Raw genomic sequence first — 144,179 nt, 5'->3', positions numbered from 1 at the left:
CAGTGGTGGCATGCTCAACTGCTCATGTTATATGAAGGGCAGCACCCTTTGCAGGGAAACGTTCCAAAAAAAGAGTGCCCCTTTCTGTCCTTCCAACAACAATCTCCCATGAAGGTATTGACAAGACTCAGCCCTGCTTAGCTTAGCTTAAGGGTGCCTAGGCCTTTCAGTGATGATACCAATACATTAGGAGGTTATCAATACATGGTTCATCCCCCCGAAAGTAGTCCATGGCCCAGGAGGAACTGGAATAAACAGCCACTACAAATTTCAGCTAACTTTAGCCACCACTAGCTAACAATCATTGGAACTGAATATTAAAGTCCAAAGTAGTAGTAAGCCTACATCAGCCTCCATTACCAAATGAATGATACTGTGCCATTGTACAGCAGCAGGTGTCATGCCTCACGACATATAAATCATGATTGTGACACAGACTCAGTCTGGCTGACACGGACTCTGTATAGAGTATGCAAGCCTCTACAGAAACAGACCTTTAGAAAATGTAAAGGACACAATTGGCATGATGCAGATGTAAAGGGAACAATGGGGGATGTGAAGCATATAGATTGTCTCTCTTTACACCCCTGAGTTATACCAGTCAGTCATATATCAATATATTTCATACCAGTGACCTTCTTCTGAGTTTTTTTATGGTTTAAATATGGGATTGATAAAGAGTTGGATAGAGGGCTTTTCTATAATGGTTCTGTGACAGCATGGGCAGCGCCATTGAGGGCTTTCTTCATTAAAGTAGCTCCTTTCTTCTTCTATTACTTCTATGAAACAAACTGAAAGGGTGCATAATGGCAGCCGAAGTGCGTTGTGTATAAAGCCAAGGTTGGTGATTTACTGCCACCTGCATGTGCGCGCGGAGTATGATTCATGGGCTGATTTCTCCTGCTGACCTGGATGGAATTCTGTGATTCTTCCTTGACGCATAACAAGTCCCACCCAGTTGACTACTTCAAAGTGGTGAAGGCCTCAATGGCATTGCCCATGCTAAAATCAAATCAAATCATATTTTATTGGTCACATACACATGGTTAGCAGATTTTAATGCGAGTGTGGCGAAATGCTTGTGCTTCTAGTTCCGACTATGCAGGAAATTCTAACAAGTAATCTAATAAATTCACAACAACTACCTTACACACACAAATACACACAAATGTGAAGGGATGAATAAGAATATGTACATATAAATATATGGATGAGCGATGGCGTGCGGCACAGGCAAGATGCAGTACATGTTGTAGAATACAGTATATACACATGAGATGAGTAATGTAGGAGATGTAAACATTATCAAAGTGGCGTTATTTAAAGTGACTAGTGATACATTTATTAAGTCTGTTTTATTTAAGTAGCCAGAGATTTGAGTCTGTATGTTGGCAGCAACCTGTTTATGTTAGTGATGGCTGTTTAACAGTCTGATGGCCTTGAGATAGAAGCTGCTCTTCAGTCTCTCGGTCCCAGCTTTGATGCACCTGTACTGGCCTCACCTTCTGGATGATAGCGGGATGAGCAGGCAGTGGCTTGGGTGGTTGTTGTCCTTGATGATCTTTTTGGCCTTCCTGTGACATTGGGTGCTGTAGGTGTCCTGGAGGGCAGGCAGTTTGCCCCCGGTGATGTGTTGTGCAGACTGCCCTACCCTCTGGAGAGCCTTGTGGTTGAGGGCGGTGCAATTGCCGTACCAGGCGGTGATACAGCCTGGCAGGATGCTCTCGATTGTGCATCTGTAAATGTTTGTGAGTGTTTCGGCCTCCTGAGGTTGAAGAGGTGCTGTTGCGCCTTCTTCACTACGCTGCCTGTGTGGCTGGACCATTTCAGTTTGTCCGTGATGTGTATGCCGAGGAACTTAAAACTTTCCACCTTCTGCACAACTGTCCCGTCGATGTGGATGGGGGGTGATCCCTCTGCTGTTTCCCGAAGTCCACGATCATCTCCTTTGTTTTGTTGACGTTGAGTAAGAGGTTATTTTCCTGACACCACACTCTGAGGGCCCTCACCTCCTTCCTGTAGCATGTCTCGTCGTTGTTGGTAATCAGGCCTGCCACTGTAGTGTCGTCTGCAAACTTGATGACTGAGTTGGAAGCGTGCATAGCCACGCAGTCATGGGTGAACAGGGAGTACAGGAGAGGGCTGAGAACGCACCCTTGTGAGGCCCCAGTGTTGAGGATCAGTGGGATGGAGAGGTTGTTTCCTACCTTCACCACCTGGGGGCGGCCCGTTAGAAAGTCCAGGACCCAGTTGCACAGGGCGGGGTTCGAGACCCAGGGTCTCGAGCTTAATGACAAATTTGGAGGGTACTCTCGATGTGCAAAACTGATAGAGACATACCCAAGCGACTTACAGCTGTAATCGCAGCAAAAGGTGGCGCTACAAAGTATTAACTTAAGGGGGCTGAATAATTTTGCACGCCCAATTTTTCAGTTTTTGATTTGTTAAAAAAGTTTGAAATATCCAATAAATGTCGTTCCACTTCATGATTGTGTCCCACTTGTTGTTGATTCTTCACAAAAAAATACAGTTTTATGTCTTTATGTTTGAAGCCTGAAATGTGGCAAAAGGTCGCAAAGTTCAAGGGGGCCGAATACTTTCGCAAGGCACTGTATGTCCGTAAACACAGCCTTGCGAGGGTTAACACGTTTAAATGTTTTACTCACGTTGGCCACGGTGAAGGAAAGCCCACAGGCTTTGGTAGCGGGCTGTATCAGTGGCACTATATTATCTTCAAAGCAAGCAAATAAGTTGTTTCATTTGTCTGGGAGCAAGACGTCAATGTCCGCGACTGGGCTGGTTTTCTTTTTGTAATCCGTGATTGACTGTAGACCCTGCCACATACATCTCGTGTTTGAGCCATTGAATTGCAACTTTACTTTGTCTCTATACTGACACTTTGCTTGTTGGATTGTCTTGCGGAGGGAATAGCTGCACTGCTTGTATTCGGTCATGTTTCCGGTAGCCTTGCCATGATTAAAAGCAGTGGTTCACGCTTTCAGTTTCGCACAAATACTGCCATCAATCCATGGTTTCTGGTTAGGGAAGGTTTTAATGGCAACAGAGGGAATGACATCTCTGATGCACTTGCTAATAAACTCACTTACCGAGTCAGCGTATGCGTCAATGTTATTGTCTGAGGCTATCCGGAACATATCCCAGTCCACGTGATCGAAGCAATCTTGAAGCATGGAATCCGATTGGTCAGACCAGCGTTGTATTGATCTGAGCATGGGCGTTTCCTGTTTTACTTTCTGTCTATAGGCTGGGAGCAACAAAATGGAGTCATGGTCAGATTTGCCGAAGGCAGGGCAGGGGAGGGCTTTGTATGCATCTCGGAAGTTCGAGTAGCAATGATCCAGAAAGCAACCAGCTCTTGTCAGGCATTCGATATGCTGATAGAATTTAGGAAGTATGGTTCTTAGGTTAGCTTTGTTAAAATCCCCAGCTACAATAAATGCAGCCTCAGGATGTATGGTTTCCAGTTTACATAGAGTCCAGTGAAGTTCTTTCAGTGCCGACGAGAGATCTGCTTGGGGGTGGGATATACACAGCTGTGACTATAATCGAAGAGAATTCTCTTGGAAGATAATGCTGTCGGCATTTGATTGTAAGGAATTCTAGGTTGGGTGACCAAAAGGACTGGAGTTCCTAGTGTCGTTCAACATAAGGCATACACCCCTGCCCTTCTTCTTACCAGAGAGATGTTTTTTTTCTGTCGGCACGATGCGTGAAGAAACCGGGTGGCTGTACCGACTCTGACAACATATCCTGAGTGAGCCATGTTTCCGTGAAACAGAGAATGTTACAATCTCTGATGTCTCTCTGGAAGGCAACTCGTGCCCTGATTTCCTCCACCTTGTTATCTGGAGATTGGACATTGGCGAGTAATTTGCTCGGAAGCGGTGGATGGTGTGCTCGCCTTCTGAGTCTGACCTGTCGGCCGCTCCGTTTGCCTCTCCTGCGGCGACCATGTTGTTTTGGGTCGACCTCTGGGATAAGATCGCATGTCCATGGTGGAGGTTCCGAACAAAGGGTCCGCTTCAGGAAAGACGTATTCCTGGTCGTAACGATGGTAAGTTGACATCGCTTTTATATCCAATAGTTCTTCCCGGCTGTATGTAATAACACTTGAAATTTTATGGGCAAACAATGTAAGAAATAATACATAAACAAACAAATAACTGCATCGTTTTCTAAGGACCTGAAGCGAGGCGACCATTTCTGTCGGCACCATCTTGTGTGTCTTTGTGGCTTTGTGGCATGTGAGCCATCTATCCAAGTCTGTGGACAGATCTGTCAAGTGGTGCTAAGAATTGTGGTCCAATTCCGGAAGGATGTAGAATAATAGCTCGTTCCTCAGTGTCTCTTCTGAATTTTGTAGAGAGATTGCTATTTATCCCAAGTCTGCTACCTTTCCCATTATCTGTTTGGTCTTGAAGCTTTCCCACGAAATCCTACCACACATGGAAAAATACCTCTGAGGTTAACTGGACCAGGTGAACCACAAAATAACAAACTCTACAAACAGAGGGGGACAGAAAAAAGTCACACAGTGACTTTTTTTGTCAGTTAATCTTACCTATACCATCCATTTGGTTGTAGATGACAAGCGGGTGAATGCAATTATCTTTTGGCATTTTCTTGGTAACACTTACCCCAAATATATGGTGTGGAAATGTTCTTTAGATGTTCAACTAACTATCAACAACATTTCACTTTTTTTATTTTATTTAATTTGTCATACATTTTTAATTTTTTTTTTTACCAGAGTTACATCTCTTTTTCAAGTAAGCCCTTGAACCCCTTTGAAATGGAAGATTTGTTCTTGTATGGTAATAAACATCCTAAGCATAAAACAGTTTTTCAATTATCTTAACTGTTGGAAGGTAGTCACTCAAATCCTCTCACTAAGAGTTGATCAATTATTTCCTCAGACTGTCCATTAGTCTCCCAATAATGGGTTTTATCAAACTGTGTTCATAACGAGAATTGATTTGACTGAATCTAGAGGTCTTCCCACTGTTTAACTGCTGGAGATTAGATGAAGTCAATCAAATGTGAAAATGTACAGTACATGAATATACCAACGGTCGTCTCTTTGATGCAATTGTTTAAAACTGCTTTGTGTGTGTGTGTGTGTGTGTGTGTGTGTGTGTGTGTGTGTGTGTGTGTGTGTGTGTGTGTGTGTGTGTGTGTGTGTGCGTGAAGTGTGTGTGCGCGCACAATCACAGGCTCTCCTATGTGTTTAAAATGCGATTAGTACCACTACAGTGGTAAATATGAAAATAAAAGCTGATTACAAATTCAACAAAACACCCCCACCTCTGTGTCATGGCTGCACTCATCCCAGGACAGTCCCATATATCAGCCCCTATTCAGTTGTCCCAACTTTTCTTTCTACAAAAAAACAGGTCCTTCTTGTCAGCAAGATGTATCAAATAATACAGACTACAACCGTGTAGACCCAATGAGGATGGCGAATGTCATCACACTTTCTGGTGTTTTGTAACAGATGTCTCTTTCCATTCATCAATTGGCGGGTGCACAGTTTGGATTCTGGATTTAATTTGCAGTGGATGAGGTAGCGCAGGTAACCAGCCTACCTTTCGAAGTGATTCGTTCGAGAGTAAGATGAAAACATCATGATTGGTTGTGTTCATGCCACATTGAAAGGTAATGAAAAATGTTTTACCGTTAAATGACATGTCTTTACTATTACAGTGCCTTGCGAAAGTATTCGGCCCAAGTATTCGACACAATCATGAAGTGGAACGACATTTATTGGATATTTCAAACTTTTTTAACAAATCAAAAACTGAAAAATTGGGCGTGCAAAATTATTCAGCCCCTTTTACTTTCAGTGCAGCAAACTCTCTCCAGAAGTTCAGTGAGGATCTCTGAATGATCCAATGTTGACCTAAATGACTAATGATGATAAATACAATCCACCTGTGTGTAATCAAGTCTCCGTATAAATGCACCTGCACTGTGATAGTCTCAGAGGTCCGTTAAAAGCGCAGAGAGCATCATGAAGAACAAGGAACACACCAGGCAGGTCCGAGATACTGTTGTGAAGAAGTTTAAAGCCGGATTTGGATACAAAAAGATTTCAAAAGCTTAAAACATCCCAAGGAGCACTGTGCAAGCGATAATATTGAAATGGAAGGAGTATCAGACCACTGCAAATCTACCAAGACCTGGCCGTCCCTCTAAACTTTCAGCTCATACAAGGAGAAGACTGATCAGAGATGCAGCCAAGAGGCCCATGATCACTCTGGATGAACTGCAGAGATCTACAGCTGAGGTGGGAGACTCTGTCCATAGGACAACAATCAGTCGTATATTGCACAAATCTGGCCTTTATGGAAGAGTGGCAAGAAGAAAGCCATTTCTTAAAGATATCCATAAAAAGTGTTGTTTAAAGTTTGCCACAAGCCACCTGGGAGACACACCAAACATGTGGAAGAAGGTGCTCTGGTCAGATGAAACCAAAATTGAACTTTTTGGCAACAATGCAAAACGTTATGTTTGGTGTAAAAGCAACACAGCTGAACACACCATCCCCACTGTCAAACATGGTGGTGGCAGCATCATGGTTTGGGCCTGCTTTTCTTCAGCAGGGACAGGGAAGATGGTTAAAATTGATGGGAAGATGGATGGAGCCAAATACAGGACCATTCTGGAAGAAAACCTGATGGAGTCTGCAAAAGACCTGAGACTGGGACGGAGATTTGTCTTCCAACAAGACAATGATCCAAAACATAAAGCAAAATCTACAATGGAATGGTTCAAAAATAAACATATCCAGGTGTTAGAATGGCCAAGTCAAAGTCCAGACCTGAATCCAATCGAGAATCTGTGGAAAGAACTGAAAACTGCTGTTCACAAATGCTCTCCATCCAACCTCACTGAGCTCGAGCTGTTTTGCAAGGAGGAATGGGAAAAAATGTCAGTCTCTCGATGTGCAAAACTGATAGAGACATACCCCAAGCGACTTACAGCTGTAATCGCAGCAAAAGGTGGCGCTACAAAGTATTAACTTAAGGGGGCTGAATAATTTTGCACGCCCAATTTTTCAGTTTTTGATTTGTTAAAAAAGTTTGAAATAGCCAATAAATGTCGTTCCACTTCATGATTGTGTCTCACTTGTTGTTGATTCTTCACAAAAAAATACAGTTTTATATCTTTATGTTTGAAGCCTGAAATGTGGCAAAAGGTCGCAAAGTTCAAGGGGGCCGAATACTTTCGCAAGGCACTGTATGCCCGTTCCAAAAAATGTGCGCATGTGTGAAGAAAATATAGAACCCCGAATGTCACGGTATAATTCGCACTCTGTTCCCTCTACTTCCTCATTTGTTTGTTATAGAAGTCACTGAGGGGATCCTGGCTTTATCCAATGACTGATTTTTATCACCCTAATTCAATGGGTTTTTGACTAGTGTTCCCTTAGGCCTAGAGAACCAAACCAACCCACAATATTAAAATCTAGGATAGACCTTTCCCTGGGAAACATCTTAGGAAATGTGATGGAACGGAGGTTTTCCATTTTGTAGGTTTTTCATTTAAGTAGCTTTTCCATTTTGTAGGGTCGTGCGCATGTGGATCACCTGCTTGGTGTCTGGCGGCCGTCGGATGAACATTAGATATCTCGGTGAGCTTGTAAGATCAAGTTGTTGATGAACCCTGAAGACTACACTGTTTGCTACCCTGTTTCTCCATCTTCCTCGTCCTTTTTCTCTCTCTCACACACACACACACACACACACACACACACACACACACACACACACACACACACACACACACACACACACACACACACAGTACAGTACAGTACAGTACACATCCTGGTCCACCATGTTCTGTCCCCACTGCTCAATATAGCGTCTCCAGCATCCTTTCTCTCTATCCAGCTGAGAGTTATTGGGAATTTGGCAGACTGTGTGTAAAATGGACACTGAGTTCCATCTGACAGTCATCGATGCCTCTCCCACCGGGCCACTCAAACTCCCAATGTGGCGATGTCATACTGCTAAGAGTGGACAGGCAGATGAACATAGAGAAATACTCTGGTGGTAGCTATTGAACACACTGTTAAATGCGCCCAAAGTTAGTTTAAAGCGGTGCATTAGAAAGAATGCTTGCTCTAAACTACAGCATTTGGAAATGAGTAGCCTTGTACTACAGAGAGTGTACAATAACTCAGAGGATGGCTTAACATTGCCTCCTGCTGCTCACTAGTATCAACTCTGTGTCTGCAACGTCTCCTATTGCTATGAAGGTTTATGGACGTGTCAGTGTTCTGGGTCTGGGTTTATTCCCATTCCATCTATACACTCTACCTGGAACCCAAATGGTTCTACCTAGTAACAAAATGGGTTCTACAAAGGGTTCTCCGATGTGGACAGCCGGAGAACCATTTCAGGTTCTAGATGGCGCCTTTTTTGTGTGAGTGTATATGTGCTACATTGTCTTTTCAGCTCTGTTCTCCCAGGAGGCTGTGTCTGAGGCCAACCTGGATGAGATGGGGGCTGAGCTCGTGAGAAACACTCTAGTGAAGTGGCATCAAATCAATGTAAAATATCTCTGTACTTCCTCAGATCTTGAGCACTACAGTAGACAGGCATGGAATGAATCTCTGGAGTCTGAAAAATATAAATGTAATGTTTTACATTTGAGACATTTAGCAGACGCTCTTCTCCAGAGCGACGTACAGTTAGTGCATTCATCTCAAGTGAGCTTGGTGGGACAACCACATCTCGGTCATAGTAAGTACACTTACACCTTTTTTTTAGGTAAGAGTAGTGTAAAAGCATCAAGAATGACATTTTGAATGCTATGTTTTTATTTTATTTTGAGGACTACTGTAGTCTCTGTTGGGGGCCTCTATTGGGGGCCTCTGTTAGGGGCCTCTGTTGGGGAACTCTTGTGGATTCTGTAGTCCACTAACCAGCCAGGCTTCGGCATGGACAAGGTGGGAGGTGGTGGCACAGGCTTGCTCTGTAGAATTAAAGGGAGACAGGACTTTACACCCACAACCAGATGTGATGTAATGCTTAGCAATGAAGAAAATGAAATCTCTGCAACAAAGGGACATTTTGTCCACCAATCGGTTGAGAGATTTGTCCCAGACAATCTGAGGGAGAGGACAGTAGGCTCTAACCATCAATAAATGCATTGATTTGATTTGATTAGGATATTTTTTTTAGTCTTCATTTGGACTAATCTTCCAAGAGTCCTTAAACAGTCAAATACAATTTATAACACAATCACATTTTCACACATTTTCACTGTTACAAACAACAGACATAATACACTTAGATATGACCAGATAAACGCTGAAAAGATTGGTTCCTTCATCTACCATAGTCCTACACAACCTTCCAATGTATATTTATATTTAAAAGATTCTTAAGTACTGTTTGAATTTATATAGTGAAAGGTTTCTCGTTTGCTCAGATAAATTATTCAATTTATTTATTGCTCGGAATCGAAATGTTACTGTGCCTATTTCTCTTTTCTGTCTGGATAACACATAGATGGTGGACAATATGTTCCTAGTATTTACTGAATGTCTGTCTCTTACCAACTGAATACTCCTGTGAATGGAGTTTGGGCGTTTTAAACGGTGTACATTGTGAAATAAAAAAAGCATGTTTTTTTTTTCAATTATCTTGTTGATTGATGACCACCCAAGAGCATTGTTTATGACTACAACAGAAGAATCATATCGCCACTTTAAAACAATCCTTGCTGCTTTCTTCTGTGCAACCTGCAGCCTCCTAATCTCACTTGCTGAAGCCTTTCCACAGACCACAGAACAGTAGTTCACCTGACTCCCAATTAATGCTTGGGTTGTTTGCTTAAGAATCTTTCTCTGTAAATATTTAGCAATCCTTCTGGTCATGCATGCAGTTTAAATATTTCTGTTATTTGAGACGACCATGATAAGCAGTTGTCTAGCTGCACCCCTAATAGTTTGGTTTCTGCCACTTTCTCAATTTGTACTCACCCCCATGCTTATTCGCATCCTCTGTTGTGTTGAACTTTTCCTCGTGGAACAGACCAACATTACCTTGGTTTTCTTGGAGTTCAATACAAGTTTGTTCTGGCAAACCCACTCCCTGATATTTCCCAGATCTACTTGTAGAGCTTGCTGTACCTGTTGAACCGATTGTCTTGCTGTATAAACTGTAGCATCGTCTACAAATACAGTAGCTTGAGTTTCAGATAAGGCACAAGGAAGGTCGTTGGTATATATTAAGGAGAACGCTACCTAATGCATAGTGCCAACTGTAAAGTTTGGTGGAGGAAGAATAAGGACAAGACCCCTTAGTTCCAGTGAAGGGAAATCTTAACGCTACAGTATACAATGACATTCTAGACGATTCTGTGCTTCTAACTTTGTGGCAACAGTTTGGGGAAGGCCCTTTCCTGTTTCAGCATGACAATGACCCCGTGCACAAAGCGAGGTCCATACAGAAATGGTTTGTGGAAGAACTTGACTGGCCTGCATAGAGCCCTGACCTCAACCCAATCGAACACATTTGGGATGAATTGGAACCGCAAGCCAGGTCTAATTGGCCAACATCAGTGCCTGACCTCACTAATGCTCTTGTGGCTGAATGGAAGCACGTCCCCTCAGCAATGTTAGAGAGCTACATGTCTAAACAAAAGACTCCACTGTGCAAGATACCAGTTCACTTTACACCTAACAAGCTAGAAAGAAACAAAACATTGCTTAGAAAGTTGCTTTTAGTTGCCTGGTTTGCTAGATTTGACATACACTAAAATCATTTTTAAACAGATTGGTTTATTGGTGTTAAAATACTATTTTGGACCCACAGGCTGATAATATCATGTAGCCTGTCATTTTTGTGTTGATACATTTTTCATAACGGCAACGACAAGTTTGATGTCGGACGACAATAGAATGTTCATGATGTCACTGCGACAACTGCATACAGACATGTTGATAGAGGTAGTATAAACCAGCCTTCAGTCTTGAAGTGTTTGGTTGTACACTAGGGTACTCACTGTTTACACGTTTAGCAACTTTTAAAGCAGAATTACTTTAATTATGTGTTCCTCACCTGTTGTGTATGATAAACCATTTTCTAGCAGAGTCTCTGCTTTTATCCAATGTAAAAAAAAAACCCACCATTTTAAATTTTGCTACATAAGACCAAACCAAGGCAGTCGGTCACATATATGTTTAAATGTTTAAGTTGAAATGGTGCTGGAATAGTGGGGGCAGTGCTCCTGTTGTCTTTGTGCTGAATTGCGGTAACTCTGTTGCTTTCCGGTTTTGTGATGAAACAAACGTATGTGAAGTTTGAATTTATTCCGCCACTGTGTGACTGTTGTCTTTTTGTTGTCAGGGCCTTATTGTATATCAGGGTGGCGTGAGAACGAATGGGTTATAACAACGCAATTATCACAACATAGTTGGCAATGAGGCTATTTTACTGGCTTGGCTTCCTCAGTGATTTTACCCACGCACCGCTACTGATAAGGAGAGGCCGGCAGGAAGCTGGAGTCAGCGAGATGCGTTGCTGAGGCTCTGGACCTGTCCATATCTGACTGACTGTCTGGCTCCAATGGCTGCGATGCAATGATCCCTCTGCTCAGACACTCAACGATGCTGTCACGTTCTGACCATCGTTCATGAGTGTTTTCCTTGTTTTAGTGTTGGTCAGGACGTGAGCTGGGTGGGCATTCTATGTTGTGTGTCTGGTTTGTCTATTTCTATGTTTGGCCTGATATGGTTCTCAATCAGAGGCAGGTGTTAGTCATTGTCTCTGATTGGGAACCATATTTAGGTAGCCTGGGTTTCACTGTGTGGTTGTGGGTGATTGTCCTTGTTCCTGTCTCTGTATGTGCACCAGTATAGGCTGTTAGGTTTTCTCGATACGTTTCTTGTTTTTGTATTGATCGTGTGTCGTCTTTATTAAACATGTATCAAGAATACCATGCTGTGTTTTGGTCCGACTCTACTTCGCCTAAAGAAAACCGTTACAGAATCACCCACCACAACAGGACCAAGCGGCGTGGTGAAAGGCAGCAGGAGCAGCGTAAAGAGGAATGGACATGGGAGGACGTTTTGGACGGCAAGGGTTGTTACACTTGGGAGGAGATACTGGCTGGAAGAGATCGCCTCCCATGGGAACAGGTGGAGGCACTTAGGAGAGCAGAGGCAGCCGGAGAGAGGAGCTGGCGATATGAGGGAACACGGTTGGCAAGGAAGCCCGGGAGTCAGCCCCAAAAATGTATTGGGGGGGGGGGCTCACAGGGAGTATGGCGACGCCAGGTAGGAGACCTGCCCGGTGCGGTACATTCCAGCTCCGCGTATCGGCCGGGCTAGAGTGAGCATCGAGCCAAGTGCCATGAAGCCGGCTCTACGCATCTGGTCTCCAGTGCGTCTCCTTGGGCCGGCTTACATGGCACCAGCCTTGCGCTCGGTGTCTCCGATTCACCTGCATAGCCCAGTGCGGGCTATTCCACCTCGCCGCACTGGCAGAGCGACCAAGAGCATTCAACCAGGTAAGGTTGGGCAGGCTCGGTGCTCAAGAGCTCCAGTGCGCCTGCACGGTCCGGTCTATCCAGTACCACCTCCACGCACCAGCCCTCCGGTGGCAGCTCCCCGCACCAGGCTTCCTGTGCGTGTTCTCGGCCCAGTACCACCAGTGCCAGCACCACGCATCAGGCCTACAGTGCGCCTCACCTGTCCAGCGCTGCCAGAGCCTTCCTCCTCTACAGCGCTGCCGGAGTCTCCCGCCTGTTCAGAACTGCCAGTCTGCAAGGAGCTGCCAGTCTGCAAGGAGCTGCCAGTCTGCAAGGAGCTGCCAGTCTGCAAGCAGTCTCCTCTGAACAGTTGATGTTGAGATGTGTCTGTTTACTTGAATTCTGTGACACATTTTTTTGGGCTGCATTCTGAGGTGCAGTTAACTCTAATGAACGTATCCTCTGCAGCAGAGGTAACTCTGGTTCTACCTTTCCTGTGGCGGTCTTCATGAGAGCCAGTTTCATCATAGCGCTTGATGGTTTTTGCGACTGCACTTCCTGAAATGTTCCGGATTGACTGACCTTCATGTCGTAAAGTAATGATGGACTGTCGTTTCTCTTTGCTTATTCTTTAACCAAATAGGGCTGTCTTATTATTATTATTATTATTATTATTTTATTTATTTTGTATTATACAATTTCAAAATACAATACAATAACAAAAAAACATAGCATATCGCAACGCATATATTTTCTCTGAAGAAACATCAAATAATAGAGTTCTGGTTCTGTATTCTAATTCTCTGGTCATGGTGACTTCACAGTGAAAAGATCTGAGAGATCTGAGAGACCCATTACTATCCAAATGTTTTAAGTGGTGGTGCCTTTTTTACACACATGAACTATCCTGCATTTAGTTGGTGGAAACTCTAAGCTGTGGTCTGTATGTTCAGGCACAACATTGATTTCCTATTTTCACCCACATGAACTACAACTGTGTTAAGTGGCAGACATGTATTCTAATATGTAAAAATGGATTTTAGGGATGTCAGACCATCTCTCTATTCTTTCTTTGGTGTGCCAAAGTGTCCTTTTCTCCAATTTTGCCAATAGCACTCACTGGTATCGGAAAAGGTCAAGGACTGAGAGGGACGCACTTTGTCGGTGCAGGTACACCTGGGGTGGTTTTGTGCAAACAAGATAAAAGGTTACATTTGAAGTCTGTGCAGATGAAAGCTGTTGATATTAATCAGTCAGACTGTAGTGCACCTGCTTGGCAACACCAAATAACAAACAAAAAACTATCAACTAAAGGGATGTTTCCTGTACTATAATGGGTAGTTCAGGCATTGTTCCATGGCCTTAAGAGGATAGGTCTGGTGCAGTGCAAACAAGTGACGTCGGCCCAGATTTGTTTGTGCTGTCTTGCCAACTCCTATGGTCAATATCACGCTAGCAGCGTAGTCTTGACACTCAAAGGAAGTAAATAACAGGAAGAGTACTTCACTGAAATTCCCGAGAAGTGGCAATAATAAAAATGTCCTGGTGACGAGAAATGACTGGAAAACAATGTCACCGTGTCTGCGTTTATCCCCATTTCTTTCTTCTTTCCGTCAGTATGTCACCGGATCGTCAGGGATGTGTACGCCGAGGTGCCTGTAACAGCACATATTGATTCAAGTTCTGGACGTAGCAACATCAACACGGTTGGTGTGCATCAGAACTCCATAATTAGGTGATCCTTTTTTTAGAAACGGTGATGAATAATATTATGGACTGAGTCAATCCAAAGGTATTATGCGTTTCAACTTTGAGTGTGGTCCTCATTAAATAAGCACTTTATGGATGGTGCCATGATAAAGAATAGCCAATACAATGAACCAGGAAGGCTTTTGTTTCCGTCAAATTTGACTGCTGATTTAGGTCAAAGGGGAAATGTTAAACAACACACTGCAGATCATTTGTCCTTCTCTGGTCTTACAGTACAATCCACCTAAACCATTCTTTACATTTTTTTTTTTTTTTTTTGCTGTGCAATGCTTTTAATGGCAAAAAGGCAACAGCTGATTGTTAAGTTGCGGCTGTCGGTGAACAGGAGCTTCACCACATGATAGTGTTTCATGCAGTGGTGTGGTGGAGGGTATACGCAGGTACAGTATACGTCATCAATTAATAAGGCTGGTGGAACAGATCAGAATGTTTAGCTTAATAAAATCTTAATAAACTCTTATTTCTGAACATTCTAGGCACATAAATGTGCACACGGCGGTAGGCCTGTGCGTGAATCTTCCAAAATGCAATTTTGCAGGAAAACACCGTTCTAAAATGTGCACCGCTCATGCCAGAGGTTTCAAAGACAGAGATGGAACTATACATTCGATAAATATACATTTTCAAAAGAAGGGAGTGTTATAGATGCAACAACTATCATGGGTTGCTAACATGACTAAGATCATGTCTTTGGCTGCTAGATAACGAAAGAAAGTTGAAAGAAAACCAATAGAACAGGAGAACGCGTATGAGGATATATGTGTTGACCACATCAGTCACCGGCATCGACCGGCGTCGTCCCCACAATGATCGTATGTACAGTACATATCCCAACCAGAAGCCATGGATTACAGGCAACATCCGCACTGAGCTAAAGGCAAGCGCTGCCGCTTTCAAGGAGCGGGACACTAATCCGGACGTTTATAAGAAATCCTGCTACGCCTTCCGACGTACCACCAACCAGGCAAAGCATCAATACAGGACTAAGATCGAATCCTACAACACCAGCTCTGATGCTGATCGGAAGTGGCAGGGCTTGCAAACTATCCCGCGTGCAGTGACGTGAGCCGACCAGACGAGCTAAATGCCTTCCATGATCGGCAAGAAAATCTGAACCCTGCATGAGAGCATTTTTTTCCCAGATGACTGTGTAATCATGCTCTCCATAACCTATGCGAGTAAGACATTTAAACAGGTTAACATTAACAAGGCCGCAGGGCCAGACGGAATACCAGGACGCGTACTCGGAGCATGCGCTGACCAGCTGGCAAGTTTCTTCACTGACAATGTCAAACACTACTAGACTTAGTCTGTAATACCTACATGTTTCAAGCAGACCATCATAGACCCTATGCCCAAGAACGGCAAGTAGCACTCACATCTGTAGCCATGAAATGCTTTGAAAGGCTGTTAATGGCCCACATCAACACCATCATCCCAGATACCCGGGACCCCCTCCAATTTGCATACCGCCCCAACAGATCCACAGATGACAGAATCTCTATTTCACTCCACACTGCCCTTTCCCACCTGGACAAGAGGAACACCTATGTGAGAATGCTGTTCATTGACTACAGTTCAGTGTTCAACCCCAATGTGCCCTCTAAGCTCATTGCTAAGCTAAATGCCACAAATACCACCGAAGGTGGCTCCCCTTCCTGTTCGGGTGGCGCTCGGCGGTCGTCGTCGCCGGTCTACTAGCTGCCACCGATCCCTTTTTCCTTTTCGTTTGTTTTTGTCTAATTGTTTTCACCTGTTCTTTGTTGGGGTTTTGGAATGGGTGTTATTTAAGTTCGTTTAGCCCGCTGGTGTTTGTGCGGGCTTGTTGTTATTGTTACGTTTGTGGTTATCGTTGTCTTTTGGGTTTGTTTGCACCTGTGTTTAGGGCTTCACCCATGTTTGGACCTGTTACTTTGTAGAGGACATTAAATAGTTTTTTCCCCGTTTACTTTTGCTCTCTGCGTCTGACTCCACACCTATCACTCACCCTCCGTCACACTAAGGACCCTGAGATTGAAATCAATTCAAATTATCTCCACATTTGGTTTGATGTTACTTTTTTTTAAATACGTGCTCCCATCACTTTCATTGATTGTTAGCTAGTGGTGGCTAAAGTTGGCGGAAGTTTGTCGTGGCTTTTTTAAGAAAACTGAACCGTGGATTACAGTTTTTCCTAGCCCATAACCCACTTTCAGGGTGAGGAACCATCTAACATCAAGTTGTAAAATACTGAACTACTCCTTTAAGTTTATGATGACACAACGGTGGTAGTCCTGATCACAGAAAACAACGACACAGGGAGCTTCTACCCCCAACCCCCTGAACAGCTTCTACCCCCAACACCCTGAACAGCTTCTACCCCCAAGTCATCAAGGCATAGTAAGACTGCTAAATAGTTAGTTAAATAGTTAACCAAATAGCTACCCGGACTACCTGCATTGACCCTTTTATCATGAACTCTTTGACTCATCACATACAGTTTATTATCTCTCACTTTTTTACTTTTCTATTATTTCTGTATTTTCTTTCTCTCTGCGTTGTTGGTAAGAGCCCATAACTAAGCGTCAGTTAGTTTTCACTTGGTGTTTACGAAGCATTTGATTTGATTCGAGGAAGTCTTTATAAAATAACTGCCCCCATATTTCTTCTTTTTTATGGCTATAGGCGACTTTGAACCAAGGTAAGATATGCCTCGTAATATGACGTAAAACCTCCATGTTTCAAAGATTTAAGGAACAGGAAAAATGTCATGATAGGCCTAACAGTCTTCTGGTAGATTGAAAGGCTTTCCCAAAAACCTTCTCAATTAAATGTTAACTAGCTACAAAGTAACCTAGTAACCAAGCTACAACGATATCATGATTATTTGCATCAATCTAGTGGTCATTCGTTGTGCAAACTCCATCTCGTGTGCTACAGAAACACTGCTAACCAAACAATTGTGCTATAGGTTCATGCACACTTGAAGTAAAGGGTAACTAATGATTACCAACAATGACGAGACAGCCTACAAGGAGGAGGTGAGGGCCCTGGGAGAGTGGTGCCAGGAAAATAACCTATTGCTCAACGTCAACAAAACAAAGGAGCTGATTGTGGACTTCAGGAAACAGCAGAGGGTGGAGCACGTGGAAAGTTCCTCGGCGCACACATCACTGACAATCTAAAATGGTCCATCCACACAGACAGTGTGGTGAAGAAGGCGCAACAGTGCCTCTTCAACCTCAGGAGGCTGAAGAAATTTGGCTTGCCCCTAAAACCCCCACAAACAATTGAGTATCCTGTCGGGCTATATGTCCGCCTGGTACGGCAACTGCACCGCCCACAACCGCTTGGCTCTCCAGAGGGTGGTGCTGTCTGCCCAACGCATCACCGGGGGCAAACTACCTGCCCTCCAGGACACCTACAGCCCCTGATGTCACAGGAAGGCCAAAAAAGGTCATCAAGGACATCAACAACCCGAGCCACAGCATGTTCACCCCACTATCATCCAGAAGGCGAGGTCAGTACAAGTGCATCAAAGCGGGGACCGAGAGACTGAAAAACAGCTTCTATCTCAAGGCCATCAGATAAATAGACATCACTAGCTTCCACAAGAATTTCGCTACACCAGCAGTAACATCTGCTGAACACGTGTATGTGACAAATAACATTTGATTTGATTTGACCCATTTACGCAACCCTGCACCTTAGAGGCTGCTGTCCTGTATACATAGACTTGAAATCACTGGCCACTTTGAAAATGGAACACTAGTCACTTTAATCATGTTTAAATCATGTTTACGCACTGCTTTACTCATCTCATATGTATATACTGTATTGTCTACTTTATTTTAGTCAATGTCCCTCCGACATTACTCAATCTAATATTTATATATTTCTTACTTCCATTATTTTGCTTTTATATTTGTGTGTACTGTTGTGAATTGATACTACTGCACATGTACTACTGCAATGTTGGAGCCAGGAACACAAGCATTTCGCTACACCTGCAATAAAATCTGCTAAATATGTGTGTGACCAACACAATTTGATTTAATTTTTAACTATTGATTTAATTTAATTGAACTACACTCAAAAATAAAGACATCTTAGATTTTTCCCTGACCTCAAAAGTGGTCTCCTGATGTGGTTTAAGCATTCTTATGGACTTAGAACATCCAATTTGGTTTGTTTTTCTATTAAAAAAGTATGAGAGCAAAAACCTGGGAAAAATCAGAAACCTGTCTATGTCTGACAATTGACAGCCTAATTTATCAGTTTCAATAGTATACCTACTATTAGCCTACTCAATAGTACAACTTGAGTTGGCCTGACTGTGAAAGACCAATACATTTTATGTCATTCAGAGTGTACTGTATGTTACTGTTTCTATTATAATATTTTACACAGGACGCATTTCCTTCGCCGGGTGGGCCGTTTGGGAAATTTATGGGGAAATTTGAGTATACCCAGTTCTCCAGGCACCACTACACCACTGGCTTTCCCCGTCTCACGTGTTGGTGTTACATCTTCACAGCCTGTGTCATAGCCTATGTCAAAGATAGTTTTTCTTCCGTGCATCCCCTGCCAAAAAGTCCAAGTCCACCTATGACCATAGCCACCCGGGGGCGGTAGTTGAAAAAAGTGAATGAACGATTTCCGTCACTTGTCTTGAACAGTTGAGAGACATGCTGTACATACATTGTATATATCAAATATATAAATAAGAAGCATCATGGAAAAAATATTAGATGTGACAATGATAATCCCTTTGAGCAAGGTGATGCTGAGGAATTTGTTTTTGATGCTTATGACTAGCTTTAGCCAAGATTACAGCCAGAATATTCCAGTAAAGCAAGAGACAGAGTATCCTCTATATATTGTATATTGACTCTGACAGGATTCTTTCAGCTGCAGGTTGCCGTGTCTTTCAGCAGTCTCCTGACGAAAAGTGAAGGACAAAATAGAGCGAACGAGAAAAACTGAAAAGGGACTGAAGTTTTCCTGAAATGAACCCCCTGGGATAGTTTGTGAGAGGTCACCGACTGCAACGACAGCCATCCAACAATGGTCACCAGCAATCCATGACCCCCAGTTTGTCAGAGATATGTCCAACAAATACATTTATCTCATTATATCCTCAATGCATGGGGAATGATGCACAATAGTTCTACACCTATAGTTTTCACCGGTGTCCTATTCCAACTGTTACATTTCGAAATGATGGGATTCATTTATTCCCTAAAAGCACTGAGCAGTATGACATACAGTATAACCTGGTTGAACAAGATAAAACGCTGCGCTCACCATTGGTCTGGTTGAACCAGACTGAACGCTGCGCTCACCATTGGTCTGGTTGAACCAGACTGAACGCTGCGCTCACCATTGGTCTGGTTGAACCAGACTGAACGCTGCGCTCACCATTGGTCTGGTTGAACCAGACTGAACGCTGCGCTCACCATTGGTCTGGTTGAACCAGACTGAACGCTGCGCTCACCATTTGACTGGTTGAACCAGACTAAACGCTGCACTCACCATTTGACTGGTTGAACCAGACTGAACGCTGCGCTCACCATTGGTCTGGTTGAACCAGACTGAATGCTGCGCTCACCATTGGTCTGGTTGAACCAGACTGAACGCTGCGCTCACCATTGGTCTGGTTGAACCAGACTAAACGCTGCACTCACCATTTGACTGGTTGAACCAGACTGAACACTGCGCTCACCATTGGTCTGGTTGAACCAAATGCCTGCCGGAAGCCTCTTAATGGCCGGCAATGTAAATAATAAATTATTGACTTCCCACATAAATAAATGCTGACTGGACTGAATAAATAAAATGTTACATATATGAATATAATAATAACAGACTAAAGGAGGGTCTTACGCCAAGTCAATATCAGCCTGCAGCCTAATTGTGGCTAAATGTCTTAGTCTGGCACTGCACCACAGGATTAAGACCTAGTGATTTAATTCCACCACATACAGTCAGGTCCAAAATGACGATGGCAACCAAGCCTTTTTCCTGCATTGGAAGGGATCTTAAGACCACGGTTCACTTTGGACTTGAACCCCATTAAAAAACCCTGTGGTTTGAATTGAAGAAGGCAGCCCATGAACGCAGACGAAGGATGTCAAGGATGTGGGAAGATGATGTATTGAAAACAGCGGTGTCAATCATTTTGACCCCTTTCTTTTTGAAATGTTTTGTTTAACTTTGTACACAAAACGTCTTTCTCTGAGCAATTGTATTTACATAAAATAATGTTTTATACATATTTCTGAACACACAATATTGCTCAGAATTTGTATGATTTATTTTATTGAAATATTTTGCTCATCTTTATCAAGGGTGCCAATAATTATGGATCTGACTGTACATAGAGGATGAGACCAGAGAGAGGAGAAGGTTGTAGAGAGCTGAGCATCATTTACTCTAACAACGGAGAAGAATGAGAGAGAGAGAGAGAGAGAGAGAGAGAGAGAGAGAGAGAGAGATTCCTTTTGGCGCTTAGCTCTCCAGTTCATAAAGACTGAGAGCAGAGAGCAGCACTCTCAGTCTTCACTACGGCTGTTCAAGAGGTATGAACACGGGGAACCAAACAGACAAAAGTACAGAAGTACGGACTCATTGCAATGTTGAAAATGAAGCAGCGGAGGACAATTGATGAACGCTGATTCGCCACCTTCCCCCCCCCCCCCCTCTCGTTTACATCCATGTCTGAAGAGGAATAAGAAGAGAACGTTTATAAAGGACTAGGTGAGTTTTCCATCTTTACATCAATGGCAAATGAGTAGGGAAGGACATTTCCATAATGACTACCGCAAATGCTTATTATAAACTAACGTCCATACACAAATCCAAGTTGCATTAGTGTCCATCAGTGGTTCTTGGTAGACACAGAGAGTAATGTTCCCTTTTTGCAGTGAGATACGGTGAGGTCGGTGCCTGGGTAGGTACTGGCTATTATCAAAGCCAGATTCACAACACACAACAGCTCCAACAACATTCATTGAAATGAACCAACTATTTCCACCAAACGTAGATACCAATGCAGTCAAGATACACAAGCGATAGCCTCCGATGGTGGAATGTTTCATCCCATGATACAAAATGACACACTGCTCAACTCATCTCAGTCATGGACCGATGTAGCATCCACAGTTACTGACTGATAGGTGGCAGTAAAATACCAATATATGGACACGTCTCATCAGAATGATTCGCAACGCAAACTCAATTGCCTTTACACAATGGATTTGCAATTCTTCAATGTGTGGCGTGTGCGCAAACACACAACACAGAATAAAATGATGTGAAATATTATTACACACACATACAGTACCAGTCAAAATATTGGACACACCTACTCATTCAAGGATTTTTCTTTATTTTGACTACGTTCTACATTGTAGAATAATAGTGAAGACATAAAAACTATGAAATAACACATATGGAATCATGTATTAACCAAAGAAGTGTTAAACAAATCAAAATATTTTATATTTGAGATTCTTCAAAGTAGCCACCCGTTGCCTTGATGACAGCTTTGCACGCTCTTGGCATTCTCTCAACCAGCTTCACCTGGAATGCTTTTCCAACAGTCTTGACAGAGTTCCCACATATGTTGAGCACTTGTTGGCTGCTTTTCCTTCACACTGAGGAATAACTCATTCCAAACCCTCTCAATTAGTTTGAGGTTGGGTGATTGTGGAGGCTAGGTCATCTGATGCAGCACGCCATCACTCTCCTTGGTCAAATAGCCCTTACTCAGCCTGGAGGAGTGTTGGATTATTGTCCTGTTGAAAAACAAATAATAGTCCCACTAAGCGCAAACCAGATGGGATTGTGCACCCCCACACCATAACACCACCTCCTCCATGCTTCACGGTGGGAATCACACATGCGGAGATCATCCTTTCACCTACTCTGCGTCTCACAAAGACACGGTGGTTGGAACCAAAAATCTCAAATTTGGACTCATCAGACCAAAGGACAGATTTCCACCAGTATAATGTCCATTGCTCATGCTTTTTGGCCCAACAAAATCTCTTATTCTTATTTATGTCCTTTAGTAGTGGTTTCTTTGCGGCAAATCGACCACAAAGGCCTGATTCACACAGTCTCTTCTGAACAGTTGATGTTGAGATGTATCTGTTACTTGAACTCTGTGAAGCATTTATTTTGGCAGCAATTTCTGAGGCTGGTAACTCTAATGAACTCTGGGTCTTCTCTTGCTATGGCGGTCCTCATGAGAGCCAGTTTCATCATAGCGCTTGATGGTTTTTGTGACTGCACTTGTAAAAACTTTCAAAGTTCTGGAAATGTTCTGGAGTGACTGACCTTCATGTCTTAAAGTAATGATGGACTGTCATTTCTCTTTGCTTATTTGAGCTGTTCTTGCCATAATATAGACTTGGTCTTTTACCAAATAGGGCTATCTTCTAAACTCAGCAAAAAAATAAACATCCTCTCAATGTCAACTGCGTTTATTTTCAGCAAACTTAACATGTGTAAATATTTATATGAACATAACAAGATTCAACAACTGAGAAATAAACTAAAATAATCTATAATATTACATATATTTTGATTTGTTTAACACTTTTTTGGTTACTACATGATTCCATATGTGTAATTTGATAATTTTGTTGTCTTCACTATTATTCTACAATGAAGAAAATATTACAAATATAGAAAAACCCTTGAATGAGTAGACATGTCCAAACGTTTAACTGGTACTCTAAATATACTTTATATATAAAGATTTGTTAAATAGATAATTTCACTTCATAGTACAAATGTCACCTCAACTTTAAAAAAAAAACACTTTTCTAGCTTCAAAATGACAAAAACATATATATTTTCATAATGAGTAAGACATAAGGCAATAACACTTCACATCAAGTTCTTAAGTGTAGTAACTTTATGATTATTACAATAGCAACATTGGGAATTGCTTGATAACTGCACAATAGTGGAGTTATTACCCAAGTGGAATAAGGAAACAGTGCCTATTCCTCTTGTATACAGTACTTACAAAAACTCTCAGCTCATTATGCTAAAATGCAAATGCCAAAGTATGATGTCACAACAAGCTAATAAAATGTTGGTTAAAAGTCATTACAGTTTTATTACACCGACACAAGAACAGTTTAGTGTTAAGTGTTACTGAGCATGCGAACAGAAACAATATGGCTATTAAATGTTGAAAGGAAACTAAATATCACAAAACTGATCCCTTGAATCAGCTAAAGCCAAGGTAGGTGCAGAATCATGTTAGTTTTTTTGTATTCTGAGTAATCTATCCCTTTAAATATGGCATCGTGTGTGTGTTTGAAACAAGAACACTTGTCCTCAGATGGACACAGAGTTTCAAAGTTGTTTTTTGCTAAGCGTCCAACTTGCTGTTTGCAAGTGTCTTTTGAATGCCTCTGCAAAATGTTCAGGTATCATTCAATTCATTCCAACGTTTTACCTTTTCAGTGGCATGTTGAACGAGTCATACAGTAGTTGAGCGTCACAACAAAATACCTGTCTGTACAAAATATCATTGGTTCATTGGTTTGACTTGACTATGCACACCTGGGTTAATGGATATTCAGGGAATTGGATAATTACAATCATGTAGTAATGTATTAATAACTGTATTGTGTAGATCAAATATGGCTGTCAGATAGATTGGAATTGTACAGGAGATTGTGCTTGCTATTCGTGATATTTCTATCTTCAACATGCAGCTCCAGATAGAGCCCTGCCATTAGTTGAAGGTCAATAGTTTCTGAAAAGTAGTACATTCCCGAGATCTTTATTCAAATAGTTTTTTTAAGGAGTTGCTTTCTCAGATCTGTATTCAAATAGTTTTGAAAAGTAGTCACGTTCTGAGATCTGTATTCAAATAGATGTAAAAAGTAGTACTTTTTTGGATCTGCATTCAAATAGTTGTAGTCACCTCCCAAGTAACTATTTGTTCCCTCTCAGAAATAGCTATACATTTATGCAGTACAAATAATACAGTAGAAGGCATATTTGTATTCCCATATTCATCTTTATATTTTAATACTTCCTATAGTGTCACGTTCTGACCTTAGTTCCTTTGTTTTGTCTTTTGTTTTAGTATGGTCAGGGCGTGAGTTGGGTGGGTTGTCTATGTTAGTTTGTCTATGATTTTCTATTTCTGTGTTTGGCCTGGTATGGTTCTCAATCAGAGGCAGCTGTCAATCGTTGTCCCTGATTGAGAACCATATTTAGGTAGCCTGTTTTCCATTGTGTTTTGTGGGTGGTTGTTTCCTGTTTAGTGTTTTTGTTTCACCTTTCAGGACGGTTTGTTTGTCATGTTTGTTGTTTTGTCTAGTGTTGCATATTTCATTAAATAATATGAACACTTACCACCCTGCACCTTGGTCCTCCTCTCTTTCCCCAGATGACAAGCATTACATATAGCTAATAACCTTGAAGTTTATATGAATTTTAATGGGGGAGTGTAGTAGTTGGTTGGACTGAATTAGTCTCAGTAGTTTAGCCAAGCTGTGGGGGAGGGATCTTAGACCAATCCTCCATACAGAATATTTCCAGATCCTTGAAATCTTTCATGTGCGCTTATGGACTGCTCTCTTCAATTCAAACAATAGGGTTTCAAAGGGGCTCATGTCAGGAGACTGAGATGGCCATTGCAAAATGTTGATTTTGTGGTCAATTAACCATTTCTTTGTGGATTTTGATGTGTGCTTGGCATTATTGTCTTGCTGGAAGATCCTCAAGTTTCAGCCTCCTGACAGAGGCAACCAGGTTTTTGGCTAAATAATTTTGACCCCTCTTTAAAATATATACAGTACTTGTGAAACACAATCTATTTCTCTGAGCAATTGTATTTGTATAAAATAATATAATTTTCCAATTTGAGCATATAATATAGCTCAGTAGTTGTGTGATATTTACTTCATACCATTTTTTGTTGTTGTTGCTCATCTTAATCAAGGGTGCCAATTATTTTGGACCTGACTGTATGTGACATCCATTTCAATCATCCATTTCAATCCATTTCAGTCTCCCCAAAGCTCTCATTTCCATTTGCTGCGAGCAAATATCATTAACAAGGTTATTCAAAAACTGCTAGATGTTGTTAGTTCAGACTGCAGTTAAACTAACTGTCACCCTACACTGAGACAAGCAAAACTTTTCGTTCCTATTCTTTCCATTCATTCTTTCCATTCTCCCCCTCAGGTGTTGTGTCCCCATAAACCACAATGGCTCAGTATAACTGTTCCTCTCTGGGCCTACCTGCCACCACTCCTGACCAGCTGGGTTGGAATTTGTCCTGGGCCCTGGGCAACATCAGTGCTGATGACATGGAGGACATGTGCCTGAGTCGGAGTCAGTACCTGGAGAAGTTTCTAGGCTTCCGGCGGTCACCCATGTTCCTGCCTGTCTGCATTACCTTCCTCATCATCTTCATTGTGGGATTGTTTGGGAACATGCTCACCTGCAGCGTCATCGTGCGCAACAAGGTGATGCGGACGCCAACCAACTACTACCTGTTCAGTCTGGCCGTGTCCGACTTATTGGTCCTAGTCCTGGGTATGCCATTGGAACTCTATGAGATGTGGAGCAACTACCCATTCCTGTTCGGTTCTGGCGGCTGCTACTTCAAGACCTTCCTGTTCGAGACTGTCTGCTTTGCGTCCATCCTCATTATAACAGTGCTGAGCGTGGAGCGATACATCGCCGTGATACACCCACTCAAGGTCAAGCACGTCGCCACTCGTGCCCACGCCAAGCACGTCATCCTGATGCTGTGGGCCATGTCCATGGCGTGCGCCGTGCCCAACACCAGCCTCCATGGGGTGGCCGTGCTAGGAACCCGGTTCGGGCGGCAATTCCCAGAGTCGACCATTTGCATGATGGTGAAGCCCCGGTGGATATACAACCTGATTATCCAGGTGACCACGCTGGTCTTCTTCCTGCTGCCCATGCTCATCATCACCGGGCTGTACCTTCGCATTGGCCTGCAGTTGAGGATGGAGAGGGGCATGCAGGGGCTGGGGACCGGGCCGAGTTTTGGTTCTGACAGACACTGGAGTGTCCACAGGCAGCAGCAGACGGCACGCCACCGACAGGTCACCAAAATGCTATGTGAGTTTCACATCCACTGTCTCTATAGTACCAGAATGTCCTGGACATGTGCCGATTATAGACCTACTGTATATCTTCCAATATTCAATTGTGATTTAAAACTCTTTCAATTAGCAAGATGATGTGTAAGTCCTCACCCACTTTCTCTACAGTACCAGAAGGGTTGAGAGGAGATAAGAGGAAATGAGAAATTATTGCCCGATATCTCAATTGAATTGGGATTTCAAGGTGTTTTCTGAAGTACAAACTAAAAGATTAGTTCCTAATCGTGTCCATTGTTACTTAAATATTGCTCTTGCTTTCAGATGATAAGATGTTCTGGAAAGTGACAAATTATAGACCGATCTCTTTTGAATTTGGACTTAAAATTCTGTGCTGAGGATACAAACCAATATATTAGTTTCTGAACATGTTTATTGTCACGTAAACATGTCTTGTTCTCAATGTCTGCAAATGTATTTTCTTCTATCCTCCTGTCCACTTGCCTGTCTGTCTGCATCTGTCTGTCGGGAGTGCCTAGCTGCCCCTCCGTCAGCTTGCTTTTCTGTCCATCCATCAGTCCATCTAACTGTCCGCCTTCCCACCAGGCGTACTGGTGATCGTCTTCGGCATCTGCTGGGCTCCCTTCCACATTGACCGCCTCATGTGGAGCTTCATAAACTCCTGGACTGGCCACCACCACCTGGTCTTCGAGTACGTCCACATAGTCTCCGGGGTCTTCTTCTACCTCAGCTCGGTGGTCAACCCCATCCTCTACAGCCTCATGTCCACCCGCTTCCGGGAGATGTTCCGGCAGGTCACGTGTCGCTACGGCCCATGTGGGGGTCACGTGCGCAGGCTGACCTCCGGCTGCACCCAACTGACCCTGCGTAGTACTGCCGCAACACAATGGGACCCCAGAGAGGATCACCCCAGACAGAGAGGAGCGCCACGTGTACGTAGACTCCAACCACCAGCCTGTATATGCCAACACAAGCCCGGATTAGATATGGGTGAGGGGGTGGGGGTACCAAAACGAGGCACAAAAAAAGAACCAGGATTTGGTACCAAAATGACCGTATTTGTGACTGAATGAACGTGTACGGTGAAAGTTTGGATGGAGCGAAAGCAACTGCGTTGACGTTTTGGCCTCGACTTTGGTGTAGAATTCTCACCGGGGATACCAACATGAAACAAGATTAATAACAAATGTATCACTGATTGAATGTGTACAGTGAGAGTGGCTAGAGCGAAAGTTGTCCTTGTTCTTCGTTCGGATATTAATATACCGGTGGAACACATCATTCATAAAGCTTATCTAATAATTGAACTGTGAAAAAGAAACAGTACCCAGCTTTGTAAATTCGCTTATTGATGTGTAATCCGTGAAGCTTGAATATCTTATTCTGTTCAAATGTTTCAGGAGGCACAATTATAGGTTGTAGCGGTCTTCTTAACTGTCTTCTTCAATGTGTTGTTGTACCGTTTCGGTGTACTAGCTATACCATCAAAATCCCACTCACTATGAATGTATAGCACAGACAATATGGAAGTACAGTACATGGGAGATGGAAAAGACGAAAATGTGACATGCGATTTACGCATAACATCCTTAAAGAAATGGAAAAAGGGGGGGAATTTCCATCGACAGTAAGTGAACACATGTGCTAAACACATGCTATGTGCCTTTGTAGTACTACTCCAAAATGTATAGTATTTAGCTTCAAGTGCTTTCTGGAAACTGCAATCTTTTGTTCCTGTGTAAACTGATTTAGAATTCAACATTTTTACAACGACAACAGTTTCCAGCATCACCTACATTTTCATTGCTAAACAACATGTATCATATTTAGGAATTATTTGCATGCTCCCATTGAGTCTCAAATGTTTTGGAATGGTCTTCAGTATAAAGAGACATGGTTGAGATACCTGTCATGTTGTCATGTGGTTTTAGTAAGGGCTTGATTGTTTACAGAATAATAATTACATTGCTTTTAAGAAGCCTATTGTAAAGCATGCACATTAAACAGTGCTTTAGGTGTCACTACAGGCACCCTGGTTCGAATCCAGGCTGTATCACAACCGGCTGTGATTGGGAGTCCCACAGGCGGCACACAATTGGCCCATGTTTGGCCGGAGTAGGCTGCCATTGTAAATAATAATTTGTTCTTAACTGACTTGCCTGGTTAAATAAAACAATTATAAAAAACAGTTTCAACTTTATGGTTTTATTGAGGAGATGCATGACAAATCATTTATTTTTATTTTTTGTTATTTCCGTGATTCAATTGCAACAGTGTAATTGAAACTTAAGAGAAAATAAATACTGCATGGGGATTACCAATGAATACATCACAGGCATATCCTAAAGCCAATATGTGTTTGATCCCACAAGTTTGATAGGAACACATTCCTTCAAGATGAAGAAGACTTCTCTTGACCTTTCCCCGTGTGACCTTGAGAATATTCCATAAGATGTAACATAGGGACAGCTGATTGTATTCACAATCTGTCCGGTTGAATGACAGCACTGGGGGAACAGTATAAAGGTCCCACAGTTCCCCCGCTTTGACCTTTGACCTCTGCTGGATTTCTGCTCTCCTAATCAAGTAGTATAATAGACCAAAAAGGTTTTTAGCTTTATATATAACAACAACACTGTTCGACTTGTAGTAAAAAGCCTAATGTACACTGCATGTACGCAACGCAACAACGCTACGAAAAATGTAGATCCTGTGTACACACGGGTCAAGTTTGTAATTGTGGGGCTGCACACGTCTGAGTTTTTTTTTGTTGCTACACAATGCCATTTTGCGTAGCTACTTGACGTTTGTGATTTGAGAACGTACACACGGTATGAATTGGGCTTAATGCAGCATCTCAGTGGAATCTCAATGGAATGACCGCATTAAGGGCACAGTACAAATGGCTCACAGTTCCCCCGTTATTACCCCGATCCATCCAGGATGAGTCTACTGACTGCTCGGGAGCGTTCTGCTCTCGAGTAGATTAGTGGACCAACACTTTCTTTAGCTTTCTAGCTAACGACAGCACCGACTGACCGGCATCTCTCCTCACCAAGTATTTTATTAGATAACGACCAACACTTTTCTAGTTAATGACATACTTATCATAACATCTCAGAATCACAATCTGTCAGGACGAGTGACAGCACTGAGGGCACAGTATAAATGCCCCCAAAGTTCCCGGGATGATTACTTTTTTACCCTGAGCCATCTGGGGTAATGAGTCCACTGAATGCTCTGCTGGCTTCACTCTGCTGTGGGGCGGTACACAGTAGAGTGCTCCTTCTCAGAGAGAGGTAGGTGTGGCATTTGTGTTTGTGCGTGCGTGCGTGTGTGTGTGTGTGTGTGTGTGGAGGGTGGGATTACAATGGGAGTCTGGGACAAATAACAGGGAAGGATGAGAAAGAGTGACTGGCACAAGTTGAGGCGACCAAAGGATTTAATACAAAAATATCAAGACAAAATCCAATGGAATTGAAAAGCAGTGCAGGTGGTGCTTTCAAAGATTCATCCTGAGATTGTCTGGTGGGAGCATGCTTACCTCTGCGCACGGCAGTTTTAGAAAATGGTCAGAACGCATTAGTATCATACTCATTGTAATCATGTAATGAACATGGAGATACAACGATGAATGAAATCATTATATGGTAAAAAATCTATTAGATTCATAATCATTATAACATACTTTTTCAGAGGTAAGTTGAGAACAAACTCCCATTGACAATGACAGCCTGACATCAAATACAGAAACAACATCAAAGACAGATTAATGATCGGTGTGTTAATTGTTAGAGTTCGGGAAATTGGGAATTCAAGTGCCAGAGGCAATATTCGGTCTCTCTCTTAACTGGCAGAAGTTGCTTATCTGAAGATAATGACTGCATACACTGAATGTCAGTGTTATTGATTGACAGGCACCAACTCCAGAAGCTTCTAAGCTGAAATACAGCTGAAGTCGGAAGTTTACATACACTTAGGTTGGAGTCATTAAAACTCGTTTTTCAACCACTCCACAAATTTGTTGCTAACAAACTACAGTTTTGGCAAGTCAGTTAGGACATCTACTTTGTGCATGACATTTTTTTTTTTTTTTTTGACATACATGACAATTTTTCCAACAGTTGTTTACAGATAGATTATTTCACAAAAAAATTGCTGTATCACAATTCCAGTGGGTCAGAAGTTTACATACACTAAGTTGACTGTGCCTTTAAACAGCTTGGAAAATGGCTAATTGACATCATTTTTGTCAATTGGAGGTGTACCTGTGGATGTATTTCAAGGCCTACCTTCAAACTAAGTGGCTCTTTGCTTGACATCATGGGGAAATCAAAAGAAATCAGTCAAGACCTCAGAAAAAAAATTGTAGACCTCCACAATGCCTGGTTCATCCTTGGGAGCAATTTCCAAAAGCCTGAAGGTACCATGTTCATCTGTACAAACAATAGTACGCAAGTATAAGCACCATGGAGCCGCGTTCTGAAGCAGCCGTCATGCCACTCAGGAAGGAGACGCGTTCTGTTTCTTAGAGATGAACATACTTTGGTGTGAAAAGTGAAAATCAATCCCAGAACAACAGCAAAGGACCTTGTGAAGATGCTGGAGGAAACAGGTACAAAAGTATCTATATCCACAGTAAAAACGAGTCCTATACATAGAAGCCACTGCTCCAAAACCACCATAAAAAAGCCAGACTACGGTTTGCAACTTCTGACCCACTGGGAATGAGATGAAAGAAATAAAAGCTGAAAGAAATAATTATCTCTACTATTATTCTGACATTTCACATTCTTAAAATAAAATGGTGATCCTAGCTGACCTAAAACAGGGCATTTTTACTAGGATTAAATTTAAGGAATTGTGAAAAACTGAGTTTAAATGATGTATTTGGCTAAGGTGTATGTAAACTTCCGACTTCAACTGTAAGTCAGTTAAAGCGATGTCCTGTTTACAAGATTCATAGGTTAACTCACTGGAGACAAAATTGGAGGCAATATTTATTTAACAGCCCGGGATCAAACCAGGGTCTGTATTGATGCCTTTAGCACTGAGATGCAGTACCTTAGACCGCTGCGCCACTCAGAAGCCCAATATCATCACAGTGTCAATAACACACTTTTTTTTTTACAAAAACATTACTCTCATAGGGAGACTAGGTGTTCAATCATATATTCCCGCAGGCTTATTATCAGCACAGGTGCTATCTTTAGGATTCATGGGGGATAGTTGCATCCCAGGGCACCATCAACAATCTCCTGACATTGCACTCTCCTTGTTCCTATAATCTTACACTTGTGTTCAAAATGGTTCATAAAAACTTCAGTGGTTAAGTTAGAATTTTATTAGTGCCAAAGAAAGACGTTTCTTCAAATCCTACAAAAATAAAAAAAATATTTAAAGAGGGACTGAATGCACCAATTCTGCATGGCATTTCTCGGCTTCTCACTAAGAAAAATTTGATTTCAGTCTTGGGGGTTTGATGTGGCAGTTAACTGATGTTTGTCCACCATGAGACACATTAGGAAGAAAGCCTAAAATAGTCTGAATGAAACTAAGATTACTAAAGAAATCTGTAATTAACTGTTAGGCTTTTGCAGTGATTTTAGTCGCGCAAGTTTACATCTACACAAGGTGTTTGGTACAGTATTTCTCAAGTAAAAAAACGAGCAATGTGTTGTTGTAGGTAAACAATGTCCGAGCCGCAGAGGTAGGATTGGATAGAGCGCAATTACTGCAGCTGGGTATCCCGTGTTAATGGGCAAGTGAGCATTGTCGAAATCAAAATTCAACCCTCAAGTCATAAACTCACTTATGCTGACTTTATGCCAACAAATGTACTATTTACACTTGAGCAAATTTTGACACTAGAATAATATCGATGCCACATAGGCCGTTTTTTTTTAATCAGAGAAGTTGTTTCTTGCCTTCAGTTGCGGATTTAATTGTTATACCTGGAGGGGTTCTTCAATGCCTTCTTGCCTGGTAACAAGCAGAGCTCTGAACAGTGCCTCGTTGATTTTGTTGTTAAAGCCTGAATTATTTTTTAAAATTAAATATATGTTTCTTCTTACCCATCCACACACAAAACTCCATAATGACAAAGTCAAAAAATGTTTTTAGAAATGTTTGCACATGTTATCTAATATTTTTGCAAATGTATTTAATATGAAATACAGAAATATTATATTTACATACATAAGTATTCACACCCCTGAGACAATACATGCTAGAATCACCTTGGTCGGTGAGTACAGCTGTGTCTCTAAGACCTTTGCACACCTGGATAGCACAATATTTGCAAATATATATGTTTTTAATCTTCAAGTTCTTTCAACTTGGTTGTTGATCATTTCCAGACTATTTTAAAGTCAACATTGGCCTCGTGGGGATATTCCTGAGCAGTTTCCTTCCTCTCCGGCAACTGAGTTAGGAAGTTACACCTGTATCTTTGTAGTGACTGGGTGTATTGATACACCATCCAAAGAGAAATTAATAACTTCACCATGCTCAAAGGGATATTCAATTGTCTGCTTTTTGAATTTTTACCCATCTACCAATAGGCGCTCTTCTTTGCGAGGCATTGGAAAACCTCTCTGGTCTTTGTGGTTGAATCTGTGTTTGCACACAGAATGAGTCCATGCAACTTATTATATGACTTGTTACTCCTGAACCTATTTAGGTCTGCCATAACAAAGGGTTTGAATACTTATTGATTTGTAAAAATGTCTAAAAACATAATTCCACTTTGACATTATTATTGTGTGTAGATCAGTGACACAAAATATCAATTTAAAATATTTACATTTCAGGCTAACACAATAAAATGTGGAAAAAGTTAAGGGGTGTGAATATTTTCTGAAGGCACTGTAAAATCAACTTGCTTTGTGCCCACCAGAAGAGCCATCAGCTCTGTGTAGGTGTACTTATACCCCCATCACACTACTAAGTTGTGCCGAATTGTACTGAGCTGGCCTGGTAGCGCATCCAACCCAGTTGCTGAAACCATGCTGGAAAGGACAACTTGAAAGAAGAACCTCAGAGCCAGCACTGTACAGTTTGGCTTGATAGTGTGAAAAGGGTATTACAGAGCAGCTGAGCCGAATATTTAATTGAAGCTCATATATACAGCATATATTCTCAGAGCCAGCAGGGCTATTCCAAGAACCGGATGACTGGCAAACCTTCATTATAAAACTTTCTACCAGAGCCCTCGGAGCTCTATGAAACAAACAACACCACAAACGTTTACACGAGACAAATTAACCACCAACATAAGGCACTAATGTGAGAATAAAAATACTAAAGAAGATGCATTGTATATGTGTGGCTTGTAACCCCCTTGCTATTACAATAGTCTGTGTAGACCCATTATATTGAAACTGTGTTCAAGCTAAAACAGCTCATTACATGAAACATAATAGCATCTATTCGAGTCAGCATGCAGCAGTGCCCCTGAGTTAATACCTCCATATATGGGTATTCTTCACAATTCAAAGCCACACCCCTGTAAGTATAATAACTGAGATATTTATTGCAGCCCTCATCCTCCACATACAACACCCATTCTGCCAGTTACATTCTGTTAAAGGTCTCCAAAGCACACACATCCCTGGGTCGCTTGTATTTTCAGCCGCGCTGGAGTTAGCAACTGGAACGAGATGCAACAGACACTCAAACTGGACACTCAAACGTTGTTGTCTTTAGGTCTCTCTTTACGTCGTGTTGTCTCTCCTGTCATGATGTGTGTTTTGTACAATATATATATATATATATATTTATATAAGTATTTGGTCAGACACCAATTGTGCAAGTTCTCCCTCTTAAAAAGATGAGAGAGGCCTGTAATTTTCATCATAGGTACACTTCAACTATGACAGACAAAATTTGAAAAAAAATCCAGAAAATCACATTGTAGGATTTTTTATTAATTTATTTGCAAATTATGGTGGAAAATAAGTATTTGGTCAATAACAAAAGTTTCTCAATACTTTGTTATATACCCTTTGTTGGCAATGACAGAGGTCAAACGTTTTCTGTAAGTCTTCACAAGGTTTTCACACACTGTTGCTGGTATTTTGGCCCATTCCTCCATGCAGATCTCCTCTAGAGCAGTGATGTTTTGGGGCTGTTGCTGGGCAACACGGACTTTCAACTCCCTCCAAAGATTTTCTATGGGGTTGAGATCTGGAGACTGGCTAGGCCACTCCAGGACCTTGAAATACTTCTTGTGAAGCCACTCCTTCGTTGCCCGGGCGGTGTGTTTGGGATCATTGTCATGCTGAAAGACCCAGCCACGTTTCATCTTCAATGCCCTTGCTGATGGAAGGAGGTTTTCACTCAAAATCTCACGATACATGGCCCCATTCATTCTTTTCTTTACACGGATCAGTCGTCCTGGTCCCTTTGCAGATAAACAGCCCCAAAGCATGATGTTTTTACCCCCATGCTTCACAGTAGGTATGGTGTTCTTTGGATGCAACTCAGCATTCTTTGTCCTCCAAACACAACGAGTTGAGTTTTTACCAAAAAGTTATATTTTGGTTTCATCTGACCATATGACATTCTCCCAATCTTCTTCTGGATCATCCAAATGCTCTCTAGCAAACTTCAGACGGGCCTGGACATGTACTGGCTTAAGCAGGGGGACACGTCTGGCACTGCAGGATTTGAGTCCCTGGCGGCGTAGTGTGTTACTGATGGTAGGCTTTGTTACTTTGGTCCCAGCTCTCTGCAGGTCATTCACTAGGTCCCCCCATGTGGTTCTGGGATTTTTGCTCACCATTCTTGTGATCATTTTGACCCCACGGGGTGAGATATTGCGTGGAGTCCCAGATCGAGGGAGATTATCAGTGGTCTTGTATGTCTTCCATTTCCTAATAATTGCTCCCACAGTTGATTTCTTCAAACCAAGCTGCTTACCTATTGCAGATTCAGTCTTCCCAGCCTGGTGCACGTCTACAATTTTGTTTCTGGTGTCCTTTGACAGCTCTTTGGTCTTGGCCATAGTGGAGTTTGGAGTGTGACTGTTTGAGGTTGTGGACAGGTGTATTTTATACTGATAACAAGTTCAAAGAGGTGCCATTAATACAGGTAACAAGTGGACGACAGAGGAGCCTCTTAAAGAAGAAGTTACAGACAGGTCTGTGAGTGCCAGAAATCTTGCTTGTTGTGACCAAATACTTATTTTCCACCACAATTTGCAAATAAATTCATAAAAAATCCTACAATGTGATTTTCTGGAAAATACATTTTCATTTTGTCTGTCATATTTTTATTTTACCAGGCAAGTCAGTTAAGAACAAATTATTATTTTCAATGATGGCCCAGATTTTAGAACTGTCTGTTCAGGGGCAGAACAACAGATGACCTTGTCAGCTCAGGGGTTTGAACTTGCAACCTTCTGGTTACTAGTCCAACGCTCTAACCACCGCTACCCTGTCGCCCCTGAACTAGGCTACCCTGCCGTGTACCTATGATGAAAATTACAGGCCTCTCTCATCTTTTTAAGTGGGAGAACTTGCACAATTGGTGGCTGACTAAATACTTTTTTGCCCCACTGTATATATATTTTTTCTTTTTTCTTTTCTTTTTTATCCCAGCCCCAGTCCCCGCAGGAGGCCTTTTGCCTTTTGGTCATTGTAAATAAGAATTTGTTCTTAACTGACTTGCCTAGTTAAATAAAGGTCCAATAAAAATAAATAAATGAGTAGTTGAACACAGGCATAATTAATGCAAATGTGTAATGTGGTGGCAGAGACAGTTATGGGGCCATTGCAATGTTTCCTCCTCAGGCAATTAAAAGTTAAACATTTTCTGACAGCGGGACTGAATGATTATGGACTTAGTTTGCATATGCAACACAGAACCCTGGAGAAATGATGAAGTCATATAATAATTTTTAATACGACTTCCAGGTAGCTTTGCAGTGCAAAATCTCAAATCATTGAGATGGAAAGACATCCAGCAACTTTATGTTGCTTAATTAGCGAGGGGTCCATCAATTTGTGACAGATTTTCAACGCTAATATTCTAAAATCTGCATAAAACAATATGCACATTTTCCCACCAGCGACGTGTTTCCATCAAACTGATTTATTGTGGATAAAAGACATACTGCACATTAAATTAACTTTGCGGTTAAATTCCTATGTACAGAATGAAAAATACAAGTTGAATGGGTTTCCATTGCATTTTCAAGGCTATTGATAGTGTTGTCACTGTTGCGTTATATAGCAAACGTGCCCACTCTGGTCTTGGTACGTGCACTTTAGCCGACAGCTCGCAGATGTAGTGTGGATAGGCTACTCTACATTATGAGATTATTATGGATAAGAGCGATACATGTTTTATTTGTCTAACAGCAGCCAGGCATCGAACATTATGTCGCCAGAATAAGACCCTCAATATTTAAAGGCGCGTCAAGCATCAAGCTCGTCAAGTGCGCTTTCACCACACTGTGAAGTTGATCTTATTTAATCTGTAGCCTAAAAACTGATTTTTTTCCCCCGAGTCGTAGTGGGAGGACCACACAACATATCATCATCATGCAACTCCCAAGTTTACTTCGATATGGTTATTGAAGCAATATATGCGCATAAAGGCGTTTCCACTGCCATTTATTGCATAATACATTTTACCAACACATAAAAGATCCCACCTACACAAAAATACCTCACCATGTCGAACGAACAAATTGTCTGTTTCCATCAACCTGGTGTTGTTCCGATAAACTTTCCCCTGACAGAATGCCCCGTTCGCATGAGCACGCATGCATTCAATTCGTTATTGCTGCGATTTGCTTGCTAGTTGAGATTTATGTTCACGTTAGGCTGCGTTTCATTTTATATTTTTATATATTATATTTTTTTGTATCGCTGGGAGGCACTAGTAATGTCTGCAGTTTTCGGTTCGGCTATTTGTTTCAAGTGTATTAGGCTATAAATAAATCACTTTGCCAAAAGTCGTTATCTCTCCCATGTCTTATTCGACTAGTAGTTGTTCTGAGATGTTTATTGTTTGCCTACATTTTACTCCCTCCTCTATGTTTAATATAACACACATACATTAATTATTCATTTCGGTTGCCTGTCCTGATGTTAAGTTTGTTCCATAGAAATTATTTGACTCTGATGTGCGCCAAAGAAAGTGTTTGACTCGAGCCACAAGTTTAAGGATATTAGAAGGGGGGAAGGATTTCTGCAAGGCTGTTTTCTTGCCTGCCGAAATCCCCCCCTTCCATTTTGGGTTGGGAACCCCCCCTTCTATTTTGGGACTGCAATGCCTGGCGCACATCTGAATCATTTTGGTAGCTCATGTTGACCAGTAGTGTGTGCTACAGAACTCAAATTGAGATTATAAAGATACATAAACATTTCATAGATTCATTTTGTAATGTTTAAGAAAATCAAGATAATCCTCAAATATTATCACACAATAACACAAAAACATCACAGAAAGTTAAGCTTGTTAACATACATGAAATAGGAAATACAAATGTTGATCTTTGCATAATAAGACAATACATATAATATAAAAAGACAATAAATAACATAAACAAATATTGGAAAGCTGCAACAGCTCGACTGAACATTTAGTCCACTTTTTATGGAAAGTTTCCCAGGTGATACCATTGCCTGAAACTCAAGCCTAACCTCGTCCTGACAGGCAGCGCAGACATAATGTAACGGTTTTCTTCCTGGGAAGGAGAGGAGGACCAAAATGCAACGTGGTTATTTATAAACATCTTTAATGAAAGATGAAAATGTGAACACTATACAAAATAAGAAAACGTGGAAAAACCGAAATAGTCCAAACTGGTGCCAAACACAGAGACAGGAACAATCACCCACAAGATACCTAAAGAATATGGCTGCCTAAATATGGTTCCCAATCAGAGACAATGATAAACACCTGCCTCTGATTGAGAACCACTCTAGGCAACCATAGACTTACCTAGACAACTACACTGAACACAACCCCGTAAATCTAATAAACCTCTAGACAAGACGACACAAAATAAATCACCCATGTCACACCCTGGCCTAACCAAAATAATAAAGAAAACACAGATAACTAAGGCCAGGGCGTGACAGTATCCCCCCCCCCAAAGGTGCGGACTCCCGGCCGCACACCTAAACCCATAGGGGAGGGTCTGGGTGGGCGTCTGTCCACGGTGGCGGCTCTGGCGCGGGACGTGGACCCCACTCCAACACAGTCTTAGTCCCCTTACTTAGCGTCCCTTGAGTGGCGACCCTCGCAGCCGACCTTGGCCAAGTAACCTTAACAAAGGGCCCCACTGGACTGAGGGGTAGCTCGGGACTGAGGGGTAGCTCGGGACTGAGGGGTTGCTCAAGACTGAGGGGTTGCTCCAGACTGAGGGGTAGTTCAAGACTGAGGGGTATCTCAAGACTGAGGGGTAGCCCAAGACTAAGAGATGGCTCAGGCAGGTTGACGGCTCTGGCAGATCCTGGCTGACTGGCGGCTCTGGCAGATCCTGGCTGACTGGCGGCTCTGGCAGATCATGGCAGACGGGAGACTCTGGCGGCTCACGGCAGACGGGAGACTCTGGCGGCTCATGGCAGACAGGAGACTCTGGCGGCTCATGGCAGACGGGAGACTCTGGCGGCTCTGGGCAGACGGGCAGCTCAGGCGGCGCTGGAGAGGGGGAAGGCTCTGGCAGCGCTGGACAGGCGAGGCACACTGTAGGCCTGGTACGTGGTGCCGGCACTGGTGGTACTGGGCCGAGGACACGCACCTAAGGGCGAGTGCGGGGAGCTGCCACCGGAGGGCTGGTGCGTGGAGGTGGTACTGGATAGACCGGACCGTGCAGGCGCACTGGAGCTCTTGAGCACCGAGCCTGCCAAACCTTACCCGGTTGAATGCTCCTGGTCGCCCTGCCAGTGCAGACGGTCGACTCTGTCAGCTCAGGACAGACTGGCGACTCTGGCAGCTCAGGACAGACGGGCGGCTCTGGCAGCTCAGGACAGATGGGCGACTCTGGCAGCTCAGGACAGACGGGCGACTCTGGCAGCTCAGGACAGACGGGCGACTCTGGCAGCTCAGGACAGACGGGCGACTCTGGCAGCTCAGGACAGACGGGCGACTCTGGCAGCTCAGGACAGACGGGCGACTCTGGCAGCTCAGGACAGACGGGCGACTCTGGCAGCTCAGGACAGACGGGCGACTCTGGCAGCTCAGGACAGACGGGCGACTCTGGCAGCTCAGGACAGACGGGCGACTCTGGCAGCTCAGGACAGACGGGCGACTCTGGCAGCTCAGGACAGACGGGCGACTCTGGCAGCTCAGGACAGACGGGCGACTCTGGCAGCTCAGGACAGACGGGCGACTCTGGCAGCTCAGGACAGACGGGCGACTCTGGCAGCTCAGGACAGACGGGCGACTCTGGCAGCTCAGGACAGACGTGAGACTTTGGCAGCGCTGGACAGGCGGGAGCACCTGTAGGGAGGAGACTTAGAGACAGCCTGGTGCGGGGGGCTGCCACCGGAGTCCTGGTGCGTGGAGGTGGCACCGGATAGACCGGACTGTGGAGGCGCACTGGAGGTCTCGAGCACCGAGCCTGCACAACCCTACCTGGCTGGATACTCCCCGTAGCCAGGCCAGTGCGGCGAGGTGGAATAGACCGCTCTGGGCTGTGCTGGTCGAACCGGGGACACCATGCGTAGGGCTGGTGCCATGTACCCTGGCCCGAGGAGACGCACTGGAGACTAGATGCACTGAGCCGGCTTCATGGCACCTGGCTCGATGCCCACTCTAGCCCAGGCCGATACGAGGCGCTGCGATGTAACGCACAGGGCTATGCCTGCGCACCGGGAGGAGTAGTAGGAAGGATCGGAGGACCAATGTGCAGCGTGGTACATGTTCATGATGATCTTTAATAAACTCAGAACACTAAAACAAAAATAACAAAGAGAATGACACCAAACGAAACAGTCCTGTCTGGTGACATACACAAAGACAGAAAACAATCACCCACGAAACACAGGTGGGAAAAGGCTACCTAAGTATGATTCTCAATCAGATGTCATGGATGTCATGGATGTCATGCTTGCCTGGCAAGGTACACATTGTGACACCTGATTGAAGGAGGATAAATATTAGGACTATAGTTTTCAAAAGTGTTTCAATCGTTCTCAATAGCAATTGCCAACTACTAAAACATACACAAAAACATCTGCATATTTTTTCACAAGAAGTATCAGAATATAATAGCCAGTTTCATTTAGACAAGAGGACATTTGATTTATAATTACCCATTTGTCTATGTCAGCGGACATCCCTGACCAATAAAATATTTTTTAGATTGCATTTCTTGTTTTTTTTGTCCGCAATGAGCCCCAATGCTGCTCGCATGGATACATTATTAAACAGGATAAAAGTATTCATTAAGAATACTTGGAACAATTGAGCAAAATTCAATTTGTTCCACTCATTAATTGAATTAAAAGTTTGATATAGTAAGACTAGAATATTCAACAAGTTGGCCTACTAACTTCAAACCTCTACTGTTGATTCTAAGACAAAATGGCTAAGTTTTAGCCCCCGTCTGGAAACCTGAGCCATACTACTATATTAGGATAAAAGGATAATCTATGAATGTTGTGGGGGGAAATGAACTAGATTCTGGTCATCCGAACAATTGAACATATGTGGTGGTACTTAATGAATATGATATCAGTTCGGTTGTCATCTGAGACATTCTCATCAATGATAAGATAACATAAACTCTACAGTGGAAAGTCTACACATCAGAGTTATCGGATTCACATGGAATTGTTGTTCAATTGAAATGTTTGAATATTAAATTATTTGTGATGGGATGAAATGTGATTTTAGCTTCTAAAATGTGAGATGTGGGTTTTCATAATATATTGCTGCTCACTCAGTGGCCCGCCCACGTGAAGAGACAGAGGTTGTAAACTATGAAACACACCCCTTTTCTCCCTTCCTATATAAAGCCTTGACAACAACATAACTTCCTGTTCCAAGGACGTGAGGACGACGGTCCTATGTCAGAATGGTTCACATAATAACTACAGAATGAAGCCAACCGAATGGTATGAACTTTGAACTCTTATTCACTATAGAAGTGATACCTCCTAGCCGTTGAGTTAGCAACAGCAGCTGCAAACGCAGGTTAGGAAGGAACAGACAGAGTATCCCATCTACCATACAACAACGTTACTACAACATATTCAATTGACCACCAGAGACATTCTTCAAAGGACGAAGGACTCGGTTTGGCAACACAGCCTTCCATCTACCACCAACCTACTGAAGTGCAGCTCAGAGTAAATATTTATTAATTTTCCTTTTCCAAATGGGTGGTAATTTAGAAAGCATAAGATACTCTATTTATGATAGCACAGCTTTTTCTCTTTGTTCCTCAGTCTCCCGCTCTTTCACTCAAACCCAGCCCCTTTTCCTTTGTGTAACAAGCTGTCATATCTGTTCCGCCCGTAAGGGACGTTTTCCTTTGTGATGTAATTTGTAATCAAGTTATGATTCATTGTGTGTATGTGTAATTAGTTAGGTATTTAGTAAATAAATAATTAAACCCAATTTTCTATTGCTGATTCCACTTGTTAGCCAGGGTTCATGACGATAAAAGGATTTACAACTTTCAGATGAGACTGAATTAAGGTGACGATTGATATGGACGGCTATTGATGTAAAATATTACTAGGTCTTTAAGAGTTTATTCGGAAGATAACAGCTCTATAAATAATATTTTGTGGTGCCCGACTCTCTAGTTAATTACATTTACATGATTAGCTCAATCAGGTGATATTAATTACGGATAAATTATTTTATAGAATAGCATGTCATATCACTTCATCCGGCCTAGCCAAAGACACGACAACATTTATGCAAGTTGTGTAATTTGGATAACCTTGCCTAATGTCAGTCTTCAATGATGCACTTGTTGTTTTACTGATAGGTCAAATGCAAATTAGAAGTATTGCGTAGTGTAGGTAGGCCTGACGTCTTCCGTGATATGTTGTGACACTTAATTTTTCTTTAAAAAAAAAACTCTTCAGTATAAAAGCCATTAACACTAAAATTAAGCACTCTTTCACAAAAAAGAGGCGTTAGCAACCCACAGAAAGACGCCCACGTTTATATATTGTTTTGTGTAAATACAAACTTATCATTACAATCTTTATCATCTGTGATGCTGATAATATACCGTATGTTTTTCATAGATGTGTAGCCATCTCACCTTATAGTCAGTCATAAGAAGAATGAGTGTGTCTGTATGTGGTATATGTTGGATTTTGGACAAGCCACAGTGATGGAAAATAAATCAGTTCATTCTGTCTTTATTTTCAATCATGATATCTGTGAGGCAAGACAATACCATATGTTATGACTAAACAGACAAACCAAACCTGTTGTGTCATTTGAGGTAACTAAATGTATGTCACGTTTCTTCAAAATCGAACCCAGAAGCAGACCAGGACAAGGAGAGTAGGAAGAAGGTAAGTATTTATTTACAAGTGAATGTGAATGGGTAGATATATCCAGGTGGCGTAGCGGGTAGCGGTGGTGAGTTGATGGGAGTAAATAGGTGGATCCAATGGGGAAGCGGAATCCTCCGACGACCAGGCGGGAATGGGGTAAATGATCCGGGTGAGTAACTGAAGACAGAACAAACGGAGGTAAGTTCAAGGCAAGCAATACGTCACAAACAACAAAACAAATTCTATCCAACTTGAGGCTGATACTCTGGCACAACATACTGTTCATGGCTAACGATCCGGCAGGGAATGGATGTCAGGTCCGGGCTTATGAAGAAGAGAGATGATGATCAGGACCAGGTGTGCAGATAGCTGATGGGATACAGGTGCGGGTAATCAGAAACCCCAACTGGCTACATTGCCCGGCAACCAGACAGGGTGCGTTCCAGGATGCCGGAAAAAACTCTCCAGGACAGAACATAGGCAAAAAACAGACTCAGGAAACAGGATTCGTGACAATTTAGAAATAAGGACAGGGGAGAATCAATGTACCTTTAGCAAATCAAATGTATTTTAAAGTTATACATTTGTGCAGTATATGCTGAAACCATAAATACATGTTATGGGAGATGTCGTTTTACATGATGGAATCTACCATATTCTAAAATGTAACACATACAGTACATTATATGCAATACAATAAGTAGAAAACTGCTACCTAACCTGTTCACTGCTAGAGTAAAAGCACAAACAACAAATGTTTTTATTATAAACATAGAGCAACAGGTAGAAGTGTATTCCTAGAACAAAAGTAAATCACATTCAGTACAATCAGCATTTACAAACAGCAAGGGACTTTGCAGTTATTATGCCTGCAGCTCAACTCATTCAACCAATTAGGCAAGAGTACACAGAGAAGTCTTGGTGATTGTCCACTGAATCCTTAAAGAGAAGTCAACACCAAGAACGCCACAATTGTAGATCACAGAGAAAGAACAATGGTCGAGACCATCAGAAGAAGTGGACCAAAGCGCAGCGTGGTGAGCGTATAGTACTTCATTTTTAATGTCGCAAACAATAAACAATACAAAACGGCCGTGAAGCTTAACAGGGCATTAGTGCCACTAACATAGATAACTTCCCACAAAACCAACAGGGAAAAAGGCTGCCTAAGTATGATTCCCAATCAGAGACAACGATAGACAGCTGTCCCTGATTGAGAACCATACCCGGCCAAACACAAAGAAATAGAAAACGTAGAAAATCAGAACATAGAATGCCCAAACCAAAATAGAGACATAAAACAGCTCTCTCAGGTCAGGGCGTGACGACAACAACAGTACAGCACTTTATCCAGGTCGAGAGGTATTAAGGAGCTTGTAATTTTCTGGCCCGATAGGCTAGAATTAGAATCCTGAACATAATGTGAGCTGCAATAGGGAGCACGTCCAGGGTGCAAAACAGTGGAGGAGAATCTGAGAATGCAAGGATTGCAGCAGGGTGTGAGTTGAAGTAGTCAAAGCTGGAGCTGACAAGGGCTAGAATGTAAATGACATGTGATCATCTCGGATTATCTAACAACTGAGAATGGGCAGGCATTCCCTCGGATGAAGAGCATCTCCGTCTTGGTGATTATGTGCTGTCATCCAGGTGGAAATGTCACCTGTATATATCTAATGTAGGAAAAGAGATAAGAAATAAGTTGAGTATCCTGTGAATATGTTTATGTATATGTACTGTACATGTGTGTGTATGTGTATATATATCTTAGTATATATTTGTTGTATTTTAATTTCTATTATTATTGTCATTATTGTGTTTTGTGGTTGAGGGGGATGGTGGAGGTGCTGGGGGTGTCTTATTGACGGTTGATGGGGATGGTGGAGGTGCTGGGGGTGTCCTATTGAGGGTTGATGGGGATGGTGGAGGTGCTGGGGGTATCCTATTGAGGGTTGATGGGGATGGTGGAGGTGCTGGGGATGTCCTATTGAGGGTTGATGGGGATGGTGGAGGTGCTGGGGGTGTCCTATTGAGGGTTGATGGGGAAGGTGGAGGTGCTGGGGGTGTCCTATTGAGGGTTGATGGGGATGGTGGAGGTGCTGGGGATATCCTATTGAGGGTTGATGGGGATGGTGGAGGTGCTAGGGGTGTCCTATTGAGGGTTGATGAGGATGGTGGAGGTTCTGGGGCTGTCCTATTGAGGGCGAAGGGACCTATTGGGGAGGGGATTCTTCATGGAGGCACATTCAGTTGTAGTGTTGTTTACTAAACTATTACACATTTATTATTTTTTTTCGTTTATTTTTTTAAAATCTATTATTATAACAGTTTACTGTGATTATGGATATGTTGACTTATATATTTGAACTATATTTCGTCCAGATTTATTATTGTTATCATTATTTTATTATTACTACTGTACCTACATTCTTAAAAATTAAGACAGAAAAAGTGTAAATTTTTTTTTTAGGAAAAGACAAGAGGAAAACGCACGAAGGGATGGGGGGGTTGAGGGATTGGTAGAGAGAACTGTAGAGGGCTCTATTATTTCTGAAATAACCAATTCCTTTTGTGACTAGAGTCTAATACTTAATGTGGCATACATCAGAGGGCATGATAGATCATCAAAAATGATTCTGAAGTGTGCCAGGCCTTGCAATCCCAAAATAGAAGGGGGGGTTCGGCAGGCAACAAAATAGCCATGCCGACCCCCCCCCCCCCCCCCCCCCCTTCTAATTTCCTTAATTTTGTGACTGGCCCTCTCTACTGGTCAACATGAGCTACCAAAATGATTCATGAGTGTGCCAGGCCCTGCAGTCCCAAGATAGAAGGGGGGGGGGGGGGTGGGGGGTCAAATACTTTCTATTGAACAATCTTAACGTCAGGATAGGCAACCGAAATGAATAACTAATGTATTTGTGTTATATTAAACATAGAGCAGGGAGTAAAATGTAGGCAGAAAATAAACATTTCAGAACAACTATGAGTCAAATAAGACATGGGAGAGATGACGAATTTTGGTAAAGAGATTTATTTACAGACTAATACACTTGAAACCAATAGCCAAACCCGAAAACTGCAGACATTACTACTGCCATCCCTGTGATCACATCGACATAAAAATAAAATGAAACGCAGCCTAACGTGATCAGAAATATCAGCTAGCAAGCAAGTGGCAGCAATGAAGAATTGAGTGCGTGCAATCTCAGATTGGCCAATAAAAAGAAAAGATTAAGATGGGCAAAATAACACAGACACTGGACAGAGGAACTCTGCCTAGAAGGACAGCATCCCAGAGTCGCCTCTCCACTGTTGACGTTGAGACTGTTTAATGTTGTTGACGTTGAGACTGTACTGTTTAATGAAGCTGCCAGTTGAGGACTTGTCCTCTTGCTCCGTTGTGCATCGGGGCCTCCCACTCCTCTTTCTATTCTGGTTAGAGCCAATTTGCGCTGTTCTGTGAAGGGAATAATACACAGCGTTGTACGAGATTTTCAGTTTCTTGGCAATTTCTCGCATGGAATAGCCTTCATTTCTCAAAACAAGAATAGACTGACGAGTTTGTTTGGGGTCGTTATCATCTTGGAATTCTGCTCTGCGGCCCAGTCTCCGAAGGGAGGGGATCATGCCTTCAGTATGTCACAGTACATGTTGGCATTCATGGTTCCCTCAATGAACTGTAGCTCCCCAGTGCCGGCAGCACTCATGCAGCCCCAGACCATGACACTCCCACCACCATGCTTGACTGTAGGCAAGACACACTTGTCTTTGTACTCCTCACCTGGTTTCCGCCACACACGCTTGATACCATCTGAACGAAATAAGTCTATCTTGGTCTCATCAGGCCACAGGACATGGTTCTAGTAATCCATGTCCTTCGTCTGCTTGTCTTCAGCAAACTGTTTGCGGGCTTTCTTGTGCATCATCTTTAGAAGAGGCTTCCTTCTGGGACGACAGCCATGCAGACCAATTTGATGCAGTGTACGGCGTATGGTCTGAGCACTGACAGGCTGACCCCCCACCCCTTCAACCTTTGCAGAAATGCTGGCAGCACTCATACGTCGTCTACCTCTGGGTATGATGCTGAGCACGTGCACTCAACTTCTTTGGTCGACCATGGCGAGGCCTGTTCTGAGTGGAACCTGTCCAGTTAAATCAAATCAAATTTATTTATTTATATAGCCCTTCGTACATCAGCTGATATCTCAAAGTGCTGGACAGAAACCCAGCCTAAAACCCCAAACAGCAAGCAATGCAGGTGTTGAAGCACATTAAACCGCTGTATGGTCTTGGCCACCATGCTGCAGCTCAGTTTCAGGTTCTTGGCAATCTTCTTATAGCCCAGGCCATCTTTATGTAGTGCAACAATTGCTTTTTTCAGATCCTCAGCGAGTTCTTTGCCATGAGGTGCCATGTTGAACTTCCAGTGACCAGTCAGTATGAGGGAGTGTGAGAGCGATGACACCAAATGTAACACACCTGCTCCCCATTCACACCTGAGACATGTGTAACACTAACGAGTCACATGACACCGGGGAGGGAAAATGGCTAATTGGGCCCAATTTGGACATTTTCACTTAGGGGTATACTCACTTTTGTTGCCAGTGGTTTAGACATTAATGGCTGTATGTTGAGTTATTTTGAGGGGACAGCAAATTTACACTGTTATACAAGTTGTACACTCACTACTTTACATTGTAGCAAAGTGTCCTTTCTTCAGTGTTGTCACATGAAAAGATATACTCAAATATTTACAAAAATGTGAGGGGTGTACTCACTTTTGTGATATACTGTACATTGCTGTACATTGCCACTCTAAATAGTCCCACTTTAATAATGTTTACATATCTTATAGTACTCGTATCACATGCATATACTATATTTTATGCCCTCTATTGCACCTTGCCTATGCCGCCCGGCCATCGTTCATCCATATACGTACAGTGTACAAAACATTAGGAACTCCTTTTTCCCTCAGAACAGCCTCATTTTGTTGGCTATGGACTCTACAAGGTGTAGAAAATGTTCCACAGGGATGCTGGACCATGTTGACCCTAATGCGTTCCACATTTGTGTCATGTTGGCTGGATGTAATTTGGGTGGTGGACCATTCTTGATTCAAACTGTTGAGTGGGAAAAACCCAGCAGCATTGCAGTTCTTGATACACTCAAACCGGTGCACCTGGTATTTACTACCATATTCCATTCAAAGGCACTTCAATATTTTGTCTTGCCCATTCACCCTCTGAATGGCACACATACACAATCCATGTCTTAATTGTCTCAAGGCTTAAAAAAAACTTTATTTAACCTGTCTCCTCCCCTTCGTCTACACTGATTGAAGTGGATTTTAACAAGTGACATCAATAAGGGATTTTAGCTTTCACATGGATTCATCGGGTCAGTCTATGTCATGGAAAGAACAGGTGTTCGTAATGTTCTGTACACTCAGTGTAGTGTATATCATATTATTCAACAACAAAAAAATACTAAAATGACTGAAACCAGATAGAAACTGTGTAGAACAATAACGATAGTAACACAATGAACCTACTAACAGTCACTGAAATGAAAGCCAGGCAGTCAGCACCCATGCTTCCCCCCTCTCTGCACTCCCCGGGAAACCCGACTAACCGGATGTTTGTCCCGGACTCTGCCCGCTCTCCGGTTCTGGAATGAGCACATTCCTCGAAACTCACCTGTCATCCTGGCACCCGTTGGACCTGGGCTTTCGTCCGACAACATTTTTTGGTGGCCCACAATGGTTCCTGAGGTCTCCATGTTCGTTGCTGCCTGTGTGCACACAGAACAAGACTCCGTGGCAAGCTCCAGCTGATCTCCTTCAATCACTCCCGGTTCCTCACCGACCCTGGTCCAATATATCCGTCAGATGGCACCAATCTCCACCAATCCCACCACCTGGTGTCAGCAACTCGTGTGGGTGGAATAAATCAAATGTTATTTGTCACATGCACCGAATACAACAGTGAAATGCTTACTTACAAGTAAAAAGTTAAAATTAAAATAAATAATTAAAGAGCAGCAGTAAAATAACAATAGTGAGGCTATGTACAAGGGGTTCCGGTACAGAGTCAATGTGTGGGGGCACCGGTTAGTCGAGGTAATTGAGGTAATATGTGCATGTAGGTAAAGTTAAAGTGACTAAACAGAGAGTAGCAGCAGTGTAAAAGACGGGGGAGAATAGGCTTTGTCGTGCCCACTTCACAACTGTCTTGGTATGTTTGGACCATGATAGTTTGTTGTTGATGTGGACACCTAGGAACTTGAAGCTCTCAACCTGCTCCACTACAGCCCCGTTGATGATAATGGGGACGTGCTTCCTGCAGTCCACAATCATCTCCTTTGTCTTGATCATGTTGAGGGAGAGGTTGTTGTCCTGGCACCACATGGCCAGGGCCCTGTTTCAGAAAGTGGGTTTAGTGAAAACTCAGAGTTATTTGACTCAAAGTTGAAGGAAACTCTGTGTTTTCGGTTTCACAAAGCCAGTTCAGCCTAACTCTGAGTCAGTTACTATGGCAACACACTCTGTGAAGCTAACCTGCTCACTGGCAGGTTTTCTTCAACTAACCCTGAGTTTCTCCTCCTCTTTAGCTGAAGATTGCAGACTGAAGGAGGTGTCAGACATGGCGTGTCCTTTTCTTGAAGAGCCAGTTGATATTGAAGCACAAATAAGTCTGCATAAATCTCTTTCTAGAGAGGGTGATCAGACCCCGCTTGGATGTTTTATCATTCCCTGACGATTATCTGTTGGAGCGTTTCAGTTTTCCTGCACAATCGATCATTCATCTGAACAATATTCTCATCCCTCATATCGTTCATATGAAACATAGTGGACATGCTCTCAGTTCAGAACAAATTCTTTGTGTTGCACTTCGTTTTTTTTTTTGCCAATGTTGAGCATATTTTCCAAGGCAACCATCTGTCGGGCTGTCAGAAATGTGACTCTTGCACTGAAACATTTACTGTACACTTTTGTGGTGTTCCCAAGTCACAGACCCACAGCATTAATGTGCAGGTAGGCCTGAATAGTAGCCTTTGGCATTCCAAATGAAAGACACTTCACAATACAGCTACTGCAGCTAATTACTGTTCTACACTGTGAAGATAATATGTGGTGCAGCCCATACCATCAGCAACATAGAAACAAAGTGGCCTGGGTCTGTGCATGACTCACACATTTTTCTTGAGTGCACACTGAGTGCTAGATTTGCCAGTGGTGAGTTTATATATATAGCTATATAGTATATATATATATATATATATATATATATATATATATATATATAGCTATATATATAATATGCTATTATAATCAATATTTTGTTTCCTGTAACTGTAACTGCATTTCAACTGTATCCTCGTATTATCATAAGAGAGTTGGATGGTTACCTGCTCGGTGACAGAGGGTACCCCTGCCAGCCCGATTCTCCACCACATTGCCACATTAGGAGGAGGTCAATGTCCTCCTCAACCAGTGAAGGATCCTGATAGCGATCCTGAGCGTCCCCGCTGACGCACCAGGTGGAAGAGCAGTCAGAGACACAATATGCTACCATCATTTCTGATTGACCCATGACCTCCCCAGTGTCAAATAAAGACAATATGCCTTTCTTTTTATGAAGTCTTCTTTATTCCCTTCAAGCACAAATGCAGTACAGTATTTAATACAGTAATCGCCCACCTTTTAACTGATGTTCTAGCGGTTGTATTTCTATTTTTATTGTCTGCATCTGCAGCCTCATGTGTTCAATTTCTAAACGACATGTTTTCAATGTGTTTCTCTAAGTACACATCGTACAGCTGTGTCACAGGGTGCTATAGGGACACACAAAAAATGACATTGAATTTCACAGTGCCAGGTCTACTTTGTTTCATTGTAAGTCATGGGCCAATGCTGAACAACATCTTACTTACTTAATTTGTGCTGTGGAGGTGGATGGACCCTCTTCCTCGTTGTAATTTCCAGCATTGCTCGGTTAAAGAAAAAGAAGGTGCACATTTTGTTATTGTACAACACTATCGTCAACTGTTAGAGGTTATTTTTAAGGTGTAAACCTCAATAGACCTCTCTGTATCTTCCCTCTCTGTGGCGGCTGACAAGGTGTCTTCATCATTCTCCTGTAATGAAAATGAACAATTGTGGTGTTCTACTCTAACCCATTATGACAAATCTGTGGAGTATTAAGAGTACTTACAACTGCATGGAGGTCTGTTATGGTAGAAGGTTTTTCCAGACAGATTACACCATCAGTAACTGGTAGAAGATGAAGAATATTAGACAGTTGAATTAGAACTTTGCCCCACCTAATTTGAATTTTGTTTTTACAACAGTGTGCAGGCCACATCACAATTTTTCAAATATATAACTCTGAGTCACCTTAAAATAGATTATGATGTCTGAAGGACAACTAAGAGTCTGAAAAAGTAACAGCAGTCAATTACAAAGAATTGTACCGCTACAAGAAAATCAATGTGCCATGTTGTGTTTAAGATGGATGGGTGGGCATCACTGAGGTAACACTGGCAAAAGAATGAATGTACATATATCATGAATTTGAATAACTGACCTCTTATGACCTCCCTTGTGTCCTGGGGGGTTGTTGGGTCAGATGAGCTTCCTCCAGAGATGCCTTGAGCAATAGGTTGCCCACTGTTTTCACTGAGGGCCTTTTCTTCAGCCTCTGTTAGTGCTGGTGGTGGTGGACCCCCACCTGTTTTTCAGCCATCAGCCTTTTTCTGTTGGCTATAATGGAGGTCAGATTTTAAATGTATAATAAGCACATCTTCAGTTTCATCTTCAGTTGCTGCCAAGTACGTTTTGTGCCTGTTGGGTTTCACCTGCATAAATATTAAGCAAGCGCACTCACACGCACACTCTCTCTCTCACACACACACAAACACGCACACACGCACACACACACGCACACACGCACACACACACGCACACACTAAAGAGGCCTTTCTACTGACTCTGAAAAACACCAAAAGAAAGATGCCCAGGGTCCCTGCTCATCTGCGTGAATGTGCCTTAGGCATGCTGCAAGGAGGCATGAGGACTTCAGATGTGGCCAGGGAAATACATTTCAATGTTCGTACTGTGAGACGCCTAAGACAGCGCTACAGGGAGACAGGACGGACAGCTCATAGTCCTCGCAGTGGCAGACCACGTGTAATGTTTTTTTGTTTATCGTCGAAGGAATGAGCGTTACACCGAAGCCTGTACTCTGGAGCAGGATCGATTTGGAGGTGGAGGGTCCGTCATGGTCTGGGGGTGTGTGTCACAGCATCATTGGACTGAGCTTGTTGTCATTGTAGGCAATCTCGACGCTGTGCGTTACACGGAAGACATCCTCCTCCCTCAAGTGGTACACTTCCTGCAGGCTCATCCTGACATGACCCTCCAGCATGACAATGCCACCAGCCATACTGCTTGTTCTTTGCGTGATTTCCTGCAAGACAGGAATGTCAGTGTTCTGCCATGGCCAGCAAAGAGCCCGGATCTCAATCCATTGAGCATGTCTGGGACCTGTTGGATCGGAGGGTGAGGGCTAGGGCCATTCCACTCAGAAATGTCCGGGAACTTGCAGGTGCCTTGGTGGAAGAGTTGGGTAACATCTCACAGCAGCAACTGGCAAATCTGGTGCAGGCCATGAGGAGGAGATGCACTGCAGTACTTAATGCAGCTGGTGGGCACACCAGATACTGACTATGGCATTGACACTCAGAGGCTGCTTCTTCTTACATAAGAGAATGAAAAGATACTGTATGAATCCACTTCGCTCACGCTGCGAGCCGCTCCAATAATTAAACAAATGTAACAAAAGAAACCCCATCACTGCCTGCACACCCCAGCTCACAATCACAGCTAAAAAACATTTAAAAACTGATGGAGAGAAGCAGCTGAGTAGGGCTGCTTTGGGGATGCGGCTGGCTGCTCACAGCTGTCACACATAATATTGGCTGAAGCGCTCATTCTGATATGACATATCTGATATCACGGCTCTGAACTCTGTTTGATGTTCTATTTGTAGGACGCGTAGGGATGCATTCTGTGCTCAGTCATTCATTTCGAGAGAGAAGGTAGTGATCACACAGGGAGAAAGTATTTTAGCTCTCCGTCTGCACACGTTTGTCAGACCCACCCCACCCAAAGCGTTAAAAAAAATAATGGATTGACACGATTCACGTGGATGACCTATTTTAAGATCAAAACTGCGAATTTCGCAGAAGAGTGACAAGTTTGCATCCCTGTATATAAGCCTAAAAGGCTTATATATAGCAGCATCATTGTCTACTACTCCTGCTCCAGGTAGCTCGTCAGGCTTCCGTGCCTCAGCTGGCTCGACAGGTTCTCAAGCCTTGGCTGGCTCATCAGGCTTTCATTGCCGAAGTTACAGGGGATGCCTCAGCTAGCTCGTCAGGCTTCCGTGCCTCAGCCGGCTCGTCGGGCTCCCATGCCTCAGCCGACCCGTCGGGCTCCCATGCCTCAGCCGACCGGTCGGGCTCCCATGCCTCAGCCGACTCGTCGGGCTCCCATGCCTCAGCCGACCCGTCGGGCTCCCATGCCTCAGCCGACCCGTCGGGCTCCCATGCCTCAGCCGACCGGTCGGGCTCCCATGCCTCAGCCGACCCGTCGGGCTCCCATGCCTCAGCCGACTCGTCGGGCTCCCATACCTCAGCCGACTCGTCGGGCTCCCATGCCTCAGCCGACCCGTCGGGCTCCCATGCCTCAGCCGACTCGTCGGGCTCCCATGCCTCAGCCGGTTCGACTGGTTCCCGCGCCTCAGCTGGCTCTACAGGTTTCAGGCGTCTCAGTAGAAGCGACCGTGGTGGGTCTGTGTAAACTATGCGATTTACATGGGAGACTGGTTTATAGCAGTGAATGTCATCTATCAATGTATTGTTCTAGTATTTCTAAGTAGCAGCCATATCAGTCAGGGAAATGTACTGTTCTAGTATTTCTAAGTAGCAGCCATATCAGTCAGGGAAATGTATTGTTCTAGTATTTCTAAGTAGCAGCCATATCAGTCAGGGAAATGAATTGTTCTAGTATTTCTAAGTAGCAGCAATATCAGTCAGGGAAATGTATTGTTCTCCCTTTATGATTGAACATCCCGACTTGTCTGCGTGACTGTGGCGCTCTTTCCCTCTGTTCTTAGGATTTTCTTGTGATCACAACAAAACAAATTATTTTGCTCAAAGAGAGAGAGAGAGAATTCAATTGTTTTCTGGCTGAGAATAGAACATTCAGAGTATGGCACTGTTTACCGCAACGTTCTGAATTATCTTGTGAACAGAACAAAATAAATGATTTTACTCAATTAGAAATGGAAATATAAGGTGTTTCTTCTAAAAAAAAAAATAGGCCTGGCTGACATGGACTGTTTCCTCACCTTATTATCCTTGTGGCTATCCATGACTGTTGGTTATTTACCAGGTAACAATAAGTGAAAACAAAACAAGGACTGGCGCAATAGACTCCTTTGTTTTACTTAACTCGAGATTGAAATCCGAGCCACTGCCTGTTCACCCCGCTATCATCCAGAAGGCGAGGTCAGTACAGGTGCATCAAAGCTGGGACCGAGAGACTGAAAAACAGCTTCTATCTCAAGGCCATCAGACTGTTAAACAGCCACCACTAACATTGAGTTGCTGCTGCCAACACACTGACTCAACTCCAGCCACTTTAATAATGGGAATTGATGGCAATTGATGTCAAATATATCACGAGCCACTTTAAACAATGCTACTTAATATAATGTTTACATACCCTACATTACTCATCTCATATGTATATGTATATACTGTACTCGATACCATCTACTGCATCTTGCCTATGCCGTTCTGTACCATCACTCATTCATATATCTTTATGTACATATTCTTTATCCCTTTACACTTGTGTGTATAAGGTAGTAGTTTTGGAAATGTTAGGTTAGATTACTCGTTGGTTATTACTGCATTGTCGGAACTAGAAGCACAAGCATTTTGCTACACTCGCATTAACATCTGCTAACTATGCGTTATGTGACAAATACATTGGATTTTATTTGAAATCAATGGTGTGTCTTTGAAAGGATGGGCCTGGCTGACATGAACAATACATAAGGGGAAAGGATTCACAGACTCAGAAGCTGATTATCTTTATGCACCACAGGAGGTTGGTGGGACCTTAATTGGGGAGGACGGGCTCATGGTAATGGCTGGAGTGGAATTAGTGGAATGGTATCCCATTCAATTTGCTCCTTCCGGCCATTATTATGAACCATCCTCCCCTCAGCAGCCTCCACTGGACAGAACATCTATTTATTTACGCTGGCTGTCATGGTTAATGCAAATGCAGGGCATTGAATGCTATCTGAATTGACTCAGAAAAGTAACTTAAGTAGGCCTAATTTATCATAGCGAGGTCAAACAGGTGTTTGTTAGTCAGATTGTCCAGTGTCCACAGCAACACTACTGATTATTCTCTACCCCCAGAGAACGCGGTGTACTATGCTCTTAGCCATGCTCTCGCTAACCCTAATACAGTATGTACTCTTTCTCTGTCTCCCCTTCATATTACCGGAGGGCCTGAGGCTCTTAAACCGCAACTGAGGACACCCTGGTCTGACACCTGGACGTGCCTGGCCCAATCCCACCTGACCTCGTTCCTTATTGGAATGGTAAATAAAGGAAGACTATGCTTTCATTTTCAATTAAGACACAATGAAGACATATTCAAACAATGTATGTGGTCTGCATCTCTGTTTTACAGCAAGTCAAATAAAGATTTGTGCAAACTGGAAGTGTGACTTGTTTCCCCAATGATTTCCTAAGGAGGAGTTATTTTGTCAGTTATCAGTTATCCCACACCAAGGCTGAACGGCCGCTAATTCATCTCATTGACTGTTCACTGTTCACTCTGTTGAATATTCCAACAATGAAAATGTCTTGGCTGAATGAAGGTTTTATTAAACCTTTAAAAGTGACACAAGGTAAAGGAAGGTAAAGGTGACACAAGGTAAAGGAAGGTAAAGGTGACACAAGGTAAAGGAAGGTAAAGGTGACACAAGGTAAAGGAAGTTGATCAAATAAAGTAATTGATAGGAAAAGTAATTTATTACATCTATTAATAGTCACAGTCGCTCCCCTTAATTTGCTTAACTGAGGGAATGGGATGGAGAAATGGTTTACAATAGGCAGGGTGGGGCTCAACAGGTGGAATGAGTCCCAAAGGGCACCCTATTCCCTGCAACTTTTCCCTGTAAAATGCACTACTTTTGACCAGAGTCCTATGGGCCCTGGCTCATAGGGCTCCATTTTTGAATAAAAAACATGAGCTGGCGCACACCCAGAAAAAAGTGTTATATGTGGAGGTGCTGACTAACGGCGAATAAACTATAAACTATAAGAATAAAGACAGTTGCACAGTCCATATATAAACTCCCAGTAATTTGTTGGGTAAATCACCAACATTTCAGCATCATTGTGCCTTCTTTTTAGCACACACATGCCAGCACCCACACACAACCTGTTAATGAATATGTGTTAGTGGTTAATACTATGTTAGGTTTTTTTGTGGGTTAGAAAGGATGCTATACATAAATGAAAGTTTCTATTGTCAGAGTTTTGGTTTTACACGTGTAAATTCTGATGATACGAAATGTACTGAAAAAGCCAATGTCAACCTGATACACAAAATGTTTGAAATATCTTTAAATAAAGTCTGATGTACAGGAAAACAAACACTCAAAAGGGCTGACTGACCTCTGACCTCTGTTCTGACTTCCTGGTGAGACCTGATAACCCTCATTAGAAAGACTGGAGACATTGGCTGAGATTTAAATAGTCTATGTAAACACTGAAGATTAGAAGAAGTTTATAATTTATCAATAATCCTATATGTGATTCAGACCACGAGAAGGACAGAGAGAAAGAGTTGAATGAGGGACACCTGTCTCTAGTCTATTTTAGCGTTACCTTAAGGGATACAATTATTTCCTTATGGAGTTATCAAGAGTTGTAATTCTAATTTGATTTGTTCTAATTTGTTAATTTTTTATTTAACAAAAAAAAAATCAAATCAAATGTTATTGGTCACATACACATGTTTAGCAGATGTTATTGCGGGTGTAGTGAAATGCTTGTGTTTCTAGCTCCAACAATGCAGTAATATCTAACAAGTAAAATCTAACAATTTCACAACACATACCCAATACACACAAATCTAAGCAAAGGAATGGAATTTAAAAAATATTAATATATGGACGAGCAATGTCAGATCGGCACAGACTAAGATACAGTAGAATAGAACAGAATACAGTATATATACACACACGAGATGAGTAATGCAAAATATGTAAACATTATTAAAGTGACTAGTGTTTCATTTATTGAAGTGGCCAATGATTTCAAGTCTATGTATATAGGCAGCGGCCTCTAATGTGCTAGTGATGGCTTTTTAACAGTCTGTTGGTATTGAGATAGAAGCTGTTTTTCAGTCTCTCGGTCCCAGCTTTGATGCACCTGTACTGACCTCACCGTATGGATGATAGCGGGGTGAACAGGCAGTGGCTCATGTGGTTGTTGTCCTTGAGAATCTTTTTGGCCTTCCTGTGATATTGGGTGCAGTAGGTCACCAGGAGAGCAGGGAGTTTGTCCCCGGTGATGCGTTGTGCAGACCACACCACCCTCTGGAGAGCCCTGTGGTTGTGGGAGGTGCAGTTGTCGTACCAGGCGGTGATACAGCCCGAAAGGATGCTCTCAATTGTGCAACTGTAAATGTTTGTGAGGGTTTTAGGAGCCAAGACAAATTTCTTCAGCCTCCTGAGGTTGAGGAGGCTCTGTTGCGCCTTCTTCACCACACTGTTTGTGTAGATGGACCATTTCAGGTAGTCAGTGATGTGTACACCGTGAAACTTGAAGTTTTCCACCTTCTCCACTTCTGTCCCGTCGATGTAAATAGAGGGGTGCTCCCTCTGCTGTTTCCTGAAGCTCCCGATCATCTCCTTTGTTTTGTTGACATTGAGTGGGAGGTTATTTTCATGGCACCACACTCCCAGAGCTCTCACCTCTTCCCTATAGGCTGTCTCAAGCCAACTACTGTAGTGTCGTCTGCAAACTTGATGATTGAGTTGGAGGCGTGCGTGGCCACACAGTCATGGGTGATCAAGGAGTACAGGAGGGGGCTGAGCGCATACCCTTGTGGGGCCCCATTGACGGAGGATCAGCGAAGTGAAGGTGTTGTTTCCTACCTTCACCACCTGGGGGCGGCCCGTCAGGAAGTCCAGGACCCAGTTGCACAGGGCGGGGTTCAGACCCAGGGCCTCGAGCTTAATGATGAACTTGGAGGGTACTAGGGTGTTGAATGCTGAGCCATAGTCAATGAACAGCATTCTTACATATGTGTTCCTCTTGTTCAGATGGGATAGGGCAGTGTGCAGTGTGATGGCAATTGCACCATCTGTGGATCTATTGGGGCGGTATGCAAATTGGGTGTGTCGTAGCAGAATCAGAATTCTTTAGGTAACATTTATAAATAAAATGTTTTATTCATTTTATTGCATGCTGATGTGAGATATTTGTCATTAGAATGTCTATTTTTGGATAATACTGTTGGCCGGTTGCAGTTATCTGTTCTCTGTCAGGGTTCAGTTACTTGGGCCACAGAAAGGGGAGAGGTCAAGCTTGTCTTCATATGTAAACATATCTTTTAAACCATGTGAAGGGGTGATTGAGGGGGAACCAATTATCTCTTGGCTCCACAATGTCTGTGTGCCAATCACTGTGTCTCTGTGATCTTGTCCATGAGGGGTGCATTTGATATATGCCAGTGGATGAGGTTTTGTTTTTGGTCCTGAGTGGTACCAAGAGCGAGATAAGAACATAGTTTAGGAGACAAAGCTGAACGATAATTTATAGCCAATGCTGTCTGGCTATGTGTGTCTTTGCTATAAAGGATCTCAGTTGCAATGTGTAAGCACTCTCAGAGAATTCATTTATAGACACTGATGTGATCTGAGAGTCACAGGGTTGTGATGGAGCTCATAATAATTAAAGATGGACTTTATGATAACTCTGACTTGTGTGGTGGTTTACTCTCATGATTTGGTAAACACAGGACATTTCCACTACAGGTGACAGGTAAGGTGGAGGTGATATGATCCTTGACTAGTCTTTTAAAGCACTTCATGATGGCAGAAGTGAGTGCTACGTGACAATAGTCATTTAGTTCAGTTACCTTTGCCTTCTTGGGTACAGGAACAATGGTGGCCATCTTGAAGCATGTGGGGACAGCAGACTATGATAGGGAGAGATTGAAAATGTCTGTAAACACACCAGCCAGCTGGTCTGCGCATGCTCTGAGGACGCAGCTAGGGATGCCGTCTGGGCCGGCAGCCTTGCGAGGGTTAACACGCTTAAATGTCTTACTCACGTCGGCCATGTAGAAGGAGAAACCACAGTCCTTGGTAGCAGGCCGTGTCGGTGGTACTGTGTTATCCTCAAAGCAGGCAAAGAATGTGTTTAGCTTGTCCGAAAGCAAGACGGTCGGTGTCCACAACATGGCTGGTCTTCCTTTGTGGTTTGTGGTTTGTCTGTTGTCTGCCACATATGTCTTGTGTCTGAGCCATTGAATTGCAACTCCACTTTGTCTCCAAACTGACGTTTCGCCTGTTTGATTGCCTTGTGGAGGGAATAACTACATTGTTTATATTCTTGCCATATTCCCAGTCACCTTGCCATGGTTAAATGCGGTGGTTCGCTCTTTTAGTTTTACGCGAATGCTGCCATCTATTAATGGTTTCTGGTTAAGGTAGGTTTTAATAGTCACAATGGGTACAACATCTCCTATACAGTTCCTGATAAAGTCACCGTATCAGTATAATTGTTATTGTTACTATCGGAGGCTACCCGGAATATTTCCCAGTTCGCGTGATCAAAATAATCTTGAAGCGTGGATTCCGATTGGTTAAACCAGTGATGAATAGTCCTTAGCACGGGTACTTCCTGTTTGAGTTTCTTCCTACAGGAAGGAAGGAGCAAAATGGAGCAGTGGTCAGATTTGCCGAAAAGGGGCCGGGGAGGGCCTTGTAGGCATCCCTGAAGTTGGAGTAGCAGCGCGAGTACTACAGTCAATGTGTTGATAGAAATTCGGCAGCCTTTTTTCTCAAATTTGTTTGTTAAAATCCCCAGCTCCAATAAATGCGGCCTGAGGATATGTGGTTTCCAGTTTGCATTTGATTGTGAGGTATTCTAGCTTAGGTGATCGAAAGGACTTGAGTTTTTGTATGTTATCACAATCACACCATGAGTCGTTAATCATGAAACATACACCCCTGCCCTTCTTCTTCCCAGAGAGATGTATTCCTGTCTGCACAATGACCTGAGAACCCAACTGGCTGGACGTACTCAGACAGTATATGCTGATAGAGCCATGTTTCCGTGAAACTCAGTGTGTTACAATCCTTGCCCTAAGCTCGTCAACTTTATTATCGAGAGACTGAAAATTAGTGAGCAGTATCCTCGTAAGTGGTGGGTGGTGTGCGTGCCTCCTTAGTCGGACTAGAAGACCACTCTGAGTACCTTTCCTCCGCCGGCATTGTTTTGGGTCGGCCTCTGGAATCTGTTCAATTGCCCTGGGGGGTGAGAACAAAGGATCCGATTCGGGAAAGTCGTATTCCTGTATTCCTGGTCGTAATGCTGGTAATACTACTGAGTTACCGCCTCTCAGATATCCAATAGTTATTCCTGGCTGTATGTAATAACACAACCAAATCTGGGCTAATAATGTAAGAAATAGTACATATAAAAACGAAATACTGCAAAGTTTCCTAAGAGCTTGAAGCAGTGCAGCCCTCTCTGTCTGCGCCATTTTCTGTGAGAGGTAGTGTTGTTGTTTTTTTTGGACACATGAATCACAATGTGAGTCATGTGTCCAAAAGGGATTTACCAGTCCCCTGGGGCCCTTTGGTAAATATGCAAATTGATTTTCTTCACATGCCTGCCAGTGAAAGGAAATATATGTTGGTCAGGCTTGACAGTTACTCCAAATGGATTGACGTTTTCCCCACCTTGAGTCATATATGTGTATTGCTGTTGTTGTTTTATTTTCTTTGCTTTGCTTCAATAACAAATCTCACCAGATTGGCTCTGCTGGTTGGTTGGGATTTCTCCCTAAGAATTAGCTCTCTGACTACCTGACCTGTAACTCTGCAGTGAGATCGCCATGATGATTGGGGAGTATAAGCCAATTTGGGTGGAAAAAATGGTTTCAACGGTGTGTTGTTATTCTCTTTGACATTTGTTTAAGAAGTCTGGATTTCCTGAATCAGGTCGCAATAATTTGTCATACAGTAAATCATTTTTCTCGATTTCCTGAATCAAAATGCCCTAATTCAAACTGTTGTTCTCGTCTGTCCTCTCTAGAGGTAATGGCGAAGGTGACCACAGATGGCATCTAGATGCATGGAAGGGATAATTTGACCAAGAACAGTGTGCACCTCAACACCCCCTCTAACAGGCTGAAGTAATGGCAACAATGGCGTTCAACATGGTACTTCACCACTTCTACTGTGGAACCTGAGTCCGAGCCAGCAACCTGTACACAGCATCCAGTCGAAGCTATAAACTGCCTTTTCTCTCGTACTTTTTTCTGTCAGGAGTGTGACATGGGTCCACGTGGAGTGAGCATGTAGAGAGATCCCGTCCAAACTTGCTGGTGTACGTACTGATAGGAAAATGGACAACGACATAATGGACTATAAAGGACAGTGGCGGCTCAGGTGAGAGACATTATGAAGGGCCATCCACTCTGAACATGTGCCATTGGTAAGACGAACTGAAACACTATCTGAAGAAGAACATGAAGAAATGACAGGAAAGGAAGAATGAGTCCCGTTAAGGGAGGGGGGGGGGGGCAACCGTGCCCGTAAATTATTTAGGCTCATCCAAAGTTGTTTATTTGGGGTATCAGGTTGATTGTGAAGGTCTGCACACTGCAAAATATATAGTAATTTAGACTAAAGAATGCTTTGAGGTGCCAATCTGTCATTACCACAAGTGATGAGAAATGTTAGGGTCTTAAATTAAAGAGATAGAACCAACGTGAAGCACTAAGGACTGTCATTCTAAATTTGGGTTGGATAATTTATCAATAGTTTTATCAATAATTTATCAATAATTATGATTTGGAAAGGTGAGGCTTCTAGAGACAGAGCTGTGCCCTAAAATGTGAGGAGAGCCACTAGATTGTAGCTTGGGCTGACCTTTCCCCAATCTCATTTTTAGCCAAGCTGGTGTGAAACTGTTAAAACATGTGTTCTCTCTCTCTTCCCTGCGAAATGTTATTAGCATGCTATGCCTCTCTGGTTGATAAGATTTCAGCAGCTATAATGTTGAAACTAATGAGCTGTCAACTCTAGATGAGCTCTCATTTTCCCCTGTAGATACGGACGATGAGAAATGATTGAAGGTTGCTTTCATTCAACAAGAATTATTAAAGAATAAGGTTTTATATTTTGACTAAGTTGATGTCCCAGGGACAGTAAGTGAAAAACATGGGTCAATCCAACCCCATTGTGGTAAGATTTGGAAACAATGATTACCATTGAGAGATGTATTAACCTCTGAATCTACAGATCCCTTGTGTATGTGTGTGTATTTTTGATACTCACTCCCATTAATAGAAGTATAACCTTTATAATTATAGTATTACCATATTAATTGGATTGTACAACCCAGTATGAACGGTTTGAAATGAAGTGTCTGGTTTTTTTCTGTGTTCATGCAAGTGACTGATTGAAAGAATTCTCACTTATCAGTATCTACAATTTAGCAGTACGCGCAGACCTTGTTTTGAGAACGAACGATATCTCAGTTTCAAGGTCTCAGTTTAGAGAGAAGATATCAGGGCACAAGGCGAGACCCAGATGCAGACACGGGAGGCAGATGGTTGGAGTCTTAGATGTTTTTTGATCCAAAAAGGGTTAGGCAAGAGAATGATGACAGATAGGCAAAAGGTCAAAAACAGTTCAGAGTCCAGGAGGTACAGAGTGGCAGGCAGGCTCGAGGTCAAGGTATGCAGAATGGTCAGGCAGGCAGGTACAGAGTCCAGAAACATGTAAGGGTCAAAACCGGGAGGCCTAGCAAAAAGATCATTAACAAGGCAGGCGCACAGGAAAAACACGCTGGTTGACTTGGAACGAACGAACTGGCACAGAGAGACAGGAAACACAGGGATAAATACACTGGGGAAAACAAGCGACACCTGGAGGGGGTGGAGACAATAACAAGGACAGGTGAGACAGATCAGGGAAGAAGAAGCCTTGTGAGGTATTGGTTGGTCACATGAATGAAACAAAATGGTAATGATTAATTAATTATGCTAAATCATGCAAATATAACTTGTCTGTGTATAGCCGTATATAAGACAACTGCTGCGACTGTACCAGTACAGCTTCTGACAGACATTCACTATGGTGCATTAAGTTTGTTGGAACCTCTCCAGCGCGCTGACAAATAAACAATGATTCCTTTAAGATTGACTTTGAGTGTCTCTGTGTAATCATTTCAACAGCAGGTGTCCTTTAGTAGTGGTTTCTTTGCAGCAATTCGACCATGAAGGCCTGATTCACGCAGTCTCCTCTGAACAGTTGATGTTGAGATGTGTCTGCTACTTGAACTCTGCGAAGCATTTATTTGGGCTGCAATTTCTGAGGCTGGTAACTCTAATGAACTTATCCTCTGCAGCAGAGGTAACTCTGGGTCTTCCTTTCCTGTGGCGGTTCTCACGAGAGCCAGTTTCATCATAGCGCTTGATGGTTTTTGCAACTGCACTTGAAGAAATGTTCCAATTTTCCGAATTGCTTGACCTTCATGTCTTAAAGTAATGATGGATTGTCGTTTCTCTTTGCTTATTTGATCTGTTCTTGCCATAACATGGACTGTTCTTGCCATAACATGGCTATCTTCTGTATACCACCTCTACTTCGTCACAACACAAGTGATTGGCTCAAACACATTTAGAAGGAAAGAAATTCCACAAAAAAAAAAAAAAAGGCACACCTGTTAATTGAAATGCATTCCAGGTGACATGAAGCTGATTGAGAGAATACCAAGAGTTTGCAAAGCTGTCATCAAGGCAAAGAGAGGCTACTTTAAAGAAACTCAAATCTCAAATATGTTTTGACTTGTTTAACACTTTTTTGGATACTACATGATTCCCTTTTCTACAATGTAGAAAATAGTATAAATAAAGAAAAACCCTTGAATGAGTTGGTGTGTCCAAACTGTTGACTGGAACTGTATTTCTGTAAAAAGAAAATAGGTACGACAATGGAAATAAGTCCTCGACTTATTTCAGTATGTAGACACCTGCTCTTCGAACATCCCATTCCAAAATAATGTGAATTAATACAGAGTTGGTCCTCTTTTTTCTGTTATAACAACCTGTGCACTTCTGGGAAGTCTTTCCACTAGATGTCGGAACATTGCTGCAGGGACTTGCTTCAGTTCAGCTAAGAGCATTAGTGAGGTTGGGCACTGATGTTGGGCGATTAGACCTGGCTGGCAGTCAGCATTCCAATTAATCCCAAAGGTGTTCGATGGGATTGAGGTCAGGGTCCTGTGCATGCCAGTCAAGTTCTTCCACACCGATCTCGACATAGCATTTCTGTATGGACCTTGCTTTGTGCACGGGGGCATTGTCATGCTGAAACAGGAAAGGGCCTTCCCCAAACTGTTGCAATCAAGTAGGAAGCACAGAATTGTTTAGAATTTCATTTTATGCTGTACAGTTAAGATTTCACTTTATTGGAACTAAGGGGCCTAGCCCGAACCATGAAAAACATCCCCAAACCATTATTCTTCCTCCACCAAACTTTACAGTTGGCACTATGCATTGGGGCAGGGAGCATTTTCCTGGCATCTGTCAAACCCAGATTTTTCCGGCGGACTGCCAGATGGTGAAGCGTGATTCATCACTCCAGAGAACGAGTTTCCACTGCTCCAGAGTCCAATGGCTGCAAGCTTTACACCACTCCATCAGATGCTTGGCATTGCGCATGGTGATCTTAGGCTTGTGTGTGGCTGCTCAGCCATAGAAACCCATTTCATGAAGCTCCCGACAAAGAGTTGACGTTGCTGACGTTGCTTCCAGAGGCAGTTTGGAACTCGGTAGTGAGTGTTGCAACAGAGGACAGACAATTTTTGCACGTTACGTGCTTCAGCACTCGGCAGTCCCGCTCTGTAAACTTGTGTGACTTACCACTATGCGGCTGCTCCTAGACGTTTCCACTTCACAATAACCACACTTACAGTTGTCCGGGGCAGCTCTAAAAGGGCAGAAATTTTGACAAAGTGACTTGTTGGAAAGGTGGCATCCTATGACGGTGCCACGTTGAAAGTCACTAAGCTCTTCAGTAAGGCCATCCTACTACCAATGTTTGTCTATGGAGATTGCATGGCTGTGTGCTCGATTTTATACACCTGTCAGCAACGGGTGTGGCTGAAATAGCCGAATCCACTAATTTGACTTTTGGATATATAGTGTATGTATTTTTTTAACTGACAAATAAAATCAATCAATCAATTAATCAATCCAAACTGTGCAGCGGCTAATTGATGAATGGAAAGGGACTGTTACAAAACACAGAACAGTTGAATGACATTCGATACTAGTTAAGCGTTTGCACAATGAGCACTTGTTGTCTCTGAAATACATCGTTACAGTTGTTTGGTTAGCTAGCTAGAGAATTTTTGCCATATTAGCATTGACATGAAATCAGTCAAAACACCTCAAAACAAGACAAGGTATCAAGAACGAGAAGAAACAACCTGAAACAAGTCACTTAGGATTGCCATTGTTGGTAGCTATACGGCGATGCAGAATCACAACAACTCACAGACTTCTGCCCCATTGAAGCGTGTGTATTGTTTTTGTGATGTTATCAGGTAACCCATCTACACAGCTTTGGATCCACCCTGCCTATTGTAAACCATTTCTCCATCCCATTCCCACAGTTAAGCAAATGAAGGGGAGAGGCTGTGACTATACTTGATGTAATAAATTACCTTTCCTGTCAATTACTTTATTTGATCAACTTCATTGTGTATGTGTGTCCCTTTTGAAGGTTTGAAGGTTTAGTAAAACCTTAATTTAGCCCCCCAAAAATGCACGTTTTGATGGAATATTCAACAGACTGAACAGTCATGTACCAATTAGATGAATTAGTGGTCATTCAGCCTCATCTAGCCTTGGTATGGGATAACTGACATATTTCCTCAGCCTTATGAAATCATTGGGGAGAGAAGACACTTCCAGTTTGCACAAATCCTTATTTGAACTGCTGTAGTACAGAGATACAGACCGTATAAATGCATACATTCAATCCAACAATGTATTCATTGTGCCTGAAGTGAAAATGAAAGCAGTCTTCCTTTATTCACAATTTCAATAAGGAAAAGCAATACCAATATTAATGTCCAGCAAGCTCAGACAATATCCATAATGACTATAGAGGAAGTTCTAACACTTCAAGACCCTATTGTCAGATGGCTTTTCACAAAGATGTCATGGTAAGTAATGGAATCCAAATTTCTGGGTGTGTGGGGAGTCAGCAACTTGAGGGGGAGAAAGAAACAGTGGGGGCAGCAACAGTCAGGAAGTAGGTAAAGCGGGGCCAGGATTGGGCCAGGCACATCCAGGTGTCAAGCCAGGGTGTCCTCAGTCTCTGTCCAAGAGCCTCAGGCCTTCCGGAAAGGGAGATAGAGAAAGAGAAAAGATTAGGGCTAGCGAGAGCATGGCTAAGACCATAGCTCACCACATGCACTGGGGGTAGAGAATAATCAATAGTGTCGCTGTGGACACTGGATAATCTGACTAGCAAACACCTATTTGACCTCGCTATGATACTGTAGGCCTACGTATGTTACTTTTGAGTAAATTCGGATAGCATTCAATATCCTTCAATGTTTTTTTTGTCATCGTGTGAGTCGTACTGGTCAAAATGTTTAGATGTTTTTTTCCACCATGGCAGTCAACCCTGGAAATGTTTGTTATATACACATTTGAGTTTTGTTCTACTTTTTTGTTGACACTGACTGCTTACTGTACTATACCAGAATGTCAGTTTTGTCTAGCTGAATGCTATTGTGTATCACACTGAGCTTTTTAGATACCGACTTCAACAGTAGGTAAAAGTTTACTGGGAAAAGTCAATACTGTAGTACACAGAAGGATATGCACATTTATATGTATACAGTACATTTCTTTTTGTAGCAATGTGTTTCACGTGTCGTGTCTTTACTATCAGTAAACCGAAGACTTCGTTTTATCAAAGATTCTCTGTAATTAGTTACTCGATGAAACTGAATAATCATGTAACTGTAATTAACTAGGAAGGAAAAGGAAAGTATTCAGATTATAAAGTTATAATTTCCCAATATCACCTTTCAGATATTTTCATATCTGATCAATAGTCTTCTGATTAATGATTTATTTCTTTTACCTCACGTTAGTCTCATTCCAAACGTCGTAAATTGTTGGTTATCTGCACGAACCCAGTCTTCACTATGAGTCATCCATACATCAATTGTCTTAAATCACTTATTTATTACTAACTAAGTAATTCACAGAAATGCATAAACAAACAGTAAATGTGGATACATGAAATGATAGAATGTGCCCTAGTGGTCTGACCCGGCATGGCGGCTTGTTTGACAAAAGGGGAGTGGGGGTTTTACTAAGAAGTCACTACAGAGTTAATTATAACAATTAAAATGCTAATCCTTTACGCTCACTCATTCGGGAACAATTGCAATCAATCAATATATATATAGTGTTTACGCTCAGTGTGTCGTCTTGATCGCTGGTGAAAAGTCTTTATTTTGTAGAATTGTGTCTCTCTCCCTCTCTCTGTCTTGGTTAGAGGGGATAGTTAAAAGTGACATTCGTTATAGAATGGATGTTTCGGCGGTTGTCGTTCTTCGCATTCAATGATACCGAATTCCTAGCTGCAGACTAGTAATTAGTATCAAAGACTTGTTCTCATTCTGTCGGTATCGATAGTCTAAGAGTTTAACCACGTGGTATGGTTAAAAGATTCTACAACCTTTGTCCTCCCCTAATGGAGAAAAACATGGTCTGGTGATAATTTCTCAAAGTTGGGTTTTATTCAGAATAGCAGAAAAGGGGCTGTCCAAGGAGGCCTGACCCTAACTGGGCTCAGGGGCGGTCCTCTGATTTAGTTCAAATCAAAAGGGAATTGTATTTTTCTTCATTAAACAGTCCACAACCATATTAAACAATTATACAAACATTATCATACTCACTCATTCATCTTGTACAACAATTAGATGTAAACCTCATATCTGAGGCTATTATATAAAAAGTGTTATGGTAATGTGGCCACACAGTGTCCCATGAGCTTCCCAAGTTGTGCCAAACGGACCAGTTTGTAGCTGGATTCTTCACCGATCTTTTACACTTTCTCTGGAACATGACATTTTTTCGTACCTCAAGTTCTGTGAGGTGGAAGGATTTTGTTTGTCTCCATGAAAAAACTACTCTCTATAACTGTGTGTCCATGAGGCAAGGTTTTCATTAGGAATTTATGACCTCACTCTGCCCACAGCAGTCTGGTTGTAGAAGCAGAGAGTGGGGGATGGTGCTCGCTGTACTCAAAGAGGGCAACGTCGTGACACATGTAAACAGAAAATTCACATTTGCATGTCCATTTTTACATGTTTCTTACATGTAAAGTCGTATAGTGAACAGAAAACTTCCCACAAAATGACATCCATGCAACATTTATTTTATAAAAAACGCAACAATGAAAACACCTGCTGTAGTTCTGTAAAGTAACAATAAATTGTACCTCCTCACAGTATGTAACACTACAAGTTCCCATCTTCTTGGTGGACAACCGGTCGCTCTTGTAGGTCTGGCCAGAGATTTTCGTCAACGTTACATCTGATGTTTTCCCATGCGATGCACCAGGGGGGAAAAATCTTCTTGCGTGGCGCATCCATCCCCTGCAATGATCGCCTGTGATGTCCTCACAAGCAGCATTCGTGGCATCTAACAGAGACATCTGATCTTATGCCCGATAGTTATATTCTTTCCACCTCCATCCTGAACAAAACTCTTCTATTGGATTCAGGAATGGGGAGTATAGTGGAAGGAACTCCATTGTTATCCTTTCATGCGCAGCAAACTATTCCCTAACCTTCTTGCCATAGCTCGCATTGATGTGCCATCCTGGATGAGCTGCACTACCTGAGCCACTTGTGTGGGATGGCATCCGATTTACGGACTCCTAACCAACGGTGAAATTGTGTGGGGTTTTTTCGGGTTATTTCTAACTTATTTTTACATAATGTTTCTGCCACCGTCTCTTATGACCAAAAAGAGCTTCTGGATATCAGGACAGCGATTACTCACTGTGTCCTGGACGAAGATTTTTTTTAGTTAATTAACGAGTCGGACGCGAAGGATTTACAGACACCCAACAATGTCCAAATCCCAGTCATTTGCATGAGAAAGAGACAGAGATGTCGGGGACCTAGGTCGGGTGCCTTGTAAGGATCCAACGACGAGTGCCTCTACCATCAGTCCTATTAGCCAACGTACAATCATTGGATAACAAAACAGACGAGCTACAATCACAAATATCCTACCAACGGGACATTAAAAACTGTAATATCTTATGTTTCACCGAGTTGTGGCTGAAAGACTACACGGATAACATCCAGCTGGCGTGGTTTACGATGCATTGGCAAGATAGAACAGCTGTCTACAGTTAGACAAGGGGTGGCGGTCTGTGTATATTTGTAAACAACAGCTGGTGCATGAAATCTAATATTAAGGAAGTCCCAAGGCTTTTCTCACCTGAGGTAGGGTATCTCATGTTAAGCTGTAGACCACACTATGAGCTGTATAAGGCCATAAGCAAACAGGAAAACACTCATCCAGAAGCGGCACTCAGTGGCCGGGGACTTTAATGCAGGGAAAATTAAATGTGCAACCAGAGAAATTAAAACTAGACCACCTTTACTCCACACACAGAGATGTGTACAAAGCTCTCCCTCGCCCACCATTTGTCAAATCTGACAATAATTCGATCCTCCTGATTCCTGCTTACAAGCAAAAACTAAAGCAGGAAGCACCAGAGACTCGGGCAATAAAGAAGTGGTCAGATGACACAAATGCTAAGATAGAAGACTGTTTTGCTAGCACAGACTGGAATATGTTCCAGGATTCTTCCAATGGCATTGAGGAGTACATCACATCAGTCACTGGCTTCATCAATAAGTGCATCAATGACACTGTCCCAACACTGACCGTACGTACATACTCCAACCAGAAGCCATGGATTACAGGAAACATCCGCACTGAGCTAAAGGGTAGCGCTTTCAAGGAGCGAGAGTCTAACCCGAACACTTAAAAGAAATCCCGCTATGCTCACCAATGAACCATCAAACAAGCAAAGCATCAATACACTATTAAGATCGAATTGTACTACACCGGCTCCAACGCTCGTCGGATGTGGCAGGGCTTGCGAATGATTACAGACTACAAAGGAAAGCACAGCCGCGAGCTGCCCAGTGACACGAGCCTACCAGACGAGCTAAATTACTTCTATGCTTACTTCTAGGCAAGCAACACTGACGCATGCATGAGAGCATCAGCTGTTCCTGATGACTGTATGATCACGCTAGGTTGCAAGTTCGAATCCCCGAGCTGACAAGGTACAAATCTGTCGTTCTGCCCCTGAACAGGCAGTTAACCCACTGTTCCTAGGCCATCATTGAAAATAAGAATTTGTTCTTAACTGACTTTCCTAGTAAAATAAAGGTAAAATAAAATAAATAAAAGGTGATGTGAATATGCTCCCTATGATGTGAAAAAACAGATCAACATTCACAAGGTCGCAGGGCCAGAGGGACTACCAGGACGTGTACTCCGAGCACGCGCTGACCAACTGGCAAGTGTCTTCACTGACATTTTCAACCTGTCCCTGACTGAGTCTGTAGTACAAACACGTTTCAAGCAGACCATCATAGTCCCTGTGCCCAAGAACACTAAGGTAACCTGCCTAAATGACTACTGACCCATAGCACTCACATCTGTAGCCATGAAGTGCTTTGAAAGGCTGGTGATGGCTTTATCCCAGAAGCCATAGACCCACTCCAATTTGCATACCACCCCAACAGGTCCACAGATGATGCAATCTCTTTTGCACTCCACATTGCCATTTCCTACCTGGACAAAAGGAACACCTATGTGAGAATGCTATTCATTGACTACAGCTCAGCGTTCAACACCATAGTGCCCTCAAAGCTCATCACTAAGCTCAGGACCCTGGGACTAAACACCTCCCTCTGCAACTGGATCCTGGACTTCCTGACGGGCCGCCCCCAGGTGGTAAAGGTAGTTAACAACACACCTGCCATGCTTATTCTCAACACGGGAGCCCATCAGGGGTGCGTGCTCAGTCCCCTCCTGTACTCCCTGTTCACCCATGACTGCATGGCCAGGCATACTCAAACATCGTCATTAAGTTTGCAGATGACACAACAGTAGGACTGATCACCAACAACGATGAGACAGCCTAAATGGAGAAGGTCAGAGACTGTGTGGTGCCAGGATTACAACCTCTCCTACAACATGATCAAGACAAAGGAGATGATTGTGGACCAAATGAAAAGGAGGCCTGAGCTGTTAGCCAAATGGCTGTTAGCTGGCTGTTAGCCAAATGTCAGTTAGCTGAGCAGCTAGAGTTAGAGACAGCAGGTGCAGTAGAGAGAGAGAGTCGAAAACAGCAGGTCCAGGACAGGGTAGCACGTCCAGTGAACAGGTCAGGGTTCCATAGCCGCAGGCAGAACAGTTGAAACTGGAGCAGCAGCAGGACTGCAAGGAGTCATCAGGCCATGTAGTCCTGAGGCATGGTCCCAGGGCTCAGATCCTCTGGGAGGGAGAGAGAAAGAGAGAGAATTTGAGGGAGAATACCTAAATTCACACAGAAACCGGATAAAACAGGAGAAATACTCCAGACATAAGACTGACCTGAGCCCCCATACACAAACTATTGCAGCATAAATACAGGAGACTGAGACAGGAGGGGACGGGAGACACTGTGGCCCCGTCCAACAATAACCCCGGACAGGGCCAACAAGGCAGCATATAATCCCACACAACACTAGAGGGATAACTTCAAACCACCAGTTTACTACCCTGAGACAAGGCTGAGTTTAGCCCACGAAGATCTCCCCCACGGCACAAACCCGATGAAGATCACATCAGTGACTCAACCTACTCAAGTGACGCACCCCTCCTAGGGACGGCACGGAAGAGCACCAGTAACTCAGCCCCGGTAATAGGGTTAGAGGCAGAGAATCCCGGTGGAGAGAGGGGAAATGGCCAGGCAAAGACAGTTCGTTGCTCCAGTGCCCTTCTGCTCACCTTCACACCTCTGGGCCAGAGTACAGTCAATCATAGGACCTACTGAAGAGATGAGTCTCCAATAAAGACTCAAAGGTTGAGACTGAGTCTGGGTCACATAGGCAGACCGTTCCATAAAAATATTGCTCTATAGGAGAAAGCCCTGCCTCCAGCTGTTTGCTTAGTAATTCTAGGGACAATAAGGAGGCCTGCGTCTTGTGACTGTAGCGTACATGTAGGTATGTACGGCAGGACCAAATCGGAAAGATAGGTAGGAACAAGCCCATGTAATGCTTTGTAGGTTAGCAGTAAAACCTTGAAATCAGCCCTAGCCTTTACAGGAAGCCAGTGTAGAGAGGCTAGCACTGGAGTAATTTGATGAAATATTTTGGTTCTAGTCAAGATCCTGCAGCCATGTTTAGCACTAACTGAAGTTTATTTAGTGCTTTATCCAGGTAGCCGGAAAGTAGAGCATTGCAGTAGTCTAATCTAGAAGTGACAAAAGCATGGATTAACTTTTCTGCATCATTTTTGGACAGAACGTTTCTGATTTCTGCAAATACAAAGATGGAAAAAAGCTGTCCTTGAAATAGTATTGATATGTTCGTCAAAAAAGAGATCAGGGTCCAGAGTAGCACCACGGTCCTTCACAGTTTAATTTGAGACGACTGTACAACCATCAAGATTAATTGTCAGATCCAACAGAAGATCTCTTTGTTTCTTCTCTGTTTTGTCACAGTTTAAAAGCCATCCACTTCTGTCTGAAACATAGGCTTCCAGGGAGGACGAATTTTGGGCTTCACCATGTTTCATCAAAATGTACAGTTGTGTATGGTCCGCATAGCAGTGAAAGTTAACATTGATGTCATTCGGAAACACACCAAGAGGTAAAGATGTATAGTGAAAACAATAGTGGTCCTAAAACAGAACCTTGAGGAACACAGAAACTTACAGATGATTTGTCAGAGGACAAACCATCCACGGAGACAAACATATCTTTCCGACAGATACGATCTAAATCAGGCCGTGTAGACCAATGTGTATTTCCAATCACTCCAAAAGAATGCCATGATCGATGGTGTCAAAAGCAGCACTAAGGTTTAGGAGCACAAGGACAGATGCAGAGTCTTGGTCTGACGCCATTAAAATATGAGTGCAGTCTCAGTGCTATAATGGGGTCTAAAACCAGTCAGAAACGTTTCGTATACATTGTTTGTCTTCAGGAAGGCAGTGAGTTGCTACGCAACAGCTTTTTCAAAACATTTTGAGGAATGGGAGATTCGATATGGGCCCAGAGTTATATTTTCTTGGCCAAGGTTTGGCTTTTTCAAGAGAGGCTTTATGACTGCCACTTTTAGTGAATTTGGTACACATTTCTCTGGAAGCTTGCTCGGGTATTTTCTGTATACCAGGGAGCTAGTTTCTTATGACAAATGTTTTTGTTTTTAGGGGTGCGACTGCATCTAGGGTATTACGCAAGGTTAAATTTAGGTCCGGGAATTTATCTTGTTACGGAGGTGGTCCCTGCACAGGGACAGCTCAGCGGAAATTTCAGAGCGCCACCTATAGTACTCGAGTATAGTACTCGATAAATCTCAAACTTTCATAAAAATACACATGCAAGGTACTGAATTAAAGCTACACTCGTTGTGAATCTAGATTTGTGAATCAGATTTGTAAAATGCTTTTCGGCGAAAGCATGAGAAGCTATTATCTGATAGCATGCACCCCCCCAAAATACCAGCACGACACGTAAACAACAGATTTTGCGGTAGCTGACGCTACCCAAAACGCAGAAATAAAATATAAAACTGTTATGGTGAGTGAATGAGGACCCAAAAGCGAACTAACTTAAACAGAGCTTCTTTAATAACCAAACATAGGTAGGCTCAGATAGACCGGCAGATTCCGACAGGACAGGACAAGGTTACAGCAAACATGACGATAGTCTGGCTCAGGCATGAAACACAAACAAACAAGAATCCGACAAGGACAGGAGCAGAAACAGAGAGAGATATAGGGACCTAATCAGAGGGAAAAAAGGGAACAGGTGGGGAACGGGGTGAATGGGTAGTTAGAGGAGACAAGGGACAGCTGGGGGAAAGCGGGGGAGAAAAGGTAACCTAACACGACCAGCAGAGGGAGACAGGGTGAAGGGAAAGGACAGAGACAAGACAGCATGACAGTACATGACAGTACCCCCCCACTCACCGAGCGCCTCCTGGCGCACTCGAGGAGGAAACCTGGCGGCAACGGAGGAAATCATCAATCAGCGCACGGTCCAGCACGTCCCGAGAGGGAACCCAACTCCTCTCCTCAGGACCGTACCCCTCCCAGTCAACTAGGTACTGATGACCACGGCCCCGAGGACGCATGTCCAAGATCTTACGGACCCTGTAGATAGGTGCGCCCTCGACAAGGATGGGGGGGGGGGGGGGGGAGACGAGCGGGGGCGCGAAGAACGGGCTTAACACAGGAGACATGGAAGACCGGGTGGACGCGACGAAGATATCGCGGAAGAAGAAGTCGCACTGCGACAGGATTAATGACCTGAGAGATACGGAATGGACCAATGAACCGCGGGGTCAACTTGCGAGAAGCCGTCTTAAGGGGAAGGTTCTGAGTGGAGAGCCAAACTCTCTGACCGCGACAATACCTAGGGCTCTTAGTTCTACGCTTATTAGCAGCTCTCACAGTCTGCGCCCTATAACGGCAAAGTGCAGACCTGACCCTCTTCCAGGTGCGCTCGCAACGTTGGACAAAAGCCTGAGCGGAGGGGACGCTGGACTCGGCGAACTGAGATGAGAACAACGGAGGCTGGTACCCGAGGCTACTCTGAAAAGGAGATAGCCCGGTCGCAGACGAAGGAAGCGAGTTGTGGGCGTATTCTGCCCAGGGGAGCTGTTCTGACCAAGACGCAGGGTTGCGAAAAGAAAGACTGCGTAAGATGCGACCAATAGTCTGATTGGCCCGTTCTGCTTGACCGTTAGACTGGGGGTGAAAGCCGGAAGAGAGACTGACGGAAGCCCCAATCAAACGGCAAAACTCCCTCCAAAATTGAGACGTGAATTGCGGACCTCTGTCCGAAACGACGTCTGACGGAAGGCCATGAATTCTGAAAACATTCTCGATGATGATTTGTGCCGTCTCTTTAGCAGAAGGAAGCTTAGCAAGGGGAATGAAATGAGCCGCCTTAGAGAACCTATCGACAACCGTAAGAATAACAGTCTTCCCCGCTGACGAAGGCAGTCCGGTGACAAAATCTAAGGCGATGTGAGACCACGGTCGAGAGGGAATAGGAAGCGGCCTGAGACGGCCGGCAGGAGGAGAGTTACCGGACTTAGTCTGCGCGCAGACCGAACAAGCAGCCACGAAACGACGCGTGTCATGCTCCCGGGTGGGCCACCAGAAACGCTGGCGAATGGAAGCAAGCGTACCCCGAACGCCAGGGTGGCCGTCTAACTTGGCAGAGTGAGCCCACTGAAGAACGGCCAGACGAGTAGGAACGGGAACGAAAAGAAGGTTCCTAGGACAAGCGCGCGGCAACGGAGTTTGAGTGAGTGCTTGCTTTACCTGCCTCTCAATTCCCCAGACAGTCAACCCGACAACACGCCCCTCAGGGAGAATCCCCTCGGGGTCAGTGGAGGCTACTGAAGAACTGAAGAGACGAGACAAAGCATCAGGCTTGGTGTTCTTAGAGCCCGGACGATAAGAAATCACGAACTCGAAACGAGCGAAAAACAGCGCCCAACGCGCCTGACGCGCATTAAGTCGTTTGGCAGAACGGATGTACTCAAGGTTCCTATGGTCAGTCCAAACGACAAAAGGAACGGTCGCCCCCTCCAACCACTGTCGCCATTCGCCTAGGGCTAACCGGATGGCGAGCAGTTCGCGGTTACCCACATCATAGTTACGTTCCGACGGCGACAGGCGATGAGAAAAATACGCGCATGGGTGGACCTTGTCGTCAGAGAGGGAGCGCTGAGAAAGGATGGCTCCCACTCCCACCTCTGACGCGTCAACCTCGACAACGAACTGTCTAGAGACGTCAGGTGTAACAAGGATAGGAGCGGATGTAAAACGATTCTTGAGGAGATCAAAAGCTCCCTGGGCGGAAACGGACCACTTAAAGCACGTCTTGACAGAAGTAAGGGCTGTGAGAGGAGCTGCCACCTGACCGAAATTACGGATGAAACGACGATAGAAGTTCGCGAAGCCGAGAAAGCGCTGCAGCTCGACGCGTGACTTAGGGACGGGCCAATCAATGACAGCTTGGACCTTAGCGGGATCCATCTTAATGCCTTCAGCGGAAATAACAGAACCGAGAAATGTGACGGAGGAGGCATGAAAAGTGCACTTCTCAGCCTTCACAAAAAGACAATTCTCTAAAAGGCGCTGGAGGACACGTCGAACGTGCTGAACATGAATCTGGAGTGACGGTGAAAAAATCAGGATATCGTCAAGGTAAACGAAAACAAAGATGTTCAGCATGTCTCTCAGGACATCATTGACTAATGCCTGAAAGACAGCTGGAGCGTTAGCGAGGCCGAAAGGAAGAACCCGGTATTCAAAGTGCCCTAACGGAGTGTTAAACGCCGTCTTCCACTCGTCCCCCTCCCTGATGCGCACGAGATGGTAAGCGTTACGAAGGTCCAACTTAGTGAAAAACCTGGCTCCCTGCAGGATCTCGAAGGCTGAAGACATAAGAGGAAGCGGATAACGATTCTTCACTGTTATGTCATTCAGCCCTCGATAATCTATGCAGGGGCGCAGAGACCCGTCCTTCTTCTTGACAAAAAAAAACCCCGCTCCGGCGGGAGAGGAGGAGGGGACTATGGTACCGGCGTCAAGAGCTACAGACAAATAATCTTCGAGAGCCTTACGTTCGGGAGCCGACAGAGAGTATAGTCTACCCCGGGGGGGGGTGGTTCCCGGAAGGAGATCAATACTACAATCATACGACCGGTGTGGAGGAAGAGAGGTGGCCCTGGACCGACTGAACACCGTGCGCAGATCGTGATATTCCTCCGGCACCCCTGTCAAATCACCAGGCTCCTCCTGTGAAGAAGAGACAGAGGAAACAGGAGGGATAGCAGACATTAAACACTTCACATGACAAGAGACGTTCCAGGAGAGGATAGAATTACTAGACCAATTAATGGAAGGATTATGACAAACTAGCCAGGGATGGCCCAAAACAACAGGTGTAAAAGGTGAACGAAAAATTAAAAAAGAAATGGTTTCACTATGATTACCAGAAACAGTGAGGGTTAAAGGTAGCGTCTCACGCTGAATCCTGGGGAGAGGACTACCATCCAGGGCGAACAAGGCCGTGGGCTCCTTTAACTGTCTGAGAGGAATGTCATGTTCCCGAGCCCAGGTCTCGTCCATAAAACAGCCCTCCGCCCCAGAGTCTATTAAGGCACTGCAGGAAGCTGACGAACCGGTCCAGCGTAGATGGACCGACAAGGTAGTGCAGGATCTTGAAGGAGAGACAGGAGTAGTAGCGCTCACCAGTAGCCCTCCGCTTACTGACGAGCTCTGGCCTTTTACTGGACATGAAGTGACAAAATGACCAGCGGAACCGCAATAGAGACAGAGGCGGTTGGTGATTCTCCGTTCCCTCTCCTCAGTCGAGATGCGGATACCTCCCAGCTGCATGGGCTCAGCACCCGAGCCGGCAGAGGAAGATGGTAGTGATGCGGAGAGGGAGGCGACGGAGAGCGCGAGCTCCTTTCCACGAGCTCGGTGACGAAGATCAACCCGTCGCTCAATGCGAATAGCGAGTTCAATCAAGGAATCCACGCTGGAAGGAACCTCCCGGGAGAGAATCTCATCCTTTACCTCTGCGCGGAAACCCTCCAGAAGACGAGCGAGCAAGGCCGGCTCGTTCCAGCCACTGGAGACAGCAAGAGTGCAAAACTCAATAGAGTAGTCTGTTATGGATCGATTGCCTTGACATAGGGAAGACAGGGCCCTGGAAGCCTCCTCCCCAAAAACAGATCGATCAAAAACCCGTATCATCTCCTCCTTAAAGTCTTGATACTGGTTAGTACACTCAGCCCTTGCCTCCCAGATTGCCGTGCCCCACTCACGAGCCCGTCCAATAAGGAGAGATATGACGTAGGCGACACGAGCAGTGCTCCTGGAGTAAGTGTTGGGCTGGAGAGAAAACACAATATCACACTGGGTGAGGAACGAGCGGCATTCAGTGGGCTCCCCAGAGTAACACGGCGGGTTATTGATTCTGGGCTCCGGAGATTCGAAAGCCCTGGAAGTGGCCGGTGGATCGAGGCGGAGATGGTGAACCTGTTCTGTGAGGTTGGAGACTTGGGTGGCCAGGGTCTCAACGGCATGTCGAGCAGCAGACAATTCCTGCTTGTGTCTGCCTAGCATCGCTCCCTGGATCTCGACGGCTGAGTGGAGAGGATCCGAAGTCGCTGGGTCCATTCTTGGTCGGATTCTTCTGTTATGGTGAGTGAATGAGGACCCAAAAGCGAACTAACTTAAACAGAGCTTCTTTAATAACCAAACATAGGTAGGCTCAGATAGACCGGCAGATTCCGACAGGACAGGACAAGGTTACAGCAAACATGACGATAGTCTGGCTCAGGCATGAAACACAAACAAACAAGAATCCGACAAGGACAGGAGCAGAAACAGAGAGAGATATAGGGACCTAATCAGAGGGAAAAAAGGGAACAGGTGGGGAACGGGGTGAATGGGTAGTTAGAGGAGACAAGGGACAGCTGGGGGAAAGCGGGGGAGAAAAGGTAACCTAACACGACCAGCAGAGGGAGACAGGGTGAAGGGAAAGGACAGAGACAAGACAGCATGACAGTACATGACATAAAACATTCATTACCTTGGACGAGCTTCTTTGTTGGCACTCCTATATGTCCCATAAACATCACAATTGGGTCTTTTTCCCGATTAAATCCGTCATTGTATACCCAAAATGTCATTTGCTGAAGGCCAGTCTGATGCTGCAAAAAGCCCATTTACAAGACGCAACGTCACTTTTTAAAATTACAAAAGTCGCCTATAAACTTTTACAAATCACTTCAAACGACTTTTCTAAACCAACTTTAGGTATTAATAAACGTTAATGATGTATCAAATTGATCATGGGGCGATCTGTATTCGATAGCAGCAAGTCTGGAAATCATCGTCCATTTTTTCAGTTTCACAACATACAGTGGTGCGCCTCAAGAAAGGAGGGGTCTATTCGTGTTGTAACCAAGGATAAATGAGTCAGAAATTGACAGCAATGGCGACATCGTGTGGAAGCTGTAGGCATTTATTTATTTCATTTATTTTAGGTCGCCTTAAACAATTCATTGAATGGCGGACAAATATTTTTTTTGTGTTTTTGGTAAACAGTTTTACCAGGGATTTTTACTCCTAAACACGTTCTGTTATAGCCACAGACCCGATTTAACCAGTTTTAGAGACTTCAGAGTGTTTTCTATACACACATACTTATCATATGCATATACTATATTCCTGGCATGAGTAGCAGGACTTTGAAATGTTGCGAGATTTTTTACAAAAAGCTGCGAAAATTCGCATCATCCATAACAGGTTTTAATTAACGCATTTTCTTTTTAGCTTGACCCCCTGAACCATCCATAGTTCAAATTCAAGTCTGGCAGCCAATGTGCTAGTTTGACAGCCACTTTACTAGATAGCAACTTGTATGACTGAATGATGGAGAATGCTAGTAAGGCAAATTCAATTTCAAATCACTCATAGATGACTCTCTGGATAAAACCAAAGTAATTTGCATCCACTGCAAGGCTTCATTTGTTTATCACCGAAGTACATCAAGTCTTTGTTATCATTTACAAGCGAAACTATCACGCCTGCTCCCGCTCTTCCCCCCTGGCACTCGAGGGCGTCGGGCTGCTCTGCATTACCCACTCCTGCCACCATCATTGCACACACCTGCCTTCCCTCGTCACGCGCATCAGCAATTTATTGGACTCACCTGGACTCAATCACCTGTTTATTACCTCCCCTATATTTGTCAATTCCCCGGCTCTGTTCCCCGCTGCTGCATTCATTGACTGACATCTGTGTATTACCCGGTTCTGACACTGTTATTGTCTTGTTTCCGTGTCTGTTACAATTAAATGTTGACTCCCCTTACCTGCTTCTCTTCTCCAGCATCGGGTCTTACAGAAACATACTGTTGACACTGGCAATACTAGTAACGTTACTAGTAGTAATGGAGGCAGGCTAGGGTGCGCGCAGGAGGCCTATGGAGAAGTTGACTAGCAGCAAGCTAACACAAGCAACAGCCAAGCGGATAGCTACAGCTTGGAGGCCTGTCTGCATTTTGGAGGACGAAGGCTTGAGGGATATCATTTGGATAGCATCGAATGACTCAAAGTATGAGTTATGTTCACGTGTCACAGTCGTTCACGTGTCACAGTCGTTACAAGAATACACGAGCTGTATGAAAGTGAGAAGGCTATGAAAGCGGAGGAATTGAAACATACAACTAACTGGCTGTTGCTCTCACCAGAGACCACTGGACTTAGGTCAGTAACAACAACTACATTGGGGTTACTACCAGTGGTGGAAAAAGTACCCAATTGTCATACTCGAGTAAAAGTAAAGATACCTTAACAGAAATTTACTCAAGTAAAAGTGAGTCCCCCAGTAAAATATTACTGGAGTAAAAGTTTTTGGGTTTTAAAAATACTTAAGTATCAATAGTAAAAGTGTAAATCATTTCAAATTCCTTATATAAAGCAAACCAGACAGCATAACTTTCTTCTTTTTTTTTTTACGGCTAGCCAGGGGCATGTTCCAGCACTCAGACATCATTAACCTACGAAGCATGTGTTTAGTGAGTCGCCAGATCAGGGGCAATAGTGATGACCAGGGATGTTCTCTTGATGTGTGAATTAAGTGTGTGAATTAGGCAATTTTCCAGTCCTGCTAAGCATTCAAAATGTAACAAGTACTCTTGGGTGTCAGGGAAAATGTATGGAGTAAAAAATACATAATTTTCTTTAGGAATGTAGTGAAGTAAAATTACAGATACCCCCCCAAAAATACTTAAGTAGTACTTTCAATTCATTTTACTTTACACCACTGGTTACTGTCCACCACATTAATGAAAACTGGAAACTGCATTCACACACTCTACCCATAATGAAGACAGTAGAGGCACTATGCTGAAACGTGCGCTGAGTATTTCATGGATCTAGCAAAGCAGTGGAACGTTGAAAACGAAGTTACCACAGTATGCACAGACAGTGCACGGAACATGATTACAGCTGCGAGACGTCTGCGTTTTGAACACCTGTCTTGTACCGCGCACAGTCTCCAAAGGTCCATCAGTGTCCCTACAGAACAGCGGGTTCAACAAGCTGCAAATCTAGGACAACAGAAAGTTGCAAATGGGCTAAAGAATAAGTGACTCGCACAAGATGTCACAACAAGATGACATTCCACTCTGGAAATGGTAAAGCATGTCCACAGAAACCAACAACCCCTGAGAGATGCTCTGGCCCAACAGAACTTACATCACCATGCCAACCACAGCTGAACTGGAGAAACTGCAGAAGCTGGAGGCACTTCTGGAGCCCTGCATGTAATAGTCTTTATCTCACTATTAGTGTTATAATAATATTTGGTTTGTGTGTGTGTGAGAGAGAGATGGTGTAAAGTGAACGTAGACAGGGCTCTAACTCCTCTAGCTCCAAGATGAGTTAGGGTGCAGGCCAGGCAGAATGCTGTTAGCCAGCCTGCCAGCTTAGTGGAGTCTGCCACTAGCACAGTCAGTGTAGTCAGCTCAGCTATCCCCATTGAGACCGTGTCTGTGCCACGATCTAGGTTGGCAAAACTAAATATGGCGGTGTTCGCTTTAGCAATCTCACTGGAATACAGACATCCTCCATTGCTATCATTTTTGAAAGAGATTGTGATATCTCACATCTCAAAATATAACTACTTAATGTTAGATCCCTCACTTCCAAGGCAGTTATCGTCAATTAACTAATCAAATTTCAATTTACAAAAAAATAAAATGACTGCGTTTTTGTCTTTTGAGCTTCTAGTCATGAAATCTATGCAGCCTACTCAATCACTTTTTATAGCTACTGTTTACAGGCATCTTGGGCCGTATACAGTGTTCCTCACTGAGTTCCCTGAATTCCTGTCGGACATTGAATTCATGGCAGATAATATACACATTTTTGGTGACTTTAATATTCACATAGTAAAGTCCACAGACCCATTTCAAAACTCTTTCGGAGCCATCATTGACTCAGTGTGCTTTGTCCAACATGTCTCCGGACCTACTCACTGCCACAGTCACACTTTGGACCTAGCTGGAATAAATATTGTGGAACTTAATGTTTTTCCTCATAATCCTGGACTATCGGACGACCAATTTTTTACGTTTGCAATTGGTACAAATAATCTGTTTAGGCCCCAACCAAGGATCATCAAAAGCTGTGCTTTAAAACGTCTTCGGGATCGGTGTCCCTTCCACGGGACGGTTGAGTTAAAGTAGGCTAATGCGATTAGCATGAGGTTGTAAGTAACAAGAACATTTCCCAGGACATATCTGATATTGTCAGAAAGCTTAAATTATTGTTAATCTAACTGCACTGTCCAATTTACAGTAGCTATTACAGTGAAAAAATACCATGCTACTGTTTGAGGAGAGTGCACAATTTTGAACATGAAAAGTTATTAATAAACAAATTAGGCACATTTGGGCAGTATTGAGGCAAAATGTTGAAAATAAATGAAATTGTTCATTGGAACAGTCTAAAACGTTGCACATACACTGATGCCATCTATTGGCCAAAATCTAAATTGCACCTGGGTTGGAATAATACATTATGGCCTTTTTCTCTTGCATTTCAAAGATGATGGTACAAAAAAAATACAAAAGAACATCTGTTTTTTTTCTTTGTATGAACTTTTACCAGATCTATTGTGTTATATTCTACTACATTCCTTTCACCCCTCCATACATTCCTTTCACATTTCCATGCAGCAGAGGCAACTCTGGGTCTTCCTTTCCTGTGGCGGTCTTCATGTTTTTTGCGACAGCACTTGAAGAAATGTTCAAAGTTCTTTAATTTTTCCGAATTGACTGACCTTGTCTTAAAGTAATGATGAACTGTCATTTTTCTTTGCTTATTTGAGCTGTTCTTGCCATGGTGTGGACTTAGCCTTTTACCAAATAGGGCTATCTTCTGTATACCACCTCTACTTTGTCACAACACAACTGATTGGCTCAAACGCATTAAGAAGGAAAGAAATTCAACAAATTAACATTTAGCAAGGCACACCTGTTAATTGACCTAAAACAGGGAATATTTACTGGTATTTAAATGTCAGGAATTGTGAAAAACTGAGTTTAAATGTATTTGGCTAAGGTGTATGTAAACTTCCGACTTCAACTGTGTATATATATATATACACAGTGGTGGAAAAAGTACCCATTTTCATACTTAGTGAAAGTCACCCAGTAAAATCCTGGTTTTAAATATACTTAAGTATCAAAAGTAAATGTAATTGCTAAAATATACTTAAGTATCAAAAGTAAAATTATAAATAATTAGAAATTCCTTATATCAAGCAAACCAGATAGAATAATGTTCTTGTTTTTTATTTTATTTACGGCTAGCAAGGGGCATTTGTGTTTAGTGAGTCCGCCAGATCAGATGCAGTAGGGTTGACCAGGGATTTTGTCTTGAAGTGCGTGAATTAGACAATTTGCCTGTCCTGCCAAGCATTCAAAATGTAACGTGTACTTTTGGGTGTCAGGGAAAATGTATGTACATTATTTTCTTTAGGAATGTAGTGGAGTAAAAGTAAAAGTTGTCAGAAATATAAATTGTTAAGTACAGATACCCCCAAAATTGACTTTTGACTTACTTTCAAGTTTGTTTTACTTAAGTACTTTACACCACTATATATATATATATATATATATATGCATTGTGTGTTCTTTCTGTTCTGTAACAGAGGGTTTATTGGGTCTACTGGCATCTAAACTACACATCCCAAAATGCCATTCGTGTCTAGTGCGCGTGTATTAGACGTTTGCAGTGGGAGTTTAATTTCACGTAGATAGCTAGGCTAGCTAGCTTGCTATAGTTTGCAGTTGAAGCGCAGTTTGTAATTTTATCCATAACATTCTCCAGATTTTTACAGTATGAGTAACGTTGGTTTTTCGGCTGTACGGGGGAGCACTTCTGAGGGACCTGATAAGGTTGACATGTCTTTAGGTAAGGCCGCTCGCGACACTTGATGTGGTGGTTACCAGTAGCTCGGGTTTGGTTGTTGTAACTAGCCATAGCTAATGTTCGCATGTAAAGTAGCTAGCCAGCTAATCGGTTATAAGGTCATAATATACATTGTTATATAACTAAATATATGTATATACATTCCACTGTCTATTTCAAAGTCTGAAAGCTCTTACTACTCTGGCAACTTTGTTAGCTAGCTGCGTTCATTCAATGCGACCAAGCCAGCTAACGTTAGCTACAGTAACGTTAACTAGTTAATATTTTGTAGGTCTTATGAGTTGAACATTAAGCTATATGTATATATTAGGCCCATCCAAACGTCAGTGTGAGTAATGAATGTAGCTACAGTTAGCTATAATGTACAAAGTCAGCTCAGACTTCCAGGAGTCAGACAAACTTTCATTCATATGCTTGGCATTTAGATTTTACATTGACTAGAAAAAGAGCTCACTGACGAGTCAATTTATAATATTGTTTTGTTCATCTTACTTCCCTAGATGATATCATTCGTCTGAACAAGAAAGAGCAACAAGCACGGAGGCCAGGCCCGGGGAACCGCAGGCCATTACAGAAAGGAAAGGGCTTTGTACAAGGGAAACCAGTTGGAGCGAGAGCTGGAGGACAGACCCAAAGAGGTGTGTACAGTAGCTTTGTTTGTGGTGCTCATTAATGCAGATGGTTTTCTATTGTTGTATAACTTCATACAGTCATTCCTGTGATATTTGAAATGGCAGACTTTAGCTCCACTTATAATACCAATGAACCTGTTAGAGACATCACATTTGGATTGTCCACATGTCATTTCCAGGAGGTGGTGTAGCAAGAAGGGGGGTAACGAGAGTGGGTGTTGGAAGAGGCCGGAAGATTCCCCCTCTGGTTGGTCAAAGCCGAGGTCAAGGGGTTATCACTGGACTGGCGGCCCGGAAGACGGCAGCCGTACAGAAAGGAATCAGTCCACTCAACCGACCGACTGTCAACCAGGTACTAAGGGCTCGTACATCTGGGACATGTTCATTAGGGCAAAATGTTGCACTCAGTTTTGGACCGTTTTCCTGTTTCATGCCTAATGAACACAAACAACCCTTGTTGGGATCGAAGAGGAGGAGGAGGAGGAGGAGGAGGAGGAGGAGGAGGAGTGAGTTAGTTTCCAAAGGAGCCCTCGCTCCTCTGCTCACCATCTCTATTTACGTTTTCCCTCTTAGAAGTCACGGCCCTTCAACAACCAACCGCGGCCCTTCAACAACCAACCGCGGCCCTTCAACAACCAACCGCGGCCCTTCAACAACCAATCGTGGCCTTTTATCCAATCAGCCCAATTCAGACAGATGCAAGGCCAGAGGAGGCCGTACAGACAGACAGACGTACAGAGAGGCCCCAACACGATGACACATACAAGACCCGTTCAGCTGCGGGGACGGTAACAAAATTACAATTGCAGAATTTACTCCTGGAGTAGTCCCCTCCATGGAATATAACCACGTCACACTGTCAGTCGGTACAAATTCGCTTATTTACCCCTTCTCCTTGACCTTAACCCTTCAATGTTTGCAGATCTGTATCATTTCAGTAATGTGGTGGAAGTGCCATATCAGGTTTTCCATTCGAAAAATGTGGAGTCGGACATTTGACCGGCAACATTTGAATTTACCGAACATTTTAGAAATGTACCAGACCCATGTGCATTGGGTGCGTAACTTGATTGCAGCGTCCAGCCGCTGTGCTCAGAATGACAGAAATCATATTTAGAATAAGGTAATTCATATTAACAGAACGTGCAAGTCGAGAATGCAACAATGTGCGGTCCTTCTTACCGAATTCTGATTTAAACATGTTAGAATAAATCAAATCAAATGTATTTATATAGCCCTTCGTACATCAGCTGATATCTCAAAGTGCTGTACAGAAACCCAGCCTAAAACCCCAAACAGCAAGCAATGCAGGTGTAGAAGCACGGTGGCTAGGAAAAACTCCCTAGAAAGGCCAAAACCTAGGAAGAAACCTAGAGAGGAACCAGGCTATGTGGGGTGGCCAGTCCTCTTCTGGCTGTGCCGGGTGGAGATTATAACAGAACATGGTCAAGATGTTCATAAATGACCAGCATGGTCGAATAATAATAAGGCAGAACAGTTGAAACTGGAGCAGCAGCACAGTCAGGTGGACTGGGGACAGCAAGGAGTCATCATGTCAGGAATAACTGTCCACATTTACTTTTCCTCAGCCAACAAGACGATTTAACAGCTTATTGTTTGGAATAGGCTATTTCTTTCTCAGACTATGGACAGTTGGGGGACGATAGATCTGAAATTCATACAATTTAAAAAAGTTTAAAAATTAACTTTAAAAAGCAATCAGTCTGACAATGCGCACAAGGCAGTAGGCTACGTGCAAATGTTTGTTCCATAATGCAATTAGTGAGAAAACACTGTTTTCAAAAGGGAACTGCAGATGTGAGCAGTTTCATGTCACAGAGATTACATTTTGAAGCAGGGTAAGATATTGCCTCATAGTATGTATCAAAACATTCAAGTTTCAAACAATTAAGTATATGTTTTCAAAATGCATACTGCCTCCAGTTCATTGCAAAGTGGTGTGTGCCAAGCTGATGAAGCCTCCCTGCCTTCTGTTTCCGTTTGAGGCTGCGTTCAAAACAACTCTGAGCTCTGACTCATGACCAACTGGGCAAAATCGGTTTGATCGGTCATCCAACTCGGGAAGAAGATCACTAATGTCATGATTTGACCTATTTCCCCCCCCCCCCCCCCGAGTTCCTAGTTGTCTTAAAAGCGCCACAAGATGCAGCAGCTCTTGCGCTGTCTGACAGATTTTCCACTCAAAGGCTCTGTATGCTGTAGGTCCTACAAGTGATAAATAGATTATGCAAATTAAGCTATCAACTAATAAAAATGACCAGTCAAATGAATGTGCATAGACTGATATTTCCATCAGTGATTAGGCTAAAAAGCATTAATTCTCAATGGGATTTTTTCTTCTTTATGTTGGCCGGTGCCAATTTCCTTTATCGTCTTCTATTATTTTTGTTGGGGTCAAAAGTCGGCTATTACTGGTTAACGGAAAACCTGCGCCATACTGTATACACACCGTCCGTATATGTATCCAGGCCTGTAAAATCTGCAAACATCGAAGGGTTAACTTTAAGTATTTCAAGTGCTCTCCAATGTCATTCCACAAACGAAGGGTGTCATGGATTTTTTTTTTAATCTCTGTTCCTGTCTCAACCAACCTTCCATCTTGTGTTCTCCTTGTAGGCCTCTGCCCCCTGTCCATCAAACCCAGAGAGAAGCTCGCCAGGCCACGTTTCTCTTCCACAGGGGCCTCAAGGTATGCTCTCTATTTGTCTGTAGGTGTCTGATCGTAGGCAGCCTTTTTTTTTAGAACAGACCCAGTACATGAAAAGTTGTCTCACTTGTACATTCGTCCATACTGCAGGTTCACGCCCAGGTGCAGAAGCCAGCTCCAACATCTCTACCCCCTATTCCAGTTAGATCTCGCCAGTGAGTATTTGACCTGTGTGTTGATTAGGGCTGTGAATATCCATATTGCAAGAGGCTGCGATTATTTTTGAAATGCCACTTAGCTATCTGTAATGGCCATTTTATAAAAAAGGTTTTGTTTATTGCTTAATCCCACACACACCAAGCCCCGCCCCCTGTCACTCAAGCAGGCAGTTCCTAATGCTCAAATAGACTGGTACCAGTGGTGGAGTGTAACAGCTTGTTCTTAATCAGAGAGGATAAAGTGAAGAATATTCTAAAATCTTTGTCGCAAGTATCTAAGTATCTCTGGTCTACAATCGCAAGTAAAATCACAATATTTGGTACAGAAATCTCTGATTTTTTTTTATTTTTGACCATATCGTGCAACCCTAATGTGGATGGGTGTGTTTGTGTGTGAGAGAATGAACACACTGACTGTCACCTCTTGACAGACCACATTCCTCTGTATAATTTGGTGCACCCTCATCATTCTTGAATACCACAAATGTTACCTTTGCTTGTCGTTATCCACAGGTTGTCTTACGCTATGTTTGTCTGTTTGCCTGTCTGTCCACCAGGTGGCGCACGTCAACAAACAGCAGTGGGATCCTGACCGTTTCCATCGACAACCCAACTGCCACCATGACGCAGCCTGAGTGAGTCCCATTATGAGCTCACACAGACCACTTTCAGAACAGAGGCTGACTGAGTACACAGGACCAGTAGTTTTTCCTTAACATATGACCTGATCATAATGAAGGGCCAGAGTTTTGCCTGGACAATTCACATAGTCAAGAAATACTCCTGGGCTGAGATAAACAACCACTCACCATGTATTTTCTTCTCTGTTCCCCCAGGCCTCCCAGTGCTTGGTCCCTGCACCCCTCGGCACCCATCAGCCCGTCCCCAGTCAAGGTGGAGGAGGAGAAGAAACCAGTACCACCTAAAGGAGTCCCCCTGCAGTTTGACATCAATAGCGTGGGGAAACAGGTGAAAATAAGATAAAAGTGCACAATCACACAGTGGCTGTGTTTACACAGGCAGCCCATTTCTGAGTTTTTGCCCAATTATTGATGAGTCGATCTGATTGGTCAAAAGACAGATTAGTGGAAAAACATCAAAATTAGCCTGCCTGTGTAAATGCAGCCCAAGTGGCTCGGATCTTGTCCTGATGAGCATATACATTTTAAGAACTGTGTTTGAACTAAATAGTCAAGAGTATAACTCCCCCAGGTGGTTCAAAATCAAGGTTTCACCCTGTGAATTGGTGAGTACAGGGTCCTATTCATTAGGGCATGCTCTATCAAAATGTGAAACTGTTTTAAAACATGCAATGCAAAGGTAGACAAGTGTTTGTTATTTGAAATGTTCAGATTGCATACATTTTGTGCCTAGTCAACATGACCCAGATGTGTGACGGGAATTATTGGTTTTCTGACAATCTTTCTCTATCCAAACTGTTGTCACAGCAGACGGCGCTGACTTTGAATGAGCGATTCCGCATCCTGAAAGACCAGCGCATCGCCACTGCGCAGACCAGCAAAGGCAGCCGATTCGTCACCGTGGGTTAATCCAACGATACGAAGGAAATCTTTGTGTTCCACTCAGACAGACACGCACTCTGACCCACACTTATCTAATTTGCTGGAACCATTCAAAAGGTCCCTGCACTGATCTTAAGCTGATTCTCCTGAGTGACTTTCCTCATGGAGCAGCAGAATGAGATAGACAAAGTGCACTACTCCTCAAATGTGAGAACTATATACGGGTGCAGTTATTGTGGAATATATTTTTTTTTGTACCATGATAGGACACTATCATTATTCATAACAATGTATATTGAACAAAAATATAAACGCAACAATTTCAAAGATTTTACTGAGTTACAGTTCATATAAGAAAATCGGTCAATTTAAATAAGTAAATTAGGCCCTAATATATTGATTTCACATGACTGGGCAGGGGTGCAGTCTGGGGAGCCAGGCCCAACCAATCAGAATGAAGTTTTTCCCCACAAAATGGCTTTATTACAGACAAATACTCCTCAGCTTCACCAGCTGTCCGGGTGGCTGGTCTTGGACAATCCCGCAGGTGAAGAAGCCAGATGTGGAGGTCCAGAGCTGGCTTGGTTACACGTTGTAAGGTCGATTGGAGGTCCTGCCAAATTCTCTAAAACTACGTTGGAGGCGGCTTATGGTAGCGAAATTAACATTATGTTCTCTGGCAACAGCTCTGGATGACACTCAACCTGAGACATCTTTTGGCGTGTTCTGTGACTGCAATTTTTATTTCATTTTTTATTGTCCCCAGCACAAGGTGCACCTTTGTAATTATCATGCTGTTTAATCAGATTCTTGATATGTCACACCTGTCAGGAGGATGGATTATCTTGGCAAAGGAGAAATGCTCACTAACATGGATGTAAACAAATTTGTGCACAAAATTTGAGAAATATTTTGTGAATATGGAACATTTCTGGGATCTTATTTCAGCTCATGAAACGTGACCAATGCTTTACATGTTGCGTTTGTATTTTTGTTCAGTGTACTTAGCTGTTGTCTTCAGGAGCTTCAACATTTGTCTGGACGTAAACGAAAATCCCTTTTCTCGCAAGGAGTGCAGCTGTGGGAGTTGTACTGAAGGACATTGGAAGAATGTTTTTCAATACGGATGTTGCTTTGTGCCAGAAGGAAAGGGTTTTGTTTAGTGTCTTTTATTAAATTCTTTTTTTATTGATGGCATTTTTTTAAATACTATTTGTTTTGTTTCAAATAAAGAAATGTGGGACTTTGTTTCCCTCTCTAGCTAGATTTCCATCGAATTCACGACTGATTTTTCATGCTAATATTCTAAAATCTACATAAAGAAAATACACATTTTCCCACCTGTGGAGTTTTTCCACCAAACAGACTTGTTTCAGATAAAAATCAGGGGTGTGTGATGACGAAGTGTAGACAATTTACTTTTAAGTTTTCATGTACCGAATAAAAATCTGAAGTTCATTGTTTCCATCTCATTTTCAACTCTACTGATAGTTTTGACACACTTACTTGCATATACTACATTTCCAGCCACAGTTTTTATGTTGAAAAATAAAGTGCTAAAGTATTTTTGCCCAATACAATCCTTAACCACAGTTCACTTCACCTTTAACACCCATCACAGGTATGAAATAATGGAATTTATGTAACATAACTGGTAAAAAGGTATTTATTTTGGTTCTGATAAATGTGGGCTGCTGTCCTATAGGAAATGCTGTTCGGTGTATCTGTGGCATATTTTTTTTGCTACCTTTTCATACCCAAGTAGAGAACTGTAACCAGGTTTCCTTCCAACCTTTTATAAACTCTGCAACAAAAAAACATCCTCTGTCAACTGCGTTTATTTTCAGCGAACTTTGTGTAAATATTTGTATGAACAAAACGAGATTCAACAACAGACATAAACTGAACAAGTTCTCTCCTCATGGACTGCACCAGATTTGGCAGTTCTTGCTGTGAGATATTACCCCACTTCCACCAAGGCACCTGCAAGTTCCCGGAGATTTTCTGAGGGGGAATGGTCTTATCCCTCACCCTCCGATCCAACAGGTCTCAGACGTGCTCAATGGGATTGAGATCACGGCTCTTCGCTGGCCATGGCAGAACACTGACATTCCTGTCTTGCAGGAAATCAAGAACAGAACGAGCAGTATGGCTGGTGGCATTGTCATTCTGGAGGGTCATGTCAGGATGAGCCTGCAGGAAGGGTACCACATGAAGGAGGAGGATGTCTTCCCTGTAATGCACAGCGTTGAGATTGCCTGCAATGACAACGAGCTCAGTCCGATGATGCTGACACACATCCCCAGACGGACCCTCCACCTCCAAATCGATCCTTCTCCACAGTACAGGCCTCGGTGTAACGCTCATTCCTTCAACGATAAACGCGAATCCGACCATCACCCCTGGTGAGACAAAACCGCAACTCGTCAACGAAGAGCACTTTTTGCCAGTCTTGTCTGGTCCAGCGACGGTGAGTTTGTACCCATAGGCGACGTTGTTGCCGGTGATGTCTGGTGAGGACCTGCCTTTACAACAGGCCTACAAGCCCTGTGGGTCCAGCCTCTCTCAGCCTGTTTTGGACAGTCTGAGCACTGATGGAGGGATTGTGTGTTCCTGGTGTAACTCAGGCAGTTAACATCCAGTACCTGTCTCGCAGATGTGATGTACCGATCCTGTGTAGGTGTTGTTACATGTGGTCTGCCACTGCGAGGACGATCAGCTGTCCGTCCTGTCTCCCTGTAGTGCTGTCTTAGGCGTCTCACAGTACGGACATTACAATTTATTGCCCTGTCCACATCTGCAGTCCTCATGCCTCCTTACAATTCTACACATTTTACCATTGATCATGACATCTGTCGCCCCCCATAATCCGGCCCTGAGTGTGAGGACTATACATCATATCATCACGACTTTTTACTTCAATATGATGGTTATATCAATATTAATTAGCACAGCCGTTTCCACTTATATTTCTTGCATAATTCATTTAACCGTTACAAAAAGATGCCACCTTCTCTAGTGTACTTTGTTTTGTCTGCATTATTTTTATTTACACTATGTCATCACACAGCCTTTTATTTGCAATAAGTCCATTTTTTTATTTATGATTAGGCATCGCTCAATACTAACTACAAAGTCATTATTCAGTTGAATACATCTGAAATGAATGTACTTAATCCCGGTAGGCGTTTACCCTCCACTACACCACTGCTACAGAGCATACCCAGTGTTTAAAATAGAAAATATATTCCTTAGGAAAACACCATCCTGTCAGTACCTTCACGGATGCTGTTGTGCTAGGCTAGCCACCTAACATTTGCTACCCAGTTTATTTTAGGAGAGCAGTATGCCTCCAAAAGTTTGGTCGGGCTCAAAGAGAGAGGGGGGCATTGGTTGGTTGGCTCCCATCCATATTCTTTTTAAAATTCTGTAGCAGTTGTTTCTTTGGTCTTGAATGTAACAGAAATGGCAAAAACACAAGACGGTATGTCCCAAATGGCACCCTATTTCCTGTATAGTGCACTACTTTTGACCATAGCCCTGTTGTTACTTTGGCTCAGCATGGCTTATTGCATCACCATGGCATATCATGTGGTCATCATGGGGTAGGCTAGAAAAGGTCCGAACAGCTGTTTATAACTCAAACACCTGTTTTAGGATTTTCTGGACAACCTGCTGTTAGCCTACTACTACAGCTTGCCACTTGCTTGTGATCATGTATTGTCATAGCCCAATACCTCGGCTCTCATCTGCAGAGAACCAAACCATAGACATCCCATCCACCCCAAAAGCCGCTTGGGTGACCAGCAGGGACGGATCACAATGCAGCCGCACCAGCCTATGCTCCAGTACCAGCACCGTTGAGTCCTGGCCCTTCTCGGTCTACCCATGGTGCGAGGACATTGTTATCCACCACGAGAGGGTACCATCGCTTGAGATGGTGAGAAAGGTGTCCGGTAAGTGCCGGGCCAGGTCGGCCCAATCACTGGGCTCCGGTGCCTCGGAGCAGACCCTCGCCAGCATCCCAGAGGATGCCCCCATCCTGGTCCAACACATCACCCAGGCCGTGCCTCAGGCCGTGGCTGAGGACGCTGCACCTAAACCTGCCAAGAAGTCCTTCTGGAAGAGGCTGCGAGGTTACTTCAAGAGGACAAAGACCCGTGCCAAGAAAACTGAGATGCAGCAAGAGGACGACGGACAAAGACGCAGATAAAGATTTGACCAGGGGATGCTGCTTCCCCTACCTGGACTCCCTGAAAAAAGTTACTTTAAAAAAAAAAAAAATGTGGAAATGTATACTTGTGTTTTCTTGATAGGCTACGTTATAAACAGGTTCTCTACACTTGATGAATTTAAAAATATTACACAAATTAATTGAAAATTCAGGTTGGGTTATTATAGGTATTCAAGCTCTTCATAAAATGTTAATAAGTAGGGTACAATGGCAGCCGTGTGGAGAGTCCAACTGCTATGACATGGCTAATAGTCAAGTCATGAAGTGAGAGGATAAACATTTTCAGCAAAATAAACAAATTTGAGAACACTTACAAAAATTCCAACTGAAGGTTTGTTCTGTACAGGTCACCGGTAATTGCAGAGGAGCCAGGGGCTGATTTGGGATTGGGCATATTTTCAGACCAAATCGTTCAGTAAGGAATGAGTTGCTCTCGACAGGCTGGCAAACCAGTCTTGTAGGAAAGACTTTTTAGGCCAATTCCAAATCCTCCTGTAAACCCTGCGCCCTAAACTGACAAGTACACAACTACAGGGCAAAACAGACAGGATTGGCTTAGACTATTAATATGCATTCTATATTTAGTTACTAAAAGTTTTAAAACAAATACATTTGCACAATGAACACATATCCTTTAAATTCATCTTTACAGTCAGCTAGTTAGCTAATTTTAGCATAAACATCAGTCAAAACATGGTATCAAGATACAAGCAACCTACGATTCCCAGCATGGCAGATTCTTGTCATTGTTGTTAGCCGTCTGACCGTTCTGAATCATAAACACACCTTCCAGCCACATAGATGATTTGATTGGTATAAGCAATATGGTGAAACTCTCACCTAGCCTTTCAGAGGGCAAGATGGCGCTATTACCAGTTAGATTACACCTGTCAATTCCTCCTAGTTGCAGGGTTTAGGGGAGGATTTGGGATTGGACCCATTACTCTTCTCTGGTTAAGTGTGTGACATTTGCTAGAAGCAAACTAATTAGAATGGTACATCCTTTAGGCATTTATGGAAAGACTTTAAAACACACAGTGTGACCATTTAAAATACTTCAAGTCTCCTGTGGTTCCTAATGGGTAGTCATTTCACAAAAAAAGTACTCAGGTTTTCACAAAATTTGAATCGGAAGATTGCATTTATTTAAATAGATACAAATTTGCAATGTAACAAAACTATTGGCATATGAAATTCAAACACCATTTAAATGAAAACATGGCTCACTTCATTTCTTTGCAGCTAGTGTCTAACACTAGTTTGTGTTGCTCAACCAAAACCCTAGCTCTGTCTCCATGTCTTTTTCCCCTCCATTTACATTGTTCACAGATCTTACAATAAGAGTGCTGAATAAAAATGAGGTAAGAAAGTGGTTTGAAGATTACAGATCATGCAGAACATGCTAAACAGCAACAAAAATATTTTGTTGTGAAGGAGTAAAAAGTAACAAAATACATAGAAGTGTGCAAAAATAATAGAATTACACAGCTTTGCATCTTTGGTTACAAAGTAAGTTTTGAACGATTTCACAGCATTTTTTTGCCCCCATCCCGGAATCAAATGCACAAGACGATATTAGGGTAGGGGCGGGGAAGTATGGCAATAAACTGTCAATTTGAGACAAAGAAACTAGCAATTGGATTGGAAGTTGTCGTCAAAATAGCCTACCGCAGATTCATGTTCAGATTTCCTGTCACACGAGTTGGTGTTCACCTGTACAAACTTTGCTATGCACATAATACTTTACACTCTATAGAAAATGTACATTCAAACTAGATCTTGACTGATGCGGATAAACAATTTCATCGTAAAACAGCCCATTTAGTGTTAGACGTGTCAGAGTTGCTTTATTATTGCCTACATATTCGACTGATTAATGCAATAAACTGCCCATTGGATGTAGGGCCAGTTATTTTTAACACTAATGACAAAAAAAAGTAATAAAAAAAAAAGGCTCAATGTTTATTTTTATATATATATATTTTTTTTTGACATTTTTTTTTTTTTGTGAGACATTGTTCCTTTATGAAAATAGCAGCCCAGTAATAAATAAACATTAACAGTAGAACTTTAGAGACTGATGCATGGATTGGACTTGTGTCGAAGAAGAAATGGTGGCGCGGCTCCGAAAATAGATCTCTCCCACTTACTTACAATATGAAACTGCAAGGCTAAAAATAAACCCCTTCCCGACTCTCTGAAAAAGAAATAATAATAATCTGGGACACGATGATTTGTCCTCGTGAGTATCCCCTCTCCTCTGTGTGTTGCCCCTGGGTTGGGGGGGGGGGGGGGGTCAGTCAAAGCTCCAGCATGGCGCCCCACAAGAAATGCCCCCCTTTCTCTCGCTCATACTCTCACGATGATTGCATTAACACTGGGAAGGCCAAACAGCCGGCATACAGTACACACACAGACACACTGAAGCACTGCTCTTGGTTGTGGTGGTCAAGCTGGTGGATGGCGCCCCACAAGAAATGCCCCCCTTTCTCTCGCTCATACTCTCACGGTGATTGCATTAACACTGGGAAGGCCAAACAGCCGGCATACAGTACACACACACAGACACACTGAAGCACTGCTCTTGGTTGTGGTGGTCAAGCTGGTGGCGAACAAGACAATATTGTTTTTGCTTCGTATGCCAATTTAGAATTGGAGGATGTTTTCTACTTTTTTTTCTCCCCCCTCTCCTGTCACGGAGAGCAATAGGGAGGGAGGGTGCACTTCAAGCAGAGTTGAAGTTGGGCTGCGGTTGCTGCGAAGGCAGGGGCTGGCTGGTGTCAAGCTGGAGCTGGGGTTGAGACAAAGGCTGTAGTTGCTGGGACTGGAGCTGAAGCAGCACTTGAGGCTGGGTTTGAAGTTGCTGGGACTGGGCCTGGAGCGGAGGCTGTGTTTGAAGCTGGGCTTGTGGTGGAGCCTGTAGTTGCGGCTGGCCTTGGCCCACCCCTTGCTGTGGAGTCGTGCTGCAAGAGGAGTTTGTGTCGGCCGGCCGGACAGAGAGCTGAGACAGCTGATCGCTGTTGGCCAGGGATTTCAGAACGGCGTTCTCCCGCTCCAGCATAGAGTTCCTCTCAAACAGCTCCTTGATCTGCTCCTTCAGCACCTCCACCTCCTCACGCACTGCATACATCAGATGGCTTTTCACCAGGTCCTGAGGAGATAGAAAACAAGGGACATGCTAACAGTCATTACAAGAGGACAGAACAGAAAACAACTAGTCCTCGTCATCAACACAGTGACCAGCTCAGAGCAGGAAAACTAGGTGCCCCCCTTTCTCTCGCTAAGATGGCAACTTATTTGAATTAGTGGCACCTGAGCAAATTAGTTGAGATTCATTCCTTACCAATACAGTAGTTCCATTTCATCAACACTGTTAAAAACCAAAATGAGAGCAAAATATGATACTATAAAAATGATTATGATTCAATAAAAACCCTTACCATGGCTTGTTCTATTTTATTATCAATGGCAACAACACTGGCTCCAGAGGCACTATAAAAGGAAGAGGAGAATATTAGAATGAAGACAAATCACAGGTGAATTATTTAACCAATCATTATTTTAGAATTGTATTTCACCTTGATTTAACCAGGTAAGCTAGTTGAAATAGAAAAAAAAAGAAAGTCTATATACAGGTGTGTGAAAATGGCATGAGGTGGTAAGGCAATAAATAGGCCATAGTGGCAAAGTAATTACAATTTAGCAAATTAACACTGGAGTGATAGATGAGCAGATGGTGGTGTTCAAGTAGAAATACTGGTGTGCAAAGGGGCAGAAATGTAAATAAAAACAATATGGGGATGAGGTAGGTAGATTGGGTGGGCGTTTTACAGATGGGCTATGTACAGCTGCAGCGATTGGTTAGCTGCTCAAATAGCTGATGTTTAAAGTTAGTGAGGGAAATATAAGTCTCCAGCTTCAGCGATTTTTGCAATTTGTTCCAGTCATAGGCAGCAGAGAACTGGAAGGAAAGGCGGCCAAAGGAGGTGTTGGCATTGGGGATGACCAGTGAGATATACCTGCTGGAGCACGTGCTACGGGTGGTGTTGTTATCATGGCCAGTGAGCTGAGATAAGGCGGAGCTTTACCTAGCATAGACTTATAGGTGACCTGGTGCGTGGGTCTGGCGACGAATATGTAGCGAGGGCCAGCCGACTAGAGCATACAGGTCGCAGTGGTGGGTGGTATAAGGGACTTTGGTGACAAAACGGATGGCACTGTGATAGCAAACTGGATGCAGTCTGTGTAGAGTATTGGAAGCTATTTTGTAAATGACACCACTGAAGTCGAGGATCGGTAGGATAGTCAGTTTTACGAGGGTATGTTTGGCGGCGTGAGTGAAGGAGGTTTTGTTGTGAAATAGGAAGCCAATTCTAGATTTAATTTTGGATTGGACATGTTTAATATGAGTCTGGAAGGAGAGTTTACAGTCTAGCCAGACACCTAGGTATTTGTCCACATATTCTAAGTAAGAACCGCCCAGAGTAGTGATGCTAGCCGGGCGGGCGGGTGCGGGCAGCGAACGGTTGAAAAGCATGCATTTGGTTTTACTAGCGTTTAAGAGCAGTTGGAGGCCACGGAAGGAGTGTTGTTTGGCATTGAAGCTCGTCTGGAGGTTAGTTATCAGTGTCCAAAGAAGGGCCAGATGTATACAGAATGGTGTCGTCTGCGTAGAGGTGGATCAGGGAATCAGGGAATCAAGAGCGACATCGTTGATATATACAGAGAAAAGACTTGGCCGGAGAATTGAACTCTGTGGTACCCCCATAGAGACTGCCAGAGGTCCGGACAACAGGCCCTCCGATTTGACACACTTAACTCTGAGAAGTAGTTGGTGAACCAGGCGAGGCAGTCATTTGAGAAACCAAGGCTGTTGAGTCTGTCGATAAGAATACGGTGATTGACAGAGTCAAAAGCCTTGGCCAGGTCGATTGTACTGTGCAGCCGTCTGTCTTTTATTTATTATGGTCATATGACAAAAATAGAGGTCTTTGGCCACGCACACCAATGTGTTCTCCAAATAATCTCGTTAGCCTCACAAGGGGAGGGTGCTATAGAGTAGCCTATTGAAAACCGGGGATCCAATAACAGTATTTGTTTTAGATTATTTGTTCAAACATTTTTCTCTGAGCAATTGTATTAGTATAAATTTGTATTTAACAGGTTTTCTATTTTTTGCTAATCTTTATAAAAGGGATCCAATAATTCCAGACCCCACTGTATATACTGTGCTTTTCACAAGTTGAATGTGCAACGGAAAATTACAAAACTACAGCGAACACATCGTGTGACCCTGTCCATCGAAGTTATGAGGACCAGAATGGAAATAAGTCTCAACTTTTTGTATTGCATTGTTTGACGCAAGCATGCATTTTAAAAATCTGTCAAATGCATGCATTCATTCATTCATTCATTCAACAGGTGTAATAATTCTGCAATGTGACCTTTAATCGTCTATTGCCCCGTAATTCACAGCTGTAATCATGAAACGCTTTAAAAGCTGGTCATGGCACACATCAACACCATCATCCAAAGACCCACTCCAATTAACATACCACCCTAATAGATCCACAGATGACGCAATCGCAATTGCACTTCACACTAGGGCTGGGCGATATGGCCAAAATGCCATACTATTTTTCTAAATTCTTGGCATTATGTTAAATATATATATAATAAAAGTTCAAAATATGCTCTAGGGTGGCAACAATTAAGTGATTTAAAATGGGTCTTTCTCCATTCTGATCGTTTTATACCAGGGCTGTCTAACCCTGTTCCTGGAGAGCTACCATCCTGTAGGCTCTCTCTCCAACCTTAATCTAGCGCACCTGATTCTAATAATTAACTGGTTGATAAGCTGAAATCAGGTTAGTTACAACTGGGGATGAAAGGAAAACCTACATGAGGGTAGCTCTCCAGGAACAGGGTTGGACAGCCCTGTTCTATACAGTTCAATTCAACCCAAAAATAAATTTCTAGCATTTACATCCATTTCTGAATTTCCCACACTGTGCCAAGCAGGGCTGCATGATATAGGCCTAGTTTATTGGTGTACTGTTGGAATCATGGAAATATGTTTACTGTAATTCAATAGTTGGAATATAGTGGGCAGCACTTTGAATACAGTTGTTTGACATGATAAATGAATAAGCCAGGGAGGAATTATTGTGACGGGGGAGGAATTAAATGTGACAGGGTAGGAACCAAAGTGTTGGTCAGCATTTCCCAGAGGATACTTCTTTGTGTAGCTAGCTAACATATTTATGCTTCGACTATTCCTCTCGGATTTAGAAGATACCGTTGTACAAACATACGGATCCAGACCTATACCAGCACTGATATCAGGCTGTATTAGTTAGCTAGGTTTGCTCTGACTGATTACATTTAGCTAGCTAGCCCTCTAACTAGCGATTAGCATTAGCAGCTAACAATTTATTTTCACTTGTTAAGACAAAACTAGCTGTTTGCAGATAGTAAGCTACACAAACTAATAGAGTAATTATAGAACACTTTAAAAGTAGCATCGTTGTCACCAACATCTTCTTGCGTCTGACCATGTAGACTGAGCAAACAGCTAGTGTAGTACTCATGACTCTGTGATTGAGCAACACCAATAACTGCTCTTGTTGAGTGACAGGGGGCAGGGCTTGTTGTGGGAAGTGGCATGCAGGTCATGATGTACATCTAATATCTATAAATCCATATACACACCCCCTTGTGAGCAAAATATTTTAGCGGCCCACCTGACAGCGAAGATAATTTTTTAAACTCTAAAGTTAATTTCCTGTAATTCTGCACATTTTGCCATGGGGCATAGAGAAAATGTTGCTGTTTTAAAGCAAGTTTGCTGCAATTCTACACATTTTGACATAAGGTGGAAAGACGATTCTGCAAGTTTATAACAAATTTCCAGCAATTCTACACATTTTGCCATAGGGTGGAGGCCGTTTTTAATATAATAACTGATTATCAAATGGGCCCCACCCCGGTCGGTAATTCGACTTGCTTACTACATTGTTTAGATTGAGAAACAGATGTCCTCAACTGGCAGCTTCATTCAATAGTACCCGCAAAACACCAGTCTCAACAGTGAAGAGGCGACTCCGGGATGCTGTGTGTTCTTTTGCTCATCTTAAGCTTTTCTTTTTATTGGCCAGTCTGAGATACTGCTTTTTCTTTGCAACTCTGCCTAGAAGGCCAGCATCCCGGAGTCACCTCTTGACTGTTGACGTTGAGACTGGTGGTTTGCGGGTACTATTTAATGAAGCTGACAGTTAAGGACTTGTGAGGCGTCTGTTTCTCAAACTAGACATCAATGTGCTTGTCCTCTTGTCCCCAAACCATTGAACGGTAGTGTGTGTGTGAGTGTGTGTATATATACATACATACACACACACACACACACACATACATATATATATATAAAAATCAGGAGGTTGGTGGAACCTTAATTGGGGAGAACGGGCTCGTGGTAATGGAGTGGAATGGTATCAAATACATCACACACACAATTGGTCAATTGGATTCAGGTCTGGGGAACGGGCGGGCCACTCCATAGCATCAATGCCTTCCTCTTGCAGGAACTGCTGACACACTCCAGCCACATGAGGTCTAGCATTGTCTTGCATTAGGAGGAACCCAGGGCCAATCGCACCAGCATATGGTCTCACAAGGGGTCTGAGGATCTCATCTCGGTAACTAATGGCAGTCAGGCTACCTCTGGCGAGCACATGGAGGGCTGTGCGGCCCCCCAAAGAAATGCCACCCCACACCATGACTGACCCACCGCCAAACCGGTCATGCTGGAGGATGTTGCAGGCAGCAGAACGTTCTCCACGGCGTCTCCAGACTCTGTCACATGTGCTCAGTGTGAACCTGCTTTCATCTGTGAAGAGCACAGGGCGCCAGTGGCGAATTTGCCAATCTTGGTGTTCTCTGGCAAATGCCAAACGTCCTGCACGGTGTTGGGCAGCAAGCACAACCCCCACCTGTGGACGTCGGGCCCTCATACCACCCTCATGGAGTCTGTTTCTGACCGTTTGAGCAGACACATGCACATTTGTGGCCTGCTGGAGGTCATTTTGCAGAGCTCTGGCAGTGCTCCTCCTGCTCCTCCTTGCACAAAGGCGGAGGTAGCGGTCCTGCTGCTGGGTTGTTGCCCTCCTACGGCCTCCTCCACAAATCCTGATGTACTGGCCTGTCTCCTGGTAGCGCCTCCATGCTCTGGACACTACGCTGACAGACACAGCAAATCTTCCTGCCACAGCTCACATTGATGTGCAATCCTGGATGAGCTGCACTACCTGAGCCACTTGTGTGGGTTGTAGACTCCGTCTCATGCTACCACTAGAGTGAAAGCACCGCCAGCATTCAAAAGTGACCAAAACATCAGCCAGGAAGCATAGGAACTGAGAAGTGGTCTGTGGTCACCACCTGCTGAACCACTCCTTTATTGGGGGTGTCTTGCTAATTGCCTATAATTTCCACCTGTTGTCTATTCCATTTGCACAACAGCATGTGAAATTTATTGTCAATCAGTGTTGCTTCCTAAGTGGACAGTTTGATTTCACAGAAGTGTGATTGACTTGGAGTTACATTGTGTTGTTTAAGTGTTCCCTTTATTTTTTGGAGCAGTGTCTTTTCTGAGGTCTTGGCTGATTTATTTTGATTTTCCCATGATGTCAAGCAAAGAGGCACTGAGTTTGAAGGCAGGCCTTGAAATACATCCACAGGTACACCTCCAATAGACTCAAATTATGTCAATTGGCCTATCAGAAGCTTCTAAAACCAGGACATAATTTTCTGGAATTTTCCAGGCCGTGTCACCTTAGCGTATGTAATCTTCTGACCAACTGGAATTGTAATACAGAGAATTATAAGTGAAACAATCTGTCTGTAAACAATTGTTGGAAAAATGACATGTCATGCACAAAGTAGATGTCCTAACCGACCTGCCAAAACTATAGTTGGTTAACAATACATTTGTGGAGTGGTTGAAAAACAAGTTTTAATGACTCCAACCTAAGTGTATGTGTATTCACCACCAGATATGGATGTGGTTACCTTTATCAGCGAAGACCGATTGCATGGGTTGACATTTGGTGCCATTCTAATCAGTGTGTCAACTAATTGCACCATGTCATGATTAACACTTAACACAGAAGGATGTGCAGGACAGCTGCTTCTTTTTTGTTTACTCGGGCTCTAATGCTCACACACACGCTCCCGAGGTTCCCTCAAAATAAGTGTTGATGAACACGGCGAAGCACAAGACATTATGTTCTTTCACCATCCAAATGTACTTGTCCAAGAGGAGCGGGAGCACAAGCAGATTACCAACAACAGGCTCCTCCAGGGAGGAACGTTCTCCCAGCCCTTCAGCCAGTACAGTGACTTTTTGTACCACAAACCTACACTTTGGTCTCGCTGACAAGAGGATGATGGATAACAAAGGCTGAGTGAGACAAAAGATTTCACATGCAAGGAGGCAGTAGGCACACTTCCCCAAAACGTATAAAAACACAATGTACACACAAGCAAGAGGCAAGCTCAGCGCACACTCACTACACCAGACCTGGATTCAAATACTACTTGAAATATTTTCAAATACTATATCTGTGGTTGATTGAGCTTGCCTGTTGCAATTGAAAAGTCTTGAAAAGTATAACCCCCCCCACCTGGCCCTTCAGGCAGGCTAAAGCGAACGCTCTAAGTATTTAAAAGATTTCAAATAGTAATAGATCCTAACAGCCAAAGAGTTATGTATACCCAGAAAAACCTTAGAGAAAGAGGCCAAAAAACAAACCTCACCCTACACTGCTTAAATTTGTTTCAATTAGGTCAGTTCCTAGCGTGCACACAGTCCCTCCTATTAGGTTTCCTGCCTGCTGTGAGTTTTCAAATGGGTCTGACCCAACGGCTCTCTCCCTCTGTACAAGCACAGATCTTGTGGTGGGCCCCAAGCTCAAATACCTCCAGACTAGTCCTGTGTCAGTATGAGACCAAAACAATAAATCAGTTCAAATTATTCAAATCAAATGCATGGGCTAGCCTAAATCATTTGGAAGTAGGCCTAGTCATTTTCCTAAACCAAAACACTTGGTCACTGGTCCTATTGCACTATAATGACAAGAAAATCTTAGACAACTAGGCTAGTAGTGCATTAATAATGTCAAAAAACAACCAGTAATAAAACATAGGGCTCTCTAGCGAGCTACTGTACACTAAAACTGCCTAACTGGGGGCGTAAACCTTTAATACCAGCGTTCCGGATTCAGACACTGGGACAGACCGAAGTGGAGTGTGTTTATTCATTTTAATTAAAGACGGCTTGAAATAGACCAACACTAGAGAACACGGGCCTGGTTTACAGGAAAACAATAGAATGGAGTACATTAATGTCATTTTTCCATGTTCGATAAAGAGGAGTTTGGGTAAAGCCAGCCACTGGCAGGGCTATGGGGGAACCCCCACCATTTTGGGGAGGATGGTAGAGTCTAACTACACAGCTGTGGCAGAGTTGAATTTACACTAGACGTGTGACCATGAGGACAGTGACACCTCGGTCAGTTCTGGCCAATAGGCACAGTAAATAGAAGAGACTGTGCTATTCAGTGTAAAGGACATGTTGGGGGGGGGGGGGGGCAAAAATAGCTGGTGCTGGACCAGAACAGTTGGTATTCAGCACAGGTAAGAGCTGCCACAAACCAGCTGATCATAGATCAGTCTGGGCAGTGCCTACTGCCCACTCAAATTAAGCTACTTTAAGAATTTGTGTTTGGTGAAATCCTACTAATTGCATAATCCTTGCACTCAACAGACCAAGAAAAATAACAGAACTAGCTACCAAAGCCAGAATGGTAGCATGAGTGTCTAAAAGTTGTACGCAAATTGTCAAACAAACTAAATTACTCCTGAGAGTTGTGAATTTTTTGGTTGAAGGCAAAACAATGTGTGGCCAGGTGGTGTAACAAGCTTCAGTTTTCCCAAGCCCCTTTGAACATGTGACCTTCTCTTAGCCACTGACTTCTCGTTAAAGCCACGTAGGCCTAACTCTTTGCTAAAGCTTCTGGCTTCAAACACGTACAGTACGTAGTGTAAAAGGTACTTCTCCGGCTCTACCTGGGTAAAGGTAAGCGGTGTAAAACCGCCTCTGTTCGTCAGAGCCCACACAGGGCTCAGGGTTGGGTTGAGATCAAACAAAAAGCTGCAATCGTCCATTTTGCGCAACTCTATAAAGTTTAGCTTGTAAAATCACTGGACCGAGCTTAACTTCTTATGGGGCGGCAGGGTAGCCTAGTGGTTAGAGCGTTGGACTAGTAACCGGAAGGTTGCGAGTTCAAACCCCCGAGCTGACAAGGTACAAATCTGTCGTTCTGCCCCTGAACAGGCAGTTAACCCACTGTTCCCAGGCCGTCATTGAAAATAAGAATTTGTTCTTAACTGACTTGCCTGGTTAAATAAAGGTAAAAAAAAAAAAAAAAAAAAAAAAAAAATGGTATAGGGGACGCTTGCGTCAGGGAAAATGCAGCGCGGCAAATTCAAATAAAATGATATAAAAATCAAACTTTCATTAAATCACACATGTAAGATACTAAATTAAAGCTACACTCGTTGTGAATCCAGCCAACATGTCAGATTTTAAAAAGGCTTTTCAGCGAAAGCATAAGAAGCTATTATCTGACGATAGCACAACAGTAAACAAAGACGGTAGCATATTTCAACCCTGCAGGCGCTACACAAAACGCAGAAATAAAATATAAAAACATGCCTTACCTTTGACGAGCTTCTTTTGTTGGCACTCCAATATGTCCCATGAACATCACAATTGGTCCTTTTGTTCGATTAATTCCGTCCATATATATCCAAAATGTCAATTTATTTGGCGCGTTTGATCCAGAAAAAAACAGCTTCCAAATTGCGCAACGTCACTACAAAATATTTCAAAAGTTGCCTGTAAACTTTGCCAAAACATTTCAAACTACTTTTGTAATACAACTTTAGGTATTTTTAAACGTTAATAATCGATCAAATTGAAGACTGGTCTATCTGTGTTCAATACAGGAAGACAACAAACCAAGCTACTTTTCAAGTCTTGCGCAACTCTCAACAGTGTTACGCAGTTCCTAGATGGCTGTACTTCTTCATTGCACAAATGAATAACCTCAACCAAATTCCAAAAACTGGTGACATCCAGTGGAAGTGGTAGGAACTGAAAACAAGTTCCTAAGAAATATCGTTTCCCAATGAGAACAGACCGACCTAAAAAATAAATTCTGAACGGTTAGTCCTCTGGGTTTTGCCTGCTACATAAGTTCTGTTATACTCACAGACATGATTCAAACAGTTTTAAAAACGTCAGAGTGTTCTATCCAAATCTACTAATAATATGCATATCTTATATTCTTGGCATGAGTAGCAGGAAGTTGAAATTGGGCACGCTATTTATCCAAAAGTGAAAATGCTGCCACCTATACCGTAAGAAGTTAATGGAGCTTGAATTAGGGTTTGTTGTTACAAACAGAATGACCGAGACAATTCCCGAAACTCAAGGGTTCAAGAGAGGAATGTGAATCAAAAGATGCATTAGCCACCAAAGAGTGGACAGTCACAAAGTGCTCCTACATTGACAGGGACTGAGGCGGGAGCAACGGAGTAGGAACCTGGGATAGTTGTCATACCTTGCCCCTGGCCATCACTGGGATCAGTAACTTCAGTGAGAGGGAAGCCCAGTTGGGGCCTCTGGCTCAGCTTGGCATATGATAAAAACAGCTCAAAAGCGAAGCCAGTCCACATGTTCAGTATCTGCAGGTGGGCTTGACTGCCGTGACACCTTTGAATGTACCTACCTGCTTCTACCATGAAAGACAATTCACAAACATGCGTGACTACAAGCAGATTAATTTCGTAACTAGAAGGAGTTTGACGGAATGCAAAAGGATACACAAACACACTAGCATTTCTTCATGCAAGAGAACGGGCTATTTGGATATCCATCTCGTTGTTAGAGTGCAACAACATCAGGGGGAAACAGTGGAGCATGATGTTGAGAGACATCTGAACAATCTCTATGGTATCATGTTGAGAGAGCCCAATTGGTTACCAAATGAGGTCGAATAACTGACATGAAATACAAACTCAGAGCACCAGGGGCAACATTGAGATCCACAGATGACTTGCGCACAAGCCTGGCCTGTTTGCCTTTCTGCCATGGAAACAGGCACTCGTGGAAGTGTGTACCCACGGAACACCCTTACATTCAGCACCTCTAAAACAGGAAGTGAAGCACAATGCCCCTGCCATCCCGCGGTGGTGCTGGTGATGGAAACCAACTAGAGATATGCAGTACATTCCAGGTGCTTGCAGTAACAGTAAAGTCTCCAAACAACACAGCACAACTGATATCTGCATGTACTATTCCAGGCAGAAGAAGTACATGCTGTTACTGCAGCGTCCCAGTTAGAAAGCACTCAGTCAGTGCACTCGAAGTCAGCCAGTCAGTCAGTCGGTCAATCAATCGATGCTTTAGTGCGAGTGGGTTTCAGGCACACAGTGTAATTGGCTGGAGGTGGTCGGATGTATGAAATTACTGCCTGTGTGTACAGTTCTCCTCCGCGGTGTCTGTCAGCAAGGAGTTGCTTTAACAACGCACTTTCATTTCCCGTCTGGTGCTCTCCTGTCAGATATAGTTTTATATGGTTCCCTTTTCATTTGTATAGAGGCTTCTCAAGAACGTCCCACCTCCTGAATGCACACTCAATCTAGCACTCAGAAAGGGGTATGTGAGAGGTCATAATAGACTGGCAAATCATCTGCTTTGTAAGTGGGAGTGTTAGGGAAAGGTATTGGAATTGGCATGTTCGATTTAAAATCACCCGACTATTCCTATTGATGACTTCATATTATGACTAAAAGTGTCTTGCCCTTTATAGCACCCCTCTGTTCCATGTCATACACTGACCAGCGTGAGTCAGTTGAAGGGAGGTTCAGGGAACAACTGTTTGTTTATGGGCTTTAGTGGGCCTTCGTGTTACTGAGAAGGCAGCTATTAATGTAGGCCTATTGGCGGAGTGTGAGAGGTTTGGCTGGCCAACACATCTCCGCTGCCATGCTCTGTTTCCAGCCATGCACATCCACAAAGGAAAGCTCACTACTGCTGCTGAGCTGCAAACGCACTGCACCATAACCACACACAGGCAGGCCTGTCCCATCCAGTCCAGTACCTATCACTGTGGGCCCGCAGCCTGCTGCCAGACTGGAAGGCCTGGTAGAACGCAATGGAGGGGTTCCTGTGCCAACAAAAGTCAGAAAACAGGGAGAAAAAGAGAGTGAGGGGATGAATCAGAGAAGACAGACAAGAGAAAGCAAGTATTGCAAAATGTCTTGGAGGTAGAATACCCTGTGTGCAAAGCTAACTAGTTAGGAGGATAGAGACTAATGTATGCCTAAAAGCCTTTCACTAAATTGAGTTCAAGGTAGCAAACAGAACAGTACGCAATTCACAAATATTCAAATACAATTTTTAAAAAACTCGCTTTTGGGGAGTTTCAAAGAACAAAGTGCCTGTAGAGCAAAACACACTGTACTTGCTTAACCCCTACTTTAAATCTTTTGAAAGCAGTTCAGGCAACGGAGGCTAAAACTTAAAACAATTTAAGTGTTGAGGTCTACAGAGTAAGAAAATTATATTTTGCCAACCGCTGTTGATAGGGGGGCGAGCTCAGATGGTTAACATTACTGCTTATGTCCTGACTATGGGGCCTTTGAGGCCACAAGTACACTGTTTAATGATGAGAGACATATGAGGAGAAGGGAAATGGCCCACCCCCAAGCTACTGTTGATTGCGAAAATTGAGGTCAAATGAAAGTAAGAGACTGTGCCTATAAGTTTTAATATTAAAACTTATAGGCACAGAGGACTATGATAAGATCGGTGGTTCGGCCAAATGCAGGCTGTGCACAACTTGCATGGATTTATTTTTTAATATTTAGAAACATTTGTTTTATCATCATTACTATTATTATTATTATTATTGTATATCATTACTGTAGGCCTATTTAAACCAATTCTTTAAATATTCAAAACGTGTTTGTTTTATTCTGTTAAAACATTTGTTGGCTAAATCAAGTTTGATAAGCATTTTTAATTGTGTGCTCCATATTTAGCTTAAGATAGGCCTGTATTTATATTTTAGATTCTTCAAAGTAGCCACCCTTTGTCTTGACAGCTTTGCACTCTTGGCATGCTCTCAACCAGCTTAACCTGGAATGCTTTTTAAAACAGTCTTGGAAGGAGTTCCAACATATTCTGGGTACTCTGGCTGCTTTTCCTTCACTCTGCGGTCCAACTCATCCCAAACCACCTCAAGAGTTTGGGCGATTGTGGAGGCCTTTAGAAAAACACATTTTAGTCCCACTAAGCACAAACCAGATGGGATGGCGTATCTCTGCAAATCGCTGTGGTAGCCATGCTGGTTAAGTATGCCTTAAATTCGAAATAAAAATCACTGACAGTGTCACCAGCAAAGCACCCCCACATCGTCACGCCACCTCCTCCATGCTTCACGGTGGGAAAATGCAGAGGTTGGAACTAAAAATCTCAAATTTGGACTCATCTGACCAAAGGACTGAAATCCACCGGTCTAATGTCCATTGCTTGTGTTTCTTGGCCCAAGCAAGTCTTTTCTTCTTATTGGTGTCCTTTAGTAGTGGTTTCTTCACAGCAATTCAACCATGAAGGCCTGATTCACGCAGTCTCCTCTGAACAGTTGATGTTGAGATGTGTCTGTTACTTGAACTCTGTCAAGTATTTATTTGGGCTGCTTTTTGAGACTGGTAATTCTAATGAACTTATCCTCTGCAGCAGAAGTAACTCTGGGTCTTAATTTCCTGTGGTGGTCCTCATGAGAGCCAGTTTCATCACAGCCCGTGATGGTTTTTGCGATTGCACTTCAAGAAACTTCCAAAGTTCTTGAAATTTTCCAGATTGACTGACCTTCTTGTCTTAAAGTAATGATGAACTGTCGTATTTCTTTGCTTATTTGAGCCGTTATTGCCATAATATGGACTTGGTCTTTTACCAAATAGGGCTATCTTCTGTATACCACCCCAACCTATTGGCTCAAATGCATTAAGGAAAGAAATTCCACCAATTAATTTAAGGCACACCTGCTAATTGAAATGTATTCCAGGTGACTACCTCATAAAGCTGGTTGAGAAAATGCCAAGAGTGTGCAGAGCTGTCATCAAGACAACGGGTGGCTACTTTGAAGAATCTCAAATATATTTAGATTTGTTTAACACTGTCTTGGTTACGACATGATTCCATAGGTGTTATTTCATAGTTTAATGTTTTCACTATTATTCTACAATGTAGAAAATAGTAACAACGTTATAAAAACTTGAATGAGTAGGTGTCCAAACATTTGACTGGTACTGTATATATCACAAAAATCACAATATCAAACAATTGTTCATATCATAATTGGATCAGAGGTAATATAATATTCAAATACATTTTTCATGCACACACATTTAAAAAAAAGCCTACATGTCAAAGTACAGGTGACATGCATATTGTCTACAGCCTTATGTCCAAACCGATGCGGACACGAGGCGCCAGTAAAAATGTAGCCAAACTTTATTTTGACTTTTAATTACATAAATATGCTAAATGAAGGTTGTGACAAATGAAGCAGCCTAGACTTTAAAACTCTTTATTGTAAAGATCATTGTATTATTACTTAAGGAAATAGTTTCCAAGGTTTTTTGACAATAGCTAGCTTGCCAAAAATGCTAGCTCCAACTTACCTGACCTAAGAATGTCGCAACAGACTTCGCCCCTTCAAGATAACATGCTACAGATCAATTAAATCAGGCAGGTTTAGACACAGAATAAATAACGAAGCTAGTTCGTAATGTAGAATTATCAAAGTTGTAATTTACAATCAACAATGTAGTTATGAATACAAGTGGGGCGGATTTTGTGTATAAGTAACTGTACGCCGGAGCTAATGAGTACTGCTCATAAGAGGTTCACACTACTTCCGATGTTGCTTGATCAGTGGGTAGGCCTATTAGCTGGGCAAAATGACATGAAAAGTGATCAAAATATATTAACAGTATTGAAGTGATTTTAGCAGTTCAGAATTACTTGGATTTTATAAAGCAAAGCAATCGATATCCTATCCTAAACTTGTTGGCAGCGAGAGTCATCTTGCGGTCGGTCGGTCATTGGTTAGCCAGGTCGCAGTTGTAAATGAGAACTTGTTCTCAACTAGCTTACCTGGTTAAATAAAAGGTGAAAAAAAAGAGTCATTGAGCAGCATCCCATTTCTTGCTAGCTCTGGCCTTTAGCCTAAACTCCTGTTAAAGATGTAAAAGCATTGGGCAGGTGTAGATGGTCTACCAATAGTGTCTACATAAGTGGTCATACGCACATCCTTAAAAACATACAGTGCATTTGGAAAGTATTCAGACCACTTCCTTTTTTCCACAATTCGTTACGCTACAGCCTTATTCTAAAATTGATTAAATCAAAATGTTGTTTTCCGCAATTTACACACAATACCCCATAATGACAAAGCGAAAGAGATTGAACATGATTTGGAAAAAGGCACACACCTGTCTATATAAGGTCCCACAATTGATTGTGCATGTCAGAGCAAAAACCTAGCCATTATTTCAAATTAATTGTCTGTAGAGCTCCGAGACAGGATTGTGTCGAGGCACAGACGTGGGGAAGGGTACCAAAAAATGTCTGCAGCATTGAAGGTCCCCAAGAACATTGGCCTTCATCATTCTTAAATAGAAGTTTGGAACCACCAAAATTCTTTACAGAGCAATCGAGGGAGAAGGGCCTTGGTCAGGGAGGTGACCAAGAACCTGATGGTCACTCAGAGTGCACCAGAGTTCGAGTTCCTCTGTGGAGATGGGAGAATCTTCCAGAAGGACAACCATCTATCTCTGCAGCACTCCACCAATCAGGCCTTTATGGTAGAGAGGCCAAACGGAAGTCACTCCTTCCTTACGATGAAGCATGGTGGTGGCAGCATCATGCTGTTGGGATGTTTTTCAGCGGCAGAGACTGGGAGACTAGTCACAATCAAGGCAAAGAAGAAGGGAGCAAAGTACAGAGAGATCCTTCATGAAAACCTGCTCCAGAGCGCTCAGGACTTCAGATTGGGGCGAAGATTCACCTTCCACACAGCCAAGACAAAGCAGGAGTGGATTCGGGACAAGTCTCTGAATGTCCTTGAGTGGCCCAGCCAGAGCCTGGACTTGAACATCCCTGGAGAGACCTGAAAATAGCTGTGCAGCGAAGCTCCCATCCAACCTGACAGAGCTTGAGAGGATAGGCCGAAAAGAATGAGACAAACTCCCCAAATACAGGTGTGCCAAGCTTGTAGCGTCAAACTCGAGGCTGTAATCAGTGCTAAAGGTGCTTCAAAGTACTGAGTTAAGGGTCAGAATACTTATGGAAATGTGAAGTCAATTTACATTTTTTATAAATATGCATACATTTCTAAAAACCCAATTTTTGCTTTGTCATTATGGGGTATTGTGTGTAGATTGATGAGGGGGAAAAATTATTGAATCCATTTTAGATTAAGGCTGTAACATAACAAAATGTGGAAAAAGTCAAGGGGTCTGAATACTTTCTGAATGCACTGTAGGTTCTGGGCTAACAAAGAAGGCGTGCACACTGTTGAAGCTCAATTCACCACTTTATTGACTACGTTTAGATCTGAAACGGATCTTTGTCAGTACCAATACACTGCTTTTAATCTTTTGGGGGGGGTAGTCAACAATCATTGAAGCCGACTTCTCAGATAAATAGCGATGTTGCTTGTTTGATTTTAGCTAGTTGGTTGTCATTAGTCAGATTCAGAGATTCAGGTTAACTTTATCAGCCCACCAGTGAGAAACTAATTTGGTCATGTGCTTAAAAAGACGATACATAAAACAAACAATACTTTGAGCAAAGCTGCCACTAGGCTCAGAATTACCGGTAATCAAGTATTATATGAGTGGTCCCAACGGGATTGTTTGTCAAATCAGATCATGGATGGAAAGATGAATCTTCAACAAGGGGCAAGCAAGGTAAGTTAACATCTCTTGGGAAGGGGGCAGTATTTTCACCTCCGGATGAAAAGCATGCCCAAAGTAAACTGCCTGTTTCTCAGGCCCAGAAGCTAAGATATGCATACAATTGGTAGATTTGGATAGAAAACACAAAAAGTTTCTAAAACTGTTAAAATAATGTCTGTGAGTATAACATAACTGATATGGCAGGTGAAACCCTGAGGACAAACCATCCAGGAAAATTATTTTTGAGGTCATAGTATTTTCCAAATGTTTTCTATGGGATACCCTTATTATTAGGAACCTGGTCGCAGTTCATATGGCTTCCACTAGATGTCAACAGTCTTTAGAAATTGTTCAATGTTTTTCTTTTGGGAAATGAAGAAGTAGTCCTATTCAATGTAAGTGTCACTCCAGGTGGACTCTACTGATTTGGTGCGCGTGAACCGGAGCGCGCTTCACGTTGTTTTTTTTATCCGGTATTATAAACAACTTATTTCGTCTTAAATTTTAGCTATTATTTACGTTTTAGGGTACCTGAGGTTGGATTAGGAACGTTGTTTGAAATGTTTGGACCAAGTTTACAGGTAACTTATTGATACTTTGTAGGCATGTTGTGGGAGTTGAAACCGGTGTATTTCTGAATCAAACACGCCAAATAAATTGACATTTTTGGGACATTATCGAACAAAAGGACCATTTGTGATGTTTCTGGGACATTTTGGAGTGCCAACAGAAGAAGATCTTCAAAGGTAAGGCATTCATTTTTAGCTATTTCTGACTTTTGTGGCGCACCTGCCTGGTTGAAATATGATTTTCATTTGTTTGTATGCGGGGCGCTGTCCTCAAAGAACCGCATGGTTTGCTTTCGCCGTAAAGCCTTTTTTAAAATCTGACACAGCGGCTGGATTAACAAGTTAAGCTTTATTTTGATGTATCTAGAAGAAAAAGAAACGCACACCTATTAGGCGAGGTGCTGGCTAGCGGAGTGGCAAATTTGAAAATAAAGGAGAGCCACACACTCTAGGAGCTCAGATGCAAAAATATAATGTCCAACGTTTCGACAGCCAAGCTGTCTTCATCAGGGTATAATACCCTGTGTGTGGCTCTTCTTATTTTGATGTGTTATACATGTATTTTCAAGAATGTTAAATATTTTAATTTGGTATTTTCTAATTTCGTGCGCTGCAATTTCACCGGATGTTGGCCGTCCCACCTGCCCATAAGAAGTTAAAACCTGTTGGGGCTAGGGGGGCACAAGGAGTTCCCTAAAGGGAAGCTACTTAAACACAATGCATTAGCTAAACTTTATAAACGATCAGGCCTTCACTACCTGCATCTTCTTTGCATTGTTCAAGGTAGGCTGTAGCCAGTGTTGTTGGAGTGACAGTACTATTGAAGACAAGCTGCTATAGCTAACGTTAGCCTAAATGTTTCACTGACCAGCCATGGTATTTTTCATCCATGTAACCCACAAAACAATTTTGGAAGCTAACACGTTAATGTTAGGAGAGAGAGAGTAGTTTGAAAAAGGAAAGAGCCCCTTTGTGTGATTTAAAGACATTTGGGTCTTCATGACAATTTCATCTGTTGTGGACCCAAATGATGACCTAGTAGTTTGTGTTTGTTAGAGATCTCTTTGGTTGTTTGTCAGAGAGAGAGTCAATAATCATGACTCTCAAAATGAATCATTAACATCAATATGAATTATATCCTTCTTGTCTACTGCCATCCGGGCCTTCAACAACAAGGTCCAAAGGACAAGTGGGGGGGGGGGGAAAGTGAGTCATACCTTGCTGTCTATTTACCACCACAAACTGATGCTGGCACTAAGACCGCAATCAAAGAGCTGTATAGGCCATAAGCAAACAATTAAATGCACATCCAGAGGCACCGTTTCTCGTGGTTGGTGATTTTAACGCAGGGAAACGGATACCTGTTTTACCTCATTTTAACCAACTTCTCACCTGTGCAACTAGAGGCGACAAAACTCTATCACTTTTACTCCGCACACAGAAAGGCATACAAGGCCCTCCCGCACCCTCCCTTTTGCATCCTGCTTCCAAACAAAAACTCAAACAGGAAGTACTAGTGACGCTCAATACGGAAGTGGTCCGATGAAGCGGATGCTAATCTACAGGACTGTTTCGCTAGCACAGATAGGAATATTTTCCAGGATTTATCCGATAACATAGAAGAGTTTACCACAGTCATTGGCTTCATTAATGACAAACTTGTAAGCCATCTGTACATTTTTTCTTTTTTAAATGAGCCCAGTTGATTCAGCAACAGAAAAATGGCATGCTTCCGTCTACAACATGAGCTGCTAAGTATGTGTGGATAATCCTGTCTACCACGTCTTTTTTGGAAATGTATGAAGAACTGACAGTTTTGCTACTGTTCTCAACATTGCTGCCTTGAAGTTATTAGCTCTATCGACAAAGCTAAGTGGCAAAACGTGATGGCCTACTTTCTGGAGGATGATTGTGCCATGCTGACTGACAAAAAGAGTAAATCCCCGATTTAGGAAAAACATTTATCATTGAACCAGACATTGTAGAGTCTTCTGATGACAATGGTGGGGGAGAAACAGTGTCGTTGTCATGGAAATTGACAGTTTTGAAATTAGTGAAATGCTCGGTGGAAGCAGAGCGATGATTGACAAAATGCAGAGAGTCCAAAAAGAGAAGACAGAAAGAAGGCTGTTGTATAAAAACACCCGTCTCCGGATTACAGTCTCGACTTTTATCCAATGTAAAAAAACACCCTTCCAAATGTTGCTACATAGGACCGAATCCAGGTGTTGGGTCACAAATAATACATATGGACTTCTATAAAGAATAAAACAGCAGAGAATCCAAAAAAAAAAAAAAAAGAAACAGATTCCTGCATTCAAAAATATTTGTTATTTTATTCTGACAGGATATTTTGCACTGCTTTGGTGAGACTCTTAGCTTGGTCTACATTGTTCTCTTGCTTTATGTAAATAAAAAAATGTATTGAAATAGGCTTATAGCAAATAGGAATATAGGCAATGTAATCCATGTCAACCATGCACTGCCCTGCCTGATCCAATTCTGATCGGAGTAATTGTTTGATATTGTGACTATACCAGGCGGTATCAGAGGACTGCCCACAACATTTTTAGAAGACTCCAGCCACCCAAGCCATAGACTGTTCTCTCTGCTACAGCACAGCAAGCAGTACCAGTACTGCAAGACTGGAACCAACAGCACCCTGAACAGCTTCTACCCCCAAGCCATAAGAATGCAAAACAGCAAATCAAATGGCTACCCGCGTTGGCCTCATTTTGCACTGGACTCTGCGCACACACACATACAGTACTTACACTGACACCCCCACTACATATGGCCACACAAACACACTGGAGTTGAAGTCGGATGTTTGCATACACTTAGGTTGGAGTCATTAAAACTCATTTTTCAACCACTCCGCAAATGTCTTGTCAACAAAACTATAGTTTTGAAAGTCTACTTTGTGCATGACAAGTGATTTTTCCAACAATTGTTTACAGGGATTATTTCACTTATAATTCACTGTACCACAATTCCAGTGGGTCAGAAGTTTACATACACTAAGTTGACTGTGCCTTTAAACAGCTTGAAAAATTCAAGAAAATTATGTCATGGCTTTAGAAGCTTCTAATAGGCTAATTGACATAATTTGAGTCAATTGGACGTGGACCTGTGGATGTATTTCAAGGCCTACCTTCAAACTCAGTGCCTCTGCTTGACATCATGGGAAAATCAAAATAAATCAGCCAAGACCTAAGAAATAAATTGTAGACCTCCACAACTTTGGTTCATCCTTGGGAGCAATTTCCAAACGCTGAAGGTACCACGTTCATCTGTACAAACAATAATACACAAGTATAAACACCATGAGACCAATAGCCGTCATACCACTCAAGAAGGAGACATGCTCGGTCTCCTAGAGATGAACATACTTTGGTGCGAAAAGTGCAAATCAATCCCAGAAGAACAGCAAAAGACATTGTGAAGGTGCTGGAGGAAACCGATACAAAAGTGTTTATATCCACAGTAAAACGAGTCCTATATCGACATAACCTGAAAAGCCGCTCAGCAAGGAAGAAGCCACTGCTCCAAAACCGCCATAAAAAAAGCCAGACTACGCTTTGCAACTGCACATGGGGACAAAGATAGTACTTTTTGGTACTTTTTTTGTCCTCTGGTCTGATGAAGCTTGCAAGCCGAAGAACACCACACCAACTGTGAAGCATGGGGGTGGCAGCATCATATTGTGGGGGTGCTTTACTGCAGGAGGGACTGGTGCACTTCCCAAAATAGATGGCATCATGAGGCTGGAAAATTATGTGGATATATTGAAGCAACATCTCAAGACATCAGTCAGGAAGTTAAAGCTTGGTCGCAAATGGGTCTTCCAAATGGACAATGACCCCAAGCATACTTCCAAAGTTGCAGCAAAATGGCTTAAGGACAACAAAGTCAAGGTATTGGAGTCCCATCACAAAGCCCTGACCTCATTTCTATAGAAAATGTGTGGGCAGAACTGAAAAAGCATGTGCGAGCAAGGAGGCCTACAAACCTGACTCAGTTACACCAGCTCTGTCAGGAGGAATGGGCATAAATTCACCCAACTTATTCTGTGAAGCTTGTGGAAGGCTACCTGAAATGTTCGACCCAAGTTAAACAATTTAAAGGCAATGCTAACAAATACTTACTTAATGTAAACTTTTGACCCACTGGGAATGTGATAAAATAAATAAAAGCTGAAATAAATCATTCTCTCTCGTATTATTCGGATATTTCACATTCTCAAAATAAAGTGGTGATCCTAACTGACCTAAGACAGGGAATTTTTGCTAGGATTAAATGTCAGGAATTGTGAAAAACTGAGTTTAAATGTATTTGGCTAAGGTGTATGTAAACTTCCGACTTCAACTGTACTTTGTGTTCCTCATTTACTCAAGTGTTTCCATTATGTCGGCAGTTACCCGATCACTTAAACATTGCTCACCTAAATGCTGTGCATAAATAGCCCTTTGTGACGTACAGTAACAATACTTTGTACAGTAACAGTACTTCCCCATGAAGGAACTGTTTAATCAGTCTATTATTGGTAGCGAAGCGCTGACATGCCTTCCTCTCCAAACAATGGAGGGCCTCTGTACCTGGAGCAGAGTTGATGACTGAGGAAGAACCTAAAGACGGGGACAGGCAGAGTGGGTCCGCGGAGAACAATACACCTTTCTTTAGAATAGCATTAAAAAAGGCAGATGGGACTTAAAACACAAACCACAAGCAGTTAAAGGGAGTTCAAAGCAGTGCAAAAGATTACCGGTGGTAGGCTAATTCTGTTCACCTGTTTTAGCCAAAAGAGCCCCCTTGCCTGCTGAATGGTAACAAAGGAAAGCGTATGGGGCTGGATGTAGACTTACGCCTTCATGTACAGGTAACTGCCAAAATAAAGGAAACGCCTACATAAAGTTCCTTGATAGGGCGTTGGGCCACTTCAAGCTGCCAGAACAGCGTCAGTGCGCCGAGACAGGCAAGATTCTACAAGTGTCTGGAGAAATTCCATCATTTGGTGTTTGTTTTTTTTGGTGGTGGAAAACGCTGTCCCAGGCACCGCTCCAGAATCTCCCATAAGTGTTTAACTGGGTTGAGGATCTGGTGACAGACACGCACACACACTTTAAACCCCATATGCTCCTGAGACCCTCCTTTTTTTTAAGTCACTGAGATCTCTTCTTCTAGCCATGGTAGCAAAAATAAAAGGGCAACTGTTTTTTTTTTATTCATGGCCTTCTGCACGATGGGATGTTAATTGCTTAATTAAACTCAGGAGTCACACCTGTGTGGAAGCACCTGCTTTCAATATACTTAGTATCCATCATTTACCTAACTGTTTCCTATATTTTGTCAGTTACCTGTACATTGCTACTCATTTACAGGAATGTACCCAGAGCTGTTGCCAGAGAATTACATTTTTATTTCTCTACTATAAACCACCTCCAATGTCATTTTAGAGAATTTGGCAGTACTTCAAACCAAAACCACAGACCATGAACAAACACTCCAGGCCAGGACTTCCACGCTTCTTCACCTGCAGGATCGTCCGAGACCAGCCACCCGGACAGCTGATGCAACTGTGGGCTTGAACAACCAAAGAATTTCTGCAGAAACTTGACAGAAACCGTCTCAGGGAAGTGTATCTGCGTGTTCGTCCTCCTCACCAGGGTTATGACCTGACTGCAGTTCGGTGTCATAACCATCTTCAGTGGGCAAATGCTCACCTTCAATGGCCACTGGCATGCTGGAGAGGTGTGCGCTTCATGGATGAATCCCTGTTTCAACTGTATCGGGTATATGGCAGACAGTATGTATGACGTTGTATGGGCATGCGGTTTGCTGATGTCAATGTTGTGAACAGAGTGCCCCATGGTGGGGCTGTTACGGGCAGGCATAAGTTACGAAAAACAAACAATAGAATTTTAAAATCGATGGCAATTTAAATGCAGAGACATCCCGTGACAAGATCGTGATGCCCATTGTCGTGCTATTCATCCGCCGCCATCACCTCATGTTTCAGCATGATAATGCACGGCCATCAAAGATTTTCAGCTTCGTGGAAGCAGTAATGTGAAATCCATAGATAACAGCATAATGAATTCACTTCAATTGACTGATTTCCTTATCTGAACCTCTGTACAATCTTTGAAATTGTTTCATGTTCAGTGTATATTTTTGTAAAGCATCAAAATTGTAAGCTAAATGTTCTGATCTGTTGCATCAGCATCATTGCTTTAAAAAAATGTTTTAAATATACGTAGCCTAGGCATACTGGTTGTATGAATTTGGGATCTATTGTCCCACAACTGTCCCAGAGTCCGTTTGGAATAGGCAATTTTTCTCAACCAACTGACCAATAGAATAGGTGAACTTTTCTACTATGGGGGATAGTAGATTGACATAGTGTCCAACCTATAACACATAGGCTAGTGATTTTGCTGTTCGTTAATCTTCTTGTTGGCTGAGGAAAAGTAAAATGTGAACAGTTGATCTAACATCTTCACAGTTTGCAAAGTAATTCGGAGAGGACACACGTCGTTGCATCCTCGAGTTACAATGTACTGTTAAGATGAATTACCATAATCTGTGTGTGATTTGTTATTCTGAGCACTGTGAGTAGACACCCAAATCAAGTTACGCACGCAAAGCATACAGGTCCAGTAAATTTCTCAAATGTCCAGTCATTTACATAATGGAAACCATGGTCAAGACCGTGATCATACCCCTCTTCTCACTCTCTGGTGAGCAAAACAGGAAACAGCAGGATACCCTAGGCCGATTGTTGTCACAGAGACACACAGGAAATACATAAGACTTCCCTTAACACGACTGTTGTATTCAAAAAGTGAATCCCCACCCCCATCTTCCCCCACCTCCTTGTCCACCAACACATACTGGCACATTTCAGTGTCAAAGTTAGGCAGGTCTCGACAGCCAGTACGGTTTTGAATCCGGACAAGGGGAGGTGGGTGACAATGACGAATTTCGATGATGTTTCAGGCAGATATTGAGAGAGCGAGTGAGAGTGAGAGAGAAATATATGGCAGATATAGTGTAGTGACTGACGTCCGACACCACGTTGATGGGGCCTTATCTGTAGAATGGCGGGACGGTGGAAAGACCACTTCGCTGCCTGATAGCAGCAGCCCTATCATGAGACCCCCACTCGAATCATTTGGAGAGAGAGTTTTAATTCTCACAAGCCTGGGACAAACAGCTGCTTGCTTCACTCACAACAGCTAAAAGAAGATAGGCCGTCACTTTGTTGCAAGGCGTGAATCATTGGCGTTTTAAACACAGCAACCTAGAAAATCGCAAAACTGAAAAACTGAGTGGCCTATATTCAAACGCACTACTAAATAAGTGGCCGATTCAAACGCACTACTAAATAACTTTAAAAAGCAAGTTAAGCTCATGAATCAACAAAGGGCAGAACCAGAGCCTTCAAACGGCAAAAGGATGTGCTGCAAAAACACACTAAACAACTTTCTGAAAAAGCTTATAAGGCAAGTCACAGCCAATCTGTAAATAGCACACCCAACTACCTCATCCCCATATTATTACTTACCCTCTTGCACCCCAGTATCTCGAATTGCACATCATCTGCACATCTATCACTCCAGTGTTAGTGCTAAATTGTAATTATTTCACCTCTATGGCCTATTTATTGCCTAACCTCCCTACTCTTCTACATTTGCACACATACATACATTGTTCTATTGTATTATTGACTGTACGTTTGTTTGTGGAACTCAGTGTTGTTTTTGGTCGCACTGCTTCGCTTTATCTTGTCCAGGTCGCAGTTGTAAATGAGAAGTTATTCTCAACTGGCCTACCTGGTTAAATAAAAAGGTGAAATAAAAATAACTTTAAAAAAGTATGCTTGTAAAACAAAAAAAGGGCTAAACTAGGCCTCTAGGCCATATGTGACCGAACGCAAAATGCCTGCGCTGCTGCATAGGATGCCGGGTCTATATTTGTCTATAAAACCTGTATATGGAAATTACCAACAGATTCAAGCCATTTTACCATTTCCTCTCACGCTTGCCAACTCAGGCAAGCGCTCAGCTCAGGAACTGAAAGTTTTAGCGTATGAAAAAGGAAGTGTGAGCGACACCTCTCAACCAAATCTGTAGATTAAGATATGCACTAAGATTCTGTGTAACGTTAGTCTAAACTGCATATCTACACTAAAGGACTGTTTTCAGTCAAGGTTTAGTATCTGTAACTTATGTCAGACTAGAGTTGTTCCATGTCATTTCAGCAAGCCATGAGACCCACCATCTCAGATGGTTCTGAAAGCGTTTCTGTAGTTAGAAACCGATAAGATTAGCATTCCTACAACATTATTTTGTTGAAACAATTTGATCTCTGAGAAATTAAGCTAATTGATTGCACCCCCCCAAAAAAATTGGCCATTTTAATTCATAGGATTCTTATAATATTCAATAAATGTAGTACCGAACATACGATTTGGACCAAACTTTTTTTCTAACAATCAGACATGAGGAATCCAAGAGACTCACCCTCCCCCACCCTACGCCAATCCCATCCTAACAATGACTATACAGTATGAATTCTCCCCCTCCCATGACATGTAAGCAGTTTATGAACAAGGTATAACACCAACCTATGCTTTGGTTGTTTACCTGGCCACTGTTTCAAATGCTAACTTTTTAGCATTTGTGGCACAAATTCAATGCAAGTCAATGGTACCTATAATTAGCATTTGAGCGTCATGTCCACAGCTAGAAGAAACATAGAGTTACACAATAAATGTGATACTTCATGATGATTTGGACATGAAGCGTGAAAATGCCAACATACTGTAGGTACCATCGACTTGCGTTTAATTTGTGCCACAAATGAAACAGTGGACAACAAAACCAACACATGGATTGCTGTCATATCTTGTCCATAGACTGTTTACAGGGTAAGGAAACCCATATGTAATTTTGTATTTTGGGGGAACTCTTTGTAATTGTAATATCAGGATGTAGGATTGGACCTAACAACTTCAATGTCTAATTTCTCTGGACAGGGAGAAAACACCCAACAGCAACCACTTCTAGAAGCATTGCACCAACTCCTGGCCCATCTTCCCAGAACATTTTCCTTTGCTATACTGGAGAATGGAGTACAGAAAAAAAAGTGTCAAAAAAAAGTCCAAAAAAAAGTGATCAATTATTTCAGGCCCGGCACCGTCGCTGGGACGCAGCTGTGAAAGACTCAGCAGGCTACTGGCATTACACATCTAGCTAAAAGACTACTGTAGCTCTGTTGGCATATCTATAAAAGTTAACTTTGACACCTTTTGGAAACAGAAGATGCTTTACAGGAATGACAGAGTCCATCCAAATCATTTTGGTTCCTGTCCTAGCATTTAAAGGCTGCATTGAGACAATGACTTATCAGTGACATTGTCCCAGGGGTGTTGGCAGTCATAATGTAAATAACCTCATTTATGTCCCTCCAACTCCCCTGAATGCCTCGGGCCATCCTACAGCTATTGTATGCAGTAATCATGAGCCTGAGTTATACTATTACCACTGAGGCTGTTTGACCTAGTTGGAAGTCCACTAGGTGCAGCTCACCCTACACTATCATCTCAAACATAAATATCAGTGTCATGTCTACTTCTGATAAGCCTCCCAGTAAAGCAATAAAAACAAGTGCTAAAAATAGCCCACATTAACATGTAGCCTAGGAAACAAGGTTCATGAAATCGATAACTTGGTAGAAGATAACGTTCATATACTGACTCTCTCTGAAACTCACTTAGATAATACCTTTGATGATACAGTGGTAGCAATACATGGTTTCAACATCTTCAGAAGAAACATGAATGCCAATGGTGGAGGAGTTGCTGTTTATGTTTAGAGTCATATTCCTGTAATGCTTTGAGGATTTCATGCAAAATGCTGTTGAAGTAATATGGCTACAGGTTCAGATGCCCCACCTAAAGCCCATTCTTGTGGGAAGCTGCTATAGACCAAGTGCCAACAGTCAGTATCAGGATAATGTGTGTGAAATGCTTGATATCAAAAGGTGACCAAATATTAACTGGCTTTCATCAAGCTGCCCACTCAGGAAAAAGCTTTAAAACTGTAACGTTATCAGTCAACCTACTAGGGTTATCAGTCAACCTACCACAGGAATTAATGGAATCCTCTCCAACATAATCCAGTTAGAGTCAGGCATTCCCCAGGGCAGCAGTCTAGGCCCCTTTTTTAAAATCTTTACTAATGACCTACCACTGGCTCTGAGTAAAACCTGTATCTACTGTAAATATTGTAATGAATAATGTAGAAATTGTGCAAGTTGAAGAGACTGAACTCCTTGGAGTAACCTTGGATTGTAAACTGTCATGGTCAAACATATTGATGCAACAGTAGCTAAGATGGGGAAAGGTCTGTCCATAATAAAGTGCAGCTCTGCTTTCCTACCTGCTCTAGTTGTCGCACCTGGACTACTGTCCTGTCGTGTTATCAGATGCCACCAAGCGGGACTTAGGAAAATTGCAATTGGCCCAGAAAAGGGCAGCATGGCTGGCCCTTAAATGTACATGAGAGCTAACAATAATATGTTTCTCTCTCCTGGCTCAAAATACATGAGAGATTGATTTCATCACTACTTATATTTGTGAGAAGTATTGACATGGTGAATGTACCGAGCTGTCTGTTTAAACTATTAGCCCACAGCTCAAAAACACATGCATACCCCACAAGACATGCCACCAGGCCTCTTCACAGTCCCGAAGTTGATCAGCTTTAATATTACAGATGGATTGTAGCCTCCATCAAAACATACACACAGTATTTAGACCTCTTCCCTTTTTTCACTTTGTTACGTTACAGCCTCACTCTAAAATGTATTCAATAAATGTTTATCTACACACAATACCCCATAATGACAAAGCAAAAAAACAGGTTTAGAAACCATGGAAATCTGCTCCAGACTGCTCAGGTCCTCAAACAGGGGTTCACCTTGCAACAGGACAACGACCCTAATAAAAACAGCCAAGACAAGGCAGGAGTGGCTTCGGGACAAGTCTCTGAATGTCCTTGAGTGGCCGAGCCAGAGCCTGGGTTTGAACATCTCTGGAGATACCTGAAAAAAGCTGTGCAGTGACACTCTCCATCCAACCTGATAAAGCTTGAGAGGTACTGCAGAGAAAAACCGGAGGAACTCCTCAAAAACAGTTGTGCTAAGCTTGTAGCGTCATACACAAGACAACTCAAGGCTGTAATCTCTGCCAAAAGGTGCTTTAACAAAGTACTGAGTAATGGGTCTGAATACTTATGTAAATGTTATAGTTCTTCATTTAATACAAATTTGCAAAAATGCCTAAAACCTGTTTTTGGAACATAATTTTGGGTTATGCATTTATCACAGGTGGACTCCAATCCAGTTGTAGAAACATCAAGGATGATCAATGGAAACAGGACGCATAGCAAAGGGTCTGAATACTTAGCAAGGTAAATCTTTTTTTATCAATTTGCAAAAGTTTCTAAAAACCTAGTTTCACTTTGTCATTGTGTGGTATTGTGTGTAGATTGCTGAGGATTTGTATTTAAACCATTTTAGAATAAGGCTGTAACGTAACAAAATGTGGAAAAAGTCAAGGGGTCTGAATACTTTCCGAAGGCACTATACACAATCTTTTTAAGATATATTTTCCTTTATTTTCCACTAACCCTACCACCCCTCCCCTAATTGGAGTAAACTGATGAACAGCAGCACTTAGGCTTTTACCTCTAGCTTATACTTCCTAAATACATTTTACGAACAATCTTTTGTTTGTTTTTACTCCTATCCTTCCTCTACCCCTCCCATCCATTTCTAAAGACCATCCAGTTTAACTGTGTTGTGATGTTTCACAAAAGTTCTGAACCGTTCCAATTCTAAGTTTCTATAGATTGTAAATGAAAGAAAATAATACTTTTAGCAAAAGGTTATTGATTGATTGACTATGACTTTTCAAAATCACCCAGCAGTGCCAACTGCAGAGTTAGAGCCACGTAAATGTTGCAATTCTTCAGCCATTCCTGGACCTACGACCAAAAACAATCTTCATTAGGACAGTACCAAAACAAATTATCTAATGATTATCTAACCATTTGCCTCATGCAGCATGACACATCTCCTTAGCATAGAGTTGATCAGGCTATTGATTGTGGCCTGTGGAATGTCATCCCAATCCTTTTCAATGGCTGTGCGAAGTTGCTGGATATTGGCGGGAACTGGAACACAAGGTCATACGTCGATCCAGAGCATCCCAAACATGCTCAACGGATGACATGTCTGGTGAGTATGCAGGCCATGGAAGAACTGGGACATTTTCAGCTTCCAGGAATTGCGGCATGTGGCCGTGCATTATCATGCTGAAATGAGGTGATGGCGGCGGATGAATGGCACGACAATGGGCCTCAGAATCTCATCACGGTATCTCTATGCATTCAAATTGCCATCAATAAAAGGCAATTGTGTTCATCGTCCATGGCTTACGCCTGCCCAAATCATAACCCCACCGCCACCATGGGGCACTCTGTTCACAATGTTAACATCAGCAAAGTGCTCGACCACACGATTCCAAACATGTGGTCTGCGGTTGAGGCCGGTTGGCAGCACTGCCAAATTATCTAAAAACAACATTGGAGGCTGCTTATGGTAGAGAAATTGACTTATCTAGCTACAGCTCTGGTGGATATTTCTGCAGTCAGCATGCCAATTGCACGCTCCCTCAGAACTTGAGACATCTCTGGCATGGTGTTGTGACAAAACTGCACATTTTAGAATGGCCTTTGATTGTTCCCAGCACAAGGTGACCTGTGTAATGATCATGCTGTTAAATCAGCTTCTTGACTTGTCCACAACTGCCAGGTGGATGGATTATCTTGGCAATGGAGAAATGCTCACCAACAGGGATATAAACAAATGCACATGAGAGAAATAAGCTTTTTGTGCATATGGAAAATGTCTGGGATCTTTTATTTCAGCTCATGAAACATGAGACCAACACATCAAGTTGTGTTTATATTTTTGTTTCGTATGAAAGTGGACACCCATTCAAATTAGTGGATTCGGCTATTTCAGCCACACTCGTTGCTGAAGGGTGTATAAAATCGAGCACAGCCAAATTTGTACATTTTTCCCCTGCTAGATCTGCACTGGTCAACTGTTATCACCGTTATTGTGAAGTGGAAATGTCTAGGAGCAACAACGGCTCAGCCACAAAGTCCTCGGTTGCAACACTCACTACCGAGTTCCAAACTGCCTCTGGAAGCAACGTCAGCACAAGAACTGTGTCGGCAGCTTCATGAAATGGGTTTCCATGGCCGAGCAGTTGCACACAAGCCTAAGATCCCCATGCGCAATGCCAAGCGTCTGCTGGAGTGGTGTAAAGCTCGCCGCCATCGGCGCAGTGGAAATGCGTTCTCTGGAGTGATGAATCACGCTTCACCATCTGGCAGTAGACTGTAAAGTTTGGTGGAGGAGGTATAATGGTCTGTGGCTGTTTTTCATGGTTCGAGCTACGCCTCTTAGTTCCAGTAATGGGAAATCCTACAGCATACAATGACATTCTAAACGATTCTGTGCTTCCAACTTTGTGGCAACAGTTTGAGGAACACCCTTTCATGTTTCAGCATGCCCCCATGCACAAAACAAGGTCCATACATAAATGGTTTGTCGAGATCAGTGTGGAAGAACTTGACTGGCCTGCACAGAGCCCTGACCTCAATCCCATCGAACACCTTTAGGATGAATTGGAGTGCCGACTGCGAGCCAGGCCTAATCACCCAACATCAGTGCCTGACCTCACTAATGCTCATAGCTGAATGGAAGCAAGTCCCTTCAGCAACATTCCAACATCTAGTGGAAAGCCTTACCAGAAGAGTGGAGGCTGTTATAGCAGCAAAGGGGGACCAACTCTATATTGAAATGGCCATGATTTTCAAACGAGATGTTCAGCAAGCAGGTGTCCACACATTTCTGCTCATGTAGTGTATATCTAACTGAAGCTAATGGTGATCCACAATAAATACAAATTCTGATGACATGAAATGTGGCAATATACAAGACAAGGGTCGCATTAATGCAGAATTCCACAAAAAAAATTGATTACAAAATGCTTAAGAAATATCTTGCTGAGTTTTGTCAATGCAGATCTAAAATGCTTCTTATTGTAATTTCTGCTTGGCATCAGACTCATTTTCTGCTCAGTTGCACTTCTACACTCGGATGAGAATTCATTTTTATAAGTAGACAGCACTGACTGTGTAGCAGCTACGTTTCTCAGGTAAAACACCAGTTTAACTTCAAGCAAAACATTGTGAAATGTAGCTGGCTGCATTCCTTCGATGATTAACAGAAATAAAAAGACCAGCCAAATAGCGTTGCACTTCTGTTGTCATCTGATGAAAATGAAGCTATTTTCTGCCGAATGTGGTGCACTAATGCATTTTCTGTGAAGGAATACGGTCGGTGCATGTAAGCTGTCCGACCAAAATAAATAATTAAATATTGGTGACCAAAAGTCGTTTGTTTTTCAACCAATTGATTGGCCAACATTTTTCAAACGCATTTTTCTATATGTAGACACACTTTTTCTACATTTTTCTATATGTAAATAAAATCCATTATATGGACTGAGCTTGTCTGATGCTTTAAGCGCACTGTTAGATTAAATATTTAAGACAAATAACTAGAGGGAGTCTGACCACAATTGATTTGATTGTGTCTGGCCGGCATCGGACTTCCTGCGCTGTGAATTATTTATTTTTTAAAACCCGTGTGCACCGGTTGTCTCGCTCTCTCATCCCTGCTGCAGCAACCACCACAGAACATCAGTGTTTATCGTGCAGTCCGTGTTGCTGAAGTTGCAACTTAATTAAAGCCATTTCTGACTGAGGAGTTGTTACCAAAATCCCTCATATTGTTTAGAAAATAACATTCCCTATTCCCTCAACCCTTGCTCTCCCATCACATGACAGCAAAATGGAGATAAAGAAAAAAGGAGGAAGGTAAGGAGCAAGTGCTGTGTGCAAAACCGGTTAGATTACACGATTTTATAAAAAAAATAAATAAATTGGGGACCGTTTGGAACAATGTAAAACTACCAGATTTGAACAATTTGTGTTGTAAAGCCTTTATTACAGCCGAAAAACAGTAGCATGCATTTGTTAATGCCATTGCCAACATGCTAATTATTCAAGGGTCCCTTCATAATTTCATTTTAAAAGTAAAATGCTTTACTACATTTCAAACCATGAATTACTTGTATTGTATGATAATATTGATACAGTAGCCTAATATATAATTAGACATTTAGGCCTAAGTAAGTTACAGTATTAAGACTAAACAGAATGCACTCTTAAGGCCTACAGCTCGGTGGTGGTTATACAAGGCTACTATACTAACGACACATTTTTTTAAAATATAATGATATGATAATATTTGAGATTCTTCAAAGTAGCAACCCTTTCCCTTTAACAGCTTTGCACACTCTTGGCATTCTCTCAACCAGCTTCATGAGGTAGTCACCTCGAATGCATTTCAATTTACAGGTGTGCCTTGTTAAAAGTCCATCATTACTTCACGACATGAAGGGCAGTCAATTCTGAAAGTTTCTTAAAGTGCAGTCGCAAAAACCATCAAGCGCTATGATGAAACTGACTCTCACGAGGACCGCCACAGGAAAGGAAGACCCAGAGTTACTTCTGCTGCAGAGGATAAGTTCATTAAAAAGTTACCAGCTTCAGAAATTGCAGCCCAAATAAATGCTTCACAGAGCTCAATTAACAGACACATCTCAACATCAACTGTTCAGAGACTGCGTGAATCAGGCCTTCATGTTCAAATTGCAAAGAAACCACTACTACAGGACACCAATAAGAAGATACTTGCTTGTCCATGAAACACAAGCAATGGACATTAGACACACCAACCAAAAATGTAAGATTTTTGGTTGGTGGTGTGGGGGTGCTTTGCTGGTAACACTGTCAGTGATTTATTTAGATATGAAGGCACACTTAATCAGCATGGCTACCACAGCATTCTACAGTGGTATGCCATCCCATCTGGTTTACGCTTAGTGGGACTATCATTTGTTTTTCAAAAGGACAATGACCCAACACACATCCAGGCTGTGTAAGGGCTATTTGACCAAGAAGGAGAGTGATGGAGTGCTGCGTCAGATGACCTGGCCTCCAACAATCCACCGACCTCAACCCAATTGAGATGGTTTGGGATGAGTTGGACCGCTTAGCATTTGCGGGAACTCTTTCCAAGACTGTTGTAAAAGCATTCCTCATGAAGCTGCTTGAGTGTGCAAAGCTGCCATCAAGGCAAAGAGTGGCTACTTTCAATAATCTCTTTTTTGTTACTACATGATTCAATATATGTTATTTCATAGTTTAGATGTCTTCACTATTATTCTACAATGTAGAAAATAGTAAAACAATTAAGAAAAACCCTTGAAATGAGTAGGTGTGTCCAAACTTTGGACTGGAACTGTATATGGATGACTTAAAGTCAGGCACATTTAACAGTTAGGCTATTGATTAGACCTAATTAAGTTGGGGTTTATCCCACTCACTTTTCTTAGACAATTAAGGCAAGGGCTGTTTTCCTGTCTCCTAATTCTACTGCAGCCTCCCCCGCATTGTTCTCAACACCAAAATACTGGTTAACGTCGCTATTATGCACATAGCAACATGGAAAAGGCACCAATTCAACAGCGCACTGGCGTTTCAGAACCATGGACAGCGACTGCTCTAAAGGCAGGAGAAAACACGATATAAAATTATATTTTTATTAGTTGCACCATTGTTCTTACATAATATAAACATATACAATTTCAGTAGCACAAAAGTGACATCCCCACAGCCTCCGCAATGGATTAGTCTACTCAGACAGGTGCGAATCGTGTGCACCGTGATTTTTTTTGTGACTGCTCAACTAGCGAAATCTAGGTCGACCAACAGCCTATCAACAACACAATTGACCAGTCGGTAAGAAAAAAAAAAAAAAGGGGGGAAGAGGGGGTCAGGGGTCAGTCCTAGTTGCAGGCCCCTGATCAGAAAAAAAAAAAGTAACTATTTTCAATGTAAAAATTCAGGTCAAAAAGGGTTTAAAAATGCAGATTTGATGGTCTGCGCTTTGAAAATGCTGATTTCTTAACTCTAAAATTTACCCATGTACATCGTGACATATTTCATTATGCCTTACGTCATCTTCATGGAGTCTTGTCCCACAACTGAACGGACAAGTGTTTGTAATGCAAGATGGAAGGAGAGCCGGTCTCTCGTCAGAGATCGCATGTATTTTGGGAGACTAGAAAATAAGAACTTCTCATTCATGCCAAATACGGTTTCAGGTGATAATAAAAACGTTGTTTAATTACTTTTTACTCAACTTGTTTCTCAAACTTTATAGCAAGTCAACCTAGCTTGCACTGCAGAGCAGCTAGCTAGCTAAAAGAGATGCTAGGTTGAAGATACCATTGTAGCTAGAGAGCAATTGGGGGAGAAGGGTCTTGGTCAGGGAGGTGACCAAGAACCCGATGGTCACTGACAGAGCTCAAGAGTTCCTCTGTGGAGATGGGAGAACCTTCCAGAAGAACAACCATCTCTGCAGCCCTCCACCCATCAGGCCTTTATGGCCAGATGGAAGCCACTCCTCAGTAAAAAAGGCACATGACAGCTCACTTGGGGTTTGCCAAAAGACCCCCAAAGGACTCTCAGACCATGAGAAACAACACTCTCTGGTCTGATGAAACCAAGATTGAACTCTTTGGCCTTAAAGCCAAGTGTCACGTCTGCGAAAAAAAACATGGCACCATCCCTACGGTGAAGCATGGTGGTGGCAACATCATGCTGTGGGAATGTTTTTCAGCAGCAGGGAGACTAGTCTGGACCGAGGGAAAGATGAACGGAGCAAAGTACTGAGAGACCCTTGCTGAAAACCTGCTCCAGAGAGTTCAGGACCTATGAACCTAAGCACACAGCCAAGACAACGCAGGAGGGGATTCGGGACAAGTCTCTGAAAGTCCTCGAGTGGCCCAGCCAGAGCCCAGACTTGATCTTTGGAGAAACCTGAAGATAGCTGTGCAGCGACGGTCCCCATCCAACCTGACAGAACTTGAGAAGATCTGCAGAGAAGAATGGGAGAAACTCCCCAAATACAGGTGTACCAAGCTTGTAGTGTCATGCCCAAGTAGACTCAAGGCTGTAATCGCTGCCAAAGGTGATCAACAAAGTAAAAGGTCTGAATACTTAGGTAAAAAAATTATATTTTTTCGCTTTGTAATTATGGGGTATTGTGTGTTGATTGAGGAGGGAAAAAAATGATAATACATTTTTGAATAAGGCTGTAAAGTAACAAAATGTGGAAAAAGTCAAAGGGTCTGAATACTTTCCAAATGCACTGTGTGTCCAGGGAGCTGGCTGCCACATAATTTCAAACAGACCCTCCCCCATGTGAACACACTTAAAGTTCCCCTGCACTTTATAAAACCACTCCACAGCTGCAATGTTGTTATTCAACACTGATATAAAAACCTGCCAATTGTACTGCATACAGAGAGAAACGGTACCAAAATGATTTATACCTCAACCAAGGAGATTGAACTATTGTTTTGCTATAGCTAATAAAATCACATTTTATTTTTAACATAAATACAACAGGTGTAGTACAAATGCTTGCCTACGAGCCCTTCCCAGCGACGCGGTTTAAAAATAATTAAAATAAAAGTGACACGAGGAATACAATTCAATGCACAAGAATGGATATGTATAAAGGGAGTACCAGTACCAGATCAATGTGCATAGGTAAAGTATTAGAGACAGATATGAAGGCAAGGTAAAGTGACTAGGCATCAGGATAGATAAGACTAAAATAAAGAACAGAGTAGCAGCAGCAAATGAAAGTGCGTGCGTGTGTGTAATGTGTGCATTTGTGTTGTCGGTATGAGTGTATGTAGTGTATTTGAATGCGTGCGGGTTTTGTGTGGGAGTGTCAATGTAATGTGTGTGAGTGTGTATACATAGTCTAGTGAGTGTCCATAAAGGCATTGCAAGATGGAGAGTCAGTACAGATAGTTTGGGTACCATTAATTGACTATTTAGCAGTCTTATGGCTTGGGGGTAGAAGCTGTCTCAAAGCCTGTTGGTCCATTTGCCAGATGGTAAAAGAGTGAACAGTCTATGGTTTGGGTGACTGGAGTCTTTCGCAATTCTAGGCTAGGCCAAAGTCATGTATCTGAATGGCTCTGCCCCTGAGAGTCCATAGTATGTGGCCTGACAGCATTTAGTTGACTTTCTAGCTAGGCTATTCCATTCTATGGTGAACTGTAACAGAGTGAACGATGGTGGTGGGGCCTTACCTGTCCTCGTCCCAGTCCATTTGTATAGGTATTCCAAACAGGCTGTTCACAGAGGGGTTGTCAGCCTGATGCAGGCCCTCTGGGGTCTTCATCAGGTTTTTCTCAGCGATGACAGGAGGCTGGGCCGCCACGAGGCCCTCCACCTTCCTACTGCCCTCCTCCACCTGGTCAAACCCGGCAGCCAAGAGGTCCTGCACCCTCCCGTCATTGCGGGCCGTGGGGGCCTGTTGCCCGGGCAACAAGAAGGCGGTCAGGTTTGACATGGTGGCAGGGACTGCTGCAGCAGTGTTGGAGGCACTGGGCGCAGTGGTGGGCATGCCGGCGATGCTGGTGGTCACGGCTACGACGGCGGTAGGCACGTTTTGAGCACTGGGGGGCATGGAGTGGAGCCCGAGGGGCTGAGGCATCCCTGTGGGGGCATACTGACACACAGGCTGCTGCAGAGTAGAGGCTCTGCCCAGCAGCATGGAGGCCCCAACACCTCCAATACCTGCACCTATCAAGCCTGGAGCTGGCTGACTAAGGGGTAAAGGGACTCCTCCCTCCGCTGCTGCCAACTCCCCTACCTGGCCCTGCATCGGCACCCCGGCGGCGGGAGTCATGACCGGCGATGGGCCCTGACCCATAGGTTGTCCCACAGAGAGGCTGGTCATGGAAAGGGTCTGGCCAGCCGACACCACTGCCTCCATGACAGGTTGGTGGTGTAGGTAGTAGTCCGCCTGGTTCTGGGGCAGGCCTGGGGGTTGGTTGGATAGATGGTGTCCCAGTGGAAGATGCTGTAGAATGGGTTGCTGGGTCTGGGCTGCCGGGGGCACGCTATGAGATTTCTGTATGTGGATGCCAGCTTGAGGCAGACCGTTGAACCCCACAAGGAGGTTCTGGGGGGCAGCGGGTTGGATAGTGCCCAGCGCTGGCTGCTGAACTGAGACAGCCACGGTTTTGTTGGTGGGGAAAGCGTTGGCTGTGTCTGTTCCAGGCTGCCCCATGTTGTAGTTTTGGTGGTGGAGCTGCTGCTGCTGTAGCAGTGTGTCCACTGGGTGAATGTGCGAGGCACTAAGAGCAGCAGCATCCACTATAGAGTCTAGGCCCTGGCCTGAGAGAGTCGCCGGTGCGACCACCGAACCACCTGTCAACCCCAGCCCGCTGTCCCTGTCGGCGCTGGGGTCCAACGCATTGGCATGCCTAATGTTATCCGCAGTCCTGTTAACCACTGTGTTACCCTCCGAGTCTTTCTCATAGAACTCTGTGCAAGTCCATCGGCCTCTTCTGAAGGGCTCTCCAGTACCATGATCAAGTTTGATGACCCTGAAGCGTGAACTGCAACTTGTTGTCGACGTCGTAGAAGTAGGAGTTGAACTAGTCACTACTGGCTGGGATGTGCTCACTGACACGTTGGTAGCCACCCCACTGGTCACTGGTGCAGGCTGTTGCACGAGCCTGGAATGAGCGATAGTAGGGAGGCCACTTGAGGAACCAGTTCCCAGAGTTTGCTGGCTAACATGAGAGCCTGCCCCTCCCACCTTTCGAATAGCAAAACCCTCATTTGGGGGACCCAACATTGCAGGTAGCTGCCCAACTTGAGGTATTACGCCAGGTGCCTCTTGCTCCCCTACATGGTTTAGGGTTTCCTCAGATGAACTTCGATCACATACCTCCGGCTCGTAGTCAGCCCGGGACATGTCGAATATTTCCGAAGACACGTCTTCAGTCCGTGATTCGTCTGGGTCGTCCAGGCTCTCTGTATCATCCGTGGCACTGCTGGCCGCCACCTGAGCCTGTGTCACACTTGTGATCTGAAAACAGCTCTTCTTTTTAGCCGGCATTTTAGACATTTTGAGAGCCTGAGTTTACAACTCCAGTCTAAATATCCTGCGTCAAACGCGAGTGGGCTAGTATCAGCTGACAAATGGCTATGTGAAACAGCGTATTTGCATCGATTTCAGTTATTCTATTATCAAGACGAGTATGTCATCCTACCTCCTCTCCTGTTGCATTTTACGAGTTCATAACATTGAAGACCGCCCCTCTCATTTCAAGCAATGCGGCGTTTGCCAATAGAATTAGCTAGCAATTAAATAACTGATCCAAAGCTTTGATCCGTCAGAACCGGCCTGCCCAGTAAGTAATGTCCCGACTCCGTAGTTGTCAGATGGCCGCTGTCGCAGAGAGAGCTCCCCAGCTGCAGGAGCTACTTTAGTCTGAGGCGGGCCCGTACCCCTCCACTCCACTCCACTCAAAGTGCTAACGTTGGCTGGCTAGCTTGCTAGCTGCAACACTCCTCTACGTTGGGACAAGTACGTAAGACATCATGCGGATCAAGTCTACTCTCCCCTCTTGACTTGCGAATTTAAAATTATTCAATACTAACACTTGTTTAAAAGGTAATTGAAACACATTTCCAAGAATACACTGTCACTATTTACCACTTCATGGAACTGACATTCCAAACAGCGCCTACCTTACTCTTGTCAAGAAGATGGCTAGCCAGTTATATCAGAGAGGAAGAGGCAAAGCGAGAGGGTTTACTCCGCCCAAAATCTGTCCACGAAAATAAGACAACCAATGAGAAATTGTTGTAAGGAAGTCAATGACAAGTGTCGAATTTGGTCAATTGTTTGATTGTCACGAACGCACTGATATAAGTAGACGCACATGGGATTTCAGCAACTTAGAAAAAACAATTGTCAATATAATAGAAAATATTTGGTTACGTACAATTGCACTGCATCGTGGGAAGCGAACGCAACCATATTTACGTACATAATGATTGAGAATTTAATTTTTCTCTCTCTCGATATATATATTTACTACACTTTTAGACTTTTTTTCGACCACTTTTATTATTTGAAAGGGAGACTGCACCCCTTTACTATCCGTTCCCCTCAAGGGATTGGTGAAGAACACTATTGAAGGGAGCAGGAACAATCCAAACTAATGGACCATGGACCCCTGGTGGTCTTTGTATCTTTGGACCCCTGGTGGCCAATGTATGCAAATCTTAATGTATTCAGTCAGTTCAATGAACTATAGATGGCTGTGAATCCCTCGAAAACACACTATATATGCAAAAGTATGTGGACACCCCTTCAAATTAGTGGATTCGGCTAATTCAGCCACACCGTTGCGGACAGGTGTATAAAATCGAGAAAACAGCCATGCAATCTCCATAGACAAACATTGGCAGTAGAATGCCCTTACTGAAGAGCTCAGTGACTTTCAACATGGCACCGTCATAGAATGCTACCTTTCCAACAAGTCAGTCCATCAAATCTCTGCCCTGCTAGAGCTGCCCCGGTCAACTGCAAGTGCACAAAAGCCTAAGATCACCATGCGCAATGCCAAATGTAGGCTGGAATGATGTATAGCTAGCCGCCATTGGAATCTGGAGCAAAGGAAAATCGTTCTCTGGCGTGATGAATCACGCTTTACCATCTGGCAGTCCGACGGACTAATATGGGTTTGGCAGATGCCAGGAGAACACTACCTGCCCGAATGCATTGTGCCATGTGTGAAGTTTGGTGGAGGAGTAATAATGGTTGTTTTTAATGGGGCTTTTTTGTGTGTTTTGGTCTAGGCTCCTTAGTTACACTGTTAAAGCAGCAAAGGGGGGACCAACTCCATATTAATGCCCATGATTTTGTAATGAGATGTTCAATGAGCAGGTGTCCACATACTTTTGGTAATGTAGTGTAGTTTGCATTAGGATCTAGCAAGTTAGAACCTGTGCCTAAATATATTTAGGTTTGACATTGTTCATAGTATTAGTGCCTTAATATAGAGGGGCATTCAAAGCACATCAGGATGATTTTTCTTTTAGTAGTTTGAGATTATTGGATTGGTCCTATCCAGCTTCTTCAAAATTATGTACTTTCATTTATTTCTGCTCTAATGTCAGCATGAGATCTAATTTTCCAGGTGGGCTGTAATATTGTATACCTGTAGATGCTTATTTGCTGAATTAGCTCATGGTAACGTTCTTTGCTTTGGGCCATAGCAGCAATATGCAACGTCTTATGACTACAATTCTCTGATCACCAGACTTGGTTGTACTCGTATCCTTTACAAATTGGTCATAGTGCTATATCAAAGCATTTTAGGCACTTAATGAACAGCCTCCACTGAAAAACTCATGATTCAGTTCTCATATTTGAAAAAGAAAACACTGCGTAAGCCTGCATAGTCTGCGTAACATCGCTGACATATTTCTGGTGTTGCATTGGGTAGTTACATAGATAGATAATGTGTTCTTTGTCACCAGAGGAACATAAAAGCATTACATATCAAAGGGAATATGTGGTTTAGAATATGTATATGATGGACTTAGCAGTTTAGTTATATACACAAATCCAATTTACATCCATATAGCACAAAGGGAATGTTCTTTACAAATTTCCTAGAAACTTGTCATGTTTTGTATACTTGGGCATTTTAAAGGCAAAACTTTGCATACATTTTACATAAACTCAGCCAAAAAAGAAAAGTCCCTTTTTCAGGACCTTGTCTTTCAAAATCATTCGTAAAAATCCAAATAACGTCACAGATCTTCATTGTAAAGGATTTAAACACTGTTTCCCATGCTTGTTCAATGAACCATAAACAATTAATGAACATGCACCTGTGGAACGGTCGTTAAGACACAAACAGCTTACAGGCGGTAGGCAATTAAGGTCACAGTTATGGAAACTTAGGACACTAAAGAGGCCTTTCTACTGACTCTGAAAAACACCAAAAGAAAGATGCCCAGGGTCCCTGCTCATCTGCATGATGCAAGGAGGCATGAGGACTGCAGATGTGTCCAGGGAAATATATTGCAATGTTCATACTGTGAGATGCCTAAGACAGCGCTACAGGGAGACAGGACGGACAGCTGATCATCCTTGCAGTGGCATACCACATGTAACAACACCTGCACAGAATCTGTACATCCGAACATAACACCTGCGTGACAGGTACAGGATGGCAACAACAACTGCCCGAGTTACACCAGGAACGCACAATCCCTCCATCAGTGCTCAGACTGTCCACAATAGGCTGAGAGAGGCTGGACCGAGGGCTTGTAGGCCTGTTGTAAGGCAGGTCCTCGCCAGACATCACCGGCAACAACGTCGCCTATGGGCACCAACCGACTGTTGCTGGACCAGACAGGACTGGCAAAAAGTGCTCTTCACTGACGAGTAGCGGTTGTCTCACCAGGGGTGATGGTCGGATTCGCGTTTATAGTCGAAGGAATGAGCGTTGCACTGAGACCTGTACTCTGGAGCAGGATCGATTTGGAGGTGGAGGGTCCGTCATAGTCTGGGGTGGTGTGTCACAGCATCATCAGACTGAGTTTCTTGTCATTGCAAGCAATCTCAACGCTGTGCGTTACAGGGAAGACATCCTCCTCCCTCGGGTGGTACACTTCCTGCAGGCTCATCCTGACATGACCCTCCAGCATGACAATGCCACCAGCCATACTGCTCGTTCTGTGCGTGATTCCCTGCAAGACAGGAATGTTAGTGTTCTGCCATGGCCAGCGAAGAGCCCGGATCTCAATCCCATTGAGCACGTCTGGGACCTGTTGGATCGGAGGGTGAGGGCTAGGGCCATTCTCCCCAGAAATGCCCGGGAACTTGCAGGTACAGTGCCTTGCGAAAGTATTCGGCCCCCTTGAACTTTGCGATTTTTTGCCACATTTCAGGCTTCAAACATAAAGATATAAAACTGTATTTTTTTGTGAAGAATCAACAACAAGTGGGACACAATCATGAAGTGGAACGACATTTATTGGATATTTCAAACTTTTTTAACAAATCAAAAACTGAAATTAAATTCTATTCTACTTCCTTTAATTGAAATTCAATTGAAATTCAAGAATTTAATTGGAATTTAAGAGTAATTCGCAACTCAATTCAGAATTGATCCCCAAACCTGTTCGTTATAAGACAGATTGTCATTCTCATTTCTGTCCTGGTCTCTGACATATTTTATAGTGAGGCGACTGCTAAGGTACCTAAATTGGACCATTTGACAAACAAAATGCAGAACTACTATACCCACCAAATAATTATATGCCGGTTCATAAAACATACTATGAAAATTACTTGTTTTATGCTCCTCCTTCTCCTCATTGTGTTTGTCTTGCTTTTCCATATGGTATCTTGCAAAGTAATGTGGTGTGGATAGACAGAGGTCTCACTGCAGACCTTTACCACCACACCAAAAGGAATGCAGGAAGCGTCTCTCCAGTTCACTTGAAAAAGGGAAGAGGGACTATTATTTTGTATAATACAGAGAAAATAAAAAAAAGGTGTATGCTTTTCATTGGGGCGTACAGTTTTCTATTCAATTTTGAAATAGGCTAAATAAAAATGACAGTTTACACTTAAAGGCCCACACAGACTGTACGATTTTAGACGTCTTAAGCCACGATTTTGCCGTCCCAGATAAAATTTCCACGTCGTGGGCGAATTCTTAGGTCGTATACGATTGTCGGAAGTCTTGGCTCGGTCAGTGTGACAGGGTCTAGGTCTGACGAGTACCACTACGTGTGGTCGTAGGCTCTGACAAACTTCTATTTATCCTTTATCGTGTAGTGTGGCTGGTGTTACGAGCTGATCCCAGTGACTGACCAATAGGAACATGGCCGGCAATGACGACATGCTGGTTTCTGGAGACAAAACACCGCCAACATCACAGCAACAGCATGTTGTTGTTCTTTCGATGCCATGCTTGATATGTCCAGTGGATGTAGCCTTGCAAGTCAAAAGCAGAATGTGCCGATGTAACAGTTTTGCTTCCATCCTTCTCCTTGCCCCAACCTGGGTTTGAACCAGGGACCCTCTGCACACATCAACAACTGCCTCCCACGAAGCATTGTTACTTATCACTCCACAAAAGCTGGAACCCTTGCAGAGCAAGGGTAACAACTACTTCAAGGTCTCAGAGCAATGACGTCAGCACACACAGCTAACTAGCTAGCCATTTCACACCAGTTACACTCACCCCCCTTTGACCTCCTTCTCCGCAGCAACCCCAGCAGCTGAGCAGAGCCCAACTGAGTGATTCTGGGCAACAGCATCAATGTAACAGTGTTACTTCTATCCCTATCTTTGTCCAACCTGGGCTCAAATCCTATCGTAAACAATCAATATTTTAATTTGCGGGCCTCCCGAGTGGTGCAGCGGTGTAAGGCACTGCATCGAGGAGTCACTACAGTCCTGGGTTCGATCCCAGGCTGTGTCACAGCCGGCCATGACCGGAAGACCAATGAGGCGGCGCAAAATTGGCCCAGCCAATTATAGGAGAGGGTTTGGCCAGGAGAGGGTTTGGCCAGCCGGGATTTCCTTGTCCCATTGCGCTCTAGCAACTCCGTGTGCCGGGCTGGGCGCCTGCAAAATGACTTCGATTGCCAGTTGGATGGAGTTTGACAAATTGGTGGGAATGGCTTCTGGGTTAAGCAAGCAGTGTGTCAAGAAGCAGTGCGGCTTGGCAGGATCGTGTTTCAGGGGACGCATAACTCTTGACCTTCACCTCTCCCGAGTTCGTACAGGAGTTGCAGCGATGGGACAACTACCAATTGGATATCATATTTAAAATATATATATATATGTTCATTTGGTCATACATACCAGTGTGACATGTAATAATTGTTAATAATCTGATGAACAGTGTGGGAAGGCCTTGAGAAACCATATCTTTCAATGATGCAACTTGAAATAAGTGACATTTAAAGGAATTGCAACAGCACTAGGATGCATTCATAACAAATCTCCCCCTCCCTGCATCCTATTTCCATATAACATTTGGAGACTCGCTGAGCCTTTTACCTTCGGTTTAGGTCCACCAGCTTCAAACAGCTGTAAAAAATATATTTTTGTTATTAAAAATATATTTCATAGCGAAAAAATCAAATCCGCAACACTTGAAGCGAAAATAGCGAAAAAACCAAATCCGCAACACTTGAAGAAGAAAGAGGCAGCGTTATAGAGGGTGCAGAATAACTTACGAAACTAAGTCGGCGAGTTGATAACGCACATCTACCACCCTTGGTTCTATTGGCGAACGTGCAATTACTTGAGAATAAAATGGACGAGCTCCATTCATGACTATCCTATCAACTAGATCTGAATATCTGTAATATCCTATGTTTCTCTGAGCCGTGGCTGAACAAGGACATGGAAAATATAAATCTAGCTTTTTTTCTATACATCGGCAGGACAGCATGGCAGCATCAGGCAAAGTTAGGGGTGTGTTGTGTGTCTCTATGCTAATAACAACATCTGGTGCACAATCGCTAATATTAAGGAGGTCTCTAGGTTATGCTCACCTGAGTTACAATACCTCATGATAAACTGTAGACAATACTATTTACCAAGAGAGTTTTCATCTGTATTTTTCGTAGCTGTTTACTTACCACCACAAACCGATGCTGGCACTAAAACCAAACTCAACAGGCAAAAAATTCTAAATCACCTTTATTCCATAGACAGAGACGCATACAAAGCTCTCCCTTGCCCTCCATTTGGCAAATTTGACCATAACTCTATCCTCCTGATTCCTGGTTACAAGAAAAACTTGGAAGTACCCTACTCAATATGGAAGTGGTTCGATGAAGCGGATGCTAAATTACAGGACCGTTTTGCAAGCACAGACTGGAATATATTCCGTGATTCTTCCAATGGCATTGAGGAGTTTACCACATCAGTCACCGGCTTCATTAATAAGTGCGTCGACGAATTCATCCCCACAGTTACCGTACATACATATCCCAACCAGAAGCCATGGATTACAAGGAAAATCTGCACTAAAAACTGGAGCTGCCGCATTCAAGGATCAGGACACTAATCCGGACGCTTATAAGAACTCCCGCTATGCCCTCCGACGAGCCATCAAACAGGCAAAGCGTTCATACAGAACTAAGATCAAATCCTACTACACCGGCTCTGATACTCGTCAGATGTGGCAGGTCTTGCAAACGATCACGGAATACAAAGGGAAAACCAGCCATGAACTGCCCATTGACGCAAGCCTACCAGACGAGCCAAATGTGTACTATGGTTGCTTCGAGGCAAGCAATGCTGAACCATGCATGAGAGCACCAGCTGTTCCGGATGACTGTGTGATCACGATCTCCACAGCCGATGTGAGTAACACCTTTAAACAGATTAACATTCACAAGGCCACAGGGCCAGACAGATTGCCAGGACGCGTACTTGGAGCATGCGCTGACCAGTCTTCACTGACATGTTCAATCATGTTCAACCACCATAGTTCCTGTGCCCAAGAACGCTAAGGTAACCTGTCTAAATTACTATCGCCACGTACTGTAGCACTCACATCTGTAGCCATGAAATGCTTTGAAAGGCTGGTCATGGCTCACATCAACACCATCTTCCCAGACACCCTGGACCCACTCCAATTAGCAAACCACCCAAACAGATCCACAGATGATGCAATCTCTATTACACTCCACACTGCCCTTTCCCACCTGGATAAAAGGAATACCTATGTGAGAATGATGTTCATTGACTAAAGCTCAGCGTTCAACACCATAGTGCCCTCCAAGCGCATCAATAATCTAAGGACCCAGGGACTGAACACCCCCGTCTGCAACTGGATCGTGGACTTCCTGACGGGCCGCCCCTAGGTGGTGAGGGTAGGCAACAACACATCCTCCATGCTTACTTTCAACACAGGGGGGTGTGGTGTTTGCTTAGTCCCCCCTCAGTGGTGTGTGCTTAGTCCCCTCCAGTAATCCCTGTTCACTCAGGACTGTGTGGACGTGCACGACTCCAACAACGGTGGTAGGCCTGATCACCGATGAGACAGCCTATAGGGAGAAGTTCAGAGACCTAAAAGTGTGGTGCCAGGAAAACAACCTCTCCCTCAACGTCAGCAAGACAAAGGAGCTGATTGTGGATTTCACAATCAGCTTCACATCAACAGGGCTGTACAGGAGCAGGTTGAGAGCTTCAAGTTCCACGGTATCCACATCACTAAGGACTACAGTGCCTTCAAAAATTATTCACACCCCTTAACTTTTCCACATTTTGTTGTGTTACAGCCTCAATTTAAAATTGCTGAAATGTCTGGGCCTCCCAAGTGGCGCAGCGGTCAAAGGCTAGAGGCGTCACTACAGAGCCGGCGCACAATTGGCAGGTTAGGGGAGGGTTTAGTCGGGGTGCTTTACTTGGATCATCACGCTCTAGCGTCTCCTTGTGGCGGCCGGGCGCCTGTAGGCTGACCTCAGTCGTCAGTTGAACGGTGTTTCCTCTGACACATTGGTGTTGGCTGGCTTCCGGGTTAATTGGGCAGGTGTTAAGGAGGACGCATGACATGACCTTTGTCTCCCGAGCCCGTTGGGGAGTTGCAGCAATGAGACAAGATCGAAATTGGGGAGAAAAAGTGGGTAAAATGTATATTAAAAAAAATGTAAATACTGAAATGTCAATAAGTTGGGTAAAATATATATATTTAAACAAATTAATACTGAAAAGTCAATACGTTTTCAACCCCTTTGTCATGGTAAGCCTAAATAAATTCAGGAATAAAAATGTGCTTAACAAATCACATAATAAGTTGCATGGACTCATTCTGTGTTCAATAATAGTGGTTAACATTTTTTTTTTTTGTGACTACCCATTTTTTGTGACTACCCATGAGGCCAATGGTGATTTCAAAACAGTTATAGCGTTGAATGGTTGTGAAATGAGAAAACTGAGGATGGATCAACAACATTGTAGTTACTCTTCAATACTCACCTAAATGACAGAGTGAAAGGAAGGAAGCATGTAACAGAATACAAATACTCCAAAACATTTATCCTATTTGCAACAAGGCACTTAAGTAATACTGCAAAAAATGTATATAAAGCGTTATGTTTGGGGCACATTCGACACAACACATCCCTGAGTACCACTCATATTTTGTTTATGTTTATGACTGCATAATGTTATGGGTATGCTTGTCATCAGCAAGGACTAGGGAGTTTTTTTTTATATAAAAAGAAACAGAACACACCAAAGCACAGTGGTGCATTTGAAATTAGAAAATGCTCCGTTATTAAAATAAATGTTTTGTTCCATGTAATCCAAAAATGTGTACACCACCATCTTGTCTACTTCAAATCTTCTCTCATTGATCGAGACAGGTATTTCATCATAACATGGGGCACTATGGGGTAGACCCACCTGTCTTAATCAATGAGAGAAGAAATAGACAATAGACAAGATGGCGGCGTACACATTGTTGGATTACTTCATGGAGCAAAAAAAATACATCTTAAT

The 144,179-nt window shown here is 43.0% G+C and overlaps 3 protein-coding genes, 2 long non-coding RNA genes and 2 pseudogenes across 8 annotated transcripts; 4 read left to right on the top strand and 3 right to left on the bottom strand.

The window, feature by feature from the left end:
• The first annotated feature begins 25,502 nt into the window (after nt 1-25,502).
• On the top strand, nt 25,503-27,447 carry LOC110530046 (neuromedin-U receptor 1-like; annotated as a pseudogene).
• Nucleotides 27,448-42,890: 15,443 nt separating this feature from the next.
• LOC149981686 (uncharacterized) lies at nt 42,891-50,142 on the bottom strand. Its single transcript, XR_016482428.1, has 3 exons — nt 48,571-50,142; nt 43,154-43,336; nt 42,891-43,051 (listed from the first exon to the last, which is right to left on the bottom strand). It is a non-coding gene; the product is annotated as an uncharacterized LOC149981686 (long non-coding RNA).
• A 357-nt stretch (nt 50,143-50,499) lies between these two features.
• On the bottom strand, nt 50,500-53,632 carry LOC149981685 (uncharacterized). Its single transcript, XR_016482429.1, has 3 exons — nt 51,460-53,632; nt 51,088-51,146; nt 50,500-51,010 (listed from the first exon to the last, which is right to left on the bottom strand). It is a non-coding gene; the product is annotated as an uncharacterized LOC149981685 (long non-coding RNA).
• A 25,952-nt stretch (nt 53,633-79,584) lies between these two features.
• LOC149981684 (uncharacterized) lies at nt 79,585-81,925 on the top strand (annotated as a pseudogene).
• Nucleotides 81,926-84,347: 2,422 nt separating this feature from the next.
• Nucleotides 84,348-91,094, top strand: LOC110530045 (UAP56-interacting factor). Of its 3 annotated transcripts, none has more exons than XM_021612822.3 (9): nt 84,348-84,577; nt 85,096-85,233; nt 85,407-85,579; nt 85,801-86,015; nt 87,865-87,937; nt 88,046-88,110; nt 88,671-88,748; nt 88,950-89,082; nt 89,565-91,094. In XM_021612822.3, the coding sequence occupies exons 1-9, from the start codon at nt 84,505-84,507 to the stop codon at nt 89,661-89,663; spliced, it is 1,047 nt and encodes a 348-aa protein (XP_021468497.3). In that variant the 5' UTR covers nt 84,348-84,504; the 3' UTR covers nt 89,664-91,094. The 3 variants fall into 3 exon arrangements, with proteins under 3 accessions (XP_021468497.3, XP_021468496.3, XP_090038009.1); XM_021612821.3 differs by having other exon boundaries at nt 89,562-91,094; XM_090181883.1 differs by lacking the exon at nt 89,565-91,094 and adding an exon at nt 89,326-89,451.
• Nucleotides 91,095-91,307: 213 nt separating this feature from the next.
• Nucleotides 91,308-94,356, top strand: LOC149981683 (uncharacterized). The gene has a single exon (XM_090181884.1). It carries the CDS (start codon nt 93,352-93,354, stop codon nt 93,847-93,849), a length of 498 nt encoding a protein of 165 aa, XP_090038010.1. The 5' UTR covers nt 91,308-93,351; the 3' UTR covers nt 93,850-94,356.
• A 639-nt stretch (nt 94,357-94,995) lies between these two features.
• On the bottom strand, nt 94,996-135,593 carry LOC110530044 (TSC22 domain family protein 2). Of its 2 annotated transcripts, XM_021612819.3 has the most exons (4): nt 132,913-135,593; nt 108,093-108,158; nt 97,311-97,362; nt 94,996-97,021 (listed from the first exon to the last, which is right to left on the bottom strand). In XM_021612819.3, exons 1-4 carry the CDS (start codon nt 134,742-134,744, stop codon nt 96,596-96,598), a joined length of 2,376 nt encoding a protein of 791 aa, XP_021468494.3. In that variant the 5' UTR covers nt 134,745-135,593; the 3' UTR covers nt 94,996-96,595. The 2 variants fall into 2 exon arrangements, with proteins under 2 accessions (XP_021468494.3, XP_021468495.3); XM_021612820.3 differs by lacking the exon at nt 108,093-108,158.
• Between the last annotated feature and the right edge of the window lie 8,586 nt (nt 135,594-144,179).

Source organism: Oncorhynchus mykiss, chromosome 8 (assembly GCF_057628025.1).
Source record: "Oncorhynchus mykiss isolate SJ-2025 chromosome 8, ASM5762802v1, whole genome shotgun sequence".
Classification (NCBI taxonomy): Eukaryota; Metazoa; Chordata; class Actinopteri; order Salmoniformes; family Salmonidae; genus Oncorhynchus; species Oncorhynchus mykiss.
This window is presented reverse-complemented; position numbering and strand designations above follow the sequence as displayed.

Excerpts from the sequence above, each read along its gene's own strand:
- LOC110530045 (XM_021612821.3), top strand. The coding sequence starts at position 84,505 with ATGAGTAACGTTGGTTTTTCGGCTGTACGGGGGAGCACTTCTGAGGGA. Across the intron at positions 84,578-85,095 it reads TAAGGTTGACATGTCTTTAG|ATGATATCATTCGTCTGAAC; the intron begins GTAAGGCCGCTC and ends TTACTTCCCTAG. Across the intron at positions 88,749-88,949 it reads GCCACCATGACGCAGCCTGA|GCCTCCCAGTGCTTGGTCCC; the intron begins GTGAGTCCCATT and ends CTGTTCCCCCAG.
- LOC110530044 (XM_021612819.3), bottom strand. The coding sequence starts at position 134,744 with ATGTCTAAAATGCCGGCTAAAAAGAAGAGCTGTTTTCAGATCACAAGT. Across the intron at positions 108,159-132,912 it reads ATGGACTGGGACGAGGACAG|GAACCCCTCCATTGCGTTCT; the intron begins GTAAGGCCCCAC and ends TTGTTGGCACAG. Across the intron at positions 97,363-108,092 it reads CTGCGGGCCCACAGTGATAG|TGCCTCTGGAGCCAGTGTTG; the intron begins GTACTGGACTGG and ends TTCCTTTTATAG.
- LOC149981683 (XM_090181884.1), top strand. The coding sequence starts at position 93,352 with ATGTATTGTCATAGCCCAATACCTCGGCTCTCATCTGCAGAGAACCAA.